This window comes from Vipera berus (assembly GCF_964194415.1).
Source record: "Vipera berus genome assembly, chromosome: 1".
Taxonomy (NCBI): domain Eukaryota; kingdom Metazoa; phylum Chordata; class Lepidosauria; order Squamata; family Viperidae; genus Vipera; species Vipera berus.
The window spans coordinates 175,499,003-175,643,181 of NC_138202.1; the positions used below are offsets into that span (position 1 = coordinate 175,499,003).

General features: G+C 38.7%; 6 protein-coding genes across 21 annotated transcripts; 2 read left to right on the forward strand and 4 right to left on the reverse strand.

Moving 5' to 3' along the window:
- Window positions 1-2,813: 2,813 nt before the first annotated feature.
- On the forward strand, window positions 2,814-22,305 carry BZW1 (basic leucine zipper and W2 domains 1). Of its 4 annotated transcripts, none has more exons than XM_081313931.1 (12): window positions 2,814-2,917; window positions 6,534-6,607; window positions 8,028-8,204; window positions 11,998-12,092; window positions 12,664-12,729; window positions 13,081-13,216; window positions 14,242-14,351; window positions 14,862-15,032; window positions 15,915-16,061; window positions 16,417-16,555; window positions 21,649-21,771; window positions 21,865-22,305. In XM_081313931.1, exons 2-12 carry the CDS (start codon window positions 6,544-6,546, stop codon window positions 21,894-21,896), a joined length of 1,260 nt encoding a protein of 419 aa, XP_081170057.1. In that variant the 5' UTR covers window positions 2,814-2,917; window positions 6,534-6,543; the 3' UTR covers window positions 21,897-22,305. The 4 variants fall into 4 exon arrangements, with proteins under 4 accessions (XP_081170057.1, XP_081170056.1, XP_081170058.1 ...); XM_081313930.1 differs by having other exon boundaries at window positions 2,820-2,921; XM_081313932.1 differs by lacking the exon at window positions 2,814-2,917 and adding an exon at window positions 3,011-3,273.
- A 4,504-nt stretch (window positions 22,306-26,809) lies between these two features.
- Window positions 26,810-36,329, reverse strand: CLK1 (CDC like kinase 1). The gene is made up of 13 exons (XM_081313928.1): window positions 36,205-36,329; window positions 33,862-34,007; window positions 33,380-33,602; window positions 32,281-32,371; window positions 31,894-31,960; window positions 31,132-31,248; window positions 30,757-30,923; window positions 30,217-30,311; window positions 30,010-30,139; window positions 29,281-29,363; window positions 28,764-28,843; window positions 27,291-27,381; window positions 26,810-27,086 (listed from the first exon to the last, which is right to left on the reverse strand). Exons 2-13 carry the CDS (start codon window positions 34,005-34,007, stop codon window positions 26,940-26,942), a joined length of 1,437 nt encoding a protein of 478 aa, XP_081170054.1. The 5' UTR covers window positions 36,205-36,329; the 3' UTR covers window positions 26,810-26,939.
- Window positions 36,330-39,293: 2,964 nt separating this feature from the next.
- On the reverse strand, window positions 39,294-47,100 carry PPIL3 (peptidylprolyl isomerase like 3). Of its 3 annotated transcripts, XR_014028312.1 has the most exons (7): window positions 46,822-47,100; window positions 45,045-45,119; window positions 44,254-44,347; window positions 43,387-43,454; window positions 42,238-42,356; window positions 39,847-40,868; window positions 39,294-39,513 (listed from the first exon to the last, which is right to left on the reverse strand). XR_014028312.1 is itself a non-coding variant. In XM_081342384.1 (6 exons), the coding sequence occupies exons 1-6, from the start codon at window positions 46,822-46,824 to the stop codon at window positions 40,742-40,744; spliced, it is 486 nt and encodes a 161-aa protein (XP_081198510.1). In that variant the 5' UTR covers window positions 46,825-47,100; the 3' UTR covers window positions 39,530-40,741. The 3 variants fall into 3 exon arrangements, 2 of the variants coding, with proteins under 2 accessions (XP_081198510.1, XP_081198511.1); XM_081342384.1 differs by lacking the exon at window positions 39,294-39,513 and having other exon boundaries at window positions 39,530-40,868; XM_081342385.1 differs by lacking the exons at window positions 39,294-39,513; window positions 46,822-47,100 and having other exon boundaries at window positions 39,530-40,868; window positions 45,014-45,093.
- A 100-nt stretch (window positions 47,101-47,200) lies between these two features.
- NIF3L1 (NGG1 interacting factor 3 like 1) lies at window positions 47,201-75,917 on the forward strand. 7 transcript variants are annotated; one of them, XR_014028303.1, is made up of 9 exons: window positions 47,201-47,406; window positions 51,062-51,505; window positions 52,410-52,575; window positions 55,643-55,769; window positions 57,432-57,570; window positions 58,284-58,367; window positions 58,842-59,050; window positions 70,490-70,583; window positions 71,542-71,771. XR_014028303.1 is itself a non-coding variant. In XM_081342333.1 (8 exons), the coding sequence occupies exons 2-7, from the start codon at window positions 51,070-51,072 to the stop codon at window positions 59,024-59,026; spliced, it is 1,137 nt and encodes a 378-aa protein (XP_081198459.1). In that variant the 5' UTR covers window positions 47,201-47,406; window positions 51,062-51,069; the 3' UTR covers window positions 59,027-59,050; window positions 75,899-75,917. The 7 variants fall into 7 exon arrangements, 6 of the variants coding, with proteins under 6 accessions (XP_081198459.1, XP_081198457.1, XP_081198460.1 ...); XM_081342333.1 differs by lacking the exons at window positions 70,490-70,583; window positions 71,542-71,771 and adding an exon at window positions 75,899-75,917; XM_081342331.1 differs by lacking the exons at window positions 70,490-70,583; window positions 71,542-71,771 and adding an exon at window positions 60,469-60,694.
- ORC2 (origin recognition complex subunit 2) lies at window positions 59,148-87,870 on the reverse strand. Of its 4 annotated transcripts, none has more exons than XM_081342231.1 (18): window positions 87,728-87,870; window positions 83,651-83,708; window positions 83,076-83,176; window positions 82,377-82,514; window positions 81,857-81,943; window positions 80,644-80,736; window positions 79,369-79,397; window positions 78,956-79,013; window positions 77,737-77,912; window positions 75,866-75,964; window positions 73,617-73,726; window positions 71,717-71,849; window positions 70,471-70,567; window positions 69,682-69,828; window positions 66,540-66,711; window positions 65,427-65,488; window positions 60,924-61,042; window positions 59,148-60,401 (listed from the first exon to the last, which is right to left on the reverse strand). In XM_081342231.1, the coding sequence occupies exons 3-18, from the start codon at window positions 83,164-83,166 to the stop codon at window positions 60,318-60,320; spliced, it is 1,695 nt and encodes a 564-aa protein (XP_081198357.1). In that variant the 5' UTR covers window positions 83,167-83,176; window positions 83,651-83,708; window positions 87,728-87,870; the 3' UTR covers window positions 59,148-60,317. The 4 variants fall into 4 exon arrangements, with proteins under 4 accessions (XP_081198357.1, XP_081198360.1, XP_081198359.1 ...); XM_081342234.1 differs by having other exon boundaries at window positions 83,647-83,708; window positions 87,728-87,787; XM_081342233.1 differs by lacking the exon at window positions 87,728-87,870 and adding an exon at window positions 86,880-87,110.
- A 12,483-nt stretch (window positions 87,871-100,353) lies between these two features.
- On the reverse strand, window positions 100,354-134,284 carry HYCC2 (hyccin PI4KA lipid kinase complex subunit 2). 2 transcript variants are annotated; one of them, XM_081315358.1, is made up of 11 exons: window positions 134,217-134,284; window positions 133,763-133,864; window positions 128,653-128,832; window positions 127,906-127,986; window positions 127,591-127,706; window positions 117,200-117,295; window positions 112,176-112,292; window positions 110,677-110,764; window positions 107,393-107,552; window positions 105,678-105,845; window positions 100,354-101,127 (listed from the first exon to the last, which is right to left on the reverse strand). In XM_081315358.1, the coding sequence occupies exons 1-11, from the start codon at window positions 134,271-134,273 to the stop codon at window positions 100,529-100,531; spliced, it is 1,764 nt and encodes a 587-aa protein (XP_081171484.1). In that variant the 5' UTR covers window positions 134,274-134,284; the 3' UTR covers window positions 100,354-100,528. The 2 variants fall into 2 exon arrangements, with proteins under 2 accessions (XP_081171484.1, XP_081171485.1); XM_081315359.1 differs by lacking the exon at window positions 105,678-105,845.
- Between the last annotated feature and the right edge of the window lie 9,895 nt (window positions 134,285-144,179).

Consider the following 144,179-nt stretch of genomic DNA (forward strand, 5'->3'; position numbering starts at 1 on the left):
GATTTTAAGGGTCTTTTGTCTTCCTAAGCTTCTAGCTGGAGGCCTCCAACCTTCCTGAATGGATTATCACATATGCATTTCTACAGAGCTGGTTTCTGCTTGGAGGAGGGAGACTTGGGGCTGTTAAGAAAAACTGGGCATGCTTTTCTGCCTCTTTTGAGAAAATATATTTTTCTGCCCTTTTAATATTTCCTTCTCTGGGGGAGCGGACTTCCCACATCAGCAAAAGAAATACGACAGTGAAATACAGTACTTCAGTGTTAATGTGAACAGAGTTGGCATCTGAAAAATACTTTTTGGCTATTTATCTGGGAAAAACTGAATATATTAAAACAGATAGGTCCTTATCTTCCTTGTTGTATGGTTACTTAAAATAGGATTGCCTTATTTTTGTTAGAAAAGTAGAAAATGGCCACTAAGTGGTTTCTCCTGTATCTCCAGTGACATCCAGAATTCATGGCTTTGGGGGTTTGGCAGTATATAGACATGATAACCCTAGCTGGGGTTTGTGTTGCGGAGGTGGTACTTTATTGTAAATCTTGAAACATTTAAAACAGGGATAAATATTTGCCTCTTTTGTCGTGTCTAACATTTGTTCCTTGTACCATAAAGAGTTAAGCTGCCACATTGCTGAAAGACCCCGCAGACAGAATGGACCCTTTAGTTACGTCCTGGTTGTTATTACATCACCTTACCCAACCAGGGAGCTCTCCAATATACATGGGCCACATTGGCTGGGAACTGTGTCCGCGACGCTTTTGTAGCAAGGTGGATTTCCTACAGTCAGACTGACATACTAGTTTAAAGCATCGGATTAGATATAGATTTAGATTTTTTAGATTTTATTAGATTTATATACCGCCCTTTTCTCGTAGGACTCAGGACGGTTTACAAGGTGTTTAAAATATCAATACAATACAAAAATTAAAAAGCAATTAAAAATAATTAAATTCAATCCCTGAAGTAAAAATATAAAAACCCCAATTAAAACTCTCAGCCTGGGCCGGAAAGCTCAGTCTTCAGGTCCCGGCGAAATGAACGAAGGTTGGGGGCAGTCCTAAGCTCCAAGGGCAGCTGGTTCCAAAGGGCAGGCGCACCCACAGAGAAGGCCCTCCCCCTGGGTGTTATCCACCAGCAGTCTCTTACCAGCGGCACCCTGAGAAGGCCCTCCCTGTGGGAGCGCACAGGACGAAGGGAACTTGATGCCGGCAACAGGTGTTCCCTCAAATATCCCGGACCCAAGCCATTTAGGGCTTTATAGGTCATCACCAGTACCTTGAATCTCACCCGGAGGGCAACCGGGAGCCAATGCAGCTCGCGGAGTAGAGGTGTTACATGGGAGTATCGGGAAACCCCCATCACAACTCGCACGGCTGCATTCTGCACCAGCTGAAGCCTCCGAGTGGTCCTCAAGGGCAGCCCCATGTAGAGAGCGTTGCAGTAGTCTAACCGAGAGGTGACGAGCACATGAGTGACTGTGCACAGGGCATCTCGGTCCAGATAGGGTCGCAACTGGCGCACCAGGCGAACCTGGGCAAAAGCCCTTCTGGTCACGGATCCTATGTGATCTTTAAATCTGAGCCGTGAATCTAGGAGGACACCCAAGTTGCGAGCCCTATCAACGGGAGGTAACACCTCACCCCCCCCATCGTTAACAACGGAATAAATTGGTTAACCCGAGATGTCGATATGCACAGCCACTCAGTCTTGGCAGGATTGAGACGAAGCCTGTTTCTCCCCATCCAGACCCGGACCGCCTCCAGGCAACGGGACATCACGGCGAAGGCATCACTGGGTCGGTTCGGGGTGGAGAAAAAAAGTTGGGTATCATCCGCATACTGATGATACCCCACCCCGAAACCACGAATGATCTCGCCCAGCGGCTTCATATAGATATATAGATAATGTCAGAATCCATTTATATCACATTTCATAAATGTATAGGTAGAACATTGGGCTTATTCTGGGGATTCTGCCATCTCTCCAAGTGGGGGGGAGAGGATGGTTACTTAAGGCGATCTTCAAACAACAGGGAACGTTTGAACTGGGGGAGAGAGGGGGAGAGACAGATCTGGATGCATCTTCATTTACAACTGAAAAGGAAAGCAATAACCATAAAACCAAGGAGAGTTCCCTTTCCCATGGAAGGGCCTGACACCTAAGCAAATGATGGGGGCCTGACCAAATGGATGAGGGGAAGGGCTGAAATGGAAATGCTTTATATAGGATTGAAATGTAACTTTGTTAGATTCCGTCTTGTATTGCCACAATCGATTCCATCCTAGTAAACATTTTCCTTTTGGACTAAACTTGCATCCAAGAGTTCTTATTTCCTAAGATGTGGATTGAGGTGGGTCCTGACAGATATAGATACCAGGAGACAGCGAGTTCTGCTTCCATCTGAGCCACAAAGCCAGCTGGGTGACCTCAGGCCAGTTTCCCCTCTCTCCCTCCCCCAGTTTTAGGAAGCAAGAAAGAGCAAGCCACTCCGAAACCTTGCCAAGAAAAGTCCCGGGACTTGTCTAGCAGTCGGCCGGAGTCAGGGGGCGGGGGAAAAAAAAACCAACACGAATAACAACGAGTGATCTGCCTAGGCCTCTCCTTGTCCTTTTACCACGGCGGGAAAGTAACAAACCCGGCGCGACTGCGGAGCCGAGCCGATCGCGCTCGGTTATCGCCTCCGCGCCATAGGTGACGCAGGCCCGAACGGTGGGGTCGTTTTTGTTTTGTTTTTTTTCCCCGCGGGGGGGGGGGAAGGAGGAGGGGCGTCTCCGTAAGTTCCCGCGTCATCTCTGCTTCTCGCGAGAGGTTGAGGGGGAGGAGCCTGAAGATCCTACTGCCTTCAAGCCGCCTCTCCGTCCTCCTCGCGTCGCTGGTAAAGCTCGTGCTCCTTGGACGTTCCGTTCCTGCCTTAAAAGTCGGTGAGGCTCGAGAAGGGGTGGGGGAGGCGGGCCTGGGGCCCTTCGGAACGCGCCTGGGCAGTAACGGCCGCGCTGGTCGGCCCTCTTTCCCCCCCTCCCCCACGTCCTCTGGCGTGACCTGGCGGGTAACAAAGCGGCGGCCTCTGTTGGTTGGTGACGCCGCCGTCGCCGTCGCGGGAGAGACAGAGAGAGAGAGAGAGACCCGTGGCGGCGGCGGCGGCGGCGGCGAGGGCCGGGAGGAACACGCGGGACTCTTAAGCTAGCCGTGGCGGCGCTTGCGAGAGACCTCTCCCTTCCCTCGGCCATCGCTTCCACTTCCACCAGCAGCGGCTGCCTCCGCCCGGAGGGCTCGGTGGGTAGGACGAAGGGAAGGGAGAGGACGAGGGGCCGCTGCGGCAGAGGAGGGAGGTGGGGAAAGGCGCTTTCCCCTCCTTCTGCCCTGGGCAGCAGCTACTTTAGGTAGAGAAGGCGAAGCAGAAGCGCCGCGCGGGCTCCCTGCGCTGCTCTTTTGTTGTGGCGCGGGCTGAACCGTAGCGAGTGAGGAGGAAGATTGCCAGGGGCTCCCCAGGCTCCCTGGGCGGACCTGGAGGAGGAGCCTGGGAGTCACTTGATCGGCGAAGGCGAGAAATATCAATATTTGCTCTCCGTTAACGCGATTGTTAATCCGCCTTTCCTTCCCCCGGGTGTATATATGTAGATTTATGTCACTGTTCACCGCCCTGAGTCCTTGGGGAGAAGGGCGGTATACAAATCAAATAAATAAATAAATAAATAAATATAGGGAGAGGTGGCCCTCTTTAAGTAGGTTCAGGGATTTTTTTTTCTCATTGAACGCTCAGAAGGGAGTTCCGGCACCTTTTTTGGATGGAACCTTGTAGGGTAGGCATGGCGGGTTGTATATGACGGCACCTTTTTCTTTTACAAAAAAAAGCACTGAGTAGGTTACTTTTTTTTTCTTTTTAAGTCACGGAGCTGTATACGATTACATTTTTCCCCCCCTTTAATAATAGACTTTTAAAAAGACAGGGCGAGACGAATGCTGCGTTTAATATTTTCCCCAAAGAAGTTGAGAATGGGCCTTGTAAGAAATAACTTCGTTTCCCAAACTCTTTACTGGAAGTTTTTTTTTTAATCCCATTTATATCCCGCCCTTCTCCGAAGACTCAGGGTGGCTTACAATCTAAGCACAAATCAATGTGCTTAGCAATAGCCTTCATTCTATGTATATGCCTGCTTATTAGGGCTTTGGGGGGGCAAGCAGCATTATTACAAAGTCAGCTTATTGCCCCCAACAATCTGAGTATTAAAAACGCGCGCACAGGTATATATATAAGTCTTCGGAGAAGGGCGGGATATAAATGGGAAAATTATATATATATATACACACACACACACACACATTTTATACCCATTTATAGGGAGGGGGTCGGGAAATAGGAATGGGTTATCCCATTTTTAGAGTAGAAGTGGTGATCATGCTGGTTTTGCTCTGTTCTATCATTTTGCTTTCTCAAGATTACAAAGGTGTAGCATCATTCCAATTTCAAGGAGAAACACAATACCTATTATAGGCCAAGAGGAAGGCATGGGAGAAATGTTGAAATTCATCCTGTGGTAACCATGAATAATGGAAATGGGGCAGATAATTTCACTACCCTTTTTGCTTTCCTTTTCCCATCATTGTTTGAGGAATCCTAATTTGTGATTTTAAGTCCATCCTAAGTTGTGGAACTCTTTTGTTTCTTCTTGTATTTTGGCTGCATGTGGTTATTATCTCCTCTCCTTTATTAATGTTCAACGTTTAGCATATAGCTCTGGATTTACATTAAGTTGAATTGAGGCTACCTTTTTTACTTGTAGATGATCATAGGAGATATACTTTTTACAGGATATTCTGTGTTGCAGTCTTTCCATTCCTAATTAGCTACATTTTATACAGATTGTTTTGCTGAATTTGTATTCAGGATTATAGTCATAATACACATGAAGGGCACTAAGCTTCTGAAGGACTGTTGTAGGTTATTAATAACTGCCTTATAACTGATAACTGATTTTAGTGTAAATACTGACATCCAGCTTGTCCTTATTTATATTGATATAGAGCACTGGTGAAATCACATAAAGACTGAGCCTTTCTTTTTAAAGCAAAACTCATCCCTGAATTAATTTTGAGGCTTCAGTAAAGATAATTGTTGTGGCTTCAATCTGTGAAATTTGTTAAATTATTGGTTCACATGTTACTGAATTTGAATTTCTAGCATGATTTCAGTTGTGATTTTGAGAGTTGCTCCAATTATAATGTCACAGCTTGGAAATTTGGACAGCTGTAGGTAGTCTGAAAAGAGAGAAGGGAGTTTCATGCAAAGTATATTCATGATGGATAAAGTTTGATTCATCCATCAGGTTGAGTCAGCAAAGATTTTTTGGACTGTAGTGGGTGTGAACAGTGTTACCTGCTAAGAAAAGCTTGCATTATAGTATTAATTAGCTTAACGGTATTTATTCTTTGCCCATCAGCCTTAAGCAGCAATTTACATATTGATAGAAATTAGTTATTCCCTGCTTTCAGCTTTATAATCTAAAAATATCTTATATAGAAGGAAAATTTGATTTACAGACAAAATGGCAGCAAGGGAACTTGTTTCAAAATTGCTATTTTTAATCAGGGAGGTACAGATAATCCCATAATCCACTGAGCAAATGCTACTTTTTGCTCTTGCAATTACACAAGTCATAGCATTTGTGTGCTGGTATCACTAGGTAGGTTTTCTTGTCCTCATAGTGATGATAAGAGCCCCCTTCACTAGTACAGCAACAGTGACAGAAGGCAGCAGCAGTGCCTTGTTCCTATTCTTACTTATAACACTTGTAATAATAGAATTAATTAGAACAGACTGAACTAGAACAGATTATAATAGAGAAGTGAATTTTAAAACATCTTCCTAGGTGATGACTCAGTGAAGGAGACTTGAGGAAGCTGTCTTAAGACAGGGCAGTTAAAAAGCATACTTAAAGTATTCTGTCAATAAAGCCTTAATATCCAGTCTCACAATAGAAAAGATACAGCTGTTCTGAACTGTGCTACAAGTAAGCCTTCCAAGACAGGAGGCAAGATGGCTGTCAAGATATATTTACAGACTCTTCATAATCAGAAGTCTACCAATGTAAAGCATGACTTTTAATTTTTGCTGTGAACATTGCAGTTCTCCAGAAAAGTATCACATTATATAAAAAAGTTGCCTTTTTTCCCCTCAGTAGAAATGTGATCTGATGTTCTCTTTAAATGCAATAGGAATTATTAATTTGAGATAAGATTACAGATAATTGTTCTTACTTGTTATGCAATAATAAACATGCCACATTAGTAACTATGTGTTACATAAATCAGTAGTTTGCAGTTAACAAACTTGTTTCTAATTAATGTTCCAGTTTTAAATATAAACGTGGTTTAGGACTCATTTTTAATGGCATTGTAATCATGGTAATTTTGGGAACGGGGAAAACCTATGTATTCTGATGTGTTTAGGTAGTAAGTGTCTTAATCAAAACGTTTCTAAATCCTTAAGGATTATTTTCTTAACTAATGTATCTTCAATTTGTTGCTTATCACAGGGTGTCTTTTATGAATAATCAAAAGCAGCAAAAGCCAACGCTATCAGGCCAGCGTTTTAAAACTAGGAAAAGAGGTAAGGATAGTCATATGCTATTGCTAAGCACATTGGTTTGTGCTTAAATTGTAAGCCGCCCTGAGTCTTCGGAGAAGGGTGGGATATTAATGGGATTAAAATAAAAATAATCAGTTTTTATCAATTACTAATTACCATATCACTGCAAAGATCGATTTATAATATGTACTTTTGATGGTTTTATTAGGGAATCTTTTTGAATATCCATTTATCCTTCCATTCTGTTAGACCTATTGAAAATATATTTATGTAGCGATAACCATAGGCTCAACATGTCTTTTTTTTGTATTACTAATTATTGAAATAATTATCAATATATTCCATCTAAAATCTTAAAAGTCATGAATCGGGTACTGATTCCTATTCCTAGTCACTGATATTTAATCAATCTTCAGTCTGACAATTATATTTCATGTATTAAATTCACACAAGACTGTTGAGTTAACGGAATCAATATTTGAGGAAATGTGCATTTTCACTTCTTCAAAAAAGTTGATTGCTAACAGAATGATTGGGCAATCTTGAGGAAAGGTTTAACCAGGGCCATACTGTATTTGTTTCATTTTATGCTGCAGGTACAGATAGTCCTTGATTTATGACCACATTGGAGCCTCAAATTTCTGTTGCTCTGCAAGGCAGTTAAATGGGTTGCATCCCATTTGACAACCTTTTTTGCCACAGATACATGAATCACCTCAGTTGTTAAGTGAGTGAATCATGCAGTTGTTAAGCAAATATGGCTTCCTCCATGGATTTTGCTTGTTGGAAGCTGGTTGGGAAGGTCATAGATCGTGATCATATGAGCCCGGGACAGTGCAACTATCATAAATACATGCCAGTTGCCAAGTGCCTGAATATTGATCATGGGGATGCTGCAACAGTCATAAGTGTGAAAACTGATCATAAGTCACTTTTTCCAGCACTTTTCAGACTTTGAATGCTTATTAAACGAATAGCTGTAAGTCGAAGACTAACTATAGTAATAAAGGATACAATATTTAATTTTATTAATTTTATCATATATGATGAGAGAGAGAGAGAGAGACCTTGGGCTCTGGAACAAGAAAACAACCCTGATTTTGATCATAGTTAAAAGAAATATGTACCTGAGTGAGACACTCATGAATTGAATTTGTGAGCCCATATTGACTTAGGGACGCTATCTCTTGTCTACCGAAAATTGTGTTGATTTCTGACACGTGGTGAATTAACACAATTTGCAGTGTTTTTTGATCAGTTTAAGCTCAAAGATGGTTGCTTTGGATTTACAGCACAGGCCTACCACTCGTTGAAGTCAAGATGTTGTGGCTTCCCTGGGAACTTTCCTTTTGGCTTATCTGATTCTCAGCATGAAACGAATAACTCCCATTACCTTGACTTTCTTTTCAGATACATTTACAGTATTCTTTTTTTATTGCAGATGAAAAAGAGAGGTTTGACCCCACTCAGTTTCAGGACTGTATTATTCAAGGTTTAAATGAAACTGGCAGTGATTTGGAAGCAGTAGCAAAATTCCTTGATGCTTCTGGAGCAAAACTTGATTATCGCCGCTATGCAGAGACACTCTTTGACATTCTGGTGGCTGGTGGAATGCTGGGCAAGTATCTTTATTTTGTTCAGAAGTTTTATTAATTTAACAAAGCATAAAATACAAAAATATGAAGAAAGATGAAAGGTAAAGTAGAGGAGGGAAAGGGTAAGAAAGAAAATTGTAGGGTAGAAGGGGCGGAAAAAAGCAAGTATCTTTATTGACTCTTCAGTTTATGATCACATGGATGCACTATGAAAAATTCTAATTGTATTTTTTTTTTCAGAATTGCTTGTACACATATACAGTGATAGTAGTATTCAAAGCAAAATATAGAATAGAGGCAATGTATGCTGCGGTGCCCCTTCATGGATTACTGCCTTGTCGTGGCGAAGGGGCTTGCGTAATTCAATGAAGCTATGAGCTATGCCATGCAGGGCCACCCAAGACGGACAGGTCATAGCAGAGAGTTCTGACAAAACGTGATCCACTGGAGAAGGAAATGGCAAACCACTCCAGTATCTTTGCCATGAAAACCCTATGGACAGTTCCAAAAGGCAAAACGATATGACGCTGGAAGATGAGCTCCTCAGGTCGGAAGGCGTCCAATATGCTACTGGGGAAGAGCAGAGGGCTAGTACTAGTAACGCCAGAAAGAATGAAGCGACTGGGCCAAAGCCGAAAGGATGCTCAGCTGTGGATGTGTCTGGCGGTGAAAGGAAAGTCCGATGCTGTAAAGATTTTTTCTCCATAGGAACCTGGAATGTAAGATCCATGAATCAAGAAAAGCTGGACGTGGTCAAACAAGAGATGACAAGACTAAACATCGACATCTTAGGTATCAGCGAACTAAAATGGACAGGAATGGGTGAATTTAATTCAGATGGCCATCAGGTATACTACTGCGGGCAAGAATCCCTCAGAGGAAATGGAGTAGCCTTCATAGTCAATAAAAGAGTAGGAAAAGCAATACTGGGATACAATCCTCAAAATGACAGAATGATCTCAGTTCGAATCCAAGGCAAACCATTCAATATCACAGTAGTCCAGGTCTATGCCCCAACCACCGGTGCTGAAGAGGATGAAATTAACCGGTTCTATGAAGCCCTACAGCACCTTATAGAACTAACACCAAAAAATGATGTTCTTATCATCATGGGGGATTGGAATGCTAAAGTAGGAAGCCAAAAGATAACCGGAATAACAGGCAAGTTTGGCCTTGGAGTACAAAATGAAGCAGGGCACAGGTTGATAGAATTTTGTCAAGAGAATACGATGGTCATAGCAAACACTCTTTTCCAACAACCCAAGAGACGGCTTTACACATGGACATCACCAGACGGTCAACACAGAAATCAGATTGACTATATGCTCTGCAGCCAAAGATGGAGAAGCTCTATACAGTCAGTAAAAACAAGACCAGGAGCTGACTGTGGCTCAGACCATGAGCTTCTTGTTGCAAAGTTTAGGCTTAAATTAAAGAAAGTAGGGAAAAGCGCTAGGCCAGTCAGGTATGAATTAAATCATATCCCTGTTGAATATACAGTAGAGGTGACAAATAGATTTAAGGAATTAGATCTGATAGACAGAGTGCCTGAAGAACTATGGACAGAGGTTCGCAACGTTGTACAACAGGTAGCAACCAAAACCATCCCAAAGAAAAAGAAATGCAAGAAAGCAAAATGGCTGTCTGAGGAAGCTTTGCAAATAGCTGAGGAAAGGAGGGAAGCGAAAGGCAAGGGAGAAAAAGAAAGATACGCCCAATTAAATGCAGAATTCCAAAGAATAGCTAGAAGAGATAAGAATGCCTTCTTAAATGAACAATGCAAAGAAATAGAAGAAAACAATAGAATAGGGAGGACCAGAGATCTTTTCAAGAAAATTGGAGAGATGAAAGGAACGTTTCATGCAAAAATGGGCATGATAAAGGACCAAAATGGCAGGGACCTAACAGGCAGAAGAGATTAAGAAGAGGTGGCAAAACTACACAGAAGAACTATACAAGAATGAGCTTAACATCCCTGATAATCACAATGAGGTGGTCACTGACCTCGAGCCAGACATCCTAGAATGTGAAGTGAAGTGGGCCTTAGAAAAGCTGAGCAACAACAAAGCTAGTGGAGGTGACAGTATTCCAGCTGAGCTATTCAAAATCTTAAAAGACGATGCAGTAAAAGTGCTACACTCAATTTGCCAGCAAATTTGGAAAACTCAACAGTGGCCACAGGATTGGAAAAGATCAGTTTACATTCCAATTCCAAAGAAAGGCAGTGCCAAAGAATGTTCAAACTATCGCACCATTGCACTCATTTCTCACGCTAGTAAAGTTATGCTTAAAATCCTACAAGCTAGACTCCAGCAGTATGTGGATCGAGAACTACCAGAAGTACAGGCAGGATTTCAAAGAGGCAGAGGAACTAGAGATCAAATTGCTAACATACGCTAGATCATGGAGAAAGCTAGAGAGTTCCAGAAAAACATCTACTTCTGCTTTATTGACTATGCTAAAGCCTTTGATTGTGTGGATCATAACAAACTCTGGCAAGTCCTTAAAGAGATGGGCGTACCAGACCATCTTATTTGTCTCTTGAGAAACCTATATGCGGGCCAAGAAGCAACAGTGAGAACTGGACACGGAACCGCTGATTGGTTCAAAATTGGGAAAGGAGTCCGGCAAGGCTGTATACTGTCGCCTTGCCTATTTAACTTATATGCAGAGCACATCATGAGAAAGGCAGGGCAAGATGAATCAAAAGTTGGAATTAAAATTGCCACAAGAAACATCAACAACCTAAGATATGCAGATGATACCACTCTAATGGCAGAAACTGAAGAGGAACTAAAGAGCCTCTTGTTGCGAGTGAAGAAGGAGAGTGCAAAACTTGGGTTGAAACTAAACATTAAGAAAACCAAGATCATGGCATCTGGCCCTCTCAATTCCTGGCAAATAGATGGGGAAGAAATGGAGGTAGTGACAGATTTTATTTTCCTTGGCTCCAAGATCACTGCAGATGGGGACTGTAGCCAAGAAATTAAAAGACGCTCCTTGGGAGGAAAGCCATGTCAAATCTAGACAGCACACTAAAAATCAGAGATATCACCCTGTCAACAAAAGTGCGTATAGTCAAGGCTATGGTCTTCCCAGTTGCAATGTATGGCAGTGAAAGTTGGACCATAAGAAAGGCTGAGCGCCAAAGAATTGAGGCCTTTGAACTATGGTGCTGGAGAAGACTCCTGCGAGTCCCTTGGACTGCAAGGCGATCAAACCGGTCAGTCCTAGAGGAGATCAACCCTGACTGCTCTTTAGAAGGCCAGATCCTGAAGATAAAACTCAAATACTTTGGCCACCTAATGAGAAGGAAGGACTCACTGGAGAAGAGCCTAATGCTGGGAAAGATTGAGGGCACTAGAAGAAGGGGACGACAGAGAATGAGGTGGCTGGATGGAGTCACTGAAGCAGTAGGCGTGAGCCTAAATGGACTCCAGAAGATGGTAGAGGACAGGAAGGCCTGGAGGAACATTGTCCATAGGGTCGCGATGGGTCGGACACGACTTCGCAACTAACAACAACAACAAATGCTGCGGTGTGATCATTTTAGGATAGTTGTTGGAAGAAAAATCATGGCTCAAATTGGGTCTGAACAAAGCTGTCAGTTGGCTTTCAGTATTCTTCAAAAATACTGAAAGCTATGGATCGGGTTCATTTGCCTACCCAATCCTAGAGAATTTAATTTCATTTGCAGTAAATCCAATATATTATGTATTATTTGACGTTTGACTGTTTCAGCAAAGACGATCTTGTAGACCCAGAACAACTTCTACAGTTATTTTTCTTATAATTGAAATAATCATTTTTTAACAGCCCCAGGTGGTACCCTGGCAGATGACATGATGCACACAGACGTCTGTGTATTTGCTGCACAAGAAGACCTAGAAACAATGCAAGCATTTGCTCAGGTTTGCATGTTTTCTTTCATTATTTTCCTTGATCCTGTCTTTCTGTTGCAGGGGTCGGCAACCTTAAACACTCAAAAAGCCATTTGGACCTGTTTCTTACAAAAAAGAAAACACCAGGAGCCACAAGACCCTGCTGCTTCCCCCACCCCACATGGAGCGCCTCACTGCCACTGCTTCCCCCACCCCCAACAGAGCGCTCCACCGCCGCTGCTGCTTTCACTCTACACGAAGCGCCCCGCTACCACTGCTTCCCCCCATCCCCCAAGTGGAGCGCTCCACCGCCACTGCTGCTTCCCTCCCGCACAAAGCGCCCTGCTGCCAGCCACTACTTCCACCCACCCACCTCCTGACAGAGCGCTCCCCCACCATCGCTGCTTCCCCCCCCCCCAGAATGGAGCACTCCGCCGCTGCTTCACCCAGTGGCGAAGAAGGAGTTTGGGAGGCAGCAGCAGGGTGTGGCCAAAGTCATCCAGTCAGTTTTCTTATGCAAGAACTAGAACTCACACTCTCCTGATTTCTAGCCTGTTGCTTTAACCACTACACCAAACTGGCTCTCTTACCTATTTTACAGGTCTTTAACAAGCTGATCAGGCGATACAAATACCTGGAAAAAGGCTTTGAGGATGAAGTTAAAAAGGTACTCAACAAAAACTAGATTTTACCTTATCTTGCCCCAAAATGGATTTTATTATATGTAAATAAATAAGTAGTACTAGATTGTCTGCTTCTACTGGTCATTTTCAACCTGGGGGAAAAGGAGGGGAAAAGTTTCATCCACTTTATAACAGTTTTATTTTCTGGTTGCCACGTGTACATGTGTATACACGTTGAGAGAGGAAAGTACGGTAATTACAAATGTCTTAAGCAACGTAACGTGGAAAAGTGATGGTCTTTTGATCACTGTCATATAAAATCCTTTATAATGCTGTAGTACGGCTTCAGTATCTCATTTATTTCAAAATGTTTGTTACTGTATTTCCTCTTGTAGTTGCTGCTCTTCTTGAAAGGTTTTTCAGAGTCTGAGCGGAACAAACTGGCCATGTTGACGGGTATTCTTCTGGCCAACGGGACACTTAATGCATCAATTCTCAACAGCCTGTATAATGAGAATCTTGTTAAAGAAGGTAATTACAGAAATCTTGCCTCTGATACGGCTTCTTTCATAGAAGAACCAGCTTCCTCACTTATTGCTGTTTCATAGTAGAGGCAGTCCTTGTCTTACGACCAGTCGCTTAGCTACCATTCGACGTTCTGATGTACCCCTCCAAAGATACTTCTGACTGGTTCTGAAGTTCTGATGGATTATCCCCCCACTGAAATGACCACATTTCAGGCATTCAACAACTGGCCCACATTTATGGCCATTTGCAGTGTCCCATGGTCATGTGACCAAATTTATATTTTTGTGGAGAGGCAGCATTTATTTCCAGCTTTTGCAAAAACACTAAAGCAAACAATGGGCTTACTTTCTGCGGATTCACTTAAAGTGATTTGCTTAGTGATTACCACAAGTAAAATTGAGGTAGCCACGTGATAACCTGCTTTACAACCATCACGACTTATGATCATAATGGGTAATCTTTGTTACAGTTAGACATCCAGGATTACCTGTGTGTTTGGGGACATTATGCATTTAGTTTAAAACTAAAATTGCTTCTAAAGTTGAAACATAAGCTACAGAAATCTGACAAGGGCAAAAATAATATTAAACAGCAATTGAGGCCAAGGAGCATTGTATTTACTTTGACACTATAGAAATTTGTTGAGTTCCATTGTGTTATACAGCATTAGGTAATTGTTCAACCCCTCTCTAAGGGAGATGGGCAGTTCAAAAATGTGAAAAATAAAATAAATTATACTTTTCTAATTTTAAGAACCTCAGCTCTTGCAGAGAGCATGTATTTCAGTAATAGGGCAGCAAAAACTGTTGAGAATATTGCTTGGTATAATCCTGATGTTAACATTATTGAGACTCACTTTGATGCTTTCCTCTTGGAAAATCTATTGTAAGTGATAGTGTATGAAGAGGAGTTCCATGATCTAAATGTATTATTGGCTAGATAAAACGTGGAAAGCCTGTAGAAGGAGAGGATTATACCCATTCCCACTGTGAAGTCTTAAAAAGTAATTGTGTGATTTTTCTGTGCAGGTGTTTCAGCAGCCTTTGCTGTAAAATTGTTCAAATCATGGATTAATGAAAAAGATATCAATGCAGTTGCTGCTAGTCTTCGTAAAGTCAATATGGATAATAGGCTGATGGTAAGTGGATAGAGTTTTATAGTCAAAGTGAAACATCTGTTACTCAGGCAGGGAGTAGAATATTGGTGCATATCAAGAACATTGTTTTTTAGCTTGCAGGAGGACCCAGATTCCCTTTCCACTACTCAATGATTGTCCTGTATTCAAAGATTCATGCCTGAAGCACATCTAATAGTTTAATTCACTATTGCATATTTAAATTCTTTTTAAAAAAAGTCTTCTGAATGTGGTGTCTTCTTTACAGTTCACTGGTTTTGGCACTTTGGTACATTTGGTAAATTTAGATTTGAATTCAATGTTTTAACACAATTTTTGACATAGTCCTCAAGGGAACCCGATAGGAAAATGTACAGTAATAAAAACTAAGATGTGACTTCTCATATCTACATAAAAATAGGAAAACAGGAAAATTAATGTTATTTTGAATATTTCCATGCATTAAACAAGGGTGAATCTTTGTACTAAGCACTTGTATTGTGCCTTAATATTTGCAAAAAATATGTGTTTCAGGAACTCTTTCCAGCCAACAAGCAAAGTCTTGAACATTTTACAAAATACTTCACTGATGCAGGATTGAAGGAACTTTCTGAATATGTTCGGAACCAGCAGTGCATAGGGGCTCGTAAAGAATTACAGAAAGAACTTCAAGAGCAGATGTCACGAGGGGATACCTTCAAGGACGTAAGTGTGGTTAGCTGGCAAACATAGATGAATTCTGGAAGATCTTAATGAATACCAGAATTATGGAAATAGCCTTTTTAACCGAGTCCCTAATAATACACATTAGGTATAAAACCATAATAATAATTGGAGGAAACTGGATTCGCTTAACAACTGCATGATTCACTTAACGGCTGCAGTGATTCATTTAATAATTGTGGCAAAAAAAGGTTGTAAAATGGGATGTAACTCACTTAGCAACTCCCTTGCTTAGTAGTTAAAAGCAATTTTTTTGGAATCAAATCCAAAGCATTCCACTGCTCTTTTGGCTATTGTTAACAGTACGCCTATAATTGCTGTCCATTCTTGAGGTGTTCAGTTTTAACAATTCTTTTATGGTAATGGAGGGAAGCCATTTGACTAATGTTCATGACTTTCTATCTAACATCTAGTAATTATTCCCTACTGTTAACATGCCTTAAGCAGCGCGAACACTTTTTCAGCCTTGAGTCTGATATTTCAGTGTGATGTTCAGTAGCAATTCAAAATATGTTATAAGTGGTGTTTTTTACATTGATCATACTGCTAAATTTGCTTATGTTTGTTAAATAAAATTGTTATTCTGGTACAGTTGAATTTGAATAAAGAATAATGACAAGCCTGCCATTTCAATATTGTATGGTGAACCAATGTAAGGTCAAAACATTGTCAGATTCCTCTGTCCCATTTTCATACTTTCAGGTGGCAGATCCAAGGGGAAGCTATATTCAGATTTACTTGAACTTGAGTATAGTGGGGCACAAGACCTTGCTTGATTTGGATTCATACATAGATTTGGTTAAAGATCTGTTTATATACAGAGAAATATCTGGACAAGACTAATGTGCAAATCTGGTTGCCTAGATCATACCATATGTCAAGGAAGAAATGAAGAAAAACAACATATCAGAGCAGACTGTAATTGGCATCATCTGGTCTAGTGTAATGAGCACTGTGGAATGGAACAAAAAAGAGGAGCTCGTCGCAGAACAAGCCATCAAGCACTTGAAGGTATAAGCTCATTTATAGGATTAGCTTTTAAATATTTTTGAAGTCTGTTGCAGATACCTATCATCCATCCATCTATCTTTTTCAGGATGTCTTGTCTGAGGTTTTCCTGAATAATTTTTTTCAGAGTAATCTGGTTTTTAAAAAGTAGATTTAATGGTATTAAGAAACTACTTCAAAGATTCTAAGTTACTGTATGTTTCTTGACAATATTATTTTTTCTTTATAAGAATTAGAAAAGGCGACTTAAGCAAATGTTAGTTTTTTAACAGCTGTATTCTCCATGGCTAAGATGAAGCAAATGTTTAAATGCAAGTTAGGAAATTTATTTTTGACAAAGCCTCTCCTATCTTCTCAGCAATACAGCCCTCTTCTTGCTGCCTTTACAACCCAAGGTCAGTCTGAACTGACTCTGTTGCTAAAGATTCAAGAGTACTGTTACGACAACATCCATTTCATGAAAGCCTTCCCGAAAATAGTGGTGCTCTTCTACAAAGGTAATATATAACAAATCAGTCTCTTGAAAGCAAAAGAAGTTAATGTATAATTTTAGTTTCTGGTGTTAATCAACCAGGTCTATATCCAGGAATGCATTTGGAGCCTCTTATTCCAGTAAAGTCTTTTACGTTTGTGGAAAGCTGTAGAGATTAAATAATTCATAAGCAGTACCGCATCTTTTATTTCAAGATAATTATCAGTTATTTCTGTTTTGCTCTAGAGATTAATGGTTTGTGGTAAGAGTTATTGCATGGAACAAAACTCCATCAGGGACTCTGTGAAATAAATAGTAAAATTCTGTGAAAGTGACTTTTTTCCTCAAGCACTTCCCCAAAATTGTCCAATGTTCAAAGAGTGACTGTTTTATTCAAAGAATGCCAGGCCACATGCTGCTTACAGTGCATTTCCCAGCAGAATGGAGATTTTGTGTGTGTGTGTGTATGTAAAAATTTTTTTGGATTGCTAACAGAGTTAAAGGGAGACTAATATGGCCATTTCAAACTCATTTGTTCTCATCAGTTAGCCATACCCTTCTAAGATTCGAACCTGGGCTGATTGCACATTAGGCAATTGTTCTAACCCTTAGGCCACAGGCTCTTTCTCGCTTTGTTAGCTGAGAAGCAAGGGAGATATGTGTTAAGTGTTTTGTTAAGTATTTAGAACAGTGTTTTTCAACCACTGTTCCGCGGCACACTAGTGTGCCGCGAGATGTTGCCTGGTGTGCCATGGGAAAAATTGAAAAATTCGAAAGATTTAAAAAAAAAGACTCTCCCCTCGCGAGGGCGGCGGCTTCTGTTTTCCCTTTTGCCGCCACGCCAGTTTGGTCGCTGCTCGCCATGACCTTGTTGACTGCCGGTAGCAGGGCGGCCGCGCGCCTCTTGGGAGCCAAGGTGAAGGTGTTTTTTTTCCCTCCCCCCCTCTCCGTTCGGCTCCTTCCCTTTTTCGGGGGTGAAGTGGGGTGGGTGGGGGGTGACTGTTCTTGCGAGCGCCATGACCGCTATTGCCGTGACTTGGGCTTGGCTCGGGAAGGGGGAAAGAGGAGAAAAAGGGGCTGCAAGTCTTGTCACCGCAGGGCAGTCTCTCTCGTGTCCGCCTGGAAGTTCTCGGCGATTCCCTTCCCACGTCAGCTTGCAGAGCAGCCGAAGTGCGATTTGGGCAGGGTGTTTCCCCTCGCACGCAACCCCCCCTTCCCCCTTTTTGGTCGTGCCAGCCCTATGGAGGCTTGGCGCGGAGAGTTCCTCGGGTTGAGATGGGGTGTCTTCCCCATCTCCGCGCGCTCTCCAGCAGCTGCGAGCTTCGTTCTCGCTCTTTAGTCTCCTTTCTTGTCCCGCTGTCGCAAAGAGATGATTATGCGGTTGTCAGGGTGGGGTGGCTTAGGAAACAGGAGGGAGGTTGGTAGTTGGGAGATCTGGGCTCGCTAAAGAAAACAAAACACGAACGAACAAGCAAACGTCGTAAAGTAACCCCTTTCTCTCCCCCCCCCCCATCCCGCTTCCTTCCAATACCGCGAAGTTTGACCACCTTGGCCTTTATGGTATTCTTTTAGGCTTTGGCGGGACGGCTCACACTTTTTTTTCCGTTCACGTGACGGAATTGGTATTTAGGGGAAAGATGCATGCTGGGTATTCGGTTCCTTTGGAAGGCATGAAACTGATACGGCTAGCTAGACCGAGCTGGTAGAAAGACAGCTTGGAAAAATATGTCTATTTCCCCTCCCCCCCTTTCGGAGTGCCTCGTGATTTTTTTCATGAAACAAGTGTGCCTTTGCCCAAAAAAGGTTGAAAAACACTGATTTAGAATACCTTGCTAGGCCCCAAACACGTGGCAAATCTTATTTCCTGTTTCAGCCTAACCCAAGGCCATCCACAGGTTGTAGTCACAACAGTGACAGCTCATATTTGTGTAAATTTTTTTTGGATTGCTAACAAAGAGTTAAAGGGAGACTAATATGGCCATTTCAAACTCATTTGTTGTCATCAGATTCGAACCTGGGCTGATTGCAGGTTAGGCTGAAACAGGAAATAAGATTTGCCCCGTGTTTGGGGCCTAGCAAGGTATTCTAAATACTTAACAAACACTTCACACACACACACACACACACACACACACATATATATAGGGGATGTGGTGGCTCAGTGGGTTAGGACGCTGAGCTTGTTGATCAGATGGTCGGCAGTTTGGCGGGTCGAATCCCGAGTGCCGCGTAACAGAGTGAGCGCCTGTTACTCATCCCAGCTTCTGCCAATGTTCGAAAGCACATAAAAATGCAAGTAGAAAAATAGGGACCACTACGGTGGGAAGGTAACAGTGTTCTGTGCGCCTTTGGCGTCTAGTCATGCCGGCCACATGACCACGGAGACGTCCTTGGACAAACACTGGCTCTTTGGCTTTGAAACGGCCCCTAGAGTCGGAAACGACTAGCACACGTGTGGGGGAACCTTTACCTTTACATACATACATACATACATACATACATACATACATATATATATATATATATATATATATACACACACACACACACACACACACATATATGCATCTATGTGTGTGTATGTGTATATATATGTGACCACGGAGACGTCCTCGGACAAGCGCTGGCTCTTCGGCTTTGAAATGGAGATGAGCACATATATATATATATATTCTGTATGAATCCAGAATTCCTGGGAGCAGATCCTCACTCCTAAGACTATTCTGTTGCAAAAAAAAGTTTTCCTAAAAACTGTTCCATGAGGTCAGAAATCCTTTTTTTTTTTTTTTTTGGGGGGGGGGCTTTAGAAGAAGAGAATGACACTAGGCTTCCCTCTTGATGCAGCAAGTTCCTCTGAAAGAAATCCTTCTGTTTGTAGAGGGGGGAGGCATGCAGGGTTATACTCACAAATAAGGTATTGTTATAGTGCATCTTATAAAACAAAGGTAGTCAATTTATGACCCTCTAGATGAGGGGTCCCCAATCCCTGGTCTGTGGATGCGGCATGCCAGCAACTGGGCCGCATAAACAGCCCCATCTGCGGGATGCAGGTAGCACACAAAACCACCACCACCCCTCCAGTCTGCAGAAAAACCCCACGTATCCAGTCCCTGATGCCCAAAAAGCTGGGGACCTCTGCTCTAGATGCTGATGAAAGGTTCCATCCTCTCTTGCCAGATTAATTAAAGTCCCCGCTTTCTTTTACAATTAATCTGAAAGAGTTAATCTAATGCAAAATATACCCCCCTCCCTCCCTCTATGCTTTTGGTCTTTGCCTGAAAATGGGAAAGGTTGTAATCTGCTGGCATGTCTAGTCCTCTCAAATTTTTCCCAATTCCTTAATAGAAGCTCACTTTCAAGTGACATGAGCAGGGTTTAAAATGGAGGCGCCTCCTACTGTAGAGTGTACTGAGATTTTTTTTTCCTCCATAAAACTTAATTGGATCCAGCCCATTTTGAACTATATTTCTTTCCCTCTGCCCCAGTTCAGTCCTGTTTTGTTCAAGCTTTGATGGATACATTTCTGAGCCCCTTTACATAAGTTTTTCCTGATGTTCTGCTGGTTCTGAAAGAATTTTTAAGAATACAGATAGTTCTCAAGGTACGATTACGATAGGACTGGGATTGCTGTCGATAAGCATTCTGGTTACAAAGCATGATGTCACATGACTGCATTACTTAACGGCAGCAATCTTGGCAGTCCTGGTTACCATCTTAATCCCAGGATGTCTGGGTCTTAAGTGGGAAATGGTGGGAATCTCAGGTAAAATATGCTGGTGATAAAAGCTTAGGAGAAATTTAAATTGGTCAGAATCACCCTAATAGAGTACAAAATCAGAATCATCATATTAAGTATTCAAATTGCTTCCCATGTTACCTATCCACAATAATCACAGCCCTCATTAAAGAAGTTAATTGGGGAGAGTTTATTTATTTTATTTTTATTTATTTTTTATTTTTATTCCATTTATATCCCGCCCTTCTCTGAAGACTCAGGGCGGCTTACAAGCTTAGCAGTAGCCTTCATTCTATGTATATGCCTGCTTATTAGGGCTTTCGCGCCCCCCCCAAGCGGCATTATTACAAAGTCAGCTTATTGCCCCCAACAATCTGGGTCCTCATTTTACCTACCTCGGAAGGATGGAAGGCTGAGTCAACCTTGAGCCTGGTGGGATGCGAACCTGCAATAATTGCAGGCAGCTGGTGTTACTTAAGGAGGCATCAGCCCACTGCTCCACCAAGTTAACACAAAGGGTAGGTGGAATTGATGATAGATCAGAATTCAACTTAATGGCTCAGAAACAGGCTTCTTGGACTGTGCATGGAGCAAGAACAGCCATTTTATTTCCAGAAATTAAATAGCTTCAGAACATCCAGAATGCAACATTTGGTGAGAAAACTAAAACATTTTAAAGATTGTTAACTATTCCATGCCCAGGATGGCAAGTTTTGTACTCTGCTGTACAATGATTGAATGACTTTGAACTAATGGTACCTTTCTGAATGTCTGGAATGATTTGCAGTGTGCAAAATGATATTCAGAGGTATTCTGAAGGAGAAAATTGTGAGGCAACTAAAGCTACTTTATGAGGACTGCAGAAAATAAAGTAATTGGATTTGAAGAATGCTGTTTTAAGTGTGGGGGAGAAATGCCTACACTCACTATAATTCATTCCAGTGGAGTTTCTTGAAGATCCAGCAGAAAATAAAAGAAACCCCTCCTGATTTAGCCACTGTTAAGATTCTTTTCCATCAGATACCATAAGCTACTGTTGAAGTTAGAAGAATATTTTGCAGATGATTCATAAAGCCATTATATTTTTAAGAATACGGCACTTAATTTGCTTTGTTTTAACTGCATGGGGTTTGTTTTAGCAACTCTTATGAAAGAATCTCCTGAACTTCATTTTAAATGCAGAATTTGTGATAGTTTGTTATCTTTGGGGGGAGAGGGTCTTGAAGAAAATGACCTTTCCCCCCCCCCTCTCATGGAGTCACATAGTGGATTGTTGTAGAAAAAGTCTTGCCTGACCAAAGAAAGCAGGCAAAGACACTAGTCCTCCCTTCATTGTTTGTGGGATGTCTTGCCTGACAGCCCTGTTGTTTTGTTTTCCACAGCTGAGGTACTCAGTGAAGAACCCATCCTGAAATGGTATAAAGATGCACACCTTGCCAAAGGAAAGAGTGTCTTTCTGGAACAAATGAAAAAGTTTGTAGAATGGCTCAAAAATGCAGAGGAAGGTAAGTAAGCCTACTGTTATTAAACTATTAACTGCTAGATACCCTGAACATCATAAAACATATTCAAGCTGAAATACTTTGTTTGTCTTTCAGAATCGGAGTCTGAAACTGAAGAAGGTGACTAAGTTGTCAAAATGTCAACAGTAAAGCAAACAGGAGCTGTAGATAAAGCGTCATGTTTTGTGTCCTTCTGATTCTTACATCCTACCTCCCTTTATCAAGCATGATATAAGGGCTCTCAGCAAATTTATGTTTGCATTTTCTAGGGTCCTTATAAAACACCGAAATTAGGTTTTTAAAACCATGTGTTAGTAGCTTACAGGAGCTCTAGATTTGATTCTAACATTGCATTAATCCTTTCAGTTACATTCTACCTCCTGTATTTTCTACTGTAACATAATTTAAGGCCTTCCACAACTTAAATTCATTTTATCCCTGGGTTTTCTATAAAGGTTTGCAGTAGACATGGAAAATGAAATTTGTTATAAAATTCTGTTTGCAGATTAAAGTGTACAAGTATCCAAAATCTAGAAACCACATTTGTTTGATTTTGTTTGAAAGAGAACTAGACTAAGAATGGGTTCCCCTACACCACTCCCATCTTTCCTCTCAGCTTCTTGTTTTTGATACTCTTGCACTTTTTAGACAGCCCTTAAAATGTCTCTTCGCGGATTAACAGTTAATCAAAACACAAATAATTTGAGATTAAATCTTGCAATTGAGTACTATGCAGAAATGATTTGCAGTGACCAGCTAAGAATGCTATGGCAAGAAGAAAAAAATGTTTTTTGACCTTTCTAGCTAAAAAATTAAATTGATTTAATTCATAATGCAGCTCATAATATGCAAATTGTACAATGGTTTAAATTGAATCTTTAAAAATTCAAAACAGGTTATTTTGAAGTTGAAACTGATTCAGAGCATTTTGCTTGCTGCTAAATTTACTAGCTAGTTTGTATTTTAGGCTCAGAATCAGAATAGAGGTGGAAGGAACCTTGGAGGTCTTCTAGTCCAGCCTTCTGCGTAAGCAGGAGATCCTATACCATTTCAGACAAGTGATTGTCCAGTCTATTCTTAAAAACCTCCAGTGATGGAGTGCCCATGATTTCTGAAGGCAAGCTGTTCCACTGGGTAATTGTCCTCAAAACTGCTTGGAAGTTTCTCCTTAATTCCAGGTTGCTTCTCTCCTTGATTAGTTTCCATCCATTGTTTCTTGTCCTGCTCTCTGGTGCTTTAGAGAATAAATTGACCCCCTCCTCCTTGTGGCAGCCTCTCAAATACTGGAATACTGCTATCATGTCCCTCCTAGTCCTTTTCTCTAGACTAGCCAAACTCAAATCCTGCGATCATTCTTCATATGTTTTAGTTTCCAGGCCTTTAATCCTCTTAGTTGCTCTTCTCTGCACTTTTTCCAAAGTCTCAACATCTTTTTTGTAATAATGTGACCCAAACGATGCAGTATTCCAGGTGTGGTCTTAGTACGGCTTTATAAAGTGGTACTAATACTTCATGTGATTTTGATTCTATGCCTCTGTTTATACAACCAAGGATTTTGTTAGCTTTTTTGACTGCTGCTGCACACTGCTGGCTCATGTTTAAGTGATCACTAGGACTCCATGGTTCCTCTCACAGTTAGTTTTTTTTTTTGAGCAAGGTTTTGCTTAATCTTTGGTTTTTCCTGCCTGGATGTAAAACTTTTTTCTCCGCATTAAATTTCATGTTGTTAGATAGGGCCCATTGTTCAAGTTTGTCAAGAACTTTTTGAATCCTGAGCTTGTCTTCTGGGGTTTTGGCTATTCCTGCCAACTTAATTTCATCTACAAATGTGATGAGTTCCCCTTCTATTCCCTAATCTAATTCATTTATGAAGATATTGAAGAATACTTACTTCCCTCCAAGTAGATGTAAGGACTACTCGTTGAGTAATTTGTCAGCCAGTTACAAATCCATCTGGTGATTATGCTGTCTATCCCACATTTTTCTACCTTACGGAGAAGTAGGTTGTGGTCTTTGTCGCATGCCTTGCTGAAGTCTAAATATACCATGTCCATAGTATTTTGCTGGTCTACTAATTCAGTCACTTTGTCAAAGAATGAAAAGATTGGTTTGGCATGATCTGTTTTTAACAAACCCGTGTTGGCTACTAGTTATAAGTTTGTTTCTAGATGTTCACAGATCTGTTTATTATTTTTTCCAGTGTCTTCCCAGGTATTGATGTTAGGCTGATTGATCTGTAGTTTCCTGGGTGTGTTTTTTCCCCCTCCTTTTTTGAAAATGGGAACCACATTAGCTCTTTCCCAATCTTCTGGTAGTTCCCCTGTGCTCCCAAGATTTTTTAAAGATATGATACAATGGTTCTGAGATAACATCTGCCAGCTCCTTCAGAACTCGGATGTAATCCGTCAAGTCCCGATGATTTATATTTATCAAGGTCAGACAGGTGTTCTCTTACCATTTTCTTGCTTATTTTAATTTTATCTAGAGTTTAGAATTTTTTTGGGTTATATCTCCCAAATTAACAAACTGATACGTTGCCCTCTAGTTTAAACTTTTTTGTTGTGGAACAGATATCCTTGCTACGAGTGGATGAGTAGCCAGAAAGACGTGGCACAGGATCAGAGAGAAGGGGGTTATACAGGTGGGGAGTACTTAACCGAAACAACTTTGACTTCCCTGCTGGCTTCCCCATTGACTTTGCTTGTGGCAAGCTGTCGGGGAATGCTGCAAATTGCAATTGTGACTGCTGCAGTCATTGTGAATGCAAGCAGGATGCCAAGGGTGCAGATCAGTCATCTAACCAAGCAAGTTGCTGGAATGACTGAAACTTGTTCACTGCTGTTATAACTGGTTGCTGAACGAGTGGTCATTAATCGAGGATGCCTTCACAGAATTTGGCAGTAAAAGGTTTTGTGTGTGACATTAAATTACCAAGCTCTAGTTGACCCAGATCATGAAATATCTGTTGATATATGTATATCAACAATGGTAAAATGGTGTGATCCAAACTGGTTTCCCTTTAGATTGAAGTTGTCTTTTACCTTGCGAGGCAATCAAAACCCAGATACGCAAAAGGGGCTTCAGTCACTCTAGTCATATTTGCCATTTTGCCATTGTTAACCCTCTTGATATCCCTGCTAGACTACAAATATATGAATGCATGATATTTGGGGAAGTTCCCCCCCCCCCCGAGATTTTATGGCTGCATAGCCATGTTTGATATGTAATATAAAATCTGAAAGGGAGTTTCCAGTTTCCATAAATTTTAGAGTGGAAAATGGTTAATAAAAACCAAGGGAATATTGACATAGTTTTCATAAGAAATGTACTAAATCAGATCAATTAATGTTTTTGTTTTGAAGACAAAATTATAGTTCCTAAAGCAGATTCCATCTTTTGAATATATACTTCTCATTTCATATACATTTAGTTTTACCATCCTGTAGGCTTTATACCATTTTATTAAGGTAAAGGTAAAGTTTCCCCCGCACATGTGTGCTAGTCGTTTCCGACTCTAGGGGCCGGTGCTCATCTCCGTTTCAAAGCTGAAGAGCCAGCGCTTGTCCGAGGACGTCTCCGTGTTCATGTGGCCGGCATGACTAGACGCCAAAGGCGCACGGAACGCTGTTACCTTCCCACCGTAGTGGTCCCTATTTTTCTACTTGCATTTTTACATGCTTTCGAACTGCTAGGTTGGCAGAAGCTGGGACGAGTAACAGGCGCTCACTCTGTTACGCGGCACTTGGGATTCAACCCGCTGAACCTTGACTTCATTGGAACTAGTCACCATTTTTAAGAGTGGAGTTATGGCTGTATACAAAATAGAACATAGGGCTGTGCACAAAACTGAAATGTCATTCATTCCATTGCATAAAATTTGGAACAGCCAAAAAATGCTGTTGAAACACGCATTTTTTTTAATTCTTTAACTATGCAGAATACTGCACTCATAATAAAAATCCATTCATTTATTTCTTTCAACTCACCATCATTATTTTTGAGAATTGTAATTGCCAATACATAATGTCTAGGTTGGAACAGGTTACCATTGGTCTGTAAAAGGCATACTGAGTTCTTAAATGTGCTTAAAGATTGATGTACCAACAAAAATGGAAGAAATATTTTAAATTCTTACAGGAAACAATGGAAATAACATACTGAGCCTATGTGGGACAACACAGAATATCAAAAATGGGCATTCATACTCAGATCATTCTGAGTTAAAGATATGTAACACATCCTTGCTGGAAACATAAATGAGAGAACACTTTGTAGCTTGTAGTATACCTGTTCTGCATTTTGTTTTAAAAAAAACTTTCATTTTTTTTTTAAAAAACAGAAGCTAGTATAGAATACGGTACATGAGTCTGTGCAGCTAAGGTTTTCAAAGCAAAGTAAGCCAATTCATGCAATCACCGCATATGAAGTATCTTCAGGAACAAGCTAACTGAAATCTAATTAGACTAAAGGGGGGGGTCGTTTCTCAAAGAAAAAAACACAGCTGCAAAACGTGCGCACACGCACAGGGGGGAACTTGATTCAAGAGCTTAATTAAAAAGAAATAGACTACTGTGCATGAGTTCTCTCTCCCTCTCCGATCTTCTGCTCATCTGACAAGCTGACACACATTCTTACTGGGCTGACTCTCCTGCCCTTGAGAGCTACTGCTTCCTGCGGAGATGCAGCAAAGGGAGGAGCCCCACCCAACAAAGCTTGTCAGCTTCTCTGGAGAACTTGAGGCCACTTTCTTTTTTATACACACAGAGAAGCACAAGTGCCTGTCTCTGCAAATGGCGGAGGACGACTGGGAGACGCAGACGACTGAAAGAGCTGCGGTTTGCTGACCCTTGGACTAAACAAACCATACAGAGATTTGCTGCTTTTATGAGACAGGAAATACAGAAGACATTTTTGAATTGTGAGAGATTGGGAGGTCCCTATAGTTTATATTTTTCCTAGATCCAAAAGAAAATTGAAACTTTAACCACCCACGTCACCACAGATTACATGCAAATATTAAGAAAATGACTGAACACGCAAGTGTTGCCAAATGTTTTATTTTAAGAGCTATCTTAACAGACTAAGCAAGACAATATCAAAAAATAAATTTACAGAATTACAAAATAAATATTTCAAAGATGTTTTTTCAACAGCAGAATTTTTAAAAAATCTCATCTCGTCTTCTTTCTTAATGGAGAAAAGAAAGGATGCTCCAAAGCCTCAGTAAGTGTGATTCGTCTGGCAGGGTCATATTCTAACATTTTCTGAATAAGATCAAACAGATTCTCATGGTCAGAATTGTGACACTGCATAAATTCCTGTGGGTGGAAAAGAAAACTAATTAGCACTTCAGAGAAAATGGAGTAGAGCAGGCATATCAAACTGCCAGCCCACAGGCCGGATGCGTCACGCCAAAACTGCACCCACTCCATTGCCAATGGGGAAAAAGTCACGATGACACGCGATGTCAGGAGTTTGACATGCCAGGAGTAGAGGAAGCTTAGTCAAATAGATTATTTTACCTTCAGTGGCTTGCAACGCCTTGAAACGTATCTGCCAGCAGAACTGAATTCATCCCAATCCAAATTATCATGCCGGAAGTATTTGCGTTTTCTGTTATAAATGAAGTTAAGACTAAAATTATTTAAAGCCAGCTTTAGCAATGGCAAATCTAGCATAAAGCCTTCCTTGTAACTGCTTTGACATAACTCGGATCACAAATCAAATATTTTTATTCTTTTAAAAGGTTATTTACACATCCCCCACATTCATATTTATGGTGTGCACCATTTAAAAACGTGTTAGTGTGAGTGAAGCATCTATCCTGAAAGCATCTTTTGGGAGGCTTCCATGGTGGTTTCAAAAGCTGTCTCTTGTTACTTTGCGTTGACAGTTTCCCCCAGCAATTCCCAATACAATGAATGTACAAACACAAACCTTGAATGCTTTGCACAATATCACTAGCCACATAAAACAAGTTTAACTTTCCTCTGAAATTAACAATAGTACACCATCCCAGTGTATTCTCCTATTAGTTATCACAATAAAAATTTATTTTTATTTCATTATAAAAAATTAAAGGCAGAACAGTATCTTGCAGATGAATCAACACCAAGCTAAGATGATCAAACGACAAATGTAACACCTCTACTCCGTGAGCTGCATTGGCTTCCGGTTGCCCTCCGGGTGAGATTCAAGGTGCTGGTAATGACCTATAAAGCCCTAAATGGCTTGGGTCCGGGATATTTGAGGGAACACCTGCCGCCAGCATCAAGTTCCCTTCGTCCAGTGCGCTCGCAGAGAGGGGGTCTTCTCAGGGTGCCACCGGTAAAAGATTGCCGGCGGATAACACCCAGGGGGAGGGCCTTTTCTGTGGGTGCGCCTGCCCTCTGGAACCAGCTGCCCGTGGAGCTCAGGACTACCCCTGACCTACGTTCATTCCGCCGAGACCTGAAGACTTGGCTCTTTGAGCTCTCTGGCCCAGGCTGAGAATTTTAACTGAGGTTTTATTTTCAGGGATAATTTAATCTTTTATTTGTCTTTTAACTTTGTATTTTGTATTGGTATGATTTTAAAATGCCCTGTAAACCGCCCTGAGTCCTTCGGGAAAGGGCGGTATATAAATCTAATAAAATCTAAATCTAAATAGCTTATGTATGCAATTATTATAATTAGGGCCACAATATGAGACGTTCTGCCATGTCAGGTCTACATGATAAAATGCAAATTAACAATTAGCATAAGGAGCATTGTACCTACTAATTTTAAACAATTCTAGATTTTACAATGTATTCTCACAGAGCCATACAATTTACCTCAAGGTTTCTACTAAAGACAACCTGTGCCAGATTTAAAATACCTTTACTGCTTCAGATTACTTTTTTTTTTTAAAAAAAAAAGTAAGCTAACAGTTGAAGAAACATACAAATACTGGTAAGTACTCAGCAGAGGAAGAAAAAATATTGAGGGGGGAAAAACCCCAAACATTTGTTTACCTGGTCTTTTGAACCATATGAATTGGTAATGGTCCTAGTATCTTCTCCATCATAGCCAGGTGTTCTTTGCTGTCATGTGTCTAAAGGAAAAAAAAACAATTCTTGAAAATTTCAGAAAAATGAAACACAGTGAATACAAAACAATGTGCTGCAAAATATGTGTGGAAGAGAGAGATGATTTTTTTTCAAAAAACAAATTATTTTTTAAATACTCCTATTGAAGTGTTTTATAGGCAATGGATTTCACATGGCAGTATTTCAAAGAAGTGTAGCATCTGAAGCCCAAGGATGGAATCGACATTTTGTTTTCTGGACAAGTTCTCCACTTTTAGATGTAACATCTTGGGCTCCTATTGCTTTTATCTATACTGAAATTACACACTTCCGCTGACATCAATTCTTATTTTACTTTGAATTACTAATCACATAATACTTTAAATTAGGAGTGTAAATCTTTTTAAAAAACTTCCTAATAATTATCACTACCTCTACAACATATGCCTCTGTAGTCACATACCGGAAATATTGTAAATCCAAGATAATATTCAATAAGAATACAGCCAATACTCCAGACATCACATGGTTGTGACCATCCCAAAGCTGCAGCAAAAATATATATATATATATATAAAATGAATTTGCAGACTATAAATACTATAAAGACTTTCAAATTATAAATACTTCTGATAATGAATTAAGGGTTTTCTTGAAACGGGAAAGTTTCTGACAAAACTTGAGGCAGCAACTGCTTCAGCTATTCTTGGTTTTAGATGGAAAAAAAATCACAGATGAGAGATATGTTTGTCATTCCCCTCTCACCTCAAGAGCTCCTAGCACAGAAGGCAATATTGCCCTACTGCCCCCAACCCTCACAGCCTTTCCCTCTTTCTAGCTACTGCAAATCTCATAGGCCTGCATTCTCCAAGTCTCCCTTTTCAGCACTCCCGCTGCTCTCCCAACACAGTATCTTCAACTGGCTGGCACTCTACCATCATCTTCCCTCTCCCAATTGATATCTCTCACGTTTCAACCCTGAACTTCTACTGGATCAAAACGGGTTTTGACTGGTGTTTTCACTCCATGCACTAACCATAGTGTGTTTGGACACGGATTCCTCCCTCTCAAACAACCTGAGAGATTTTAGCAAGTCTAGAGCATATCCTAAATTAATTTCAAAGTTTGCAACCTACATGACAAATGAAAATATATTGAAAATTTCTGTACTAGGATATGCACGTTATCTCACCCAATATGACTTCAGGAGCTCTGTAATGCCTTGTAGATACAAGAGTACTATGATGTTCATAATCATATGTTGCACTTCCAAAATCTACAACTTTGATATCTGGATGTTTCAGTGTGCGTTCACCATGTTTCTGAAACGTAGCATAGGATTATTAGGCACAAGGAATCAGTTACAAAAGCAATTATTAAATATTGAGATAAAACTTACCAGTTGAGAGTTATATTCTTCTGTATAATCAGAATTCACAAATAATATGTTTTCAGGTTTCAAATCTGTATGGGTCAGCTTGTTTGAATGCAAGACTGTAAGAAAGTAGTTCTATTTTAGCTTAAGACATCTTTAAATATCAATGTTTACAGCCTAAAAATATTTTAAAGAATATTTTGCATTTATTTGCCTCGAGATTGCTAAAAAGACAGCTCAACATAGAGGTCCCCAATCTTTGTTTGGCGGAATGGAGGGAAAGGGAAGCAATTTATATGGGCACACAGAAACATGGCTGCGAACATGCGTGTGATGCAAAAGGGGCGATGCTAGCACCCATGACATCCGCTAGCCCTGCCCCATTTTCACCATGTGGCGCCCCATTTAGGCTGCACAGCTCCATTTTTGCCGTGGAGCCGCAGTGCTAGTGCAAGTGAGGGTAAGTGCGCACAAAGGCCAGCCTGTCCCACAGCCCAGTGGCCAGCAGGCCGGTAGTGGGCTGTAGCCCAAAGGTTGGGGACCCCTGGCTTAATACATACTTACAATTTACAGACTTGCAAATCTGGTAAGATATTTTTCTGATATGGTCCAGACAAAAAGGCAGAAAACGATTTTCTTTAAGGAAGTCATAGGTACTGAGTCCTAGTAGTTCAAATACAATGCAAATATGGCCATGATGATCAAACCACTCCAACATCTGGACACAGTGACTGTAAATGAAATAAGTTTACTCAGAAGGCATCATTAAATAAAAGCATAAAATCAACTGAGAAATTTATAAGTACAATTGAAAGTAAAACGTCAATGATTACAGAGAAACTAGTATACAAGGGAGTATAATCACTTTCGGAGGGAGCGAGGGAGGGAGGGAGGAAGGAAACATGCACACATTCAATTTTAACTGCATCATATACTTACAATGTGCTATTAGGATCTGACACATTTAAGTGCTTCAACACTTGTATTTCTGACCGAGCTGCTTCTGAATATCTGTCAACGTTTTTTACAATTTTGACTGCTACATGTTTACCTCCCCTAAAAGAGAGTTTTGAAGTGTCACTAATATAATCACAGAAATAATGAGGTCTTCTCACAATGAATGACCATTGTTTTACAATACAGTTCCGCAAAAAATACCTTTTAAAAAAATCTCCAGATAGTGATTTTAATTATTTTAGATCATTATATATTATTAAAATATGCACATTTCCTGAATGTCAATGAGATTCTTAAAGTAAAATGACAAATTGTGCATTTCAGGCAGAATTGTTAAAAACAAACTATTTTTTAAAAATCTATGTATTTCAAAGTAACTATAATTCACCCATTTTTATTACATTGCTGTTTACATGTTTGCAGATTCCTGGAAAACCACCGACTACAGATATGCTAAGAATTTTCATGGAAGAACCCCCCCCCCATACATGCACACTACCATGGATTACAAAAACAGGACTCTAAAAAAGGGGGGGCATTTTCAAAAGGTGTTTCTTAACAATCTTAACAGAAAAGCTGGTACCTCAGACATTTAGACCTTATATATTTTAGGCTTTCAATATCAATAGTATTTTTTTCAGCTGACACATGAAAAACTTCTAATCACAAGAAAAGGGAAAACAGAAATGACATTATGTATAATCTGAGATTTAGAAAACTGAGTAGCATCATAAAAAAACTTACATTTTGTGGTCAATACACTTTACTACTTTTCCAAAAGCACCTTCACCCAGAGTATTGATAATTTCATCTAAAACAGATGGGAGGCAATCAGTTATATAAATAATGACATATTTTCATTATTCAATACACCATGCTATGCCATTATGTAAAAAGTATAACTAGACAACTTTAAATATTTAATCGGTCAAGTCTCCAAGACAGTTATTATGTCTATCTTGGCCAGCTGTTTACTATATAGGAAGTTTCAATTAAGTTTAACTCTATATAAAAAGAACCCCCCGAAAGAAAAAAAACAAAACACGTAACAAAAGAAACGCAAAAAATTTCCTGACTTATCTAAAAGAAATTATTCTATCTTGAAAGTAAGTTGTGAAAAATATTCTATACATCTTGCATTTAGTACGTCTCCACTCTGACAGATCAGGTGACCCTCCTCATCATCCTCTACACTCCTGGATCTTTTCCTTCGGTGACTCCTCTGGTAACGGCAAGTGCGCGGCACCAACATCATCCAGCCAATCAATATACCCGAGTGAATTCAGGGCAGAATGCGAAATTCATTCAGCAGGGAGATATTCAGGCATTCAGATACGCGCCAGGCCACAAACGGTTGGCAGGAACAATTTCAAATTCCCCAGAATTTCACAGGGCACATAGTTTAGGTTACAGGAAAAAAACATGGCAAGGAACAGATTTTCAGACAAGGTACTTCAAGTGGCAAGGTAACAACAAATAATATATATATATGCTTTTAAAATATGGTTCACTAGAAGAATTAAGTATTTTAAAATTGCAAATAAATATTCTTCAGTTTAACGTTGTCATGCATCAAGTGTTGGCATGTACTGACCTATAAAGTAATCTTTTGGGTAAATAATCTCAAGAAGTATAAAATACATTTTGCATATTAAACCTAATTAGGGCAATTAAATTCCATCACAAAACCCTCTACTATTTCTAATTAAAGAGCTCTAAGGAGCCCTAATTTCTATTCATCCAGTAATAATTATTCAAGAGGTTCAACATCTACTTTGACAGACGAATGTCAGATGATAAGCAGTGGGAAAAAAACAATATTGACCAAATCTCTCAATCATTCCATTAATAAAGAGGCAAATTTATCCTTGAGTATCAATTTATCTAATGGGGCAAATCTGCCTATAAAGGCACCTATTTTAACATCACCAGTGAAACCTAAGAGGCCTTGGAATAGCAAAGAGTTGTGTTTTCTCTTCACCAATTATCCTTACAGGAAAACTTAACACCAGTTTAGTATATAATCAGATATTTTAAATGATCAGTAAAATGTTATACAAAATAACAAATCATCCTTGAAAAATAGGTCTTCAAGTTGCTACAATGTATTCCCATTTTAGAACAAATCTATTAGGAAAAAAACAATTTTGCTAGAATGTATCCTTATTCATTTCTGATTATTTAAAAGAATACCTATAACCATGTTCCAGGTGTTTTAAATTATACATACCGTGTCTGTATGATATGATTTATTATGAGCCTTGCATTTTCTTTTGTAACTGCTTCTGCCACTCTGACCAGATGACTTGCTACTATGGTTGTGATAATCGTTCTCATGGACCCTGCAATTGTCCCTGGTTTCGGACAACTGACTGTAGTTGCTTCTGTATTCTTCAACGTAGCACCGTTCATGATCACCTCTTTCATGGAAGGAACTGGTATCTTTATAAGTGCTAGAGTGGAAAAAATTCATAAAACTCCTTGTAATGCAAAACTGCACATTGCAAATATGTCCAATTTTAAGAACACAAAATGATCATTAAACATGAGGTCATTTTAATACTAAAAACCAGTATTTCAGATATAGAAAATCAAGAATTATTCTTGTATTTTGGATTTTAACTCCCATAAAATGTTATCATTAATCACCCGATAAAATTTAACATTACCTACATTTTAATTGAATGAGAACTGAGAAAAAAAGTAACTTACCTATCATACGTTAGAGTGTGTTCATATTTGCAGCGTTTGTATTCATATTTGCTGTGTGATTCTCTTTTTCTTTTATGCTGGTTTTGGGGATCCCAACATTGTTTTTCATCAGAGTTAGGATATTGACTTTGTCTAGAATACCTCATCTGAAATAGATTAAGTACATATATCGCATATATCAATATGGTTTAGAAAAAGTTTTGGAATACTTTCTAATTAACCCATCCCTATTTTTCTTAGAAATAAACGCTCATGTGATCTTCCTTTTCAGTTGACAAAATATTGAACTCAGCAAAATGCACAATGAGAAAAACCTTTATTTCTATATCAATCTCTGATTCTTAGCACATTCATAAATCAGAATGCGTAAAAAACCAGATAGAAGAGCTCTTTTCAAAAAGTCCAAATAGCAAATAAATATAGCATGCAAGTCTTCAAGAAAAAATAATACCAACTCCAATTAATATTACCCATTTTAATTTGCTTTTGATATCTTTGATAATGCACTGTAATATATTGTTTAAGGTCTAATTCAGTATTACACAATACTTGAAAATTATATGGGTGTATTACTGTTAAAAATCAGACTTAAGAAATTTAGTGACTTCCTGGTACAAGGAACTACAATCATCACAATTATACATGTAACAATAGGACTTCTAGTCCAATAGTTCTAAGAAACCTGGATGAAGAAGTTAGGGCCATAATGTAATCAACAAAAGAAATGAAATACCAAATCTGAAAGGAGCAATTTTGCAGCAGATTCTAAAATATTTAAAACACATGGACTGAAATTTTCTATACATACTCCCTTTCCTATTACTCCACTATCAAGCTCAATGTAAAAAGCAAACGTTGTGAATACATTTGTCCCAAGTATCTCTCATTATTTTGTTCTATACAATATAAATGTAAAAACACCATCTTCAATGTGGGCAACAATAAAATAAAACCATCATGCTAAATTAGCTGTATCAGTATGAACCTTGGTTAGTTTTTTGATACTGGCATGTGGACTCAGTCTTACCTTCATTAATGGTTTAATGTCTGGTAAAATCAGAAAATGAACAGATCAAACATGTCATATGAAGAGTCACTTTAAAAAAAAAGCCTAATATGTGGACCCTAATTCCATAGAGATAACATTTCACTGATATCAACAGAAAAATACTCCTTAAGAGACAACACTCAACAGTAGGTACTATTATCAAAAAGGTCATGACTCCCAAATCACCTAGCTACATTGTTGTTATCGAACAACTGGCATAAGCCAGTCTGCCCCTTAAAATCAATCTCTCAGAATGGCAAGAAATACTGGTAATAAATTTAAAAACAGAACTTATTTGGCCATGGCAGTAAAAGCTCTGCATTTCTCCCAGGAATGATTTAGCAGGCTCCATCTCTTCCTCTTTCAGACTGAAAATCTTTTACTAGCAGCCATTTTCACCCCTGTAATTTCAACTACATTTTAGCTTTGTTACTGTTCTTGCTTCGGTAACAATTTTAGTGTCTATTTCCATGTCACCTCGTACTATCTTGTATATAAAAATAAAAAAACAAACTCAAAGCTTTCTTCTTCCATATTTCCTGATTTCGTATTTTTAACTCACCTCAATCATAAACTATCAGCCACGGAACCTTCAAGAATGACGGCACCATCGAGATATTCTCCCGATTACTTTTAAATCATGTTAATATTTCCTACTCGGCCATTACCTCATACTCAATATCGCTCACAGCTTACATTACAATAATCGTACATCATATACGATACAATAATCATACATCATAATTTAAGCACATTGGTTTGTGCTTAAATTGTAAGCCGCCCTGAGTCTTCGGAGAAGGGCGGGATATAAATGGGATTAAAAATATACACAGAATATTGTTGTTATGCAGTTTTCCTCGTAGGTTCGGATCAGAAAACCTTTTTAAAAAACTATGCAATTGTGCAATGCGTAGTCAGCACGCAATAAAAAGGCAAACAATTTTACAATGGCAGCGCTCGCTCGCTCTGTATAAAAGAAATAAAAATTCGGCCTCTTCGTTAAGGCGAAGCGTAACTGCAACCGGGACTGTTTTTCCTCTCAGGCCTTCAAGGCCGCAGTCGGACCCTTTACTTAGCCTTAACGAAGAGGCAGAACCGTCCGGCATTGTGAGTCGGCTCGGCTTCCACACACAAGAGACTAACGAGATCTTCACGAAGAAAAAAAAAACAAGCAAGGTCGCCCCGCGTCTCCTGCCCATTCAACAAACGACCCCACTCATCCCAATATTACGAGAACAAATTCTCTCATGCCGAATACCCCTAACTTTGGGTGTTCTGGTATTATCCAAACTTACTTTTCCTTTCGGAACCGCTCTCCGTTCACAGGCGTCTATACAGCTCTTCACTGCCTATCCGCCATTACAAGAGCCTCGCCGTAACAAAATGGCGCCAGGCAAGAATGTTCTAGAAAAAAAGGGGATTGTAAAGAACGCGTATGTGCAAACATAAACCCGCCCTCTGCGTCACGAGCCAACAATCGACGAGAGGCTTTAAAAAAAAAAACAACCACCACAGCGCGTGCGCAAATCAGTATTACGCGAGTAGTTTTGTGGCGTGGGATCTTGGAGTCGCAGCGGACGGGAATGGGATGTTTCGCTGTCAAAAGTACAGATTAGGAAGAAGACCCGGTCTAAAAACCTGGTTTTCTTTTTTTTTTTCAGTCATCAAATGATCCTGAAAATCGCACCCAGACAACTTCCAGAAAATTCTGAACCCGAACGAATCCTAACGACCTCATGATTCTGCTATTCCTGTTTGCATTATCCAATTTGTCTTGCAGCTCATCCGAGGACTGTTCAAAGAATTGCGTGTAGAATTGCGTGTAGGGGCCCGCGCTTAATTAAGTTTCTCGTGAAGAAACGCTCAAATGCAAAACTGCTTTTGATCTTAAATCATTCTCCCCACACGTGGCCCGGTGCATTGCAGCGCCCTCACTACTGTTCAAGCAACCTCTTGAACAACAGGTAGCGAGTTCTGTCAGGTGGAGACATCCTGGACATTAAGGGTTTGGGAGTAGGTAGAACTCAATCTGGTGCTGGTCTAAACACACACACACACACACACACACACACCTCTTTCATGGAAGTACCTTTAACTACTGAGCATCCCACACAATCATAGTTTGGAGCCATGCAGCAGTGCCAACAACCTGCCTGACAGGATTTGCAGGTTGGGTTCTTTCTCCATTATCACTGAAGGCATGTTGAGATTTAGGCTGCATATTGTAGCGATGGCCCTTTTATCTGCTGTATACACTACTTCAATTAGCATGAAGCAGCATCCATTTGTACCTCTGCCCCACTTAATTGGAAGTGTTGAGACTATAGCATAGCACTACATTGTTACTCTATGACGTGCACCAGAGAAAGAAACATGCATCTACTGGTACCTCAGTTGGACCAAATATCTGAGGCTGGCTGAATCTTCAGGCCATAATTTTGTGTGACAGGTTGTATTGTATTGGATACATTGGAACCACCTCATTTCCCTATATTGCTCTGCTAGATAACAGAATCAGTGCTTTGAGACATTGAAGGATATCTGGATGATGCCTAAATGCATGTAGTCTTGTGAGTTGCAGCTGTAATTGAGCCCAGAATTATGGTTATAAATCTTTGTAATATTAAGTTGAGGCGTCATGTGATCAAAGCCATATTTGGGTATTTTTTGTGGTGGTGAAGCAAATCCATTTTATTCAATCTTTTTTTTTGCCAAATCATAGTCACATGACTGCGGGACACTACAAACTGCTGTAAAGGTGAGCTGGTTGCCAAGCATTTAAAATGCAATCTTGTAAAAGGGGGGGGGAGAGCGTGTTGCAGTCATCGTAACTTCAAAATCAGGTTGTTATATGCAGGGCATAATTTTGATTGCTAAGCGACTGGTCATATTTGAGGGAACACCTCCTGCCAGCATCAAGTTCCCTTCATCCAGTGCGCTCACAGGGAGGGTCTCCTCAGGGTGCCGCCGCAGATAACACCCAGGGGGAGGGCCTTCTCTGTGGGTGCACCTGCCCTCTGGAACCAGCTGCCCGTGGAGCTTAGGACTGCCCCCAACCTTTGTTCATTTCACCGGGACCTGAAGACCTGGCTCTTTGAGCTCTCTGGCCCAGGCTGAGAATTTTTAACTGGGGTTTTTATTTTAAGGGATAATTTAATCTTTTTTAATTGTTTTTTAACTTTTGTATTTTGTATTGCTGATTTTAAATACCCTGTAAACCGCCCTGAATCCTTCGGGAAAGGGCGGTATATAAATCTAATAAAATTAAAATTAAATATAATCAAGGACATACCCAAGATGACAACTGCCCAGCACATTTCCTGTCCCTAATCTGGACCTTGCAGTAGTTGCAAAGAGTGTATTACTGATCTTCAAGCATCAGTAAGGCCCACAGCATCCTTGCTTTAGTAGCAAGAAGTCATACAATAAATCAACTCTGGAATGAGGTTCCCCTGAAACCTGGATGTTCCCCGCTCTCCAGGCCTTTAGTGATGTGCATGGAACCCCTTTGGATTATACAGGGGTTTTATTTCATTCTTGTTTTTTGCCATTTTCTAAATTCTATTTTTTATTTTTGTTCTTGTATTTTAAAACAATATTTTTACTTGCGAGCCAGAGTTTTTGGGAATCAGGTGGTATTTAAATTTAATCTGGGCCACCACAAACCATTGTCTTGATTCAGAATGGGACAGTTCCTCCTCCTCCTCCTGATCTCCCTTTCAGCCCGTGTTGCTAAGGAGCATCCATACCACTGCCTCCCTTGTACCACACAAAGAGCTTCTCCTCGGGGCCCAGTTGATGTCTCCACTACTGTTTTAGGAGCAGCAGTGGGACTAATATCTAACAGCCATCACTCTCTCCACCACCACCCCTTAACTCATTAACCTTGGCACTTGACCTGGCTTAGCTCTTCCTCCCTGGCTTTTTCAGTGGGGTTTTTCTGAAGGTGCAAGACTTCTTTAGGTCTGCAGAAGAGGAAGGAGAAACCAGCCAATTTAAGAAAAAAAAAGGGGAGGGGCTTTTTAATGAGAGTGCACATGTATTTAGCAAACAGCAGTGCTGTCAAGAGAATGCACATACAGTTGGAAGAATTCATCTCCCGCTCCAAAACAAGCAAGCAAGCCTTATTTAGTGGAAAGGTTTTCTTTGGAGGGAGGAAACATTTTAAACTCAAAAGCAGCTGACTTAAGAAAAAGAATGGATGGGGGAATCCCTTTCTATAACCACCATCACTCTCTCTCTCTCTCTCTAGATTTCAAAAATATCTAAAAAGTTACAATAGAAAATTCCCAGTAACAATTAAAATTAAAACAATTAAAAGGGAGCACTCAAAATATTTTGACCCAAAAATATTTGAACAATTTTTATGTCCACACAAAGCACCAGAAACCATGTACACAAATGATTTTATGCAGTCCTGATGAAAACCATGAAATTTATTCAATTACCTTCAGTAACACATTCTTGTTGCAAAAATAAGGGGAGATCCTGAACATTTTTTGAAAAAGTGGGAGTAAAATTGTGTGTTCGTGTGCTTTTTGCTATATATATTGTCTACATTTATTGTAATTTTGGAGTTTGTTGTATGCCACTATGAATCAATGCTTCAGCAATGCAATGTTGCGTGGTCGCACAGAGAGACGGACACTTGAGCTGGGTATTACTTATTTATTTGGATCGTGAATGAAGCTGGAGCAAAGGGGTTTACCTGGCGTCTCTTATACCTGCCCAGGTGAATGGTGACCAATAGATTTGAACCTGGGCTTCCCACCAGTGCAGGTGGCCAATGGATTTAAACCCTGGCTTCCCGCCAGAGCTGACCATGCCCTGGGGCTGTCAACGACTCCCTCTATTCAGGCTTTCCCGCCAAAGCGGTTATAGCCTGGAGCTGTCCAGCCCCCTGCTGTGCTGACATTTCCGTGTGTGCTTAACAGCACACTACATGCAATATATAAATCCAATAAATAAAAATGACAATTTTAGGAATATTAACATTAAAACACAGAACTTACATAAATATTCATACAACTTTGCTTTGCTTCCTCCGCCCTCATCTTTTCTGACGCAATAAAGTCTCCTGTGGCGCGCGTGCTTTCTGAGATGCGTCAGCGTTTACAAAATCAGAGGAGCGGGACAAATTTGGGGATTAGGAATTCGGTGGATCGCTTAAAGGCCAAATATAGGGTAAAATTCTTCAAAGGACTACATAAAAAAATGCTACTCGTATACGAAGAAAGTATATTGGAATGTATTAAAGGCTGTTTTAAACTAGGCAACAAGGTCTCAGAAGACATTCAGGCAAACGATTCTGATGTGTGGTCCTTAGGATTACCACTCCTTCCTGAAGAAGATGGAGGAAAAAAAGAAGGAGAAAGAGAAGAAGGAGAAAAACTATGTGCCGGGCAAAATTCAGCTACTGTAAAGCCTGAGGAAGAATTTGAAATCTTGACAGATTCTTCTTTTGAGCAGTCTTCTACGTGTTGCTTTATTTTGTTCATCCAATTTCCTTGAATGAACCTAGATTTATCTTCTAGCATTCTTTGTCAATCAACTCTGCAGTTTATTGATTTCAGATTCTTAATGAATTATAAAAAATTATGTCTGGCACCTAAATAGCCTCTATGCAGCTTTTCCAAAAGAAACCTTCAATTAATCTCTGGTATTCTTGACAAAGGTGAATGTTCAAAAACGGGAGACTGTAGTCAATCCAGGTACACTGTCTAGAACCATAGGAGAAATAGAAAAATGTTTGATGCTAAACAGTTTGAATATCAAGGTTTGAAATTTGTCTCCTGCAAAATGTTCAAATTTTAAAAAGTTGATCCATTGTAGCTATTGAGCAAATGGGTTAGCGTGAATTGTCACATCTTTAATATGAACATCATTCAAGGGGCGAAATGTCTTTTCATTTATAGGCAGCTTCTCCAGCTCATCAAGTGTATCCAAGCCATCGATTACTCTGCACAAAGAAATAAAAAATAATGAGAATTTCCTTGCATAGAAAGGCATGTGTCTACTCTCATCTTTATTAAAAGCTGTTACGGGGTTACATGCTCATTTACAAATAGGCTACCGTGATGCCTGTGGCCAATGACAAAAAGTCTATGGCAGAATGTTGAGATGACTTTCTGTCATGCTCCCCTACTTTCTAAGAAATTCTCTATTAACTCAGCTGTTATGTTTTTAGTAGACAGACTTCCAAGGAAAACACTGGAATATAGTCACCCATGATTTTAATTTTTCAAGAAAGTATGTGACACACAGGCATTATTGTAAATAATTGTTATGTAGAGCAGGGCTTTTCAACCAGTGGTATGAGTAGCACCTGTGGTACATTGGCACCTGGCAGGTGGTACGCGACCATCCTAGAAAAGTGGTAGCGGGGGAGGGGAATGAGCTGAACCGGTGGCAGCATCACACAAGCCTAAGCGAGAGACGGCTGGAGCTGCAGGGCTCAGCGGAAGCACCAGGATCAGCACCACACTCCAGCTGGAACTTGGTGCTGATCCTGGTGCTTCTGAGCCCAGAAGCACCGATCAGCTGGAATGTTGCAGCATCTCCAGGGTCTTGTGATTTACATTCAGATGCTTGGCAACTGATTCATATTTATGACGGCCACAGTGTCCCAGGGTCATGTGAAGTGACCAAAACCTGCTGCAACCACCCAGCAGAGGGGGAGAATAAAAACCAAACACCCCCCTCCCCACCCCTGCTGCCAATGCTCAACAGAAATGCTCACAATAATGAAAACCTCGGACAGGAGGAAGAGCGCCGCCAGGCAGGCAGGCAGGCGTCTTGCTCGGCTGTGGCTTGGGGGGTACTTTTTCAGTGCCATTGTAACTTTGAAGAGTCACTAAGCGAACTGTTGTAAGTCGAGGACTACTTGTACTTCATCATTTTTTTCCTTTTTTCTGTTTTTTTGGTCATCAAGTTTTTGACACCTTGCTAGGGCTGACTGGCGGTACCCGGATATTGAGATATCCTAAAAGTGGTACAATGGTGAAAAAGTTGAAAAGCCCTGATATAGTGGACTCCAGTTTCTAGAATCCTCCAGTCAACATGGCCATTGCTGTGATTTCTGGGAGTTGCACATGTATCTGGAAAATACCCTAGTTCGGGAAAGTCGTGCTTTGGTTTGGGCATTTGCAGCATGCCAGTTTTCCATTTTTAAAAATACATTTTTAAAAAAAAGCTAAGGTGGGATAGGTTGCAGAGTAGCAGAGGAGATATCTGATAAATGATTTTTCCCCCTAAACCATGCAGTCTCCATTCTATTAGACCTCTTGTATATAATCTTGTATTTTATTCAGTAACATTGGATTACTTACTTCCCAAAGACAGTATATTTCATGTCGAGATGTGGCTGTTTGCCATAAGTGATAAAGAACTGAGATCCATTTGTATTCGGACCATTGTTTGCCATGGAAACAACTCCACGGACACTGTGCTAAAAGTGAATCAGGAAATTAGAACATATGTACTCTGGTAAAATATTTTTTATTTCTAACTTTTCTGTTTTATCTCAAGGTAGCTTGCAGACTAAAACTCTAAACAGGCAAAGGCTTGACATATCTCTGGTCCGATTTGCTAAATTCCGCCTTTTCCAAATTTGGGACTATAAGGCTCTTTACTGTTCTCTGCTACAACGTCCTCTAGTGATTTGTTGGTGCACATATTCCAAAAATCCATGGAGCTATATAAAAGAACAATCTCTGTCTCTGCAATAACTTTGACAATGTTTCCTTTTCTTCTGGCCATCCCAGGTAATTAATAATAATAATAATAATAATAATAATAATAATAATAATAATAATAATAATAATAATAATAATAATAATGATGATGATGATGTATGGATCCTGTTGATGGATGGATGGAAACCCTGAAGCAAACTATCATTACATAAAAGTAACCTAGATTTTGCATTATGACTCAGCTAGGGAAAAGACTGTTAGGTCTACCTAAAGCATTACAAGTCCTATCTCCTAGCTGTACTCATGCCCAAAGCCTACCCATCATCTCCAAATATAAGGGAATGGAAATCAAATGACCAACGTGATCTTCTTCCATAGTTAAGTTCATAGTTACCTTATGCTCAGGTAATTTTTAGAAAATGTACAACTTAAACAAGGAACTGCAATGAGAAAAAGAAAAAGTCTTGGTGGAGCAGTGGGCTAATGCCTCCTTAAGTCACACCAGCTGCCTGCAATTAGTGCAGGTTTGCATCCCACCAGGCTCAAGGTTGACTCAGCCTTCCATCCTTCCGAGGTAGGTAAAATGAGGACCCAGATTGATGGGGGCAATTAAGCTGACTTTGTAATAATGCCGCTTGGGGTGTGTGTGAAAGCCCTAATAAGCAGGCATATACATAGAATGAAGGCTACTGCTAAGCTTGTAAGCCGCCCTGAGTCTTCGGAGAAGGGCGGGATATAAATGGAATTAAAATTTAAAAAATTAAAAAAAATAAAAAAAATCACCTTTAAGTATTCACTGTATTCATCTTCAAATTTTCTGCCCCAAATACTGATTCCTCCTTTCCCAGAACCTGATGTAATCAAAGAGATGGGATCAGGGAGAAGGGGAAGAAACAGACACATGGATCAAGTGGGCTCCAAAATCAAGGCACAAAGTCAACAACACAACCCAAAAGTTCTATCTCCCCCAATTCCTAAAAAAACAAAAAATAAATAAGATGGAGAAGTTTTCTCTCATTTTGGCTGGCGTTTCTGAAAAATACAATAAATGTTTACTGTTCTCTAGCTGCTCAAACCTCAGGCAAGCTTCAAATGACCTCTTAAATCCCAAAAATTTGTAATGTTAAGGTGTCTGTGTGGGTTTATTTTTTTTTAAGATCTGCTGAATTCAAAAGCCATTCAATAGATGGCTTTTATTTATCTTTTTTAAATTCAAGTTTAAAAAACTACAGTGGTCCTTGGTGCTCACTGAACCTGAGTGTTTTCTTGCAGATGTTTCATTACCCAAACTAAACAACATCATCAGTGGGATTTGCTCTGGAAGTGGGGTTTGATCTCAGTTTACATTCTAGTGTCTCCCTCTGTTAGTGTTGGTTCTTTTCTTGGGCTGTTTACTGTTAGCTTGTTTAGCACTTCCTTGATTGGGATATTGCCTACTTATTGATTGTCGGTGTGATGTTAATATTGATGCTAATCTCTGCTCATCTGGGTGTTAAAAACCACTGTTTGGCAAATCAGTTTGCAAAATTTACACAGCAAATTCATAACATTACAATTCTCATCTTTGTAATAAAATGATTTTCTTAACAGTAAAGTAGTCTTGCTTCAGGGGAATGGCATCATGTATATAACTTTAATAAAAGGAATTACCAGTTGGGTCTCCCGTCTGAACCATAAAGCCTTTGATATTTCGATGAAAAGTACAGCCATTGTAGTAGTTACTAGCACAGAGAGCCAGAAAATTCTAAGGAAAGAACCAGAAAGTCAGTTAAGAAACAAACCAGGATACAAAACATTTTATACTCCAATGACTTCCTTAGACATAACAGCCATGACCAAATGCTGTGCTTAATTAGGGCTCAGTGAAATCTGAATATGCCTTTTGTTTCCTTCTCTCTTCTGCTAAGCCATCACTGACTGTTAGTGGGAAGTCAAACAATTCCATTCTAAAACATATTTTGAAAGCTATGTCATTTAAACAAAACATAGTTAACAACAGAATGCAAGTAAAAGGTGTGAACTAAAATGGATGAAAATGTTCACTGCAGAACCGTAAAAAGTCAGAAATAGTAAGTGTATCTGGTGTTTATGTTGTCAAAATTGAATGTATAGAGGTAAAAGGATTAGTGAGTTAATTTTATAAATTACAGCAGAATGCCTATTAAGACGTGAAAATGGTTAGTACTTTCTAAATCTTTGGAAATTATAGTTTCTAAAATTTCCAAGCAGTATGGCCAATAAATTGGGCCTAAGAATGCTAATTTTAAACGCATCAGATTAAAGAAATATAGGATTGAGATGGATTTAAGGAAGATAAACAAAGATAACAAAGCATATCTTCCCTAGTCTGTTTTCTTATACATTCTCTTATGCTGAAAATTTTGTTTATAAAATCTGAATTGTTCCTTACTTCAATGGTATCTTTTATTTTCATGACTTACTTCACAAGCTTTTGGTGTTCGTTCACAGAATAACTCAATTTTAATATCGCCAACATCAGTGTGCAATGTGACAGCCTGGAGGAGAAATTGAACTACATTATTTTTTTGTAGCAGACAAATCCCAGATTGTTGGGGGCAATTAAGCTGACTTTGTAATAATGCCGCTTGGGGGGTGTGTGTGAAAGCCCTAATAAGCAGGCATATACATAGAATGAAGGCTACTGCTAAGCTTGTAAGCCGCCCTGAGTCTTCGGAGAAGGGCGGGATATAAATGGAATTAAATAAAAATAAATAAAAATAAATGCAGTCAAACAGCAATCCAATTAAAATAATTGACTGTAAAAGGAAATATGGTGTATATGTGCCTCCCATTAAGTTCTAAGGCAGAGGTCCCAACCAGGGATGCGAATCGATATTCCAGGAGATGCAAAAACTTGGGTTTTCAAAATTATAGTGTATATGCATAATTTGTTGCTGTTATTTCAAACTTTTGTAAGGGGTGCAAGAATATATCAGAAGTATTCTAGGGGTACGGGCAGTGGTGGCATTCAGCCGGTTCGCACCACTTCGGCAGAACTGGTAGCTAATTTTTTTGTTGCCCAGGCCCAGAATGGACTTCCGGAAGCGGCATCCACACTGAGAACCGGTTGTTCACATATCTGAATCCCACCACTGGGTGTGGGGTATAGAAAAGGTTGGAAACCAGTGATCTAAAGGATAACAGAGTTCCAGTCCAGCAAATTCTTAAAGAGTACCTTAAGCTAAATTAAATATCAATTCGTAGTCTTTTTAGAGAATATACTGCCATCAGTTTTCTGTATTTTAAATGTCAGGCTCGGAATGGGTGTGTATAATAGGCTGGACCCAGCTTTAGTCACGTTTAGAGTGGCATCACTAAAATCATCCAAGCAAGTACTACAACTATAATTTTTCATCATTTATTTATTTTAATTCCATTTATATCCCGCCCTTCTCCGAAGACTCAGGGCGGCTTACAAGCTTAGCAGTAGCCTTCATTCTATGTATATGCCTGCTTATTAGAGCTTTCACACACACACACCCCCAAGCGGCATTATTACAAAGTCAGCTTATTGCCCCCAACAATCTGGGTCCTCATTTTACCTCCCTCGGAAGGATGGAAGGCTGAGTCAACCTTGAGCCTGGTGGGATGCGAACCTGCACTAATTGCAGGCAGCTGGTGTTACTTAAGGAGGCATTAGCCCACTGCTCCACCAAGGCTCATCCTCATCTCAGCAAGGCTAATTGGAGATCCCAACACCCATCAAGTTTTATACTGATCTTCAAACAGGTGTTTGATCTTTCTGCACGGAAATCACAAGGCACAGATATTGGTGTTAACAGCCCAAAGGATATGGATACCGGATTGCTGATGAGGTCTAGTCAAAAACGCCTCTGGAAAATGTTTTCACCCAAGACCCGGCTAAGGGATCCGTGTCTTGCAAAATTCCCTATTCCCACATGTCCAAGAATGCCAAGTCGACTCTATAGTGAAATTGCACATGGACGCGAAGCAACGGTACTGCCGAATAGAAAGCTATTCCGATAGAATAATCAGGGGTCTTCAAACTCGGCCCTTTTATGACTCATGGACTTCAATTCCCAGAATTCCTCAGCCAGTGTGCCTGGCTGAGGAATTCTGGGAGTTGAAGTCCATGAGTCATAAAAGGGCCGAGTTTGAAGACCTCTGCGATAGATCTAGAGGTCCGGGTACACCTTATACGCGCTATGGAAGAGTCCTGAAGCCGCAAAGCCTCACCATCTTCGCCGGTTAGCGGGTGGAAAACAACGCGCCCGTGTCTGAAGGCGTCCCGAAAAGCAGCACCGTCGAAACCGGCGGAAAAGCAGCACATGGTAAAGAAACCCGGCTAGAGAGAAGCGGAGCGGTTTCTCAGGCTAAAGGCTTGGGGAATTTCCTCGCTGCTCCAGTACGGCGGCCGCAGAAGAAGGGACGATCTTTTCGCGAGACACCACGACGGGGCAAAAGCAAGGAAATGTCCGCCCGCCTCTCCCCCTCTGCACGCCAGGTCTTCAGGCCCGCCAGGAAGGCGCGCGAGCCCAAACGCGCAGGCGCAAAACGCCTTCCCATAGTATCTTCTGCATTCAGGCCCCGCCTACGGATCTGCCGCGCTCGGCCTTGCTCGCGAAGCACTGGGTTCCGCCTCCGCCAGGCGGCAGAGGAGAAGGCGGTTCTCGCGTAACTCTCCCCGGCCGCCTTGCTTGCCTAAATGCACGCGTGCAGTACGGGATTTGAGGACGTGGTTCACACGTAGGGGCGTTTTTCCAGGAAAGGGAGAATGAAGCGATTCATTTCAAGAATCTGAGGAAAGGGTTGGCTGTTTGGGTAAGGAGGCAGCCGCAAATGCAGCTGGGGCGGGGGGAGCCGCGAGGCGGCGACTGTAAATTTACTGTGCCTTATTTGGAAATTTTAAAAAAAAACCCTGAAAACTAGGAAAGCTTACCTGGGAGGAATGCCCGTTGGTTGGAGTCGTGCAATCCTCCCAGGAAATAAAACATACGGCAGGGTTTAATATAGTAAGGAATTGAGAAAGGTTTTTGTTTTTTTCTCCCTGCTTTTCTCCCCGTGGTTGCCCGGGCAAGAGGACGGTTACTTTGTATTTTATGACGTTTCTTGTGTTTTATCTCAGGAATTCGTCCACACAAAGCAACGTATATCGGTAATAATAGATGAATATTGAAAAGGGAGGGAAAGCAAGGCAGAAGGAATAATGGTTATATTTATTTTGCAAACTTTTGCATTTGAGTTGATTCTTGTTAGGCAAGATATCCATCTTTAAAGCAGATCTTGTTTCGAATAAGCATGTTCATATTTCTATCATTCTCGTGGATTTGACTGCAGCTTTCCTGATCTGATATTTATATCTTAAATGAACAATAATTGTTGTTTTTGAAAGATCCAAATAAGACTGGACTCATCCTTTCAAAGCCCGTTTTATTAGTCATCTTTTTAAAAAAGTTTGCTCTTCAGAAATCAAACTTTACTGCTCCATTGAGGTATGTAGGATTTTTCTTTCTGAATGTATAATGATACTGCAGTAATATGATTAAAAGCCCTGTTCGGAAAAACAGGTGAAATTTTGTGGGGTTTTTTCTTGAAAATGACACAGCTGGATTCGTTCACAACACTACCCATCAGTTAGGATTTGCAAGCACCAAGGTTCACATGATGAGTTAACTCAAACAAATTGCATTATGGCTTTATCCAGCAGTTCTCCAGAGTTTAGGGTTGTCAAAACTCACTTCAAGAGCTGGTCCCTGCTTTGACTACATAAGCTCATCAAACTTTAAAAGTCTAGTGATAAGCATATGAACATTTAATTTAATTATCAAAAGTATCGTATTTTCCGGTGTATAAGACGACCCCCTACATTTCCTGTTAAATTATAGGGTTTGGGCTATACTCGCCGTATAAGACTACCCCTCTTCCAACGCACACCAAATAAAAATTAAAAAACATCAGATTTGATTTTAATATGGTAATTTTAATTCAAATGCTTATGACATGCAGGTGCTTAGTAGGAAAACTCACTTATAAACATAAGGCTGTTTGTCATCAAACATGTAAACATAAAGCAGTGCAAGTGGATTAAAATAATAATAATAATAATAATAATAATAATAATAATAATAATAATATAAAAAGAAGAAGAAGAGGAAGAAGTAGTTGGAGGGGACCTTGGAGGTCATCTAGTCCAACCCCCTGCTAAGGCAGGAAACCCTATACCATTTCAGACAAATGGCTGTCCAGTCTCTTCTTAAAAACTTCCAGTGTTGGAGCATTCACCGCTTCTGGAGGCAGGTTGTTCCACTGGTTAATTGTTCTAACTGTCAGGAAGTTTCTCCTTAGTTCTAGGTTGCTTCTCTCCTTGATTAGTTTCCATCCATTGCTTCTTGTCCTGCTTTCAGGTGCTTTGGAGAATAGCTTGACTCCCTCTTCTTTGTGGCAGCCCCTGATTCCAGCAACCATTCCCTATTTTCCTAATTCACTTTTTCACTTTTCTTAATTCACTCTAAAGCTTTCCCTGCGTAGAGCCTTAACTAAAACCAGCTGCCTGCAATTAGTGCAGCTTCGCATCCCACCAGGCTCAAGGTTGACTCAGCTTTCCATCCTTCCAAGGTAGGTAAAATGAGGACCCAGATTGTTGGGGCCAGTAAGCTGACTTTGTAATAATGCTGTTTGGGGGGGGGGTGAAAGCCCTAATAAACAGGCATATACACAGAATGAAGGCTATTGCTAAGCACATTGATTTGTGCTTTAAATTGTAAGCCACCCTGAGTCTTCGGAGAAGGGCAGGATATAAATGGGATTTTAAAAAAAAAGACCAAATGGGAGATCCGCTCCAGGTTTTCCAGCCAGCCCGCCCAGTTCCTGAGTCAAATGTGTCCTTAGAGCTAAGCTGCTCTGGCTGCTGCCTTCCCCACCTGCCTTTCAAGTTGGGATATACTACAGCTGCTCTTCAACTTTAGAAGGAAAGACGCCCAGACCCCAGCCTGTAAAAAATCACAGACTGCAGCTTCTTCTCCAATTGGTCCCGCTTTCCCTGCGCAGACTAAATGGGAGATCCGCTCCAGATTTTCCAGCCAGCCCTGTCCCTAAATTTTCAGCACCGCTATAGGACCCCTGACTTTTGAGAAGATTTTCATGGGTTAAAAAGTAGTCTTATACGCCGGAAACTACGGTAGGAAAATAGGTAGAAGGATTATATATGCCCATCTCGAGTTATATGAAGTAAAGGTGGGATATAAACCAAATACTACTACTAATAAAATATTTCTTGTCCAGCCAGTGAAATCACTGACTTGTGAGAAAGTTATGCAAATTCATTTATTATTTTAGGAAGTTGCAGTGTGCATGTTGCAACCTACCAGTAGTTACATGGAACTACTGCTGATTCCTTGTTATCTTCCCATTTTAAACATTTTAAGGAAAACTAACTGAGAAACCAACCATTTTGTACAAAGCAAATTCTCAACATTTCTATTTAGTAAGTGTCTCTAGGCCCTCTATGGGTAACTGCTAGGTAATAAGTAAGTGGTTGCCTCCTGGTACTTTTTGGGGAAAGATGCTCACCTGCACAGAAAAAGTAAGGAAAAGATGAGATGGGAATGGTAGGAAACATCCTGAGATTCAAGAGAACAATCTTCCTGCTTGCCTGCTTGTAAATTGGTGCCATTAATTATTTCCTCCTTGGCAGCTACTTTTGGCCTGCCTTTCTAGGGAGCTCACGCCTGTCTCTGCTGCCTGATAAGGTTGAATAGTTTACAGTACCACTGAAGGCAGAAGAAGTCAGTGCACGAGATTGAGCCACTCTTAGTCATGTGAGGAAAACAGAAATTTTTTCTGTAGAAGATTTTCCAAGAATAAACTGCTTGAAAATTGTCTGGAATGTGTGTGTGTGTAGGTGTGTAGATAGACAGACAGACAGACATATATACTTTAGCTGGTACGGTCAGTTTTGGTGGGGGTGTAGTTTCTTCTTGTCTGGTATTGATCCCTGCTTACTTGTATGTCGGCTGCTGCAGAGGATGTGTTCTACTCTTCTTGTGTCCTTCAAAGTTTCAAGATGCTAATAGTTTCACAGTTGAAACTGGGATTGAGTCCATCCATGTGTTGTTCGTCAAAAGCTCCTTAATTTCACAGCCTGATAGACCAAGCCAAATCCAAACCTGCTGGGGAATTCCTGGAAGCTTGGCATTCAGATTAATAATGATTAATAAAGAGATGAACCACATTTACATAGTATTAAAAAAGTCATAGTAAAAAAACCTAAGAAGGAAAAAGAACACATCCGCTCTTGTGCTCTTATTAACATGTTCAGTTGCACTGATATTGTTACCGAGTCTGGTGAACTCTGCAAACAAACGAGCTCAGAGAGCAATAGAACTCTACAGTTCAGTCCTGAGCTACTGATATTCTCTTTTATTAGATTGCACTTTCTGTTACTTTTGGCAATATTGTTGCTTTTGGGTTTTTCTAGCAATCTGAATGCCTCTGTCCTGTTTGAAGCTGATTACACGACCTTTTTTGCAAGCACCGCCCTTGATTGTTCAGCCTTTGCGCTTCATCATGGATCTGAAAGACCTTGTTACTTCCTTAAATGGTTTTGCTTCACTTTCCCTGGCTGAAAGTTGGGATAATGTGGGGCTCTTGGTTGAGCCAAGTCCTCCTCATATTGTCAATACCCTTTTTCTCACCAATGATTTAACTGAAGATGTGATGCAGGAAGCCCTAGAGAAGAAAGCAAACCTCATCCTTTCTTATCACCCACCCATTTTCCACCCACTGAAACGTATAACATGGAGAACATGGAAGGAGCGTCTGGTAATCCGAGCCTTGGAAAACAGAGTTGGCATTTATTCTCCTCACACAGCATATGATGCCATACCTAATGGAGTCAATGACTGGCTTGCTACAGGACTGGGTGAGGCATTCTTGTCAGTAATTACACTATACGCAAAACAGGAATCTATGAGCACAAGCCAAACACAAAGTAGATAATAACATTATATGTTTTAAAATGCACGTTTGTATTCTTGCTAGCATTTTACGTTATACGTTTCTATTGAAATGTGTCAGCAGAAGGACTATGCTAGATAAGTAAAATCTTTGTTGCTGTTTTGGTGGGGGAAGGCAAGTAAACACGGAACGGATATTATTTTAAACAATGAAAAAATACTAGACTGAAGTATATATTCACATCCAAATATTATTTGTAAGGAGCTCCTCTCTCCCTGTCTTGAAGTACCATACTATCATCCCCACTAAAAAATTGACACCTTTTCAAAGGACTGATGTGAAACAGCTCTTTTAATTCTACTATGTCAGATTCATGAAATAGGGCAATCCAAAGAGAGTACTTATGTCTCAATATTCTCTGCACAAATAGTATGCGCATATAAATGGCCAAAATTCCAGAACCTATTATGTGAATCTATGTGAATCATAAACATGGATGATCAGGAATTCTAAGCAAAAATGTAGCAGGTTGCTACAGGAATTAAAGATATCTGTCACTCCTCTGCCATTTCCTTGCAAGTGTGATTTAAAAACAATTGTAGTTTAGTAATTTTTCAGCTCTGCAGTAGTTTCAGCGCTATAGCTAATTGCTGTATCTAGTATTCAGTCCCCATTATAATCTTATGAAGAATTAAAATATTCATGTATTACGATAACATTGGTACACTGCAATAAACGTCAACTTTCAGTAAGTTAACAACAATATACCAGGAACAATGTTATGGAAGGCATGTAATTTGATGTTTGGCAAGGTAAAACGTGGACAAGAGTATTGTGCAAATCATTTAATTTACTCTGCTTTTTTTCAGGCGCTTGTACTTCTGTTCCTCTGAAACCGGCTACAGCTTCCACTCATCCTGTAGGTGGGCCTTTCCGGGTTGAATTCAGTGTATCCTCTGCTGAAAGTCTGGAAACAGTTTTATCCCAAGTCCATGCAGTCCCAGAGGTGTCACTCATTGCAACTCAATCCGCCAGGTATTGCTGGAGACCACCCTAGGTTATTTTCTTTCACCGACGGGTTTCATTGTGATAAAAGAGCAGGTTCTTTATCTGTGACCACCTTGCAAAAATATTCTAACTTAATCCAGTAATTTTAGTCTATTTCAGAAATATTATTAAACTAATAAGTTTTGATTTCCATGTAATAACAGATTTTTACAAGACCATAGTCGAAGAAACCAGTGTTTTTTTCCAGGTATTAGATGTATATCTGATGAGACATGCTACTTTGTATTACATTTCAAGTCAAATAAATTCATTAAGAGCTAGGATTTCCCAGCATTTTTAAGACCGCTTTGACTAATAGGTTGCATAATAAATTATAAGTGTAAGCTTATTGTTTCATCCCATAAACAAAGAATCAACCTCTTCCCATGCCAGACTGTTGTTTTTTTCCTCTGGCCAAATAGTGTCTAATCTGATAGGAGTGGCTCTTACAATTAGCCAAAAATACCAAGCATTAAATTTGCAACCACAGTTACAGAAAGCACAATGATATGCTTTGGTCCTACATTTTTGGGTGGTGGGTCACAGTTTTAATTAATTACATACTGTCTTTATTCTTTTTATGAATAAGTCAAGGCGGCGAACATACATAATACTCCTTCCTCCTCCTATTTTCCCCACAACAACAAGAGCCCTATGAAGTGGGTTGGGCTGAGAAAGAATGAGTGGCCCAAAGTACCACTAGAACTTGGAATCTCCTAAGTTGTAGCCTGCTTCTTTAAACAGTGTACCAAACTGGCTCTCACTGATCAATTTTTTTAAAAAATTCCATTTATATCCCGCCCTTCTCCGAAGACTCAGGGCGGCTTACAAGCTTAGCAGTAGCCTTCATTCTATGTATATGCCTGCTTATTAGGGCTTTCATACACACCCCAAGCGGCATTATTACAAAGTCAGCTTAATTGCCCCCAACAATCTGGGTCCTCATTTTACCTACCTCGGAAGGATGGAAGGCTGAGTCAACCTTGAGCCTGGTGGGATGCGAACCTGCACTAATTGCAGGCAGCTGGTGTTACTTAAGGAGGCATTAGCCCACTGCTCCACCAAGGCTCCACCAATGTCCAGTTCCCTATCTGTGATCTTGGTGCTGAAGTGGAACAGGACAGATAAGCAAAGGCTACATACACCAAACACCTGAGAACCCAGGAAGGAGCTCCATAGTCTCTAAGGGCCACGCTTGTGAATTAGGCCCACTCCCACACTCATCACACATTCATCTCCAAAAACGTGGCCTTTACCCCTCAAAAGTGACCCACTCTTCCCCTTCCACATAAGCCGAAGCCACAAATAGATGGAAATGAGAGCAGCATTATCTGCCTTAGTGTTCTATCCTTGTTCAAATCTATGAATGGCATCAACCAGCATTTTCATATAGCTGCCAGATGACTTGAGAGGTGGCATACGTCCTGCTTAAAGTTACCTGCCAAAGGTTGTGAATGACTGGGGGTGGTGGGATGGAGATGGTTTGTGCATGATTACTAAAGGCAATACATTTTGTGATCCGCTCATGTGAGAGAGCTAGAGGCACTGCTTTTTTTCTATAAAAAAGGGGGGGGCGGAACTCAGAGGTGCTGTCACTGGGAGTGATGCCGGTGTCTTGCTATGGCGTCGCCACCCATCCTTTACACCCTTGCCCCTGCGGCTCGGACCTACATGCCACGGGGATTCCCCTCCCCGCAGTTACCACACCGCGGCCCGTGCTGATCCCCCACCCGGAGCTGCTCCAAATCCTGACCCAGAACTATGTTCCTCGTGGCAGTGGTTTCCGGTGTCAAACAGCCTCTTTCCAACCACATCCAGAAAAATTTGTAACAAACATTGGAATTCTCAAGGCCATGTTTGGTATTTCCCAGCAATCTGTTACTGGAGGGAAAAAGGAATCCCTGCTGCGTTACTGATCCCAGAGAAGCATTTGCAGGTATGCAGGTATCCTTAGGGTGCCATAGTTATGGATGAGAAATATTGGTTGCATAGTTGGCATTTCTGGATGTAATGCAGATATTTTGGACTTATTTTTATTTCTTTGCATGTTTGATATTTTTAAAAAGGCATATACTACTGACTACACTTACACACATATGTAACATCTTTTGCTAGGATACATGACCACTGCTTGTCCAGAATGTGAAAAGTGAAAGATTGTGACTAAACAAAATTTTAATGTTCAGATAATACCACCAGAAATTATTTTAGCCTTTTTAATAAATGTTGTTTTTGATGTTAAGCTCACCATGGAAAACATCATAGTTATGTATATATTAGGTTAATTATTTAAAGACTGAAGTGCAACGTAACTAGATTCTAAATAATCTATTTTTCAAAACACACAACAGTCCAAACAGTAAAAGTAAAGTCCAAATTAAGAATATTTCATTCTTAAGAATTGTTTAATTTAAAGTGGTTTAATTTTAATAGATGGTTATAGATTCAAAATAGTTTTCAAGAGTGTACAAAAGATACTATTTTTTTCTAGCATCAGCTAAATTAGACATATTACACTGAGAAAAATCTTGCTCATTTCTTTCCTGTTACCTTTATTGATTTCATTGCAGAGATGTTAACATAGGAAATAGATTATTTTGTTACCTAATTTTGCCTTCCAAAAGACAGAAGCAGATGAAAAATGTGAGGTTCTTTTCCTGGCTTTTTTGAATTAGCTGTTTTAGATTCTAAAAGTTTAGTTCCTAAAGAAGTAACCTTGTAAATAATTTTAATGTCCTCTAGTGCAGGGTAGGCAACCTTGGCTCTTTTATAACTCAAGGACTTCCAGAATTCCTGAGCCAGCGTAGCTCAGCTTGGAAACCTCTCTCTTTCCTCTCAGTGTGGCTGGCTCAGGATTTCTGGGAGTTGAAGTCCACGAGTCATAAAAAAAGAGCCAAGATTGCCTACTCCTAAAGCCAATAGAGGGAGCTTCTTCTTTTTTTTCCTGAGCGTTCCATGAGAAAAAAAGCCCTGGCTAGAGGTAACATTTATATATTATTCACCAATGGCATATTGTAAGGGATTTTTATTAATATTTCTGTTCCAAATTTCCAAGAATTGAAGGAGAAGAACAAACACGTGTCAGCTTGAACTGTTCTCAGCTAGCTTTGTTGCAAGTGGTGGCCTTGCTTTCCCAGAAGAGCCTGCTGTATCAAACAACTGAAATCATATCACTACAGAAGGTAAACCACAGATAAACAAATCAAAGTTTATTTTCACAGAGTGTGCAAAGCTGCAAAAAGAATAAACGAAGATGTAGCAGTGTGATGGAGGAAGGTTGCTTACGTCTTAGCAAGGAAGCGAAAGAAATTACTTAGCAAGGAGATGTTCTATTTTCAGCACAAATAAAAGATACAGCTGCAGTTTCCTAGCAAGTGCCCTGGTGGCACAGTGGTTACAATGCAATACCGCAGGCTGCTTCTGCTGACTGCCAGCTGCCAGCAGTTCAGCAATTTGAGTCTCACTGGCTCAAAGTTGACTCAGCCTTCCATCCTTCTGAGGTCAGTAAAATGAGGACCCAGATTGTTGGGGGCAACATGTTGACTCTGTAAACCGCTTAGAGAGGGCTGTGAAGCACTGTGAAGTGGTATATAAGTCTTTGAAGAAAATACCAGTAAGAGAAAAGACTGCTAAGAGTCTATGGCTGCATCAGTCGTATACTGTATTTTGAAAAACGGGGATCAGCCACTGCTTATTTCTCCATCCCAGCCGTTCATGATAGAATATAAGGTATAACCTCAAATGATCTCAACATCTAATAGAGCCGTCTTCAATTTTTGCATCCTCTTCCCATCTTTTCTTTTAAGTGCATAACTAAACGAGCTTCATGGCTCAAAAATATAATATTCCATTCTCCCCTCTTCATTTTACCATTTGTTTAAGCAGCATCTGGAGTGCTGAAAAGCTTGTCCACTCTTTTCTGAGACTTTGGGTATTAAAGTACAAAGTCTTTGACTTATGACCATAATTGAGCCCAAAATTTCCATTGCTAAGCAAGGCAGTTGTTAAATGAGCTTTGCTTCATTTTTACAACCTTTTTGCCACAGTTAAGTGAATCATCAGTTGTTAAATGAACCATGTGGTCATTAAGCAAATCTGGTTTCCTCCATTGACTGCCAGTTGCCAAGTGCCCAAATTTATATCATGTGATTATGAGGATGATGCAACAGTTGTAAGTGTGAAAACCAGTCATAAATCACTTTTTTCAATCCCATTGTAACTTTGAATGGTCACCAAACAAATAGTTATAAATCAAGGACTACTTGTATGTGGTATCTCAGATCTGGAAATAGAACAAGCATAATCATTTGAGTAATTTGTGGTGCATATGGGATAGTTGTGAATCACAAGTTCACCTTGATCTCAGATTTAGTATCATTTACATGTTACAATCATCCTAAACATGTTTAGTTTCCTTCAAAAGGGGCTTGATCCCAACTAAATTTGCAAAGGATTGACAGCTTTGTGCAATAGTGTTTAGTGCAACTGATAGGTGCATATCAAGGACAAATTGAACATAAGTTGTGGTGCTTTACTACAGGGGTCCCCAACTCCCGGTCCATGGACCGGTATCAGGCTGTGGCATGCCAGCAACCGGTCCACACAAACAAGCAAAGCCCCATCCACGGGGTTCAGGCAGCACACAAAACCATGCCCCCCTCTTGTCTGCGGAAAAACCTCTCCACGGAACCGGTCCCTGGTGCCCAAAAGGTTGGGGACCTCTGCTTTAGTGTATATCCTTGCATTTATGAAAACAGGTTTATCTAAATCTTTCTTTGTTACTACAGCAAGATAACTGCCAGAGAACCTTCATTGTAAACATTTCATTTTTGTCTTCTTTTCAGCCTCTGCTTGCCGATACTGGAATGGGACGCTTATGCACATTGCATGAACCGGCCTCTGTTTCTCTCTTGATTGAACGATTGAAAAGTCACTTAAAACTGTCTCATATTCGTCTAGCTCTTGGAGCAGGGAAATCACTGGGTATATATTCACTTTCTCTTTTTATGTTGGCAGTGGACCTTTGCTACTTGCTACCTAAAACATTCATTATTGTTTCTTTTGAGAGATGATGCTTATTAGAAGAACGAGATTCACCTGTTTCGAAGTTATTTGACTGATACATTCAGAGGAGCCACTTATAAAAACACCCAACAGTATTTCCCACTGACTGATTTAGGGTAAAATATTGCTGTGCTATGGAATTAAATAAAATTAATCTGGTTCAGCCAGACCAGTCATTTAAATAATTTGGGTTGTGGGGAGGGGGAAATTATTTGAAAGTTTAGCGTATTTAAAATGTTTACAAAAGACATCTTTAGTTAGACTAAAAACAGTAAGAGCTCCTTTTCATAGTGTGGGGGGGGGGAGCAATCCACATCCATCATTATACTTCAAAGTCTTTGTATTGCAATTGCACTCTAAGATGCTAGCTTATGCTGCCTACTTTTGCTTAACAATATCTCTCAGAGCACTGCCCTGTTTCAATTAGAATTAACTGCTCTATCAGTTCTCTTTTTAACTGAAGATGAATGAACTTGCTTGAGTCAGTCTGTAAGGAACACAAAGGCTTGTGCACCAACCTACAATCTTTAATCCATTACCCACCCACTCTGCATCATCTCAGGGAAAACAACAAACCCAGAAGTAACCACAAAACCTGCAGCACTATACTATGCTATTTATTCTTTTTGTAGAGTCCCCAGTGAAAGCAGTTGCTCTTTGTGCTGGTTCAGGAGCAAGTATTTTACAAGACACAGAAAGCGATCTCTATGTTACCGGTAAGAACCTTTTAAAAACAGGATTTTGAAACAGCTATTTTCTTATAGATCAGAAATACCAAACTCATATGGTTGATATATTTTCTGTGTTAACATTGTAAAACTATTCACTAGCTAAGTTTGTCTAAATAAAATATTAATATCCCCCTTTCTGCGATCAACTATTCATATGAAATATAAAAAACCTGGTTTGCTGAAAGTAATCCAAATTTATAAACTTTAACTACAGTACTCACTGTCCACACAGAGATCTGGATCTGGAAAAATCTTTTAATTTTCTGAATTCTGAAAATGCCTTTCAGGTATTTTGCTGGATAATCCTGTTTTTCAGATATTTTTGCATATTTAAGTATGTAAGTCATTCATTTGAAGTGTTTTACCTACTTCATCAGATAGGCAGGTTCTCGGGATAGTTTTAAGGAAAGACTTGTAAACAAACCTCCATCCCAAAAGACCTTTCTCATTGCATTGTAGGAGAGATGTCCCACCATGAGGTACTACATGCTGTTTCCAGAGGGATTTCTGTGATTTTGTGTGAGCACAGTAACACTGAACGAGGCTTTCTGTTAAAGCTGCAACAAATGCTAGCTGTGCATTTTATGAATAAGATCAATATCATCATTTCTGAAAGAGACAGAGACCCCCTTCAAGTTGCATAAAAGAAGCAAATGTTGAGAAGTAATGTAAGTGTATATTCTTCAGAGACTTAACAAAAAATATTGGCAAAAATATACTTTGATTCCTAATGTTTTAACAATATCAAGCCTGGAAATGAATAAATGGTTGAAAAAGGCAAAATGACTTTATTGTAGCTGAGAAAATTACATTTGAATGCTCAGATTTTTACTTTACATTTTGAGAGTATCAAATTGGAGGAAAGCTCATGTACAGTTTCTAATTAGCAGCATTCTCTCACTGAATATTCTTTATGTCCATATATTTTTAATCTGCCTCAGAGTCATTTTACTTTCCCCAATACACTATCCTTGTCCTCTTTTCCTTCTCCGAGATCAATTTTGCTGGTCCCTTCTAAGGCAAATCAATATTTGTTACCCTAGTTTCTAACTGTACTTTTTGTATATTCATTTTTATACCAGATTTGGATTTATTTGTCATCCACTAACATCAAACATTTTCCTATATCATCCATATCAATATAACACATAACCCTCTGAAGCCAACGTTACCTTCAGGAGTGATATGGGAAAAGAGATTTGGAAGAGTCTAGAAACAGCTTATTTTCAGTTAAAGCTCTCAGTATTTCAAAAATAGTTCTTCTCTAAGACAGAAATAGTTACATGGCATAAGAGAACCATATCAAAGGATACAATTGCATGTTTGTTTTTATTCAAACAGCTTTTAAACAATCATTAGGTAAGAAAAACAGGTTAAATGAGCATGTTTGCAGTAGTTTTTATTGACAAAAACAAATAACAGCTGTTGTCATACTTTTAAAATGGCTTATATGGGGGAATCTTTTGTTCCCAAGTAAGGCTAAAAATTTAATAAACGATGATATCCACATCTCGGGTATCAATAGTTTATTTTGCTCAAGTCCAACCAGTTTCCTAACCCAATCCTTCCATCTCACATGACACACATTTGAAGATCAATAATGGTCTGCCTATAATGTATTAAATACACACCAATTAATAGCTGAAAAGCTAATGCCAATCACATGTATTATCAAGCACAAGTTCTCCAGTTCAATCCTTATTTCCAGATGATTTGTGAACAGAAGGCACAGTAGTATCAGTGGATGACATTTTCTTGGTCTATAATGATATAGACTGGCAAAGAGAAACCTGAGCAGCTAAAAATTGGCATGGTTTATACAGCATCACATTCCATTATTACAGGTAGATTAGACTCCTGAGATCTGCAAAATGGCTAAACTGTAGGAGAAAATCCAACAGTTGTTAACAGAATTGCCCTTGAAGCTATGAGCCTTCAAACATCATTATCTTTTTGTAGAAAGTCAGCCAATATTCCAGCATCCACAGGAATTAATAAATATTCCACTCCATCAGCACCCTGAAAATAAATTGAGAATTAGCTTAGAAATATAAAAATGGTAATTTTTTTTACTTATTCCCTCTAGTGCAGAGGTCCCCAAACCCCAGTCCATGGACCAGAATCGGGCTGCAGCATGCTAGCAACTGGGCTGCACAAACAAGCAAAGCCCCATCTGTGAGACACAGACAGCACACAAAACTACACACCCTCCAGTCCATTGAAAAACCTCTCTCCACAGAACCGGTCCCTGGTGCCCAAAAGGTTGGGGACCTCTGGTCTAGTACATAGTTCAATATTTTGTCAGGAGTAAAGTAAACTTATCCTTGTGTTTTATTTTTATAATTGAGTGAGAGCAATATTTGGCTTCTTTCAATAGCCTAATTGCAAAAAATATGGCATTTTATCTTCATTGGGAACATCCAATGTGATATTCTCCTGGCTTTTATCAATGTAGCCATCATAGTTCAACCTGGATTCTTTCTCAGACATGGTTAGATAAGATGTAAGTTCACAACTAACACAAAGATTCTCCTCACTTACCCTCTTGGTCCGAATCAGCTTGTGATCCCTGAATTCTATGAGCTGAGCTCTAAGAGTTAGGTCACTATTGACCAAGAAGGCCTCCCGACAGCGTTGATACAAATCTTGGAAAGAAAGACCTAGGAAAAGAGAAGGAAAAGAGGCTTAATACCAAGCATAAAAAATAAATTCTTGTTCAAATGGACAACTCTCATTTCAACACCAAAAAACATAATCTAATCTAATCTAATCTGTAGAATCCGATTCCTAATGTTGAGGGTATTTTTTTCTAAAACTTTCAGTGAGAAATGCACATATTAACTATTGTACATAAAATTAGCTTAAGACTACAGTAAAAAATGCAGAAAAGAAAGCAAGCCAACAGTGTACAAGCACAGAGTATACTTAGTGCATATATCAACATACAGTTCTGATCTGGTCTAGGACAACTCACCGCGAGGCGACATTGTATTAATAGTTTCATTCAGTTACTTTTTTTATTGGTGACCACATTTTTGTTGAAAGTATGTCCTTCCTATATTTCTCAACTGACTTTATTTTATTTTTATTAGCCACGGTTCTGTTGAAATTTAAGTTTTGTATTTGTTGAATTGTCCTTTGTGAGTTGTCCCATGGCGGGTTGGCTGTGGTGAGTTGTTCTGTTCTGATCTATCTGCATATACAGTGTTAATTTGCACATGCTTGTTCTTTTTTATATTCTGATTTTACCATCACATCAAACAAAGGTTTGTATAGTCAGTAATTTACAAACAAGAATTACAAAGCCCATTTACTGTATATTGTGATTTGGATATAATGGAAATTATTGCTCAGTCAGAAGTATGAAAAATACTGTAAGCTATATAATAACTTAGGTTAAGCCTGCACTAATCTAGTGGCTGGCTGCCCAAATTATTGTAGTTTGTTCTTGGCTTAACTCAACATAAGAACATATTCATGCTTTAGAAATATCTATAAATTTGAACCTTATGTTCAACACAGTTTGGGTTTTGCATGTGCTCAGCCATTATTTGATCTTCATTTTCATAGATACAGTTGCAAGAAAAAGTATGTGAACCTTTGGGGATTACGTGGAGTTTTGCATGAATTGGCCATAAAATGCGCTCTAAACGTCATGTAAGTCACAACAATAGAAAAACACAGTCTGCTTAAAATAATACTACACAAACATTAGCTGTTGTCATGTTTTAATTGAACATAAGATGGAAACATTCACAGTGCAGGGTGGAAAAAGTATGTGAACCTTTGGACTTAACTGGTTGACCCTCCTTTGGCAGCAATAACCTCAACCAAACGTTTCCTGTAGTTGCAGATCAGACCTGCACAACGATCTGGAGTAATCTTGGACCACTCCTCTGCACAAAACTGTTTCAGTGTAGCAATATTCTTGGGATGTCTGGTGTGAATCGCTCTCTTAAGGTCATGCCACAGCATTTCAATCGGGTTGAGGTCAGGACTCTGACTGGGCCACTCCAGAAGGCGTATTCTGTTCTGTTGAAGCCACTGTTTTGTTGAATTACTTGTATGCTTTGGGTCATTGTCCTGTTGCATCACCCATCCTCTGCGGAGCTTCAGTTGGCAGACAGATGGTCGTACGTTTTCCTGCAAAATGTCCTGATAAACTCTGGAATTCATTTTCCCATCAATGACAACAATCCGTCCAGGCCCTGAGGCAGCAAAGCAGCCCCAAACCATGATGCTCCCTCCGCCATGTTTCACAATGGGGATGAGGTTTTGATGTTGGTGTGCTGTGCCTTTTTTTCTCCACAGGTAGTGTTGTGTGTTTTTCCCCAACAACTCAATTTTGGTTTCATCTGTCCACAGTATATTTTGCCAGTAGTGCTGTGGAATATCCAGGTGCTCTTTTGCAAACTTCAAATGTGCTGCAATATTTTTTTTGGACAGCAATGGCTTCCTCCGTGGTGTCCTCCCATGTACTCCATTCTTGTTTAATGTTTTCCTTATTGTAGATGTGTCAACAAAAATGTTAGCATGTGCCAGAGATTTCTGTAGGTCTTTAGCTGACACTCTAGGATTCTTCTTTACCTCATTAAGCATTATGCGCTGTGCTCTTGCAGTCTTTTTTACAGGACCACCACGCCTAGGGAGAGTAGCAACAGTGCTAAACTTTCTCCATTTGTAGACAGTCTGTCTTACCATGGACACATGAACATCAAGGCTTTTGGAGATACTTTTGTAACCCTTTCCAGCTTCATGCAAGTCAACAATTCTTGGTCGTAAGTCTTCTGATTTATGCACGGTCACTCACGCGCTCGTGACCTCTCGTCTAGACTACTGCAACGCTCTCTACATGGGGCTTCCCTTGAGGACCACCGGGAGGCTCCAGCTGGTACAGAATGCAGCCGCGAGAGTTGTGTTGGGAGTCTCCCGATACTCCCATGTGACACCTCTGCTCCGTGAGCTGCATTGGTTGCCAGTTGTCTTCCGGGTGAGATTCAAGGTGCTAGTAATGGTGTTCAAAGCCCTCCATGGCATGGGGCCGGAGTACCTCAGGGAACATCTGCTGCCGGCATCAAGCTCCCTGCGCCCTGTGCGTTCCCACAGAGAGGGCCTCCTCAGGGTGCCACCGGTCAGAGAATGCCGTCTTGTGGCCCCCAGGGGGAGATCCTTCTCTGTGGGCGCCCCGGAGTTATGGAACCAGTTACCGGTTGAGCTCCGGACGGCGCCCGATCTGCGCTCCTTTCGCCACGATCTGAAAACATACTTGTTTGAGCAAGCCGGCCTGGCATGAGGGGGATTGGTGGGTTGTTGTTTTTTTTTATCATTTTTTTATTGGGGTTTTTGCTATGTATTAATTGTATTTTAATCGGGCATGTATTTAATTATCTTTTAATTTTTGTACATTTCTGTGTTTTATTCTTGCCCTGTACACCGCCCTGAGTCCTCAGGGAGAAGGGCGGTATAGAAATATTAATAAATTAAATTAAATTAAATTCTGAGAGCTCTTTTCTGCGAGGCATGGTTCACATCAGACAGTGCTTCTTGAGACCAGTAAACCCAAAACAGGTGTGTGTTTTTAAAGGGCAGGACGGCTGTCAGCAACACATCCAATATCATCACACTGGTTGGAGTCAAGGTTGGCTCACTCCTGGCTCCAATTAGCTCTTGGAGAAGTCATTAGGCTAGGGGTTCACATACTTTTTCCACCCTGTACTGTGAATGTTTCCATCTTATGTTCAATTAAAACATGACAACAGCTAATGTTTGTGTAGTATTATTTTAAGCAGACTGTGTTTTTCTATTGTTGTGACTTACATGACGTTTAGAGCGCATTTTATGGCCAATTTATGCAAAACTCCACATAATCCCAAAGGGTTCACATACTTTTTCTTGCAACTGTATGTAGATACTTGACAAAAAGGTTCTAATAAAGTAACATTATTTTGACACAAAAAAACAGTATGCACCAGAATCTATCAATGAAAAAAGCTTTGAATTTTCCTACATTTATACACTAATTCACAGGTCTGCAACCCGCGGCTCCGGAGCCACATGCGGCTCTTTCAGCCGTCTCCTGCGGCTCCCGGTCCTCTGCCCCCCCCAAAAAAGTAGGACTAAAAAAGTTCAACCAATCAATTCAAATATGCAGGGTAGGTGCATATCTCGCCTTGGCTCCACTCTTCAGTGAAACCCTGTTCTGCGCATGCGTGCATGTACGCACATGCGCACACATTTTTTGCGGCTCCCAGTTTTTCCTTTTGTGAGGGAACCGGTTCCGAGTGGCTCTTTCACTGTTTCAGGTTGCTGACCCCTGCACTAATTAATATATGGTCAAAGACTTAAGATGACCATAAAAACCAAGAGAGCATGACTTGGCTATTTGGTGAATTGAGGAAGTGGAACTTAATGAAAAGGAAAACTATATTCCAACCACTTCCCAAACAGCTATTTGAGTGGGCTAACGAGAGCAAAATTTAAATGGGAACTTTGGATAGACAGCCATCTTCACCATTTAAATTGTGAGGATGTGCTCAGAAAAACCTTACAACCTACAAATAATGAGATCCATTAGCCCAGGGGTCCCCAACCCCCAGTTTGTGGGTCAATACTGGGCTGCGACATGCCAGCAACTGGTCCGCACAAACAAGCAAAGCCCCATCCGTGGGATCCAGGCAGCACACAAAACCACTCCCCCTCTGGTCTACGGAAAAACCTCTCTCCACAGAACCAGTCCCTGGTGCCCAAAAGGTTCGGGACCTCTGCATTAGCCCAAGCCCAGAATTGGTTCTGACTACAAAGATTCAGACTGCCCTTAAATATTTTCCAACTATATTCCCTAGCCCCATGGCCCCCAAACCTTGTTCTAGCCTGCAGATCTCTTTAATTTAAAGCTATACCATATTCCAGCCAGAAAAAAAACCATTAAAAGTCTCAGCCTGTTTATTAACAGGTAATGTTCAATGTCAAAATTCTCTACCAAACTCTTGTTTTGACAATAATATTTTATTTGAACACCAGAAACAAATTATAAATGCATGTTACCTAAATAGGAGGGATTGTCCTTATTCTCCAATTGGTACTCTACCAAGAGCCTAAAGATACCCCTGAAAAGAGAGAGAACCATGTTAATATAGTTAAATACAGCAAGAACAATACATCCATATCCACTCCTTGTTTAGTGACTAACGTCAATTAGAATCCATTTGCAAATTTGACAGTAATAAAAAATTCATTTTCCAATCAATATGAGCTTTTACTACCAAATTTCATACACCTGACAAGAGAACAAAATGAAAATAACAATGGCAAAGCTATATAAGAAAACTTTTATCCGAATGAGACAGCAACGAGTAATCTTCAGTGTCAAAGTTGTTTGTTCACGTAGTGACGATTTCACTTAACAATCTGGTCAGTGGAACAATTCGGTCAGTAAACTAGGAATGAGTGTATTTATCATCACTGAGGAAAACTGTTCTAAGAAAACTCCATATTCCTCATATGATTTATATATTCTTACTTTTATATTTTCTTTACTGGTTCCCCTAAACATTGGAGTTAACTCTTGCTATTCCATGCATTAGTGTAGCTGCCATTTTTTATCAGTTGGTTTTACTCTCCCCAAAGAAAAAATCATTTTTATATTTATTTAAATATTAATATAAATATATATTTATTATATATTTATCAAAATTTAGCCATTTGTTTGTGTGCATGTGCACATAAAATAGAAATGCTGTCTACTTTGAAATATCTCATTGGTTAAAGGAACCAGAAAAATGCAATAAAGCAAAATCAAAGATTTGAGTTCTTTCTCAGCTATGAGATTGCTGGCTACTAACTGCCCCACTTAGCAAGTTGAAGGTTTGTGTGATGCCCTGAGTTCCTGTGAAGCAAAATATTAGAATATTTTTCATCATTAGAGCACATTGCTTCACAGGAACTTGGGGCATCTCACATCCTTCAACTTGCTGAGTTGGACAGTTATTCAGCACATTTGAAAGGCTCCAAGTCCCCTATCCTGCACGGGGAAAACACCAGGTTTTTTCCATGCCCAATTGCAATGCATAAAAGAATTATATTTTTAGTATTAGTCTTATATACTAGGGGGTTTTTTCTGGTTTTTTTTTCTCTCTCGTTTCTCGCAAACTTTCTTACCTTGCATTAGAAGTCAGACTGCAGAGAACATGGGTGAGGGAGCTCAATGCCAAAGATCCCGAATGCTGTACCAAGAGTGAGTTCTCATAGGCTGTTTCTTCTGCATAAGGGCTGAAGGTGGTCGTTTCATACCACAACCAATTATACATACTTTGTTTTGCTTGATCCCACACTATGAGAGCAGAAGACAAATATCAAAAAGAAAGAAAATATTAATGCCCTGAGAGTATATGTTCCATAAAACTTTGGGAACTCTTAACTGTGGAAATAGCTTTCCATAACAGCTTTTATGACAAGCCAGCATAGAAATGCAGAGAAAGTAATTCCAAACTGTTACCTGAACTAAACTCTTTTTATGACAAATTATTGTTTGAATAAGGTCTGATACTAATAGCACATATTTTTAATAAAGAGGTGTGTTTAAGGGACTCATTTGGCTTTTGGATGGCAAACTGGGGAATGCATTCCAAACAAGAAAAGAACAAAATGTAATTTAATATGAATATAATTAAATTATTTAACACAATCTTATTCCATCACATTATTCTATCACAGTTTCAAAGCATTCTGGAACTGTGACCAAGGCTTTCATAGAATTCATGAAAGCCTAGTCTCAAGTCATACATCTCTGATAAGTATCAATTATAGCATCAGCTGAATAGTCATTTCCAGCCCTTATTTTTTATTAAAGAAATGATCCTGGATTTTCTTTATGAAGAGTCCTTCTAAATGTCTGTCAGAGGCATCAAGAGAGTGTTAACTTATCCTATCTCCTAGGACAAGAACTCTGACTAGACCAAGTCTTATAGGCTCCACTTATAGTGAGGGGAAAAAATTATTTGATCCCCTGCTGATTTTGTATGTTTGCCCCGACAAAATCAGCAGGGGATCAAACACTTTTTCCCCTCACTGTATTAGTTCACTCAGTTTCTCCCATGACACAGCCATAGAAAAAGCACAAAACACAAAACTGGAGGAAAAATATCCAAGGATAACCACACAGAAGAATCTCAAAGGTGCTTTTTCAAAAGGCAACTAGACTATGTTTTTTTTCCCTTGAGGAAGACATTCCTCATCCAAGAAGCTTCTTCAGTTCTGACTCAATTCTGAAGCTTTTTGGATGAGAAGCAAAACGCCTTCCTCGAGGAAAAAAACATAGTCCAGTTGCCTTTTGAAAATGCACCTTTGAGACAGCCATGACCTGGATGACTGAGAATCTCCATAGACATGCAGAAGAAGATTTAACTGATGGGAAAATGGAAGACTAAACCACTGTCTTATGAATCTTAATTAAACAAGCATGGTTGAAAAACAACTAATGTAGATGCCATTTGAATAAATATGGGAGTAGCCTCGGATCCATTACATGATGCAAATTAGAAAGGGGCTAACATTTCAATATTTACTATAAATAGGTCTTGCATTTGATATCTGTTGCTGAAATTCTCTTGTAATGGTTCCATTAGATTTTCTACAATAAATTTACTATCAGAGTTTTGAAAGTCTATACTTTCAGAGTAAGTCTGGTGCTTACAGAGAACGTTTCTAAGGAGGGAAAAGATGAACAATCAAAAGGCTAGGTAACAGTGCTTCTCCAAAATCTACAGAGATCAAAATGAGAGCATTCTGGCTTTCTGATTGATTTCAACAGAACTAATGGGAAACAGTCTGTTATCATGAAAATTTCTCTGTGTGAGTACATCTGGAATGATCGAAATGAATGGGGATCTCTATTCAGTAGCTGAAGAACCTTGAAAATCAATGTCTTCAAAGTAAATAGAAAGTCACTGGAATTACTATTGCCTTTTGCATCATAATTTTCCATAGCATCCAACAGGCTCAGAGAAATAAACACAGGATAAAGTGTATTGCAAACTGCCTTGGCTCTCCCCGATAGTAACCTAACATTGTCTCTTGGAAGCAGGACTGAAAATAGCAAAACGCTGTTAGCAGGATCCACTTCTATGCTCTTTGCGTATGTTGTGCATAAGGTTTATCACCTGCTTATGAAAGGATTTGGATTTTGATATCTGATAATTCATGTCTGAAGATGTTAAATAAGCATATTTCATTTGGTGGAAAAATGTTTTTATAAAGCCATTTGCACTGCCCTAAGCTTTAGCAAATGGATGTCATACCATCCATTTCTGACAGGAAATCCCGAGCTGCAAACTCTTGGCAATGTATTTGCCATCCTGCCAGGCAGCCATCATTTGCTGAAGCTCCCCACTACCTTCAGGGAAACCTTACCTATAGAAAAATGAATATAACATCCATCCACCTATGGATTTGGATAGGTAACCTCATGCACTGTTGTGCATGGCATATACCAGAATTTAAGTATCTTTCAAATCTACAAAGGGCACAAAAGCTGCGGGAGTTATATTGTTTAGAGGTGGTTTATGTTGTGTTAGTTTATGCTGCATTTTCAGTGCAGAGAACACGTTTTTCTTTTAGCCAATTTGGAACGTCAAAGATGGAGTAGATTCATAAGATAGGGTTTTAAAATGGTTAGGGTTTTTTTCCTTTCTTCGAGATGAATATGTTGTGTGGTTGCTATGCACAGAAAGAAGGAAAGAAGTAAAACAAAACAGGTTAAAAGAGAAACAAGATTATCCTAGATGAAGGCCTACAATGTGATGGTTGGCTGACAAGAGTTTATGAGACTAAACTGGCCATCCATTCCCTGTTGCCATGTTGAGGTGGCAGGCTGAATTAGCCCATTCTATGGATGCCTCCACACACCAACTAGGTAGGGATAGATTAAAACTACTTAAATAAGTCCAAATATTTCTGCAAACTTACAGCAGACTTATAAGTTTAGTCCTGTCATCTTGTAGGGAAGTAATCTTTTAACACTTATTTGTAAAAAGACTTTATAAAAACACCCTTGCTAAAATAAACTGATCTGAAACTGCCATTGAACTGTTCTTAGATTCTGCTTTACCAGTACAAAATAAATCATAGTCTCTTAAGAAATCTAAATATAAATTAATAATTATAATTCCACCATTGGCAATATGCAGAATAAAAAACAGCCCTAGAATGAATTACGTTTGTACAATGGGACCTATTACTACTATCTGGTATTTATGATGAATTTACACACAACATACACAGTTTGAAAAACCCAGTAACCTACTGAGTGGTGCATTAATATGATCAATAGATGCTATGAGGTAGACATTGGAAAGTGAAGACAATTGTCCTAGGATTTGCTGACTTTTATCTCCTCTTAACATCTTACTGTCCAAGTTGTGGATGAGAAGATATAGTTCCGAGGAAACATCTGGCAAACAAGGAAAAAAAAAAGAAATACCAATAGTCAAAGATCAAAAAATAGAATATATAAATAATGGTTATAGGATTGGTGTCGGGAATATTTGATGCTTAGGTGAAAAAAATGCTACTTTTTGAAATAAGTTTTTCAGAACAGCTTACGAACATTTTAAAATTACAACGAAATTTAGTTTACAATACACAATCTATATTAAATCTTGTTTAAATGAATAGCCTATATATTAAACCTTCTTTAGTTAAACAATATATGCATTTAATGTCATTGAATGATGGAGCTGCATGATGGCAAGTTGAAAAGGGGAAGGCCACTGATTGGGATGAAAAGCAGGGATGAGCCGAGACAGAAACCCAACGATACTAGAAATGCTGTGAAGATCTTTGCTGCTTGATTTCTGTCATTGTAGGGGAGGAGAGGGACAAGGGGCTTGGGGACTCCAAACCTACTGCCAATCTGTCCTTCCACAACAGGAAGCTCAGCATTATTTCAAAAGCTACTGGATCAAGTCTCACAAATTCTAATTTTTCTCTATTAAATGCAAATTAAATCACCTCGGATCATTAGTCACAATATGTCAAGAACGTTTAAGGCAACAATACATAAACTTGTAAGATGACCGACCAGATAGTTTACCTTCTTTAAAACTTTTTAGGATGAAGTCCACCTGGTCCTGGGGGCTACGAAAGGTACCCATGTGATTCAATACCTCTTCTGTTATAGAATTCAAAATCTGGCACAGAAAAATGGTAGGCCATCATCATCTTTTAACACTTTCTTTTTAAAGATTCTTAGAAGAATTAAATCTGTTCTGAAAACAAACTTTTGACCATTATATCTACTTGAATAAATTATAGCATTCCTGTACTGAAAGTGAAATTATTGTAGAAACTCTCACAAAATGTAGAAATACTTTTCACATAAACATTTAATAATAAGCAAAAGATTTCATAGGCTGCAGATTTTATAACAGCCCATTTGGAGTTCTGGGAAGAAGGTTCTAGCAAAACTACACCCAAAAATGTTGTCAAGAAAAGTGCAGGGACTTATAAGTCATCAAGAGTCAAAGCTGACTCTATGGACAATAAGAACAAGTACTTCCTATCCCAAAGGTACTTTTCCAAAAGGCAATTGGACTTTCTTGGCTTTTTCCTTGAAAATGTTTTGTTTCTCATCCAAGCAGCATCTTCAGTTCTGAAGGAACATTTTCAAGGGAAAAAAAACAACAAAATCCAGTTGTCTTTTGGAAAAGCACCTGTGGGACAACCGTGACCTGGATGATTGAGAATCTCCATAGACTAGTAGTTCCTGTGTTTTGAATTAATCCAATTTACTCCCAATCACTCACTTTTCTTGTAAGTGGAATCTATACATAAAAAGTTGCATTCAAAATAAGTCCACAACAGATTTTGGCTAGCTATATCACACCATGGTTTAATTGTGGTTTACTAAACAAACCACAACTGACTGGATGACAAAGCACTCTAAATTACAAACAGCAAAATGTAATTTAGCACTTGTGTTGTCAGAACCCAGCCATCATATTCTAGGATTAAGTGCAGAAAAGATAAGCAATTTGAGAAATGTAGTCAGTCTTCATTCAGCGACCAGTATTGGCTGCAGCAACTCAGTCGTTAAGTGAAACAGTTGCTGAATGAAACTGCAACAATGCTTATGATCTTATTTCAGCTTTCCTTTTCTTTACAGACTGAGAAAATCATAAATGTGAGAATTGGCTGTAAATCATAAATGTGAAACAGACACTAAATGAAGCAGTCCTTAACCAGGACTACCTGTAATACCCTTCCGTCTATACTACTGCATTTTGTAGTAAAGCTTTTGTTAACTGATCAAAGCTAGCCGTATATCTGTTTTTGCTTACTGATTTTATGGTGATGTTGGGGAAGAATCCATTTACCACAAGATGTACTGAATCCTGAAGAAGAGAAATACGAAAATTTTCCAACAGATCTCTTTTTGAACCTAATCCATATAGCACAATATTGAACCCCAAGCTGTAAGAAATAAAGAAAAAAGTCCTTGAATATGACAAAACAAAGTGCAGTGCAATATGATGTACTGAAAATGCTTAGGCTGATCACAAGAACTTCTTGTTCTAAAAACGGGGTGTGTGTGCAAAATTTGTTGTGTTTTATTTTTGAGCACTACTCAATTGAAGATTTATTTAAAAAAAAAAGATCCAGGATTTCAGTTTGGCTCAGTAGTATACCAGTTTTTTTCTAATCAGACAAACTGTCAATTCTTTACCTATGAGCAGTTTTCTGCTAATTGTCTATCCTGATTTTCTATCTTATGTATTTTCTTAATAGCAAAAGCTTGCCTTAAATAGGAGGGGGGAAAAGATCAGTATTCTGAATATATAATGTTTTCTACATTTAATCAAGTAAGTTGAGGTGAGTTTGCTCAGCATTGAATTTATTTCAGTTTACCGTTTTGACTTTGGAAAAGTCTCTCAGTGAATATTAAACTTCTCAGCATTACAGGTCATCGTCTACTTACCACTACAATTGAGCCCAAAATTTCCACTGCTAACCAAGACAGTTGTTTAAGTGAATTTTGCCCCATTTTACGACCTTTCTTGCCACAGTTGTTAAGTGAATTACTGCAATTGATAACATGATTGTTAAGTGAATCCGGCTTGCCCATTGACTTTGCTTGTCAGAGTTCACAAAAGGTGATGATCACATGACGCTGGGACACTGCAACTGTCAGAAATAATATGCCAGTTGCCAAGTGTCTGAATTTTAGTCACGTAACCATGGGTTCACGTAACTTTGAACGGTCACTAAATGAATAGTTTTTAAGTTGATGACTACCTGTAGTTATTTTATATAAGATTTCAGGGTTGAACTGTGAGGTCCTTGATGCTCTCTGAGTTTGGCTGTTTGCTATCAGAAATTTCACCACCTAACTAGATAACATCATCAGTGTGAGCAAGTGTAGATTTTGCTCCCTGTTTATGAGCATTCATACAGAAAGAATAGTCATTCCTTGGCAGAAATTTGCCTACATGCAAATTTCTCCCATTTGTGTGCTTTCTGAAGCGTTTGTTGCCCTATGTGGGTCCAATAGAAGAGAATATACATCTCAGGGTTGAAATACACACATCAAACTCTTCAGAAAGCACACAAATGGGAGAAAATTGCATGTAGGCAAACCTCCATCAAGGAAAAACTATCTTTTTGCAGTAATGCCTATAAAGAGAGAGCAAACCCTACACTCATTCACACTGGTGATGTTACCTTTGCAGGATAATGAAACCTGCAAGCCAACAACCAACCTTAGAGAGCACCAAGGACGCCATGAAAGTTATTAAAAATAGAATTGCTCTGGAAGTTTATGAAGGCTCAGGATGATGCTACTAAATTAATGATAATGATTGAGGATTTTGGAGGATTTTGCTTACTGTATATCTGCTTTCGTGACTTGATGAATGTTAATTTTTACCATGAATGTTTTAGTGTATTGTTACTATATATATTTGTTGTAAGCCACCAAGAGTCCAGTTGATAGTGGTGTGCTCAAATAGAAAAATTAGTCGTATGTCATGGCTGAAAGAAGTATTTATACTTTTTCAAATATCAATGAAATTGTGCAGGCCTCATTTCTAGGAAACATTAATCATACACAATGATGAAATATTAACTATATCCAATGATCCAGTTTTAGTCAACAAAATGATTTCAAAGCATAGCTGTGGTGATTTATTTCAATTTATTCTCTGGACAGCAAACTCCTATTAAAATATAAGGGATACTTACTGCAGTTGCAACATCCATTTATAGAAGAGGGATTCATGTTGTGTCATTAACTTTTCACGTTCAGCAGCAAAAGCAACAGGTACGTCATTCAAGAGATTTTGTAGGGATTCCTAGACCATTAGATTCATTGCAAAATAAAGGGCTCATCAGTAAATTTCTAATTAATGATATAATGAAAAAGTTCTTAACTGATGGAAAGACTTTGAACAGAATGAAACTTTTAGAATGTGTTTTACTTATTAGGGCTAATTTAACTTAATTTATTTTAACTTTGTATAGTGTATATTGTACATTGTGTTTTAATTGCCCTGTACACCGCCCTGAGTCCTTCGGGAGAAGGGCGGTATATATAATAATAATAATAATAATAATAATAATAATAATAATAATAATAATAATAATAATAATAATAATAATAATAATAATAATAATAATAATAATCAGACATTTCCAATTCCTTCTCCCTCTCTCTGCTCAGAAAGAGCTAAGGACTAATAGAATGCAATTGAAAGTGCTTTAACTATGAAGTTCTTTATGATTTGATACCGAGTTTCCTTTAGGACTGTATTCGTCCACCAGAATTGGCTCAACCACTTCGATCATGCTGGGAAAAGCATGATTGCTCCATATTTTGGGGAGGTCAGGGAGGCCAAGGTCCAGAGTATTTTTTTTTTGTTATCAAACCATTCCTCTTGAATGGGCCCTTCTCAAGTTGCTTTCTGGAAGTTTCTGAAAACGGAGCTTTTCTACAGCACATTTGGGAGTTGATGCCAGATGCTCTCTGGAATGTGTGTCTATTTTTGACTGCTGGTTCTTGTATTTTTAATTGTTAACTGTTTTTGCTGGGAGAACTGCAGAATATAAATGTGATACACAAAAAGGAATATACAGCCTTTTAAAGGCATAAAGGTGTTTCACAGGAGATGCAGGCACGTGTGCATAGAGAAGCTACATCCTGGACTCAAACATTACTCCTGTGATTCTAGCAAAATAGGGGTGCTTGAGTTAAGCAGATGCTAATGAACAAGAATGTGCTTCAAAGTGGGTATGCTAACTGCATTTCTGTAATTCAAATGTGTACTTTCCTGGTAGGGTTAGGAAAAAACTACTGGTATGATGGATGAACACAACTTTCTGAATCCTCAGCAATCCCAATGCCAAATAGGGAATTCCAGTAGTTGGTTTACATACAGCATTGGACTAAACTCATGGATTTGGGAACAGAATGTCTGGGATACTCTATATAACCTAGAGGATTTTCTTCTGGAGTCTGTTGAACCGCTCCAGAACAGCATGGTTCAGAGAATTCTGGAATGGTATGATGAAGGAAGGGACTGGATTCAGTCAATGAATTCTGCACATCCTATTCAGGTATACAGAGAGCAGTAAGACTGCGAAAGTTGGTATAAAAACATTGAAGGAATATCTTCAAGTACTTAGATAAGATACTATGATTTTTTTAAAGTTTTACTGTATCAGAAGACTGTAAGCTGCTTGATTGAGAACCAGGGAAAGTGTTTAAAGCATCAGGTTAGAAAATGGGAGACCATGAATTCTAGTCTTGCCTTTGAGATATTATTATTATTATTATTATTACAAATAACTCAAGGTAGCAAACATAGCCAACATTCCTCCCTCCTCCTATTTCCCTCACAACAACCCTGTGAGGTGAGTTGGACTGAGACAGAGTGACTGAGCCCAAAGTCACCTAGCTGGCTTTTCATGGCTAGTCACTTTCTCTCAGCCTAAGGAGAAGGTAATAGTAAATCACTTTTGAAAATTTGCCAAGAAAACTGCAGGGACTCATCCAGTCAGTTGCCACATGAAAATCAACTCAGAGGGAGAAAAGAAAACAAGAAAAGAAAAGGCTGCTTGATTGCAACACAGATATTTTCAAAAATTTCATGAGCCAGAATTTGTAACAGATTTTTTAAAAAGGATTTTTTTCAGTTCCCATAGACATCATAGGTAAGTACAGTATATGTACTTTCTCTGGCAAACCCCGTACAAGTTATTTGCCCATCCAGTTCTTTAGAATGGTTTGGGGTTTTTTATTTCAAATCTAGTTTACAGCTCTGCGATTTCCTCATAATTTTTCCATCCAAGTACTAACCAAGTCCGTTCTGTTTAGCTTTTCAAGTCCAAACAAAGTGACAGCTCACTACACAGAAGATACAACATAAACTATAACTAGTGGTTTGGGATATTGTGTGAATTCTGATAAATCTCTTTCTCAGTACATACTATACCTGATCCAGGTTTTTTTTCTCCAACTTCTGCAGTGTTCGATCAGAGGTTAAAACTTTAGAACTGCTGTGTGCTTCAAAATACTCTTCTACCAAATTGCTCTGATAACAAATATATAAAGAAGAATAATTATTATCTTCTGGCAACATGAATTGAGGAACAAATTGACGGCTTGATTTCACAATCCAGATTCTAGACAACTGATGATTTAATCAAGTGCAAAACTGTACTATAGAAAACAGTATATTGAAATGAATCTAAATTCTCTCTAATAATTAATAGTGTACCATATATGCTCACAGATAAGCCCATCCTCAGGTAAGCTAATGATTTTTTTAACCAAAATACCATAAAAAATGTGCCATCTGCAGATATGCTGACCCTCAAAGTTTTTGTGTATTAATTTTTACAACTAGCTTATCCACAGATGATGAATTTTTCATCCTATTTTGGTTAAAAATTAAAGGGCTCGCTTATCCACAGATGGACTTCTCCGTGTGTGTGTGTGTGTGTGTGTGTGTGTGTGTGTGTGTGTGTATGTATAGGTAAAGGTAAAGGTTCCCCCGCACACGTGTGCTAGTCGTTTCCGACTCTAGGGGCTCATCTCCGTTTCAAAGCCGAAGAGCCAGCGCTTGTCCGAGGACGTCTCCGTGGTCATGTGGCCAGCATGACTAGATGCCAAAGGCGCACGGAACACTGTTACCTTCCCACCATAGTGGTTCCTATTTTTCTACTTGCATTTTTACGTGCTTTCAAACTGCTAGGTTGGCAGAAGCTGGACGAGTAACAGGCGCTCACTCTGTTACGCGGCACTCGGGATTCGACCCGTCAAACTGCCGACCTTCTGATCGACAAGCTCAGCGTCTTAACCCACTGAGCCACCGCGTCCCCTATATATATGTGTGTGTGTGTGTGTGTGTGTGAAGTGTTTGTTAAGTATTTAGAATACCTTGCTAGGCCCCAAACACGGGGCAAATCTTATTTCCTGTTTCAGCCTAACCTGCAATCAGCCCAGGCTCGAATCTCAGAAGGGTATGGCTTACTGATGACAACAAATGAGTTTGAAATGGCCATATTAGTCTCCCTTTAACTCTTTGTTAGCAATCCAAAAAAAATTTACACAAATATGAGCTGTCACTGTTGTGACTACAACCTCACTCTGTTACGCGGCACTTGGGATTCGACCCGCCAAACTGCCAACCATCTGATCGACAAGCTCAGCAACCTAACCCACTGAGCCACCACGTCCCCTGTATATGTATATACATATAGGTATGTATGTATGTATGTATTTTTAAAAGTATTAGCGTATATACTCATGGTTAAGTCCATCTGCAAGTAAGCTAAACCCAATTTTTGGGATGTATTTTGAAACCTAAAATGCTTGGCTTATTTGCAAGTTTATACAGTAATTAAAAACAAATATTTGGCATGTTATATTTTCACTTACAGAAATATTTTTAAAAAACCCTTTCCATTCCATCTTTACTGTTTTATCTTTTTCCCATGTGTTTAATTTCAGCTTTTGTTAAGCATTTATATATACTATGGAAAAGATAATCCTGCACATAGTAGAAAATACTTTGCTATAAGGATACAAATTATTTTACTTAGAGATATAATTAGGAAAGTAAACCAAGAACTTACACACTAAATGAAACTTTGTGAAGGGCATTTAGTAAATTTGTCTCCAGAATTTAGTCAGGAGAATTAAAGCTAGATAAATTAAACTGCAACAGGACACTTTTCCAAAACTACTCAGAGGAAAAACATATTTGACTTATTTTTGAACACAGTGAAAACTTCTTCTAAAAGACATTATATATTGTACTCATTGTACCCTGGAACCAAACTGATCTCTGAGCATGCTTACAGAAATATATTTCTTCAGCTTCTTAGCAGATGTTTCTTTGCTAGGTGGAACAGAAGAGGTTTGGGATCTGATAGGGATTTTTGGAAGAACAGCAGATGCTGAGCAAGCATCATCCCCTTCTTCTTCAGAGGTTGAAGCAGAATAATCACTTTCACTATCAGAGCACATATTTAAGGCTAAAAAGGAAAAAAATAGTTTAGAATACAAATAGTTCTTGGATTAGGATGGAACTAGGACCAGAATTTCCATGGCTAAGTGATGCGGTCGTAAAGTGTGACATAATGTACCCACATTGCTTAACTTGCCATCATAACCCCAAGACTGCGTGGCTCATTAAATGAGGACTTTATATGACTATGATATGGGAAGAGGCAGCAGTCCCAGGCAAGCAGGCTGACAGGCAAGAGTTATTGGTGGGCTGGTGTTGCAGGTGGACACTACACTACAGGTGGGCAAAAAAACAATGAGAACTGGAGCAACTTGCAAATTCCTGCTGGTTTCCCCTTTGACTCTACATTTGGGAAGCCAACAGGAAAGGGTGCAAATGCCAATCGCATGATCAGAGGACACTGCAATTGTCATAATGGCAAGGTAGTTGCCAAGCATCCAATTCATAACCACATTATTGTGGGGACATTACAGTAGCCACAACTTTGAGGACCAGTTATACATTCTCCTCATTCAGTACTACTGTAACTTTGAACAGTCACTTAACAAGTAGTTATAACCCATGGGCTACCTGTAGCACTTGCTAAGAAACAAGAGTTCAGTAAGGCTATTGATTTCCCACCAATTTGCGGAAGCGGATAAGGAACAGAATGCTGGACAAGATAGATTTTTTAATTTGACTCAACAGGGCTCTTATGTTCTCAGGAGTTTCCCCTTCTGCTCCTCAGGTGTGAGTTTTGTGGCTGTAGTTTATTTTTGACCTAGTTTTCATGAAACTCAATGCAGTTGTAAACTACATTTAGCTATAACTGTCATAGGCAGTCAACATGTTACAGCCAGCATTGGCTTGAAGTATGATATTGTAGGATAGAAAACTAATTTCCTCATGAGACCACCGGTAATCTATTTTAGATTTAACTTTAAAACATTAAGCCAGGACTGTGGAAACCTCCTTCACTAAAAATCTCAAACTGGAACTGGAAAGCAAATTAATAGGAAAAATATCTCATAATGTCACCAAATTATGTTAGCTAGAACTACTATTTCTTACCTGTCATTCTTTTCCGAGTCCGGTAAGATAATTTTGATAATAAATGATTCCTTTTAGTCTGTTAGGAATAGCAAGTACATTAGATTCCATTCTAAAAAAACATGTCTAAATATTCTATTTTCCTGACAAAATATCCATCTAAATGCAAAATATAATTTTATTTCTAATTGTAAGGTCTCCTATCACAGTCAAAAGATGTAGTTAAATGGGAGGAAATGGGAAATCCAAATGCCAACTATTGTATATAATTTTCATAAAGATACCTTAAGACTGAATACATACTTAAAATATTTGAAAATACATTTATATCTGCAGAGTAGAAAATAATACATTGTCAGCATAAGCAGCCTCAATTTTACAAGTTTACATCAATCACAACTGATACTTTTAACAGCCAAAAAAAATTCACTCACATCTTCCTGGTCTTTGCTTGAAGAACATTCTGAAATTAAAAATTGATTCACAGATCAGGATTACCCATAAATATCATGGGTTTTTTTACACAATTTCAAGTGTATCACAGGATTGTTTAAATGTACATTTTTGGCTAAAACCAGAGATTCAGCCTAATTTAATATGCAGTACTACACATTTTTCTTTCTGAGAAACAATTGTCACCAGGAATTTTTTGCCTTGATAACTCTATTGCCAAGGTCCTCCCTATATAAATTCTATGCTACTTACAGTTTATCTGAATTATAGTAATAACTCACCCTTATAAATAATGTTTCAATAAATTTAGGTTTATATGCTGCTGGTTCAGACAAGGAATTTGGGAGCACAAGAATCAGCAAATCTGTAGGACCTGATACTAGCTTCGTTTGAGATGCAGCTATTAATCTATGCCCTTTCTTCAACATTTGTTCCATAGCTAGCTAGTTATGGACACTGCAATCTATTACCACTCTGCAACTGGAAACTATGTAATGGAAATAAGACTAAAAACTGGTGTCCTTGGAATCTGTATATAAATAATCATACAGTAATATATAATAATTTGTATAGTAGGAAGTATATAATCATATATGCAGAATTCCCAAATGCCCTTTCAAGCAGTTATTATGAACAATTTTCCAATTTTTGTTAAATATTCACAATGAAGTGGAGCACTCACATACATACATACATACATACATATGTTTATTATGGTCATTGACCACAATATCCAACAATCTAAAGCAGATGGAACAAAATAAAGCAATTGATTAAATCATTAATGCAATAAAAGGGTGTCTGGCTTTAGACAGTGTAGCAAAGTTTGACCATGTTCATAAACACAAAATCATAGTCGTTTAATAACAAAAACTGAATTTATATGATAATTAGAAATGCCTGGGTATTTTACTCAATACCCAGAGTTGTTGAGAATCAGGCAGCATATAAGTTTAATAAATGATAATGATTATATGAGAAATGATCAGATGGAAATTGCACCCTTATTTCGGCATTCATTTATTAAGGGACGGTACTTCTATACTCAGCATTCAATTTTTTTTCCATTTTAGAACAATTGTAAGACAAATTCTGTATTTTCCAAAATGTAAGTTTGCAGCTAAGCAACAAATACATGCAATATAAAATACATATTCTTGTCTACCTTATTTCATTAGAATGACTTTAAAAAAAATTCTGTAATTCTCTATTTTAATCAAGTATCTAACATTTTAAAAACTACTAACAGAACTTACTACTGCTCATTTCTGGAGTGTTTATTTTCTCCTCATGCTTCTTCAAACTGTTTTGCTTTGCATTCTTTGCAGAGTTCTGAATTAGCTCAGAAACTTTAAAGTAAAAAAGAAATATCCAATTAAAGCAGCATGCAAATATTACATAAATACTCAAAGGATAGCACAGACAAATGTATATCATGTACAAATGTATTTAATATCTAAAGTTACTAGCAACCATAAATAATATGATTCTAACACAAGAAATACTCAGGGCAACAAGGATATAGCTACCTATTTACCTACCTATTTATTTATTTGTATATATTTTACTGATCTTGATTTTCAAACTCTTTGATTCCCTACACAGTCCTTTACCTTTTAGGAGTAGTAACAAAATATCTCTTTTACAAATACTTCCTCTGGGGTGTCACCCATTTATGGATTTTTCTCTGAATTAGTGTTCACATTAAAATCACTCTTACATCAAATGAAGACATTTCCACAAACTATTTAATTGGCTTTAACTTGTGTGGCTGCCTAGTCTATATGATGCTGTTATCTTTTATTTTATTCTATTTTATCATACAAGTTTTAACTTGGATTGAATTTCCCATTTTTTAAATTGTAAATCACCCAGAGCATTTTAGCTATTGGGCAGTTTAAAAAATAAAATAAAACAAGGGCCAGCATGCACTAGGTTTAGCTTTTAATTTTAAAACATTTCAATATTAATTATGTTGTGATACATGCTGCATTTAGAACTTTCCAAACTTTTAGAAGCAAGCTGTCAAACTTTCAGGAACAAACGACCAGACCCGCATGTGTAGAGCTCAAACTAGGTGCTTTATTGTTGTATGCCAATTTTACAGAACTCTTCGCAGACAGGTAGATTCGCCTGGGAAAGACTAGGTAAGATTCAAAGGCATTCTTCTGTTTACGTAGAGTCTGTGCTAATTCCTCGATTGATCCCTCTTCCAGACTGGAACGGTTGCTCTCCAATATAAACTAACAAAAGACTAGTGTTGTGAAGTAGAGCTGTAAAGTCTCATCAGTCCAACAAAACTAATTACATGGAATCTGTTACTCACAGGACTGACAGACCTATGGATTGTGGGTTCAGAGCAGATTTAGGTTTTGTTTTTTAAAAGGAATCCATGAGAAAGCAAGCCATACAAATATATACAAGTACCTATATATGTAAAAGGAACGGAACATGAAACACAATACATGCCTCTCTCTGCCATCTTATTAGAGCGTTTTGGAGTTTGGAATGGAAAGACATCACCACCACTTGCACTGGAACCATTCCTCATTGAGTCTAAAAATATATACATCAATTAACCTTTAGAAGCAAGCTTTAGAGGGAAGTGGTAAAAGATTTATAGCAGTTCTATGCCCAACAACAGATTATATCTTATTAGCAATACAAACATTTATTTTTAAGAGTGAATATGAATGTCTTATTTCTTGGTGACATCATGTACAAAATATTGAATATTCTCATGCATAATATGAAGTAAAAATCCACATAATGTTTATTTATTTATTTATTTAATTGTATTTATATACCGCCCTATTCCCTGAGGACTCAGGGCGGTTTACAGGGAATTAAAAATCCAAAATACAAAAATTAAGAACCAAATTAAAAAAAATTAAATTAACCCTGTAGTCAGTTAAAAAAGAACCCCAAATTAAAAATTCCTCCTCAGTCTGTTGGCTGTTGGCTGTGAAAATGTTGTTTCCTGAACTACCTTGGACGTCTAGGGCAGCCACATAATCCTGTTCTTTAAAAATATCCTGGGCTTCATCATCTGAGCTGTTCTCCAGATTTTTCATCCATTTTTTAATATCAAGTGTATGTGGAACACTTAACTTACGAACTTTGAGACCTGAAAATGCAATAAGATGCTTAAGAAAAAATACATGAACAATTACAATAAATAATTTTCATAGGTCTGTTAAAACTGATCATTTTCAGGGAAGCTACACATTCTAGAAAAATAAAGCTGTATGATAAACTGTTGATAGAATGTAAAGAAAACAAAATAATTGCTTTAAGAAGTAACAGTATAATGTTGACATTACAAGAAGAGTCAGTTGGCAAAACTTCCTGAAGACAAAACTTTATATACCTAAGTTAAAGACAATGTGCTGTTGGGAAGTTGTATTTTTGTTATAAAGTTGCCCATATTGATGACATTAATGCTAAAGTTAACTTACTATGGTAAGATTGCTAAATAGTTCTGAAGTATTGTCCTGCTCTCACATTATATTTTTAGAGGATCAAGTGGTAATTACGTAATTTCTCCAAGTACAGGGAAAATAAATCACTGCTTTTAAAATAATACAATTAAATATTTAAGCACAACAAAAATTACTCATAATTTTGGAAATTCCAGAATTAATATTACCTTATTCTAATAATAATAAAGTAAAGCAACTAAGGATACCTGCATCCTCAGAAATATGTTTCAGAACATCTTCATCAGCCACAAATCTGACATTTAAGGCATTAATCCTCTTTATCTTTGGATTACTCATATCAAGGTATCTAAGCCAAAAAGAAAGTTAATTGATATATTCCTGTCAAGGCACAAGTCGCATATAAGTTTAATTTATTATTATGAATAGCACCTAAACCTACAATGCATATTAGGTCAGGAAAATTATATATTATATATTATTATTACTACTTCTAGTAGTTATAATAATATATAATTTTTTTCTGACTATGCATTGTAGGTTTAGGTGCTATTTATAATAATAAATAAAACTGGTTTTTATAAAAGCTTGCAAGTATATGTTTAAACGAGACATCGGATAATTTCCTTAATGAATGTTGCTATCAAGAAGGCACTCATATAGAATTCTATATAATATCCTCATAACATACCAATGGAGTAAGGCAAAAGTCAGATTTGGCACATTAAAATATATAAGACTCAAAACTAGTTAACTTTGAGCAGTCAAAAATACAATAAAACAATTTGTGTAGTAGAATGAATAATGGACTTGACTCACTTACATATGGGAAGACCAAGTAAGCCTGTGGTGATAGGGCCCAACTTGTCATCCTGTGTAATCTGGAGGAAACAAAGGGAAAAAAAATACAATTAATAGATATCAAATAATCAGAAAGGTTGAATTGCCACAGCACTGAAAGTAGGGATTGAGTTTCCTTATCTGAGTAAGATATGCAAAGCTTGTAAAAGTATGTTATATTTTATCTGTATTTTATCTGTATATTCCAATAATTTGATATCAATTAACTGGAATATTATATACACCTTTTTTGCAGAACACTCCTAGTGATTCTTCTTTGCCACCTAATTAAAGTTTTTGCACAAACAGTATAAATAATAATAATAATAATAATAATAATAATAATAATAATAATAATAATAATAATAATAATAATAATAATAATAATAATAATAATAATAATAATAATAATGTTGCAAGGGACCTTGGAGGTCATCTAGCCCAACCCCCTGCTCAGGTAGGAAACCCTATACCATTTCGGACAAATGGCTGTCTAGTGTCTTCTTAAAAACTTCCAGTGTTGGAGCATTCACAGCTTCTGGAGGCAGGTTGTTCCACTGATTAATTGTTCTGTCAGGTAGTTTCTCCTTAGTTCTAGGTTGCTTCTCTCCTTGATTAGTTTTCACCCATTGCTTCTTGTCCTGCCTCTGGCACTTAGGAGAATAGCTTGAGTCCCTCTTCTTTGTGGCAGCCCCTGAGATATTGGAACAACGCTATCATGTCCCCCGTCCTTCTCTTCATTAAACTAGACATACCCAATTCCAGCAGCCGTTCCTTATGTTTTAGCCTCCAGTCCCCTAATCATCTTTGTTGTTCTTCTCTGTACTCTTTCTAGAGTCTTAACATCTTTTTTACATCGTGGTGACCAAAACTGGATGCAGTATTCCAAGTGTGGCCTTACCAAGGCATTGTAAAGTGGTATTAATACTTCACGTGATCTTGATTCTGTCCCTCTGTTAATGCAGCCTAGCACTGTGTTGGCTTTTTTGGCAGATGCAGCACACTGCTGGCTCATATTGAAGTGATTGTCCACTAGGACTCCGAGATCCCTCTCACAGTTACCACTATTGAGCAAGGTGCCCCCTATACTATACCTGTACATTTGATTTTTCCTGCCTAAATGTAGAACCTTACTTTTTTCACCACTGAATTTCATTTTGTTAGTGCCCAGGGTTCAAGTCTGTCCAGATCCTCCTGTATCTTAAGCCTGTCTTCTGGAGTGTTGGCTGTTCCTGCCAGCTTGGTGTCTGCAAATTTGATGAGTTCCCCATTTATCCCTTTGTCCAAATCGTTGATGAAGATGTTGAAGAGCACTGGGCCCAGAACAGAGCCCTGGGGCACCCCACTACATACTTCCCTCCATGTAGATGCGGTTCCATTGAGGACCACACGCTGAGTACGGCCGGTCAGCCAGCTACGAGTCCATTTGGTGGTGATTCTGTTAGGAATTAAAGTCCTAACCTGGTTTGGGTGAAATACATATAATATGGTTGTGTACCTTTAAGAAGAGAAATGGCCTAAGGGTGTGACTAATTCTATTCAGCATAAATGAATTTCAGATGTTAGACTTATTCTTGCTCTCTCTAGTGTTTTTTCTCTGACTGACGTTACTGTGTGTATTGATATTTGACCTTTAACTGGTAAGGATTTTTTGACTTTGACTTTTACTCCTGAACTGTTATTCAACGGTGATTCTTCGTTACTGACCTTGGATTGAAAACTGGGCTATATGTAATTGTGTTTTTTCTTTGTTTTGTGTTATATTATCTGAGTAAAAATATTGTTATGATACAACTCAAGTTAGTTTGCCTTTTACTGTTTGCTTCTTAAAGGTCCCAGTACACTTTCCTTTGTGCATTGCAAGCCTTGTATAAGGCATTCTGCACATTCTAATTTTGTTTCTTAACATTCTGTCTAACCCGCATTTTTCTATCTTATCAAGTGGAAGGTTGTGATCTACTTTACCAAATACCTTACTGAAGTCCAAGTAAATTATATCCTCAGCATTCCTCTAATCCACTAATTTTGGAGGCAGCTAAGGATAAATGCAGAATATGTAAACATATTCTATTCTTAAAATAATCTGACATTATAGCCTACCATTAAAGAGAAAGGCATATAATTGCCACATGCTACTTTGTAGATGAAATGGCAATGATTTATGTATTACAATATTTACCAAATTGTTCAGGTTATACAAAAATTCTGACTGGCTTTCACATCAATGTAAAAAAAATGCAAACCAATGTTATCAACTGAAGCATATTTACTTGGAAAGGAACAAGGGTAGGGAGTTATATTTCTCAATAAACAGAATATGATGCTAAAGCCATCATAAGAATATAGCACAGGTAGTCCTCACGATCACAACTAAGCACAAAATGTCTGTTAAGAAAGACAGCTGTTAAGTGAATTTTGCTCTATTTTACAACCTTTCTTGCCACAGTGGTTAAGTGAATCCAGCTTTGCTTGTCAGAATGTTGCAAAAGGTGATCACATGACCCCCATCATAAACACCAGTTGACCAATATCTGAATTTTGATCATGTGACTATAGGGATGCTGCAAGTGTGAAAACAGGTCATAAGTCACTTTTTTCAGTGCCACTGTAACTCTGAACAGTCACTAAATAAATGGTTGTAAGTCGAGGACTGTCTGTAATACAATGCTTTATCTACCTGTTCAAAATGAAGCCCTGCTGTGTTAAACGGGACTTACTTCCAATAAGAGAAACCAGGATTGTGGTTATCCCACTTTTCAGCAGTCGTGTGCAATTAAGGAAGCCCACAATCACAGTACATCATAAAAATGAACCCCGGTAGAAATAAATTTTTTTTAATCTGAATAAAGGTATACTAATGGCCTTTAAAAAGGGGTGGGGGGGCAATCTGGACTGACAGGGGTTTTTAATTATGTTTACTATTTTTTTTAACTCTAATTTTTAATATATTTTAATTTAATTTTTTAATTTTAATTTATTGTACAGAGGCCTTTAATTTGAATTTTATCTTAATTTCTGTATTTATTGTATGTTATTGTTGTTAGCCGCCCTGAGTCCTTCGGGAGATAGGGCGGGATATAGGTCCCATTAATAAATAATAAATAAATCTCAGAGCAGTCTCCTGTGGAATTCACACGAGCAGCCTGCAACTACCCACGTATTCGAACTACAATTCCCAACATGCCCTACTATGGAGTCGGGTCGGATCGCACCGTTGCGAGTTGCTTCTGGAAGACCTTGAAGCTACACCTCTGCGGACTTAACCGTAGACGCCTTCACGTAAGAGCTGCAGGGTCGGAGGAAGAAACAGTTCACTTGATTGGGCTACTCTTGTTTTGTTTTTTTAGTTTTTTAGTTAGCAGAGCCCGTATTTTGTCCGTTGCCGCCAAAAACCACACAGAACAGGACGAGGTTCCTTTTTAATTCCTCCGGAACTTGGCCGTCTTTAATATTCTCTCAGGCACTGCTCCGGTGGAGCAGTGGGCTGATGCCTCCTTAAGTAACCCCAGCTGCCTGCAATTAGTGCAGGTTCGCGTCCCACCAGGCTCAAGGTTGACTCAGCCTTCCATCCTTCCGAGGTAGGTAAAATGAGGACCCAGATTGTTGGGGGCAATTAAGCTGACTTTGTAATAATGCCGCTTTGGGGGGTGTATGAAAGCCCTAATAAGCAGGCATATACATAGAATGAAGGCTACTGCTAAGCTTGCAAGCCGCCCTGAGTCTTCGGAGAAGGGCGGGATATAAATGGAATTTTTTTAAAAAATAAACCAGGAGAAATGCGCCCTTCCTTAGCCTGGCACCCCCGCCTCCCTGTAACCAAAGCGCACATCTCCCCGACCTCACCTCACCTCTTTCCTGAGCAACAATTGAGCGAGCAATTAATTTGGGGCCGACAGTTGCGCTCTCGCTCCCTCCTCCCCCCCTTGCCCTCGTGCGCGGAAGTCTCAACTGAATCCTGAATCGCCTTTTCCCCTCAGCCCAGCTCCCAACTGCCGTCCCCTCCCCCCGCCGGCCCTGGCTCGCTTGCGCGCTCCACCCAGTCCCCCCCTCCGCTGCTCACCAGCTCGCAGCAACCGGAACAAACGTGAGTTTCCCGCCAGCTGCCGGACTCTAGCCCACCCTCTTTCTCAGGATCCCATGGACCGCTCCAGTAGGCGGAACTAGCTAGCTAGGGCTTCTGTTGCACTTGGGCTTCCTTCCGCGGATTCGTGATTGGTCCTCTCTACAGCCAATGGGGAAGGATTCCTCCCCGGAATGCGACGAGTTAGCCGGCGGTGACGTATCCCAAATTCGGCTCTACCATATCGGCGGGAAGGTCGAGAGCGCGGGGTTGTGGAAGCCTTCGGGGCGGGCGGAAGAAGAGTCCTGGCGTTTGAACCAGGGGTCTTCAAACTCGGCCCTTTTATGACTCATGGACTTCAAGTCCCAGAATTCCTCAGCCAGTGTGCCTGACTGAGGAATTCTGGGAGTTGAAGTCCATGAGTCATAAAAGGGCCGAGTTTGAAGACCCATGAGTCCTAAATTCAACGAGTGAAAGTAGCTGGGGGCAGCTTATGTAGCAATCTTATTCACCCTTCTCAAGTCACTTTAGCTTTTATCCCAGATCCATCCTGAAAGAGAAGTAGGATACAAGGGCTGTTATCAATAAACCCAGAAACAAACAGACACTGAATCACCTTCCATTTAAGCCCCGATCTGCTGCCGGTGGTTTTTTGGGCTTCTACCTGGAATTTCGACCCATTTTTTTTCCGAGATTCCAAACAACTTTTTAAGAAAAATATATTGAATGTCCCCTTCTCCCCGATAAGTTAAGACGATTCAACTAACCGCTTTTTTGCGCGTCTGGAGGCTATGTCGATAGTAAAAAGGTAAAGCCTGTAATGTAAAAGACAGCGGAATTACTCCAAATCTTCAGCATCTCAGTGTCCTTTGGATCGTGCACACTGAAGCTATCTTATTTCACGCTCCTTGAACAAATAAATATAGCTTGCAATTTACCTGATTTCAAAACCTGCCTAAACTTATACGGGAAATCACTAGGAAAACCCATGGCCACCGTTAACAATAAATTGGCAATGACTACACATATTGTGACCAACGAAATTATAGGGATATATTTATAGTCATCAGGAGTCTCTTCGAGGATGCCTGGCATAGGAAAAATTGCAGTTTTATGATTTAGCAGAAGATGGCAGTATTATTTAAAAAGATGAAGGTTTTTTGAAGTTCTACAAATCACCTGAAGGACAAATTATGCCAAATTTTAAAAAAAGATAGCTACAGCGGTGTTTAAAATTTTGTGAACTGTTTTGAATTTACAATGTTTCTGCATAACTATAACTTAAAATATGTTTTCCATACAAATTCTGAAACTAGATTAAAAAGATTCTAATTAAGAAAATTAGAAAAATTATAGTTCATTTATTTGAGAAAAATCATCCAAAACTACATTATTTGTGCATGGCCGAAATATAGATTAACACTAAATTAGCCTACACAATATGAACAAGCATTGCTGTTGTTTGGAACGTGGCTCAAGATCCAAAACAAACAAACTCACTTGGAATTCCAGCAACAAAGTTTTATTTCAAAAGAAGAGTTTGCAAAGGCTTGGTGGACTGAAACACACTCAGGAGTTCAGCCACACCTTACAGAGCTGTTTGACACATTTTTATATCCTATCCCCGACACAGATTCCCCCTCCCCTATCGCACTCAACACCTCTTCCCTAATCATCCGATAAACTTTCTGGACCGCCTAAAACCCTTCCCATGTTCCAGGAAGCCCCTTTGTCCATATCCTATCTTTCACCATCTAATTTTCTGTTACCACAGTCCGTCTCCTATAGTTGTTTCAATATTTCCTCTTACAATTTGTAGCTTCTGCTTTTCACATTTGTACTTGTCAATACTTACATAAAATATTATTTCTGATCTTCAGTTGCCTTCTGCTTCAACCTTTAGACTCATTAGAAATTTCTGAATAATACTTTTATTCCTTTCACTATGAAAGTACGGTAATACAAAATTCTTTTCAACCATTATTTTATGCTTAGTTTTTAAGGTATATAAATCAAAATTGAGCGTACCTCAAGGGAATGCCCAAGAATACCAATCAAAGTAGCTATAGTCACTGAAGAATATTAATTTGGATAAATTATACAATATTTGAATCAAGGATAATAGCAATGCATCAAATCTGAAGTACCACATCTTAAATTGATAACAGATAGAAAATGTCTTGTAGAGCAGCATGGAAATGTAGAGTTGGACAATTATAAGAATTTCTTCAAAAGTGACATTGTCTTTCATTAAATTATTGCTGACTTCATTTACCTCCATTGCTTTAGCAAAACCAAATAGATAAGGTTAGGTTGTCTCCATCAGGCTGCCTTAAGAACACAAATTTCAGTCTGGCCTATAAAACCAATTTATTAAAAGTTGAAAAGCTGGTAATTATTTAGTATGGTAATAAACCCTTCTAATATTCTAAGAAATGTATCTGAAGAATACAAGAGTAAAAAGATAAATCTTTTTAAAGTACAATAGAGTAAAATCAAGAATGAGGAACCTGAGCTATTTCATCTATGTTGGACCTCAGATCCAGTATGGCTATTGTTCAGTAGAAAATAGATGTAGGTCAACATCTGAAAGGTTATTTTCCTACTCCTAAATGGTTTAGGGTGGAGTTAATTTCTGGCCACTATCACTGGCAGATTAGAAGTTATCACAGGGCATCTATAGAGCATCTTCAATCCTCACCCTACACTTTTTGAAATAATAATGGCTTTCTGTATTGTGACATTTTAGATGGTTCTAAATCTGTAAATATTTCAACCACTATTTAACCCTTTCAATATTTGTATTAAATACCCTTTGAAGAGTTTGCATATTGGAATGGAATGGAGTGGAATGGAATAGAAGCCAATGTGCAAGTTTTAACAATTACATCAGTAGTGTGCACTGACAATGCTCTTGCCTATTAAATTCCCAAGACAGGGGAGTATTTGGAAGAGAACCAATACACAACCTCCCAACGCTTCAAAGATTAAAATATTGCAGCCTGTAACATGTAAACCTGTTAATGTTCTGTGCCAAGTGATAATAAAGCTTAGGCCCATTATTCAATCATTTTTAGAAATTTAGTGCAAAACAAGTATTCTGGATTGTTATATAAAATACCCACCCAAAAGAAGCATGTTTTATGAGAGGAACATATGCTGTTCATGTAAAAGTATATTAGGGAAAATATGACAATGTGACAATTTTTCCAGAAACAGCACAATATTTATTTAAACACTTTTATATATACATGTATATTCTGCATTGCAGATTAGTTTTAATTTTATACACCTGTATTTACAATGATTCAAAATATTATCTATCTCTGGCAGTTATTTACAAATTCAACACTTAACACAGTTCAACATTAACCAGATTCAGTAAGACAGTTACGATAATGGCTTACATGCACCAGTATAATGATCTTCAAAAACATGTCATCTGAGCTCTGTTAATAGTTTTTCACAGGTCCTAAATTAGGGTCCCAATGCCACAAAGACTGCATTTATTACATACTCATCTTGTTTAACATTTCACCAGCACCAGATTTTGATTTGTTTCAAATATCATACCAACCTGCTGGTGGAATATTATCATAAATCAAGTCCTTTCGTCAAACAGATGTTCTATAAAATAAGTGGGCTATTTGTTAGCTATGGTTTTTGTAAATGAGGTAAAATAGGTTGCATAATGCCAAGAATAGTAAAAATCCTTCAGAAATCTTGGTTTAGTAATAAACCTTTGTATAACAGATAATAATTGGTCAGATGGAAGGTGTGAAGAGAAAAGAAAATGATTTTGAAAGATGAGCTTATGTAACTCTTGTCAAACTAGCTAGAATCAAACATTATAAGTCAGGTTATCTGTTTATAAACATTAAAAATTTACACCTCCCTTCACAACCAGTAGCTTGTTAGAAATCATTAAAATCCAAGAGTAAAGTTTTCATGTGACCAAGTTAAGTGAATCATCTTGTGTTTGAGATGACCTTGCAATAAAGAGATTAATTTCAAGTTTCTACATTCTACTTTCCAATCATAAGCAACACATTCAGAAATACTAATACTAAATACTAATGAGAATACTGTAAAAAGCAATTTCAAAATGAAGGCTAGCTAACTTGTGTAAAATTTCAAACAGTCATGAATATAACTCATTTATATATCCCTCAGAATACCTATTGCTGATAATTGCTTAAAAAGAAAAATTTCAAATTAGTAACCATATATGTTGATCGTAAATAAAAATTCAAGTGGAAAAAAAATCAAAATTGATAAGCCAGGGTAAACTAAATAGGCTTTTTTCCCATTATCTACTAATTTCAAGTATTTTATATGTAAAATAAAGACACTGGGTTGGGTTAAACATGATAAACTATTAACTGCATGAATTGATATTATATTGTTAATGCCAGAATAGAAGTAATCTTTGTCCCATTTGAAGTAAAGCACCAAAAGTATTCTGTTTCTGTTTTCTAGTGCCAACAGATTCTGCAATTTTAAGTGTCTAATATTCAGTATATCAACTTTTAAAATTAGGACCAGAATTCAAAATTATACAAAAATGCTTTTGTACTCACTAATATTTGTCTACTTTGCAAATTAATTGTTTCAACATAAAACTGATGCTCCTTATTAAAAAAATCATGGAATGACTATACATTTGGAATCATATTTCTGGGAAGAGCAGTAAACCAGTTTTGAATATATGTTTCAAATTTACAATATTTACTATAGGCTTGAATATATTTAACAAAAACAATTTGAGGGCTTTAAAAAAAGTTATGCTCCAATCACATGGTAGTTTATGGAATTCCATACTGCAGCATTGATAATTCTGACAGTAATTTAAGAAAGGATGTCGTAACTTGTACCTTTTGTATATTTCATTATATTTAAATTTTGCATACTGTATAATGGAAATGGGTATATGAATACATACAAATAACCAATTTTTAAATTCTCACTGGCTTTTTGAGGGAATTTGAGTTTGAATATATTATTTTCCACAAAATTTAAGTATGTTTTAAGTGCAAACTATTTTGAAAATCTTACTGCACATAAAGTGAGGGTTCTTTATAAAAACACAATACAAATATATTTGTGAAAAACCAAGAAGAATTATTTTTTATTCAAAACATTATTTGATGTACTAATTAGCAGAAAACTAAGTTAGATGGACACTCAGGGTAATAGTGGTATCAAGTATGTTTTTATTAAAGCATATTTGAAATATTAAAGATAATTTATTTAAAGAGAATTAAATGAAAGAAATCAAACCTTTAAAGAGAAATTAAAGGTTTTTATTCAAATGATTCAGTGAATCTTTGGATCATAACCAATAAATGCAATATTAAAAAGATTTAACAGTATAAACGAATGAATAATTATAATGGGGTATAATGCAAAAACACTAGTAACTGGAAATTAATTTCTAATGAACCATGAGTAAAAACCGTTGTTAAATACTTCTTTCTTATAGACATGTTTGTGTTAAACAATTAAACAGCTGGAATGAATCAATTTTTGATTCATCTAAGTGGTTCTGCATGTATACCCCATTGTACGAATGTCCCAATATTGAATTCATGCATTGCTTTTAGTATTAAGCAATGAATCAAATTACTAGTCTTTGGCAATTATTAATTTTAATTAGTTGAATATGAAGTTTAATTTTAAGTAATAAAACTATAGTGCATGGTATGTGATTATCCAGAAATAATATATAAAACAAATTATTTGAAATAATTTATGCAAATAGTATTTAGATTTGTCTTTTTCCCCATGTTCTTTAAAATCTAAAAAAAATGTCAATTTCATCTCATCATTTGTTAAAAGTTGAAAATTTTGTACTAATTAAAAAATAATAATCGGTGGCATTTGGGTGGTACTATCGGCCCTCAAATTACTCCTCCAAAATGTATTTGTAACAAGATAATGAAAATCTATTCCCTGAAGATAAATATAATAATGAAAAAAATATTAAACCAACATTTGGAAATATACATACAATATACATATATGTTTAAGAATATTACATTATGATAATTACATCTTACAAATAGAGCAATTGATTGTCAACCACTGACAAATAATACACATGTGTATGTATGTATGTATATATGTGTGTGTGTATATATGTATGTATGTATGTATGTATGTATAAAATGTGTGGAGGGAGGGTTATATATATACACACACACACATTTATATATACACGTATATACATGCACATATCCATTCCCCAGCAGAAAAAAACTACTTTCCACAAAATAGTGCAAATCAAAAGTCTGAAATTATTATGATTTCCTTATTTCAGTTGTAATATATGAACTTGCCTACTTTAAATCTACAAAGAGCATCAAGACACAACACACCCAGTTTATGAATCAGATACTACTACTGTATATGTTTGAAAAACACTATATTTTAAACAATGTCTCACTGTGATACAAATTCATCATTCTGGTATAGAATGATGCATCGTTTTACATGAAAGAATTCATTGAAAGAGCTGCCCATAAATTGCACATTAGCAATGTTTGAAATAGTTTTGTAATCAATGAGATGATTAATCTTATTCTCATATTATCATCTGTATTATGAAAAAAACTGCAAGCCAGGTCAAATGGCATATCTAAAATAATGAAACATTTGGTAATAACCATGTAACTGTGCTTACCTTTCCTCTTCTCATATGTAAATCTAGAGCAAACATAATGGCAGAATATTCTTTACAATATGGTAAATGTTTAGATATGGTATTCCTCTAGTGAGGAGGGCAAGTAAAAATATTATTTCAGACTATTGTCCTACCCAGTTTTGTTCATAGATCTTTCTTGTAATCATACTTTCAATTTTTTTTGTACAGGCATTTTGGTCTATATACCTATAAGACATGAAGATGCTTTGTTCTTTTCCACTGTGCAACTGGAACAAACTGTAAGTAAACTGCCGTCTCTACTTACAGAAGCTGTTATTTAACAAGATACGTATAACAATATTTAAATGCAAATATCTGTCATTATCTAAGGGAACACCTGCTGCCGGCATCAACTTCCCATCGTCCCGTGCGCTCCCACAGGGAGGGCCTTCTTAGGGTACCGCCGGTCAAGGAATGCCGGCGGGTTATTCCCAGGGGAAGGGCGTTCTCTGTGGGCGCGCCGGCCCTTTGGAACCATTTTCCCACGGAGCTTAGGACTGCCCCCGACCTTCGCTCATTTCGCAGGGATTTGAAAACTTGGCTTTTTGAGCTGTCTGGCCCAGACTGAGGGGTTTTAATTATTTATTAATGGGGTTTTAGTTTAAATTCAGGGACTTAATTTAATTTTAGTTTTAATCGATTTTAACTTTGTATGTATGTATTTTTAATTTTTCCTTGTAAACCGCCCTGAGTCCTACGGGAATAGGGCGGTATACAAGTTTAAATAATAAATAAACAAATAAAAATAAATATTCTTCTGAGTATTACTGTTGCCTATAATCCAGTAAAAAGTTTGTTATGGCAAATTACAAGGTTCAATTGAAAGTTCTGACTTCTGTGCCAATCTATTTCATTCCCATGTCAATGAATTTTACAAACTATTCCGAGCATTGATCAATTAGTTGTATCTTCACTCAGGCTCCACCATTTTTTAATTCTTTCCCTTCTTCCTTTTCAAAATTAAGTACTGTAACTCTCTCTCTAGATTACAATGAAATCTGAACCACAGTGTATTTTCTGAGTAACACATGAAAGGTAGTGACTGAGTCTCTCTCCATATTTGGTAAGCATACATGGTAAGTTTACAGGTTTCTGGATATTTCATGGTCAACATTATAAAAGCTAGTGTGCAATTCAATCCAGATATAACTGAAGGCGGGCAAGACTAGGCAAACTCAAAATGCTAAGAGGAAAGGAACAATCTTAACTATGAAAAAGAAATAAAGAGAAGTTACATCTCCACTGAGTCTGAACCTTCAAATGCAAAACATCAACACAGTGCTTTTAGCAGAAACTTTGGGACAGCTTAGCAGCAGATACATCAACAAATGTTGAAGCAGTACTAGCATGACCTATTAAGAGGACTAATAAATATTCTCAAGTAAGACACAGACATTTAAGAAAAAATATCCAGCAGTATTTCCTCCATCATGAACACATAAAAACAAGGTAAGCTTCGTACTTGAATCCATAGTATGAGAAAATTGCATATTAAAATAGAAATAGAATCTGAACAATGTACCTACTCTTTTTAAGAAAAATAAAAGAAACATAAACTAAAATAGAAAACATATACATGTTATGTGTCAAATGATACTAAAAGCGAAAGAACTAAATACACAAAATTGTACTGTACAGAAGAAAACAATCACTTTACTAATTATATGTAAATCATCACCCCAACATATGTACATTGTAATTTTAATGTTGAGAAGATACAATATATTTTTATTCAATATTTTAAAAAATAAACTATAACTTCTTTAAGATGAAGATTTGAAGTTAAACACATTCCAGTTTGATAGCAAGCTACCAATCATCAGTATGTAAATTACTTTCTGCATATTATGTGCATACAACTACATACAGATTTTTTTTTAAAAAAACAAGCTTAATGTGACTTAAATTTCTTTCAAAAAAACCAAATATATTAATTGGTCTGAAGTACAGCAATATTTATTTTTTAACTAAGACTTTTGGCTTTTGCTATGTACAGTTGCAAGAAAAAGTATGTGAACCCTTTGGGATTACGTGGAGTTTTGCATGAATTGGCCATAAAATGCACTCTAAACGTCATGTAAGTCACAACAATAGAAAAACATAGTCTGCTTAAAATAATACTACACAAACATTAGCTGTTGTCACGTTTTAATTGAACATAACATGTAAACATTCACAGTGCAGGGTGGAAAAAGTATGTGAACCCCTAGCCTAATGACTTCTCCAAGAGCTAATTGGAGCCAGGAGTGAGCCAACCTTGACTCCAATCAGTGTGATGATATTGGATGTGTTGCTGACAGCTGTCCTGCCCTTTAAAAACACACACCTGTTTTGGGTTTACTGGTCTCAAGAAGCACTGTCTGATGTGAACCATGCCTCGCAGAAGACCTACGATCAAGAAGTGTTGACTTGCATGAAGCTGAAAAGGGTTACAAAAGTATCTCCAAAAGCCTTGATGTTCATGTGTCCACGGTAAGACAGACTGTCTACAAATGGAGAAAGTTTAGCACTGTTGCTACTCTCCCTAGGCGTGGTCGTCCTGTAAAAATGACTGCAAGAGCACAGCGCATAATGCTTAATGAGGTAAAGAAGAATCCTAGAGTGTCAGCTAAAGACCTACAGAAATCTCTGGCACATGCTAACATTTTTGTTGACACATCTACAATAAGGAAAACATTAAACAAGAATGGAATACATGGGAGGACACCACGGAGGAAGCCATTGCTGTCCAAAAAAAAAAATTGCAGCACATTTGAAGTTTGCAAAAGAGCTCCTGGATGTTCCACAGCACTACTGGCAAAATATACTGTGGACAAATGAAACCAAAATTGAGTTGTTTGTGAGAAACACACAACACTATGTGTGGAGAAAAAAAGGCACAGCACACCAACATCAAAACCTCATCCCCACTGTAAAACATGGCGGAGGGAGCATCATGGTTTGGGGCTGCTTTGCTGCCTCAGGGCCTGGACGGATTGTTGTCATTGATGGGAAAATGAATTCCAGAGTTTATCAGGACATTTTGCAGGAAAACGTACGACCATCTGTCCGCCAACTGAAGCTCCGCAGAGGATGGGCAATGCAACAGGACAATGACCCAAAGCATACAAGTAATTCAACAAAACAATGGCTTCAACAGAACAGAATACGCCTTCTGGAGTGGCCCAGTCAGTCCTGACCTCAACCCAATTGAAATGCTGTGGCATGACCTTAAGAGAGCGATTCACACCAGACATCCCAAGAATATTGCTACACTGAAACAGTTTTGTGAAGAAGAGTGGTCCAAAATTACTCCAGATCGTTGTGCAGGTCTGATCTGCAACTACAGGAAATGTTTGGTTGAGGTTATTGCTGCCAAAGGAGGGTCAACCAGTTATTAAGTCCAAAGGTTCACATACTTTTTCCACCCTGCACTGTGAATGTTTCCATCTTATGTTCAATTAAAACATGACAACAGCTAATGTTTGTGTAGTATTATTTTAAGCAGACTGTGTTTTTCTATTGTTGTGACTTACATGACGTTCAGAGCGCATTTTATGGCCAATTCATGCAAAACTCCACGTAATCCCAAAGGGTTCATATACTTTTTCTTGCAACTGTAGAATACATGGATCTGGATCTTGAAAAGCTTCTTAGGTGTGACCACAGGCTTGGTCATCCCAATAGGGTTTAAAAAAAATATCTTGTCACCTTGGTCATAATCATTTCTGTGATCTTCACACCATTAAATCAGAAGGATGCAAACATAGTTTAATATGTTGCACAATGAACTGCTGCTTATTTTTTATTTTATTTTTATTTTTATTACATTTATATCCCGCCCTTCTCCGAAGACTCAGGGCGGCTTACAAGCTTAGCAGTAGCCTTCATTCTATGCATATGCCTGCTTGTTAGGGCTTTCACACACACCCCCAAGCGGCATTATTACAAAGTCAGCTTAATTGCCCCCAACAATCTGGGTCCTCTTAACTTAACACTTGAAAGCCTAAAATCCCTAGTTATAAAACTATTCATGAAGTTTGTATAATGGTCATAGTTTCTATTATTAAAAAAGATTGCTGAATTATATGGGAATCATATTAGTTCTCTAGAAAAATAAAGACATACAGGTAGGTCCCCTCTCACTTTTTCTACAGAGCAAAGAAACTTTCTGAAGTTGTCTGTAATGGATGGCTTTAGAGCTCAAGAAATCTAACCTACATTATACATATTATTCAAAATTATTCTGAATATTCTATAATTACAGTGAATCACTGGGAAACATTCCTGAGTTTCAGTAATATTGGAATTAAATTTGACATTAGCTTTGCTTTAAAGAGTGCCTATACAAAGTAACTATTACTTAGTGTAATAGTAATACTTTAAAATGAGGATTATTTTAGCTACAATTCTTCTAACAAACTCCAGATTCAAAGTAAAAGTCAGGGAAGGAAAAAAGTAGAAGAATTGGAAGCTATCAACTAAACTTAAAGTTCTCTTTAGCAGAATAATGGCACTTGGTAATCTGAACATTTTAACCTTTGACCCTTCTGAAAATAATATATAATGTTTGAATCTCTTCAACCTGTAATTAATTCAAAAGGTTACTTCGGGGAGGGAGGAATATAACTTATATTTGTTTCTTTCATTAACTGTCAACAAAATTCCAGGTCAAAGTACAGCAAAAAAATAAGAAGCCAAAACAGCCCCCTTTTGCTTTTCATGTATACATTACTCTTCAAAACATGATGAACACTTTCTTTAGAATAAGAAATGCAATTTAAAGCAGTGATCTACAGCACAGATATCACGTATTGCTGATACACCACATGCATTCAAGGTTAAATTCAACAGGATGCATTCCCAGATTAAAGTGGAGGAGATAATATCTTTAGCTCCCCCCCACGCACACCCGCATTACATTAACTATATCAAATATAACTGCAATGAATTGATCAAAATATAGGCAGTGAATTGTTTCCTTTGGAAAGAGAAAGCTGCCAAAAAACCCCACTGCTTGAGAAATGATTTTAAGGAAAACTGATGCCTCAGTATTTCCAGCAGCCATTGCCTCTGTCCCTGGCATTTCCCGCTGGAGAACACTTGTCTTTTTTGAAGCTTCTGAGTCTGTTCAGTGACAAAGTTTAGTCATTCCACACAACAAGCACCCTGAAAAACTCCCTCATCTAAGCTTCAATTGTTCTTGTAGGTTCCAAACATTATCAACTTACAAAAGTAACTTTAAAAGGAGCATTGTTGAGTAGTCATACTTGGAAAAACCCATGTCCCATTTTCTCAATCTTGTTTTAAATGTACTTCATCTTTCAAATTTTTAACATGTAGAGAAACAACCGTTTCCTGGGTGGGGAAGACATGTAAACATGGTTCCATAGACCTTACAACTGCATTGTAACCTATACTGTCTACTTACAGCCCGTTCATTCTGAAGGAGCAACTTCCTGGTCACATATACTGTACATGTCTCAATAGTTGAACATTAAGCTTGGGAGGGCAAGAGTGGATGGATGGAAGAGGAAGACTACTCTAATGTTCATGACAAAAGTGCATTTCAACCGCCATCAGAAGCAATGACAATTTTTCTCTCCCACAGAATTGATTGCACTAACTCAGAGGTCCAAAGTCCTACTAGAATCTCTGAGGCACTCTTGGTTCCAAGAAAGAAAACAAAAAAAATAACAATTCATTTTAAGTCTTTGCAGAACTTTAGACTGAGAAAACTAACCCGTTTATTATTTCTCAGGAAAGCCGAAGCTTCATTTTGATAGGGATCATATTCTCCATTTCCTCCAATCTTCTCAAGACTCACAGTGTTGAAATGAGAACTGATCTGCCTATAATGGATTGCACATCACCCAAGGAGAACCAAAGGCTTGGAAAAGGCATAAAGCATATTTTATACTGTTTCACAATGACATTTATGGGAGAGGGGGCGAAAACATGAGGTTTTATTGCTGTTTCAGTACAAAATATAGTATAGTATCTAAATGAATCGAACAAGATCACAGAAGCCAGGATTTTCAGATGATAGGACGAAGATTGTGGATGTTGCTCAAAAAAGAATTGGATAAATGGAAAAAATATAGGAAGGTATAAACAAGTTAAACTTGAGATATTAGTTGCATATTGAAACTTGGGGATCGGGACTGCTTAGTCAGAGGAGCTCCTGGTGAGTGGACATCTTTACCATTTCCAGCTTGATTTAACCGGTCCTCTTGTAGACTAATGGTTGAAAAACGATTGGAGTTGCCAGCTGCTAAGTTAGTAACACCATCACCGCCAATACCAACATTGGAACCCATCTGACTACCATTCACATAGTCAAACGATTTACTGGAAGAAGCACTTGCAGTTCGTATCAGGCTTACACTGCTGGCTTTTGGTACCACCTGCCCAGCAGGCAAACTCAAATGTTTCTTTGTGGGAGTAATTTCAATTGCATCTGTACTGAGGTCAACTGACTGGTGCAGGTACTGCTTATGGGCAGATTCTCGAGGGCTGTCTGTGGATTTGGTAGCCAAGATGATCTCCTTATCCTTGGCCAAAAGCCCAGCAACTCCTTTTCTTAAACTGGCCCTCTGAGATGTGGATGAAGGTTTGGTCCCAGGTGGCTGGCTGCTAAGTGATGCCCCAGAGGAAAACCCTTCATCAGCATCATTGAAGTTCACAGACTCTTCTCTTCCACTGACTCCTTCAGGATCTGAAAATATCAAAAAACCCAGATTAAGAAATTACAATACTATGATGATTCAATTTCAAAAATGGGTAGGATTGTACGTAGATTTTTCTTTTAAGCAAAATTATGTTGCAAACATTTTGGAGAAACTTCAAGTTCCAGTGTTTTTATTGTAATTGTTTTTATACTGCAGTCTGGAACAGAATGAATTTGTTACACAATGCTTAAATGGATTAGCTTTCTAAAAAAAATTGTGTCTAGGACTGTGTCCATAAGAATAACCTTTCTTAAAAAGTCATAAACCATTCGTGTTTTACTATACATCTACTAATATGTAAATTATAATAAATTTGTATATGATTATTATCCTAGCTGCATTTATTAATAAGCATACTAAATACTGTATAGAGAATGTTTACTTCCTGCCATTCTCAGTGCTACAGCTCAACCTAGAATGTGTATGCTGGTACATAAAACTAAGTCAGAATTCATTTAAATAGAGAATAATCAGTTCTTTGGCCACTTTTTAGTTTGTTTGATTTCATTTTTCCCCACTCCAACTCAAATTGTACCTCTGCCTATCCTAAATGCCAAAGGGGCAGTTCTACTTCAGTATTTGTACGGGTTCTATGAAATGGAGATTTTGATGCAGGCAAGTATTCCTGAATGTCAGCATCTGAGTACGGTATTTGTTTATATATGTGTGTATTTAACAGCATGTGCATGTGTCACTGTGGGGTTTTGTAAGAGTTGCACTGGATAGTAAGATGAGTGGCATATAAATTTAATAAATATACATTTTTTATTTTTTTATTTCTGGACAGTTACAAATACTGACCCATTATCATGGAAATTAGCACAATATGAAAGTATTATAAACAAGAGAACAGATTATTTACAAAGCAAAAGTAAGTCTCCATAGCTGATGCTGTGTCTATAAAATTTTATTTATTTTTACCTAACCAAGTGCTCTTAGATCATTCTACCTTCCAATTAACATTTTGGACACCATTTTTCTAACTTAAATACCTAATTAAGCAATACTGTTCTGTTTTGTACAGTAACCCTCAGCTTACAATTATCCTGACATACATCACTTCTCCTCCATGTCAAAAATCTCCTCTGCAAAAGTAATTATATTGACAAATGGAAACATGTAAAATTAAATCTGACAGCTGAGAGAATGCCCATTTTACAGATTGAAAGGATTTTTTTTTCTATTTTCTCAGCAATATTGACTCATTTACTTCATCAATTTAACCCTTCAAACATTAAAGTGCCTTGTAAAATAAGAAGGCCCCTTAGATGAAAAGAAAAAAAACAACCTGTGCCTTGTAAAATATTATGTTTTAAAAACAAGCCACTTTGCATATGGTATTCTTCACAGAAAAAGTTAAAAAGCCATTTGAAATAAAACAAAGTCCTAAAAGCAAATGTGCCTTTTAGACTATCTTATTGGACCACCATGCAAAGCTAAGTGAAAGTGACTTTGATTGAGCAGCAGCAGCAGCAGCAGCAGCAGCAGTTGCCGCCTCTCTTAGCCCCTCCTTACTTCAACGGAGAGAACACAATCATCAGAGGAGTTTCTGAGTCAATTTCCATGGATACAATTCAAGCCTTACAATCATTTTGCAAGGTTAAAATAGCATAAAGTGGAAGAAATATTTGTCACTCTTGTGGTTTGTCAATGATGCTTGCAACATTATTATTTAGTATAATTAATAAAATTATCCCTTCCATTCAGAGAAAAGAGTCAGAGAGGCTGGGCGTAAATTTTCCAAATGCCACCACCATGCAGAGGCCAAGGCAGCTCAGCAGTGCTTGGAAAGTGAAGAAGGAGGAAAACAACATGCAAGGTGGGATCTCACAAGCCATCATCACGTATTCAGAACTTCGATTTGGGCAATATGCAGATTTACTAATGACTATAAATATACTCCTTGACTTCAGTGGGAACAAACTAATTTGGGGGAAAGCTTATTTTTCTCACAAAAAAAAAGTTCAAGTATACTCTGAACCAAAGTCCTTGTAGACAATAAAGCTTGTCAGAGAAATTTAAACTCAAAAAGATATTTTGACCATTTTTTTCTCCTGCTGAAATATTTTTTAAATCAATGTTAGCTCTGCCCTCAACCGGTACAGAGTTCATCAATGCTCCCAACGTTGTTATTCATATTCAAAGCTTCTCTTACATAATCGGTGTAAGAGGAGTATACGCACACTAATCCTGTCAGCATTATGATTCTAATTTTTATTAACTTACAGAGAATATTTTCAAGCATTTTGCTATAAAGACTGGAATATTTAAAATCAAGGATAAATAAGAAAGTTCAAATGAAAACAATTCTATTATGATCGTAGAGCAGCATAATAAGAAAGATAAGGTTATGCCATTTTGTTTACCCAATTTTAAAAAGGACTATTTATGAATTTCATGCAAAATCAGCAAGATCACCAAAAGAGAGTAATTTAACAGATTTCCTTTTATGATTAAGACAATGCCAATCTTTTTCTATCTCAGATCACAAAAAAACAACAAATTTGTTCACAAAAAATATGGTTTTTAAAATACTTTTTTGTGTATGTTCACTTTATTTATCAAGAAAACATTAGGCAACAATACATAATCTAAATATATCTAACATATTAAAGAAAAGTACTGTGGCATCGAAGCAATTCTTTTTCAAAAGAAGATTTGAGAATTTGTGTGGGAATTTCTGCACCTTCTTCTGGTCATGCACATGCAACGTGTAGTTAGTAGTTAGTACAACAAAATAAAACCAGTGGGAGAAAAGTTGTGGTTACGGCTTATTTACTGACCATGCTCAGATTCACTCAGTTCTAGGAGTAAATTCTGTATTTCATGCTTCCAAATAACACCTCTCTTCTTTGGACACTGTGAACCTTTTGACTGCACATGATGGATTCAGATGCAATAAATAAGGAATCCTAATTCTAACGCTAACTCTAAAGGGTTTGTTTGCTTGTTTGTTTTGCTGTCAGCTTGTCAGGCACAAGAAATCAGGAGCCAAGGCGGTTCAAACGAATACAGGTTTAATGCATGTTTTCTACAAGGCTCTGAACTACTAATAGTCCAAGCAAATTGGCAGTAGATAAGAGTCAACGGAATTCAAGGTGGGCTGGACTCAGATCTCTTGTGGGTGCAAAGGGACTCGAGACTGATGATGACGTGCTGGACCCCCTCCCTCGGGCTCAGCTTGGTCATCTCCTACATAGCTTTCCTTGGAGTAACTGTGAAGCATGTACAGCACATAATTTGCAAATGTCATTAAAGTCTTAAAATATCAGCAATGCCAAAAAGACTACACTAAAGACAGAAAAGAAGCACTGTAGAAATAAATCAGGGAGATATGCAGATTAGCAAAGTATAAATTTATAATTATAACTTAGAATGCGTTGCTATCTGAATACCTCTGCACCAGGACAGGAGGTTAAGGGGACAGGAGGTTAAGGACGTGCACCGAATAAAATGAGAATCTCTTAGTAAAGAGTTAATATGAAGAATACCACTATACAGGGCTATAAGATTTTTTTTCTCTCTTCAAGTTTATACTATGCTACCTTGAGACACAATCCTATAAATAGCACAATGGCAATTTAATTCCACTTCAATCCACTGAACAGGTGATTTAAGCATTTCCATGAACCGGAAGTTCGGTGTATAAAGTAGCAAGAGAAATGTTCCCCCTTCCCTTCTAATACTAAATTATAGTTAAATCATTGTATATGCTGTAAAGCTTTCCAGGTGGTGAAAACAGCATCAATAGTTTTAATCTGAGACTTTTTTATTGTATATATATACATTTGTATGTATACAAATGTATATATGTATACATTTAGCAGACTTAACATGCTCACTGAAAGGGTGCCAGAATGAGTAGATGACCTTGGAGGATGAGAGAAAGAGATTGCCTATGGAACAAGAGGAGACAAGGGGAGCTTGACTGTCTGAGGAAGAAACTTAGGAAGACCTGCCCTAATTGATCAGATGGTTAAAAGTAGCAGCGGAAAGTCTGTACTTTCACACTGACAAGATTCTGTTAAAATAGCCTTAAAATAAAGTAGATTTTGCTCATCTAGTCAGATTTCCTGTCTGGTTTACTCAGAAGGACTGACAGCCATCTTGAAATCTGAAGGGTACAAAATTCCTGCCTTACGGTCTTTCCTAAGTTTTTTTTCCCCTCTGAGCATTAAGCGACTGCGGTCTCCTCCCTCTCTTGTGTGATTGTTCTCTAAGCTGTATCTTTTCCTCATCCCACCAGATCCTCCACATATTCCATTACAAAGCGATCCCAAAGTTATCAGGTTATTTACCATGCTAAGCTAGATATTATACAGACAGTCAAGAGTCCAAAATGTTAGAATAAATAGTTCTGGCCCTAAAGCTAGGTATAAAGGGATATGTGCAGAAAGAAAGAAAGAGAAGAAAATATACCTGTGGTCAATGGAACATGCTCTAAAGCAAAAGGGAATTCTGCTTGGGAAGAAAGAGCCAGGATCCTCCCCAAGAAATGGCTTTACTGACTTATGCCACCACCTTATCTCTGTCCTACCCTCTTTTGTGGCTGGTGTCAAGTTGGGCTCCGGTGAGCCATGCTCAGGGGTCCTGAGCACCAGTAGGTCCCCCTCTTGCTTGCGTTTGATCCCTAGGTCTGTGGAGCCGTGCAGGATCGGAGATCCGGGAATGCTCATGTCAGCATCATTTGAGAAGTCAAAGCCATCTGGGATTCAACATATAATATTTTAGTGTCTTTCTACTCTTTCCCTAATCATTACAACCCAGGAAGGGAAATGAAGGTGTACACAGAACACACAAAACCACACCTGCACTTTTCTCAAAGAAAGTCGAACAGCATCATAAAAATAAGTGGATACGATGTACCACGTGCAAGAAGACATAGATGCAACACTTCTGCAGTAAGGCTGTACATGATGAAGGATTTGTAAAAATGGGATTGACTGTTTTTACTATCAAGAATTCAGAATGAAAACAAAGAACAAAATCAGCAAGTACTGTACATAAATATCTAACAAGGAATTTACCATTCAATAAAAGTTCAATTTTTATGCTTTTGCAGTCTACTATATATTCACCAATATAATTGATAAAAAATAATCAAACCATACAAAGGACAAACTCTTCTAACAGAAATTGGTATGTTTCCAATTTTAACATTTGTTTTTCTTTTTGCTGACAGGAGTGACTTTAAAAGATTTGAAGTTGTTGCCTATGGAAACTAAAAGATTCTTAAATTATCCCTCACACAAAATACTTAAGATTTATCATTAGGTTTGCAGAGCACAGTTCCTGAAAACATTAGAAGGAATTAATATTAACATAGCAGTTACCATTTTACCAATGAAAAAACAAAGATAACATTTTCAATATTGTCTAGCTTCTGTTGCTATTTTGGAATTTTATACATACACACACCTCTATACCATTATTTTTTCAAAAAAACAGCAATAAACATCCCCAGGTCAGATATAGATTGTACATTCTGAAATAGTTTGAAAAAGAAAAAAAATCTAAATTTTTAGAGATATTTTCTAGCTGGATTTGCACACGAATTGTAAATATAGTCACACCATCAAAATAATTACCTTCCAACAATTTTTTAAAAAGCAGAAAAATCCAACCCACTGAAAGTAGAAATTACAAAAATTTTAAAGTGCCATTCAATTTTCATATCATCATATACCACTTAAATTACTTAAGCTTTTCTAGATTTCCCAAAACATAAAATAGGAAGAATTCTTACTTCATTATAGTATGCAGTCACTATTATATATTTGTACATATTTATTTATTTATTTATTTATTTATTTATTTATTTATTTATTTATTTATTTATTTATTTATTTAATTCCATTTATATCCCGCCCTTCTCTGAAGACTCAGGGCGGCTTACAAGCTTAGCAGTAGCCTTCATTCTATGTATATGCCTGTTTATTAGGGCTTTCACACACACCCCAAGCGGCATTATTACCAAGTCAGCTTAATTGCCCCCAACAATCTGGGTCCTCATTTTACCTACCTCGGAAGGATGGAAGGCTCAACCTTGAGCCTGGTGGGATGCGAACCTGCACTAATTGCAGGCAGCTGGTGTTACTTAAGGAGGCATTAGCCCACTGCTCCACGTAGATAATTATTTTCTGTATGTCTATTTACCTGAAACTAATGATCAAACTCAGGCTTAGAAGCTAATATTTGTCAGTGGAGAGGAACGATACCATATTACCATCTTCACTTTGCATTATAAATTACCTTCTCTTCTCCAGCGATGTCGGCGGATTGAAGCTGTTGTAATAGCTGTCCGAGAAATTCTTGGCACTGTTGGAGTAACCTCTACTTTCAAAACCTTCTGTCCTCCTTGTGATGCATCAGGAGCATCAAAAGGTAATGAATTCTTCATTGCATTTGCAACCTATTTACAACAGTAAAATGCTCTGTAAGTGTCAGGAACATAAGATCAGGTCCATACGTGAAGGTCCAATTAAACTGATTTATTGCTGCTCCTGCCTATGCACAGGAATATTTTCAGCTAACAGTTAGCACCTACTAGGAGTTAGATAAGGTCAACAGAATTCAAAGTTAGTTCACTTGGGGCTATGTACAGATTCTAGGCTGAACCCTCTTTGAACTCCATCCCCAGGTTCTGCTACTCTTTTTGCTACAATAAGTTGGCCATCAAAAAAGAAATTAAAGAAGGACTAGAGAAAAAAAAGCAAATTTTAGGATTTATGTTAAATAACTACTATCTTTGTAATTATTTAAACAGAAATCTTTGCATTTTTTAAGTTTTACAGTTCCATATCAGGATATGCACTCCCTTCTATCTTCTGTCGAATTTTACCTATAGAGTTGACAAATAATGTACCATTTTAATTTTGCTATAACATATTTAACTAATCTTTGTGCTACTGTGAAACTCTAGATGAGGATATTTATGTGAAGCCACTGTCTCCTTGGATTGTACTTTCAGTGTTATAACTGCCGAAAATCAACAGAATAGTTTTCTCACTATTTGGGAAAATCTTACGGTGCCACAACTCAAGTATTAGACATGGAGACTTCCTCAGACTTCCTCTACATGCACCCTTCTTGCTGTCAATCATGATTTGTTAACCTCGCAACAGGATATTGTTTTCTTTACTCTCCCATTCCCATCGGTCAAATCAAATGAGTAGAAAAAAATCTTAAGTATGCTTTGTCTAGAGATGCTAACTGAAAAACAATTTTATACCAGTTCCAGCACAAATGCTCACAAAAGGCTGTTTGTTTGTTTTTTTACTGGTTAAAGGCACATCTCACGGCCATGCTAGGTGGTGCGGTTTCCAGGGGCATTAAATGGGGAAGGCTTCTTTATAGAATCTGGCTAAGCAAACCAACAACCCTTTGTCCATCATAATAAAGTATGCAGGGTTCATTAAAAATGAAAGGGAATGCTTTTGATTTTCTGGGAGCCATATGGGGGAAGTGGGAGCTTCTCGGCTCCAGAGCATGCATACAACCTTAAAATCATGTAGAATTCTTTTCAGTCATATGCAGTTTAAAATGTACGAAATTTGCTTTACTAAAAAAAAAAAAAATCCAGAAGGATGAAGGTCACTGACAGACACCCTTTGTTTTACGACTAAGGCTAGGATATAGACTGAAGTATAAGGAGGCAAGCACCTTAGTTTTCTTTTTTAATAAAAAAGAGGCCAAGAAAGTATAAACCTTTGTAAAAAGATGGAATTATTATTATTATTATTATTATTATTATTATTATTATTATTATTATTAATAATAATAATAATAATAATAATAATAATAATAATAATAATAATAATAATAATATACTTATTATATTATTACAATAAGAGCAAACAAAAAAAGACTTTCCATCAGATTAGTGTTTGCCTCGCTTTTTCAATTTTGGTCAAAAACAAAAAGCTGAATTCAAATAAATTCAATCTATCTTTAGGCTTTTTAATATATTAGAGGAAGCTTATCAGCAGAATTGATTTTTTATTAAAAATCAATTTTGTAGTACAGTATTTATTTACTAAAAGAACATTTAGTAACAAAATAAGCATTCAAATTATTGTCTTTGGAAGTATATTAGAAGCTAGCCAGCAATTCATCAAGCAAGCATTTAACTTAATCTAAAGGAAAGATTTTAAAAAATTCAATCTCATTTGCTAAGGCGATACCCTTGCAAAAAAGTTAACATTTAATTAAATCTGGGCAAAGCACACACGCATTTTCTTCCAAAAATCCATACCCCTATGTTTTCTTTTTGTGAAGTATGTTCAGAACGTGGCTTGTTTTTTATCTGACAAAGATCAGTTCTTAGTAATTTCAAGACAAATTACTCTACCCACCACCATTCTAGAGGGGAAAGCTATATATTGAGGGTTCCTAGAGAGGATGGTTACTGGGGCAATATGGCTTGCCAGGAGAAGACTTTAGCCCTTTCAGTGTCTCTTTAAACAGGGAGAAACCAATCTGCTGGGCATGAATGTAAGTAAAGAAAAACAAATGACATAGGAAAACAGACATTTTCCTTTTTCAAGATCTTGTTTATGTATCTAGCAAAAGGCCAGTGCAATCGACCTACGTTCATAAAAGCTGGAGGGGAAAAGGAAGATTATGCCACTTCTTAAAATACTTATGCTGTTCAAGTTCAGAGAGAGGTCCAATTCAAGTTGTACCATAATTACTAGACTGTTAGCATCTAAACATACGCTTGTCAAGTAATTCTGTAAGTCTTCCCATAGATATGCAAAATGCAGATCAACAAGCATTCAGGTAGTCCTCAACTTACAACCACAATTCAGCCCAAGATTTCTGCTGCTAAGCGAGACAGTTGTTAAGTGAGTTCTGCGCCATTTAACAACCTTTCTTGCCCCAGTTGTTAAGTGAATCACTGCAGCTGTTAAGTTAGTAACACAGTTGTTAATCGAATTGGCTACCTCATTGACTTTGCTTGTCAGAAGGTCGCAAAAGGAGGTCACGTAACCCTGGGACACTGCAACCGTCATAATACGAACCAGTTGCTAAGAATCCGAATTTTGATCACATGACCATGAGGATGCTGCAACAACTGTAAGTGTAGAAACTAGTCATAAGTCACTTTTTTCATTGCCGCTGACTTCAAAGCATCCTAAATGAAATGTTTGTAAGTTCAGGACTACTGCATATATGAACAATACACAAGCGCACATCTGCACGGTTCATAAAAGAGCACTTTCAATGAGCAGACTGCAAGTAGCAGTCAAACAATGGTTGCAAGTAATATAGCTCTAATTATTCCTCTTGTTAACTGATATTCTGCTAATCTTTGCCTTATAAGAGAGTGGGGAACTCTGGATTATAGCCAAGTGGATGAAAGCAAAGTTTACAATTTATCGTGACATTTTGTTACAGTGGTGCACAAAGTGTTCTGCTGAAGGTTCCTTTGGAAGATTTTAGAATAGTACGTAAATCATTCAGAGTTCACTATTAACATTACAATTATATGCACTATTTAAACCTCATGAACAGTTTACAGCCTATCCCCTTACCAGCAGTGGCTGAGAATAGAGTTCAAGCTGAGCTCGATATATTATATCATCCAGCGCTTCCTGACCAAGTTCCCATTGTCCATTGTAGCTATATATGGATGCAAAGGAAATAACACAGTGCATTATTTTTATGATCGTGAGCTTTCCCCTATCAGTTAACTTCCAAATAGACCCTTTTCTGCTGCTTTGGTTTTGCTAGTGCTAGCTGTAAGGTCTTATGTAAAAAGCTGCTCCTGGGTACAATTCTTCCTTGCTCTATCTATACATTTCAGTCAGGATAATTTCATTACTAACATTTTTTAACATAGGAAACAAAGGGATGTTAATAATAACTGAGCCACTTCACCAGTTCGCCCATCCCCCAGAGTCCCCAGTTCTGTAGGCATAACCAGATCTTAAGGGACTTCCAAAGTTCAGAAATGATGTGGCCAACGTCACCTCAGGGGGAGAATATTCCACAACGTAAGCACATCACAAAAAAGACCTGATGCCTAGGGCCTACCAAATGCAGCTCCCTAGATGACGAAACCCATAACATGCCATGGTAGCACAGCAGTTAGAATGCAGTACTGTAGGTGAATTCTGCCGACAGCTCAAGGTGGACTCAGCCTTCCATCTTTCCGAGGTCGGTAAAATGAGGACCCAAATTGTTGGGGGCAACATGCTGACTCTGTAAACCGCTTAGAGAGGGCTGTGAAGCACTGTGAAGGGGTATACGTCTAAGTACTATTGCGATCCCACAAATACCCATGCCACAAAAGCTTTAAAGATTAAGGTGAGCACCTTGAATTGGACCTAGAAATAAACTTGTAACTAAAGTGGCTTGTGAAGCAGAGATATAATGTGCGTTCGCTGCATTTTGCACCAGCTGAAGTTTCTGGATATTCTTCAAGGGCAACCTTACGTAGAGTGCATTACAGTAGTTCAGCTGTGAGTTGACCAAGGCAGGAATTACTATGAGTAGGACCCCTCAATCTAGGAAAGGTGCGACTGGTAATAATCAAGTAGAAGTTTTCCAGAGTTAAACATCAACTTCATAACAAATATAAGTTACTATTTTTCACAGCAAAACATAGCACAAATATTATAATCATCGTTATCATCTTCATTTTAGCCATTGTCTATCCATCGCAGGATGAAGGCCTCATCCGCATGTTTCCAACCTATACAGTCCTAGGCTTTCTTTTGCCATTATAATAAGAAAGAAAAAAAATGAAAAAAGGTGTTAAGTACTCTGCTAGCGGGTTACTCAGGTGGTTCCCTTCCATCCACTGCTGTATTTTAAACCAGACAAAATGTATGGATATTCACTTGCATTTAGACCAATGAAATATTTTCAAAGGGCAGCTAACTAATAAGGCAGAAAAATTGCCTGACAGAACTCCACTGTCCACTGTTAATACTTTAATAAACATTTGTTACGTTTTATTCCTGTAAAAATATGAATAATTTGCTCCCAAAAAAAAGAACAGTTACTTATCCAAAATTTAGATACATACACAGCATAATAGATTCCAGTGAGTAACTGAACCATGAAGTCAGGATCCAATACCACTCTGCAGCCAACTTCCTTCCAGCATTTTTCATTTTGCCGTGGAAATCCACTCACACAGAGCCTGAAAAACATAAAATCAGTTCTAAAAATTAAATCTATCTTTTGAGTAAGTACATTTTCATATTTCAAATTTTGTATACAAACCAAGTTATTTCAATTATAATATTCATTTTTTTCGTTTATGTGTTTTTTATATGTACAGTTGCAAGAAAAAGTATGTGAACCCTTTGGGATTACGTGGAGTTTTGCATGAATTGGCCATAAAATGCGCTCTAAACATCATGTAAGTCACAACAATAGAAAAACACAGTCTGCTTAAAATAATACTACACAAACATTAGCTGTTGTCATGTTTTAATTGAATATAACATGTAAACATTCACAGTACAGGGTGGAAAAAGTATGTGAACCCCTAGCCTAATGACTTCTCCAAGAGCTAACTGGAGCCAGGAGTGAGCCAACCTTGACTCCAATCAGTGTGATGATATTGGATGTGTTGCTGACAGCTGTCCTGCCCTTTAAAAACACACACCTGTTTTGGGTTTACTGGTCTCAAGAAGCACTGTCTGATGTGAACCATGCCTCGCAGAAAAGAGCTCTCAGAAGACCTACAGTCAAGAATTGTTGACTTGCATGAAGCTGGAAAGGGTTACAAAAGTATCTCCAAAAGCCTTGATATTCATGTGTCCACGGTAAGACAGACTGTCTACAAATTGAGAAAGTTTAGCACTGTTGCTACTTTCCCTAGGCGTGGTCGTCCTGTAAAAATGACTGCAAGAGCACAGCGCATAATGCTTAATGAGGTAAAGAAGAATTCTAGAGTGTCAGCTAAAGACCTACAGAAATCTCTGGCACATGCTAACATTTTTGTTGACACATCTACAATAAGGAAAACATTAAACAAGAATGGAGTACATGAGAGGACACCACGTAGGAAGCCGTTGCTGTCCAAAAAAAATATTGCAGCACATTTGAAGTTTGCAAAAGAGCACCTGGATGTTCCACAGCACTACTGGCAAAATATACTGTGGACAGATGAAACCAAAATTGAGTTGTTTGGGAAAAACACACAACACTATGTGTGGAGAAAAAAAGGCACAGCACACCAACATCAAAACCTCATCCCCACTGTAAAACATGGCGGAGGGAGCATCATGGTTTGGGGCTGCTTTGCTGCCTCAGGGCCTGGACGGATTGTTGTCATTGATGGGAAAATGAATTCCAGAGTTTATCAGGACATTTTGCAGGAAAACGTACGACCATCTGTCCGCCAACTGAAGCTCCGCAGAGGATGGGTGATGCAACAGGACAATGACCCAAAGCATACAAGTAATTCAACAAAACAATGGCTTCAACAGAACATAATACGCCTTCTGGAGTGGCCCAGTCAGAGTCCTGACCTCAACCCGATTGAAATGCTGTGGCATGACCTTAAGAGCGCGATTCACACCAAACATTATTATTATTATTATTTATAAAAATTATATACCGCCCTTCTCCCGCAGGACCCAGGGCGGTTCACAAGGCAATTAAACAACATCACAATACAAAAATTAATAACAATTAAAATAATTAAATTATCCTTAATTAAAATCTAAAACCCCTATAACTCTGATTAAAAACCCAATTACAATAAGTTAAAAAATTAAAAAATCCTCAGTCCTGTCCGGAAAGCTCAAAGAGCCAGGTCTTCAGGTCCCGGCGGAACGAACGAAAATCAGGGGCAGTCCTAAGGTCTACGGGTAACTGGTTCCAGAGGGCACGCGCGCCCACAGAGAAGGGCTCCCCCTGGGTGTTGCCTGCCGGCAATCCTTTGCCAGCGGCACTCTGAGAAGGCCCTCCCTGTGGGAGCGCACAGGACGAAGGGAACTTGATGCCGGCAGCAAGTGTTCCCTCAGACATCCCAAGAATATTGCTACACTGAAACAGTTTTGTGCAGAGGAGTGGTCCAAAATTACTCCAGATCGTTGTGCAGGTCTGATCTGCAACTACAGGAAACATTTGGTTGAGGTTATTGCTGCCAAAGGAGGGTCAACCAGTTATTAAGTCCAATGGTTCACATACTTTTTCCACCCTGCACTGTGAATGTTTCCATCTTATGTTCAATTAAAACATGACAACAGCTAGTTTGTGTAGTATTATTTTAAGCAGACTGTGTTTTTCTATTGTTGTGACTTACATGACGTTTAGAGCGCATTTTATGGCCAATTCATGCAAAACTCCACGTAATCCCAAAGGGTTCACATACTTTTTCTTGCAACTGTATGTGTTTCCTGAGTGGTATATACCAGGGGTCGGCAACCTTAAACACTCAAAGAGCCACTTGGACCCATTTCCCACAGGAAAAAAACACTAGGAGCTGTAAAACCCTCGTGGGCGTGTGCACACACACAAGGAGAGGAGCTTGATTGAAGAGTTTAATTAAAAAGAAATAGAGGCTGCTGTGCATGAGTTCTCTCTCTCTCTCTCCCCCTCTCTCCCTCTCTCTGATCTTCTGCTCACCTGGCAAGCTGGCTTCACGCTGTTCTTGGACAAGCAGACACACATTCTTATTGGGCTGGCTCTCCTGCCCTGTTTTCTGCTGCTTCCTGTTTCCTGTGGAGACGCAGCAAAGGCAGGAGCCCCGCCCGATAAGCTTGTCAGCTTCTCGGAGAACAGCATAAGGCCACTCTTTTTTACACACACACACACACACACACACACACACAAACAGAGAGAGAGAGAGAGAGAGAGAGAGAGAGAGAGAGAGAGAGAGAGAGAGAGAGAGAGAGAGAGAAGGGAAGCACAAATTTCTCTCTGTCTGTCTGCCTGTCTCTATCTCTGTCTCTGTCTCTCTGTCTCTCTCTCTCTCTCTCTGCAAATGGCGGAGGATGGCTGGGAGCCGCAGAAGGCTGAAAGAGCCGCATGCGGCTCCAGAGCCGTGGGTTGCCGACCCGTGGTATATACTATTGTGAGTAAACTACTCACTTAAATTAGAAACCAAAGTATTTGAAGATAGATGCAACAAAGTATGGGTAGCCCTTGTTTAGCAACCGTTCACTGTTAGATGGTGACTTACAACAGTCCTCACATTGACAACCAATGCAGCCTTCCCACAGTCAGGTGATCAAAATTTGGGTGTTCGGCAAGTGGCATGTATTTATGATGGCTGCAGCATCACAGGGTCACATAACTGCTTTTTGCAATCTTTCCAGCCAGCTTCTGATTAGCAAAGTCAATGCGAAAAGCCAAATTCACTTAACGATTGCACGATTCACTTAATAACTGCAGTAATTTTCTTAACAACTGTGGCAAAAAGTTCATAAAATTGAGCACAATTCAACAACAACCATCTTGTTTAACAACAGATATTCTGGTTGTTAATATATTTAATTTTGTAATATCTACATAAACCATTAATACATGCCACTAAAATAATCCTGTCTCTGTATAAAACTACAATGAAAGATGGTTACAATATCACGGGATGACATAGTAGAAAGTGACTATTATCGTTCACAATATTTTCTACTTTATGAAATTTTGCCTGAAAACATCCTACCATCACAAACTTGATTTTTGTAGAAGCTGCCAATCTATTCCCACTGAAATCTCTCAGCAATTATTTCTGCAGTTCAGTATCAGTCTCAATCAAATTACATCTAATCACAATTATGGAAAGTATCCAAGTAACAATCTTCAATGTCCACCTAACATTTACCTGCAGCAAGAAAAAAATTGGAAATCCAGCCAAAGCCTAAGACAAGAATATCCTTTTAACAATAAACAAATTAAAATTTGGCCACCAAAAGGATTCTAAAGGGAGAAAAGCTGTAAGAGCGCACACTTTAGACTCAAATATCAATTTTCCTCTGAAAAGATTTTCAGCACCATGGCGCTGAAGTGTCTTTTTCCTCTAAGGATATTCCACCTGTAACCCAAGCTGATCATTGGATTTTTAGAATGGATTCATTAAAGGCATGGATCCAGTATATGCTTGGCACAAATATTGCAGAACTAGAAAATAATTATTGATTCATCTTTGTGGGAAAAGACATATAAAAAATGAAATGAAACAGGAAATAAACTAATGACAATCAAGAGTGTATAGGCCCTTTTCATATTGCTTCTGTTTTTGTCATTATTTAGATCCTTTAAAGCAATGGTCCATAACCTTTTTGGCTACACGGACCAGCGGCGGGGGAGGAGATGGTTTTGTGCATGCAAAAAAATCTAACACATATGCAAATAAAGCTCTGCCAGGTTCGCCCACTGCTTGAGCAGCCCGGTTCCCAACAGGCCATGGAGCGGTAATGGTGCACGGCTTGGGGGTTGGGGACCCCTGCATTACAGGTTGGCTTAGAAAGTAGACTACATATTACCTATTTCTATTGCTAACCAGGTTTTTAAAAAAGGATGCTCCTTAAGATCTGTTTTGGATAATCTTCATTAAAACTGAGTTTTCAGAATGGGACACAGACTTTTCTCCTGTTTATCTTAATTCATCACACAGAAAACAACAACAACAATAAAAGGGATATGGAACAACATATATGATTCAATCTCCATAAGGGAAGTTGGTTCAATCCTTCCCTAATGGAAGATTAACTGATGAAACCTGCATCTTGATGTTGCAGTACAAACTCTATCTTGTACATATGTATCTGCAATGTTGTGGCACTAATATAAAAGGACACAGCTTGCATCATGATCATTATGATCCATGTTTTGTTATTTGGCATCATGTTTTGAAAAGTATGTTTTATATGTTACCCTCCACTACTACATCTCATTAACCATATTTCACTGTACATCTGCAACCAGCCTGAATCTCCATATAACACACACACACATATATAGGACAAATTATGGCAAATAATCAATATTCAAATATTGTCTCACGGGTGTATAAAGCCTTTTTTCTTTTCATAACATTTGAAAAAGCCAATGAAAAACATTCCCCTCAACCATAAAGTGCATCATTCTTACCTAGAACCCATCTTGCAAAGTGACTGATAGGAAGAGGCAGGCATATAGACAATAGCAGAATTATAACACAGCATAAGAAAGCTCAGCACTTCAAACCTAGAGAGACAAAATGGAACAGATTGAAACAGTTAATATACTATTGCAAAATCATTCTTATTGACGGGTTTAAAAAAGTACAAAATAGTTCTCTTTTGAGTTCACTTCATTTGGATTTGATATAGTAGTCTTGGAAGATACAATAGAACAATTAAATATCCAAAGACAAAAATATTTTCAACCGAGGAAGGCAGCGGGATGGAATTGGAGCTCTACTGAGAGTCATAGCAGACTCAGGCTTGGAAGACCGGCAAGGTGTCTGCTCCAGATGTGCCAAATAAATGTTATCACTGGGAACTGTCAAAACAAACATCTGAGGATCTGCCAGCACTCATCAGGAACAACTGTGTAATGATTAGAAAATGAGGATTCCAAGTTACATAAGAGTGATTGCTAGGTAGCAAACCTCTGTTGGGAGCAACAAATCCAACCTGGGCTCCTTGTGCTTATGCCTCAAAAGTCTTGCATTCTGAAATGCTAATATTTTGACCTCAGACCTTCCCTGTGAACATAGCAGAGTGTGATTTGCTCACTATCTGGGAGTTGGAATCATTGCAGGCAAGCTTCTGTGTGCTTGTGGACTTTGATGGTATGTGTGCTCCTAAGTATGCGGACTGCCGTGCTGCTAAATTTCCAATTTTATGAAGTAAACTACAGAAACTTAATCTCTATTGGTTTGCTTGGTCTAGAACAGGTGCCTATCAAAGATAAATCTTGACACTGCCTTATTCAGTCTTATCAATCATGCTTGTCAAACCCCAAAAGATCAGGATTACAACTAGTAACTGTCAGTCATTTATTTTATTTATTTTTATTTTAATTCCATTTATATCCCGCCCTTCTCCGAAGACTCAGGGCGGCTTACAAGCTTAGCAGTAGCCTTCATTCTATGTATATGCCTGCTTATTAGGGCTTTCGCCCCCCCCCCCCCCAGCAGCATTTTTACAAAGTCAGCTTATTGCCCCCAACAATCTGGGTCCTCATTTTACCTACCTCGGAAGGATGGAAGGCTGAGTCAACCTTGAGCCTGGTGGGACTCGAACCTGTACTAATTGCAGGAATTACTTTGGCTGATAAATAAGCAGGACATAGTTTAGGACAATCCATATTCAATCACTGTATACTGTTGCAGCACTTAATGACAAAATAATGAGTCAGCCAAAAAGGGCCCTATACACCATCTTTCTTCATTTGATTCAATCTCTGGGGATTGACTTTGGGTGAACCTTACAAACTTCTTCACTGATCAGAGATTACTGCTTCTGATCATGAAATTACATGAAAACATTAATGCAAGTCAGATGCGCTTCAATGTGTCAAAAAGGAAGGAAGCACAGCTGTATACTTCTCCACTGAATTTCTTATGCCCAAAATGGGCATAATTTAACCTCAGTTCGCCTATGCTGATGAAATACCTACTCTCTCTACAGCTCAAGTGATAGATGCATGGCCCAGATGGTATCTGGTGGAGAGGAAAGACTTACCATCACTTACTCTTAAGACAAAAAAAAACTTGGATGACTTTCTCTCAGCTTGGAAGTAAAGCACTGAGGTAGACCAGAGAAAGCATAACCTCACAGGGTTTGTTTTTTAATCTAAACTCATTAGGGCCAATTCAAAATTAAAATGGTGTGCTTTTTATATCAATCTTCAAATTGATTAGATACTTTCAGTTATGGAGTTGGCTCAGGTGGAAGACCATGTTTCCCAGCTAATTATTTTATTAACGCAGAACCATAGAATTGGACCCCTTCATGGATTACTGCCTTGTCGTGGCGAAGGGGCTTGCGTAATTCAATGAAGCTATGAGCTATGCCGTGCAGGGCCACCCAAGACGGACAGGTCATAGCAGAGAGTTCTGACAAAACGTGATCCACTGGAGAAGGAAATGGCAACCCACTCCAGTATCTTTGCCATGAAAACCCTATGGACAGTACCAAAAGGCAAAACGATATGACGCTGGAAGATGAGCCCCTCAGGTCGGAAGGCGTCCAATATGCTACTGGGGAAGAGCAGAAGGCTAGTACTAGTAGCGCCAGAAAGAATGAAGCGACTGGGCCAAAGCCGAAAGGACGCTCAGCTGTGGATATGTCTGGTGGTGAAAGGAAAGTCCGATGCTGTAAAGATTCTTTCTCCATAGGAACCTGGAATGTAAGATCCATGAATCAAGGAAAGCTGGACGTGGTCAAACAAGAGATGACAAGACTGAACATCGACATCTTAGGTATCAGCGAACTAAAATGGACAGGAATGGGTGAATTTAATTCATATGACCATCAGGTATACTACTGCGGGCAAGAATCCCTCAGAAGAAATGGAGTAGCCTTCATAGTCAATAAAAGAGTAGGAAAAGCAATACTAGGATACAATCCTCAAAATGACAGAATGATCTCAGTTCGAATCCAAGGCAAACCATTCAATATCACAGTAGTCCAAGTCTATGCCCCAACCACCGGTGCTGAAGAGGATGAAATTGACCGGTTCTATGAAGCCCTACAGCACCTTATAGAACTAACACCAAAAAATGATGTCCTTATCATCATGGGGGATTGGAATGCTAAAGTAGGAAGCCAAAAGATAACCGGAATAACAGGCAAGTTTGGCCTTGGAGTACAAAATGAAGCAGGGCACAGGCTGATAGAATTTTGTCAAGAGAATACGATGGTCATAGCAAACACCCTTTTCCAACAACCCAAGAGACGGCTCTACACATGGACATCACCAGACGGTCAACACAGAAATCAGATTGACTATGTACTCTGCAGCCAAAGATGGAGAAGCTCTATACCACAGGTCTGCAACCCGCGGCTCCGGAGCCGCATGCGGCTCTTTCAGCCGTCTCCTGTGGCTCCCAGTCCTCTGCCATGTGCAGTCCAAAAAAAAAAGTGGGACTAAAAAAGTTTAACCAATCAATTCAAATATGCAGGGTAGGTGCATATCTCGCCTTGGCTCCACTCTTCAGTCAAATCCTGTTCTGTGCATGTGCGTATGTACGCGCATGTGTACACATTTTTTGCGGCTCCCAGTTTTTCCTTTTGTGAGGGAACCGGTTCCGAGTGGCTCTTTCACTGTTTCAGGTTGCTGACCCCTGCTCTATACAGTCAATAAAAACAAGACCAGGAGCTGACTGTGGCTCAGACCATGAGCTTCTTGTTGCAAAGTTTAAGCTTAAACTGAAGAAAGTAGGGAAAAGCACTAGGCCAGTCAGGTATGAATTAAATCATATCCCTGTTGAATATACAGTAGAGGTGACAAATAGATTTAAGGAATTAGATCTGATAGACAGGGTGCCTGAAGAACTATGGACAGAGGTTCGCAACATTGTACAAGAGGTAGCAACCAAAACCATCCCAAAGAAAAAGAAATGCAAGAAAGCAAAATGGCTGTCTGAGGAAGCTTTGCAAATAGCTGAGGAAAGGAGGGAAGCAAAAGGCAAGGGAGAAAAAGAAAGATACGCCCAATTGAATGCAGAATTCCAGAGAATAGCTAGAAGAGATAAGAATGACTTCTTAAATGAACAGTGCAAAGAAATAGAAGAAAACAATAGAATAGGGAGGACCAGAGATCTTTTCAAGAAAATTGGAGAGATGAAGGGAACGTTCAATGTAAAAATGGGCATGATAAAGGACCAAAATGGCAGGGACCTAACAGAGGCAGAAGAGATTAAGAAGAGATGGCAAAATTACACAGAAGAACTATACAAGAATGAGCTTAACGTCCCTGATAATCACAATGAGGTGGTCACTGACCTCGAGCCAGACATCCTAGAATGTGAAGTGAAGTGGGCCTTAGAAAAGCTGAGCAACAACAAAGCTAGTGGAGGTGACAGTATTCCAGCTGAGCTATTCAAAATCTTAAAAGACGATGCAGTAAAAGTGCTACACTCAATTTGCCAGCAAATTTGGAAAACTCAACAGTGGCCACAGGATTGGAAAAGATCAGTTTACATTCCAATTCCAAAGAAAGGCAGTGCCAAAGAATGTTCAAACTATCGCACCATTGCACTCATTTCTCATGCTAGTAAAGTTATGCTTAAAATCCTACAAGCTAGACTCCAGCAGTATGTGGATCGAGAACTACCAGAAGTACAGGCAGGATTTCGAAGAGACAGAGGAACTAGAGATCAAATTGCCAACATACGCTGGATCATGGAAAAAGCTAGAGAGTTCCAGAAAAACATCTACTTCTGCTTCATTGACTATGCTAAAGCCTTTGATTGTGTGGATCATAACAAACTGTGGCAAGTTCTTAAAGAGATGGGAGTACCAGAACATCTTATTTGTCTCTTGAGAAACCTATATGCGGGCCAAGAAGCAACAGTGAGAACTGGACACGGAACCACTGATTGGTTCAAAATTGGGAAAGGAGTCCGGCAAGGCTGTATACTGTCGCCTTGCCTATTTAACTTATATGCAGAGCACATCATGAGAAAGGCAGGGCTAGATGAATCAAAAGTTGGAATTAAGATTGCTGGAAGAAATATCAACAACCTAAGATATGCAGATGATACCACTCTAATGGCAGAAAGTGAAGAGGAACTGAAGAGTCTCTTGTTGCGAGTGAAGAAGGAGAGTGCAAAAGTTGGGTTGAAACTAAACATTAAGAAAACCAAGATCATGGCATCCGGCCCTCTTAATTCCTGGCAAATAGATGGGGAAGAAATGGAGGTAGTGACAGATTTTATTTTCCTGGGCTCCAAGATCACTGCAGATGGGGACTGTAGTCAAGAAATTAAAAGACGCTTGCTCCTAGGGAGGAAAGCCATGGCAAATCTAGACAGCACACTAAAAAGCAGAGACATCACCCTGTCAACAAAAGTGCGTATAGTCAAGGCTATGGTCTTCCCAGTTGCAATGTATGGCAGTGAAAGTTGGACCATAAGAAAGGCTGAGCGCAAAAGAATTGAGGCCTTTGAACTCTGGTGCTGGAGAAGACTCCTGCGAGTCCCTTGGACTGCAAGGCGATCAAACCGGTCAGTCCTAGAGGAGATCAACCCTGACTGCTCTTTAGAAGGCCAGATCCTGAAGCTAAAACTCAAATACTTTGGCCACCTAATGAGGAGGAAGGACTCACTGGAGAAGAGCCTAATGCTGGGAAAGATTGAGGGCAATAGAAGAAGGGGACGACAGAGAATGAGGTGGCTGGATGGAGTCACTGAAGCAGTAGGCGTGAGCTTAACTGGACTCCAGAAGATGGTAGAGGACAGGAAGGCCTGGAGGAACATTGTCCATAGGGTCGCGATGGGTTGGACACGACTTCGCAACTAACAACAACAAAAATAGAATTGGAAGATACCTAAGATGGCATCAAGTCTTTCCCTGTATATTGCAGGTTTCACTGCATCATCCCTATATCATCCACCTCCAGGGCTTTTTTTTCTCATAGAACTCTCAGAACGGAGTTCCGGCACCTTTTTTGGATGGAACCTTATAGGGTAGGCAAGGCGGGTTGTATGACATGTGTGAGTTCCGGCACCTTTTTCTTTTACAAAAAAAGCACTGTCCACCTCCATCTGAAAACCTCCAGTGAAGGAGAAGAAACCATTCCATTTTTTAACCTATTCCACTGACTTACAGCTTCTCACTCTCAAAATGTCTAATCTGAATCCACATCCTTAAAGTTCCATGCCATTAAGTATACTCTTATTTCCTGAAACAATTGAGAACAAGTCAAAACCCTGTACAATATTTGAATATTCAGATATCTGAAGACAGCTATCACATTTCCTCTCAACGTCTCTTCTGCAACCTACTGTAAACATGCACCTAAGTCTTTTAATTGTTTTTCTAAGGACTTGATTTTCAATTCTTTCACCTTCTTGACTGTTCTTCTCTGGACAAGCTTCAGTTTATCATCGTCCTTTTTACACTGGGATGTGCAGAACTGAACATTCAAGTGATTCTGATTAAAGAGGTTTTTCCTGGGTTAATTCTCTATCTTCTGTGGTATTACAGGGGAAAATGCCCCTATCAAATGAGGGATATTGAGTCCATTACTAACATTTATTTACCCTGCCCTTTTTACATTGTTTGGTGCACACGTGCAATAATCCCCCTGCTATATAAATTGTTCTGACTGAAGGAGAAGAGACGACTGAAGAGAGAACTTGTTTTCATTTAGTTCATGTGTCTCCTGAAGTAATTAATATGGTATTCAGGTTCTTGCAACTACTAGTGCTATCAGGAGATTCCTGGTTTAGAATTCTCAGGTACCACATACTAAATGTCAGCTTATCTTTTGTTGATTTATTTTACTTCATTATCTTTTTATTTCTCTGTCTTGCCTTACCATGTGTAATCCATATTTTCCTGTTATTTGTCTGTGGCAATAACTAAAATTGCAAAAAAATAAATAAAGTAAAAACACAAATAGCCTCCAATTTCTTTATACAAAATATAAACAAAAATAATACAATTTGAGTTCAGTTAATGAATTCACAATGATGTACAAAATGGAAACCTGAGTTTAGCAAGATCATGACCACAAGTAGTTCTCAACCTACAATAGTTCGCTTAGTGACTGTTCAAAATTACAATGACACTGAAAAAAGTGACTTACAACCATTTTTCACACTTACAACCTTTGCAGCATCACTGTTATCACGTGATCAAAATTCAGGCGCTTGGCAACTGGTTCATATCTATGACGGTCGCAGTGTCCCAGGGTCATGTGATCACCTTTTGTGACCACCTGACGAACAAAGTCAATGAAAAAGCCAGATTAACTTAATCTTGCTACTAACTAAACAACTGCCGTGATTCACTTAACAACTGCAACAAGGAAGGTTGTAAAATGGGGCAAACGCATTTAACAAATGTCTTACTGAACAACAGAAATGTTGGGCTCAATTGCCATCGTATGTCGAGGACTACCTGTATTTCAAAGGTGCCTATAAATCCAGATTATTAAAGAGTTTGGAAGGTACCCATTAGATTCTACCTAATAGACAACTCTCCCCTTCATGGATTACTGCCTTGTCGTGGCGAAGGGGCTTGCGTAATTCAATGAAGCTATGAGCTATGCCGTGCAGGGCCACCCAAGACGGAAAGGTCATAGCAGAGAGTTCTGACAAAACGTGATCCACTGGAGAAGGAAATGGCAAACCACTCCAGTATCTTTGCCATGAAAACCCTATGGACAGTACTAAAAGGCAAAACGATATGACGCTGGAAGATGAGCCCCTCAGGTCGGAAGGCGTCCAATATGCTACTGGGGAAGAGCAGAGGACTAGTACTAGTAGCGCCAGAAAGAATGAAGCGACTGGGCCAAAGCCGAAAGGACGCTCAGCTGTGGATATGTCTGGTGGTGAAAGGAAAGTCCGATGCTGTAAAGATTTTTTCTCCATAGGAACCTGGAATGTAAGATCCATGAATCAAGGAAAGCTGGACGTGGTCAAACAAGAGATGACAAGACTAAACATCGACATCTTAGGTATCAGCGAACTAAAATGGACAGGAATGGGTGAATTTAATTCAGATGACCATCAGGTATACTACTGCGGGCAAGAATCCCTCAGAAGAAATGGAGTAGCCTTCATAGTCAATAAAAAAATAGGAAAAGCAATACTGGGATACAATCCTCAAAATGACAGAATGATCTCAGTTCGAATCCAAGGCAAACCATTCAATATCACAGTAGTCCAAGTCTATGCCCCAACCACCGGTGCTGAAGAGGATGAAATTGACCGGTTCTATGAAGCCCTACAGCACCTTATAGAACTAACACCCAAAAATGATGTCCTTATCATCATGGGGGATTGGAATGCTAAAGTAGGAAGCCAAAAGATAACGGGAATAACAGGCAAGTTTGGCCTTGGAGTACAAAATGAAGCAGGGCACAGGCTGATAGAATTTTGTCAAGAGAATACGATGGTCATAGCAAACACTCTTTTCCAACAACCCAAGAGACGGCTCTACACATGGACATCACCAGACGGTCAACACAGAAATCAGATTGACTATATGCTCTGCAGCCAAAGATGGAGAAGCTCTATACAGTCAGTAAAAACAAGACCAGGAGCTGACTGTGGCTCAGACCATGAGCTTCTTGTTGCAAAGTTTAGGCTTAAATTAAAGAAAGTAGGGAAAAGCGCTAGGCCAGTCAGGTATGAATTAAATCATATCCCTGTTGAATATACAGTAGAGGTGACAAATAGATTTAAGGAATTAGATCTGATAGACAGAGTGCCTGAAGAACTATGGACAGAGGTTCGCAACGTTGTACAACAGGTAGCAACCAAAACCATCCCAAAGAAAAAGAAATGCAAGAAAGCAAAATGGCTGTCTGAGGAAGCTTTGCAAATAGCTGAGGAAAGGAGGGAAGCGAAAGGCAAGGGAGAAAAAGAAAGATACGCCCAATTAAATGCAGAATTCCAAAGAATAGCTAGAAGAGATAAGAATGCCTTCTTAAATGAACAATGCAAAGAAATAGAAGAAAACAATAGAATAGGGAGGACCAGAGATCTTTTCAAGAAAATTGGAGAGATGAAAGGAACGTTTCATGCAAAAATGGGCATGATAAAGGACCAAAATGGCAGGGACCTAACAGAGGCAGAAGAGATTAAGAAGAGGTGGCAAAATTACACAGAAGAACTATACAAGAATGAGCTTAACGTCCCTGATAATCACAATGAGGTGGTCACTGACCTCGAGCCAGACATCCTAGAATGTGAAGTGAAGTGGGCCTTAGAAAAGCTGAGCAACAACAAAGCTAGTGGAGGTGACAGTATTCCAGCTGAGCTATTCAAAATCTTAAAAGACGATGCAGTAAAAGTGCTACACTCAATTTGCCAGCAAATTTGGAAAACTCAACAGTGGCCACAGGATTGGAAAAGATCAGTTTACATTCCAATTCCAAAGAAAGGCAGTGCCAAAGAATGTTCAAACTATCGCACCATTGCACTCATTTCTCACGCTAGTAAAGTTATGCTTAAAATTCTACAAGCTAGACTCCAGCAGTATGTGGATCGAGAACTACCAGAAGTACAGGCAGGATTTCGAAGAGGCAGAGGAACTAGAGATCAAATTGCTAACATACGCTGGATCATGGAGAAAGCTAGAGAGTTCCAGAAAAACATCTACTTCTGCTTCATTGACTATGCTAAAGCCTTTGATTGTGTGGATCATAACAAACTGTGGCAAGTCCTTAAAGAGATGGGCATACCAGACCATCTTATTTGTCTCTTGAGAAATCTATATGCGGGCCAAGAAGCAACAGTGAGAACTGGACACGGAACCACTGATTGGTTCAAAATTGGGAAAGGAGTCCGGCAAGGCTGTATACTGTCGCCTTGCCTATTTAACTTATATGCAGAGCACATCATGAGAAAGGCAGGGCTAGATGAATCAAATGTTGGAATTAAGATTGCCGGAAGAAACATCAACAACCTAAGATATGCAGATGATACCACTCTAATGGCAGAAAGTGAAGAAGAACTAAAGAGTCTCTTGTTGCAGGTGAAGAAGGAGAGTGCAAAACTTGGGTTGAAACTAAACATTAAGAAAACCAAGATCATGGCACCCGGCCCTCTCAACTCCTGGCAAATAGATGGGGAAGAAATGGAGGTAGTGACAGATTTTATTTTCCTGGGCTCCAAGATCACTGCAGATGGGGACTGTAGCCAAGAAATTAAAAGACGCTTGCTCCTCGGGAGGAAAGCCATGGCAAATCTAGACAGCACACTAAAAAGCAGAGACATCACCCTGCCAACAAAAGTGCGTATAGTCAAGGCTATGGTCTTCCCAGTTGCAATGTATGGCAGTGAAAGTTGGACCATCAGAAAGGCTGAGCGCCAAAGAATTGAGGCCTTTGAACTATGGTGCTGGAGAAGACTCCTGCGAGTCCCTTGGACTGCAAGGCGATCAAACCGGTCAGTCCTAGAGGAGATCAACCCTGACTGCTCTTTAGAAGGCCAGATCCTGAAGCTAAAACTCAAATACTTTGGCCACCTAATGAGAAGGAAGGACTCACTGGAGAAGAGCCTAATGCTGGGAAAGATTGAGGGCAATAGAAGAAGGGGACGACAGAGAATGAGGTGGCTGGATGGAGTCACTGAAGCAGTAGGTGTGAGCCTAGATGGACTCCAGAAGATGGTAGAGGACAGGAAGGCCTGGAGGAACATTGTCCATAGGGTCGCGATGGGTCGGACACGACTTCGCAACTAACAACAACAACAACAATAGACAACTCTAATATTTCCTGCTCTATTCAACTATCTCACACTTCAAAGTCAAGAAACATCTATCTTTTAAGATATTTGGACTGTTATGGTAAGATATACTACATCAGTTGCTTACCTGTTTTGCGCAGTGAATGTTTCTCTTTGAGGATGAAGGTCACTATAAACTACTCTGATGAGGTCATGCTGACACAGGGCTCCCTCAGTCAAAGCCATGGATCCAATGGTAGAGGGCTTAGGGATTATAAAATGGTGACAATGTTATTTAGGCATAATTTCAAGATACCACAAATAAAGTCTAACAAGAAGGAAGGTCTAATTATTGTACACAGTTTAGAAAGTCCAATTTAATTTGACAGCTTTCTCTTAGAAATAACTGTTACGCTCAAACTACTTTCTTATCAGAAGCCTAAGAATACGACTGTATTCTTACCTCGTGGTAAATTGAAGGTTTTGATAAGGAAGGGATAGTAAAAGATAAAATTTTATTATTCCCATCTTTGTCAGCAATTTCCTACAGTAATATAAAAACATTTGGAAAGGTAAGTTAATACATATAATTAAGTCATCTTAAAGCCAGCAAAATAAACATTCACAAAGTAAGAGAATAATCTTTTAATGGAAGATGAAGACTTTGTTTTAGCAACAGACCAGGATACAATTTGTAGAGCAGCGGGCTTTCCACAACTTTATTCCATTTTATTTTGTCGTTATGTTTAAAAACATACGGTGACTTACAGGAAACATTAACATACAAATCACATACAAAAATTGGTAAGTTAACCAGCAGAGTAATATTCTTTGAAACCTCATCAGAACAACCAGTCTGGCAACTCAGAAAAGGTAACTGTCCGTGAGATATCAAAAATGATCAGAGAGAGACAAATAGGCCTTTCTGAAGAAGACATTGTGCAAAGAAAGGCCTGGGATTTTCAGGGAGTAATGCTCAGAAGGAAGGGTTCAGTTTTATTTTACTCCTGAAAAGTCTGAAGCCTAGCCTGATCATTTTCCTGTTTTGCTTAATACTGAAAATCAACAAGAATTTATACTCTGTATTTTAAGGGCTGCTGTCAAATAGTGAGCATGTGATTTTATTTATGGTGACTAGCCTATGGCTTGTCCATGTTTTGAGGTGCATCGATTCAGAAGGTCAGCGTATTTTCATTGTAGTGCTACTTACCAAGTTGTAAATTCCTAGAAGTAGGGCTTCGATGCAACCATTGCTCTGCCTATCTTTGCTGGCAGTAAGACGCAAATAAACCCAGATGAGTTCTGGCAAGAACTGTAATGTGAACCTTTTGAGACGAACCTCAGAACTACGGTAAAGTTCAAACAGTTGGTGGCAGACAGGTTCCAGAAACTGGAGGAGACAAATAATATTTGTTGTGGTTTAATCACGGATGTCGATCAATGTTAATAATGGCACATTGCCAAAAGAATCATTAGAGATGGAAAGAATCATTTAGGACATCAAATTCAACCATCAGTAAGTGTAGAAATCTAAATTAAAGTATCCCACACAGAGAGCCATGTAGTTTTCTCCTGAACATATCTAATGAAAGATGGTCTACCAATTGTCTTAGTAAGCGATTCCACTGATGAACTGTGTTGTGATTCAGGGTCAGCCTGTGGGTTCGGCAGTTGGGTTGGATGACTCAGAGGAGGAGGGTGTTGAAGAGCTTGCTGAGGGGATTGGACAGCTTGATGAGAGCCCCCAGCAAGGCCCCTCTCATCTGGTCACGATGCAGACCCAGCTGTGTGAGCCTGACAGCGTGGATGAAGATGACCCACAGCTGGCCCTGTTCAAGGACGCCCGACGCAGGAGGCAGTCAGTCAGGAGTAAACAGAGGGAGGCAATGGGGCACCTCGGAAGGAGGCTCAGAGAGGCCACGCCCTGAACTGTATTTAAGGGGAATGTGTGGGAGGGCTGGTTTGCTGAAGGCAACCGCTTGGATTGTTCCTGCTTCTTAGCTCGTGTTTTATGGTTGGTGTCTTGTCTTGCTCTTGTTTTATGTGAATAAATTTGGCAGGCTTTATTCCAGCCTCTTGCCGTTTGTAAAGGGGTCGTCCCTGCTTTTGCTGCAGGGCCGGTAGCAGGCTGGTACAGAACAAACTGCTCTTATACTGAGCATGTTTTTTGCCAAACCTTCACATCAAATGAACTTTTAAGAAGTCTTTCATTTGATGTCTTCAAGTATGAAATGACAGATTCTGACCAACTACTGCACTGCATTCTTTCAGGTATCTGAACTATTCTAATATATCCTATAACCTCATGTCTTGTCTTCTCAAAGTTAACACAGCATTTCCCTCAATCTCACTTACAAGACTTAATTTCTGGTCCATCATCATCATCATCATCATCCCTTTTTCTGACCTCTTCCAGTATGCCTAAATGTGTAGATGGGACTGATCACAGTATCAAAGCAAGATGTTTTCGGTGCTTTGGAAATTAATACTTTTGTTGGTTGTATTTTCCCTTCTTTTACAGCTATGCCACATTGTAGTCTATGACTCTTGAGATGCAATGTGCACACGGAGGATCAGTGAATAGGAGTTTTGGCAACAGAGAGCTTTCCCAGGAAAAAGGGAGTAAATATCATTAAAGAGAGGACCAGATTAGAGACTGCATATTCCCCATTGGATGGGGAAGGAGGGGAGAATTTCAGGGTAACCATGCCTTAGAATCTCTCAGGATAAGTCTAGTAGGTTAGCAGGTTATAGCTTTAGTTTGGCAAGACTCTGTCCATTAGATGTATGCAATAAAGGATTGACTCGACTGGATTTTACTGTCATTTTTGGCTTTGGACCTGACTGACTCTGATTATACCGTTTATATAGTTTGCTTCTGCCAATATAGTTTATAGTAAACTATAATGCTAAGACTTCAGAATATCATTATCAAGCCAGGTATCCCCATTAATTAAAGAATTCTGCATCTGTCTATGTTAAATTTCAGTCTCTTCAGATTACTTGTCTGAACCATCACAAGTATTCTGAATTTTATTTCTGGTACACTGTCAATGATTATATAATAAAAAAAACTAAACAAAAGTTCCTGTTTTCAGCTAACTCATCCAATTTTGTGTCATCAACCAACCTGATAAGCATTCTTTCCACCTCTTTAATCAAGTTAAAAAATAAGAAGTGTGTCAAATCCAGCAAATAAACTTTGAGGAATCTCATTTAATATTTCCCATCTAGTTTGCTGAAGAAGTGTTGATCAATATTTTTGGATACACTTTTTGAACTAGTTATGTTATGTTCTTGAGCTAGCTTACTGTTATGCCATGTTTAACCTAAATTTAATTAAGATTATTGATCTGAATGTTAAGGGATACTTTAACATATTATTATTACCTGCAATTAAGATATCCACGTATTCCCACCATTTAGTAAAGACGTTATCCAATAAAAATGAGGCATTAATTTAATAGAACTTTTTGGAAAAAAAAATTCTGTTGACTTCCAATTAAAACTTGCATTGTTTTCAAAGTATTTAGAGCAGTGCTTTTCAACCTTTTCACAGATTGTATCACTTTTAAGATATGGCAATATTCGAGTACTATATTTTGAAAACTTGATGACCAAAAAAAAAAAAAGAAAAAAGAAAAAAGTGATAAAGTATAGGTTGCTTAGTGACTGCTTGAAGTTACAATGGCACTGAAAAAAGTGATTTATGACCATTTTGCACACTTATGACCATTGCAGCATCCCCAGGGTCACATGATTTATATTCGGATGCTTGGCAACTGATTCATATTTATGATGGTTTCAGTGTTTCAGGGTCACGTGATCTCCTTTTGCATCCTTCTGACAAGCAAAGTCAGTGAAGCAAAGATTCACTGAACAAGCTTGTTACTAATTTAACACCTGCAGTGATTCACTTAACAAGTGTGGCAAGAAAAGTCATAAAATGAGACAAAACTCATTTAACAAATTTCTCGCTTACCAACATAAATTTTGGGCTCAATTGTGGTCGTAGGTTGAGGACTATTGTACACCCACTTACCACACTTTTAATGGGAAACCTGTGCCTGTTTCTCTGACATTAACCTTTGCACTGTTCTATCCCCTTCTCTCCCTTTGCTTTTCTCAAAGAAGCCTCTCCTCTTCTCCGTCTCTTTCTCTGTCATCTTTTTTTCTTTCCCTTTCCCACCAAAATCTCCTCCTTTTATATTTATTTATTTATTTTAATTCCATTTATATCCCGCCCTTCTCCGAAGACTCAGGGCGGCTTACAAGCTTAGCTTATCTTCTCCTCTGTTCCCTCCTCCTCCTCCTCCTCCTCCTCCTCCTCTTCTCTTTGATGCAGCTCCAGCTGACTCCTCCTCTGTACTCTGCTCCGTCTTCCTTTCTCCATCCCCTTCTCTTTCCCTGTTGTCTTTTTTTCTATCCCTTTCCCGCCAAAACCTCCTCCTTTTATATCCTCTCCTCTCTCTGACCTCCTCCTCCTCCTTTTCTCTTCTGGGGGTGCTGGAAGTACCAATCAACATGTGGCCGCGGGCGCCAATCCTGCGGCTTCCGTAGAGCCCCGACAGCCGTGCACTGCAGCTGACTCTCCCTCAGGCTTGTGCGGTAGTGCCACCGCTTCAGCTCGTTCCCCTCCCCCACTACACTTGTATAGGATGGTCGCATACCAGCTGCCAGGTGCCAAAGTACCACCAATGGCACTCATACCATTGGATGAAAAGCCCTGATTTAGAGATATATTGCTTTATGACGTACTATGGAATATTCCGAACTATCAATGTCTGTTTAACTAGTTTCTAAGAACTGGCACTTTACTGATACGCCAGGATTTCTCAAAAGACGATATACAGTACTCGGCTGGAACACTACCAAGTTTCTTTTATACTCTGGGATGCAATTTATCCGACTCATTCAAAATGGATACAGTACTGTATTTCCTGATCATTTTATTACCAGCCTCAAGGTGCAATTGTATCCCTTTGTCCTACTCTTATACAGCCTACAGATTTGTCAGAAAAGATTTTGACCCTTTATTACTTGTTAACATTTTGTATTGTATCAAATAAATTGTTCATTAAATTGCTTTTACCAGGCTATTTTATAAAATCACTTTAAAAAGCCTGATAAAAAAGGAAATAGACTGAAAACTAAAATCTACCAAGTCTTACAAGAAGCAAAAGTAACTCAGGTCGGTAAAATACACTTGAAATAAAATTATCTTTTCTAATACATCTATTTTTATTTCCGACTGTACTTACATTGTATATCTTACTTACAACCTTATAAAGATTCTAGCAGATTACAACCCACACATTTAACTTCTTAAGAAATACAATAAAACAGAACAATACAATGCTAAGTTCATTTTAAAAACTAAACGGGATTTTAAAAGTCTGCTTTCAAAGTCGCATGTTGAAGAGTGTTTTAACATAGAAGTCGGGTCAACCATCCAACCAAAAAGCAATGGAACAAAGAGCAGATTGGCATAAGATTGCTGTAGAAAAGTTTGACTCATTAGAGCAGGAGTGTCAAACTGCCAGCCCACGGGCCGGACGCATCATGACGAAACTGCGCCCACCCCATTGCCGGCAATGGGGAAAAAGCTCCGATACGTCACACAACGTCACATGACGTCGCGAGTTTGACATGCCTGCCTTAGAGTAAAAGATTCCTACGAGCAACACATGAATTCTTAAGAACTTGGCTCATGTAATTTTGTAATTTATATGCCTACTCCAGGCAGCTTGGGTTCTCCACTTCCTTCTATTTCTCACAGGAAGATAATGCTTTATGAAAGGAGACAGGCCAATGTGCCGATAGGATATCTGGGATACTAATGAGCCAATGATGCCCACCAGGAAGAAATCCAGAAAGAAACAACCTTAAAAATACAACAGCAAGAAGAGGCTAGACAATCATTGCCAGATTGCCTTGGACACTTCATATAGATGGTTAGGTCTGCTAAGAGCAAAAGCAGAGCCCCAGGACCTGAATCCTGCACATGGCCTGGTCCTGGGGCCAGAAGCTCAATCAGGACCACGTGTATCCAGGCAGGATAGGAATGAGACCCTCCCTCTTCCCAGGTTGCACACAACACCCAAGAGGTCATGCTTGACTCTTTGAGAATCCTTGACCAAGAGAATTACACTTCATTTTTCCAAGCATCGGAAAAACATGCTTAGGAAAGGGAAGTTGCATTTTTCCTTTAAAAACAGGCCAAAGACCATGAGCATATTTTCCACGGCTATTCTGAAATAATATTCTTGCAGGTTCCATAATCTAATGACAAATTTCCATCCAATCACATTGTTTCGTACCTCATTATTTGGATCTTGAACAACTTTATAAAGAGCTGGCACTAATATTTTCTTCCGATGAAGCGTTGCTGCATAATTGGAAATCTGCATTTCAGGTAATGCCTAAGAAAAAAAAAAGAAGCAAGAAGAACATGTTTCATATCAAGATTGGTTTGAATTTTCTTATCATGGTTCATTGAGCAAGCTGCAGTGACCCAAATTACATCGATGAGATTCATACATCACACTAAGCAAAAAGCAAAAACAAGCAATCCATATTTTGGCTTAGTGTTATATGTACTCTGGACCACCACTGCAAGCTAGGAAAGAAAACATATCTATAAATCCTCAGCAAGCTATCGCAAAGGAAGAAGTGGGGGGAGAGTCACTGACAGTGACATCACACAAAATTTCTTCAGATCTAGCAGCCAAACATAGAAGTTATTAAAACATATTCACCTTTTAAAATTCTCACCTTGAATTCTGATAGCCATTCCTCTACCACACCACGTTCTGATCCAAGCATTTTCATAAAAAACTTCTTTTATTACCTTTGAAGAAGTATATTAAAAGGGAACAACTTTAGTGTCTCAGTTATGTAATTTTATCTCTGAAAGTTCATATATTCATCATCCCATTGCCCAACATTTTAGCTGGCGTTACACTTTTAAATGGTCCTGGGGCAGAAAGGGGGAACAGCAAAAGAGTGCCTGTATCAACAGATATTCACAGTGCAGTCCATAGTCTCTTTCCAAATGCGGTACCAAGAAAAGTTAGTCAGACAAAACTGAATTGTATCATGGGGGAAAAATCTTCTAACAGTAAATCTTATAATAAATCTGGGTATAATGGATTCATACAAAAGATGGTACAAAGGCTTCATAAATATAGTTTGAATTTGAATTCAAGAACCTTTATTTGCAGGTGAGCGGTTATAAAACATCTATTAAATAAATTAGGAGTATGAAAAATATACATTTAGAAAGACTAGAAAGGAAATTAAACAATAAAAGAATGTTCTGTCATAATATTGACCTCAAATCCATTGTTTATTTTATTTTTATACTTAACCACCAGTCAATCCAATATTTAAACTGAAACAAATTATAAAGTTTTGCAATTATGCTATCTAAGTGTTCTGACTTTTTGCATAAGTAAGTGTTAGGTAAGCTTACACCTAGAGTCTAAAAGATTACAAGCGGAACAATTGTGGAAATTAATTCAACACTAAGGTAAATGGAAATAATTGCTAGAGGTTAAAATAGAATGAGTGCAGTGCTAAAGACTAATATTAGTGCACTAACAACAGAGAACATTTTTGGCCATTTTCTCACTAATGGTTTATAGCATCTTTATATCCAGCCATCACTAAATGGGATCAAGTCTAATCTCAATACTATTATTTCAACAAAATAGTAGTTGGATGACTCTTAAAGATGCCATAAGTTGTTAATGGAGAAATGACTTTATAATATATATGCACTAAAAGTAGAAACAGAGGTTAATTAATTGGAAATCCAAAGATCAATAATTCAGAAAAAGCTTCAATAATTTACAAACCTTCAATTTAGCAAGATTATTGCTAAACCTATTGTTTTCGTGGTATAATTGTTTTATAATACAAATGACATTTACAAGAGCCTGATTTATTTTTCAACTACAGCTGAAGGAGATATAATATTGTGTTTATATTTGTTTATGCTATTCTCATACATCTACTAATTTAATAAAAAATAATTTAACAAAAGGAAATAATATACCAAGAATATAGAATTAGCTAAGATAAAATGATTTTCATGGCACATTATTCTGATTTAAACAACCTTGGGTTAAGATCCATTAAATTATGTTGGCCCGCAACCATAAATCCTTCAAGTGAAGGCTTAGCCTTTAACATATATGTACATTCATGTAAAATTACAGTATAATACATATATTTAAGAGGAAAAAATTCTGTAAATTCTCCAACTTTACAGGTTACTGGTTTATTCAACATTTAGTACTGAATCATTCCATTTCTTCAGCTTCTTGATATGTGGAAGAAAAAACATGTTAATCTGAACATACTGTTTGCTATCCAGCCAAATTCCAGATATGTGAACCAGTTCTCAAAAGACTGCTGTCCTAGCTGAGTATTCTGTTCATGTATCTATAAATGTGATTGGAAAAGGCTGCTCAACTTTGTCCTGATAAAACTACTGTATTTACATTCTATTTAATCTTTATCTTAAATCTTCTTCTTTTTAAAATAACAGTTTTCATACTTATTCTGCTTACCAGAGTATCAAACAATGATAGTTTTAAAGGAGTAGGCTGCACAAGTAGATAAAAGTTTTAGCAAAATAGGGTAAACCTCTCTCAATATTAAATAAGCTTCTCAGTTGGTAATAACTGGGAGAGTGCATGGCATTTTCCTTGTTGTTTGGACTATATTGTTGGCTGTGGGGAGTAACAGGAAGATTTTTATTTATTTATTTATTTTATTTTAATTCCATTTATATCCCGCCCTTCTCCGAAGACTCAGGGTGGCTTACAAGCTTAGCAGTAGCCTTCATTCTATGTATATGCCTGCTTATTAGGGCTTTCACACACACCCCAAGCGGCATTATTACAAAGTCAGCTTAATTGCCCCCAACAATCTGGGTCCTCATTTTACCTACCTCGGAAGGATGGAAGGCTGAGTCAACCTTGAGCCTGGTGGGATGCGAACCTGCACTAATTGCAGTTCCCGTTCTCCTAAACTTCCCTAATCCAACTTACCCCCAAATTTCCTAAATCCATAAATGTTTATGCATACCTCTCATCGTTTGGCAACAACATAAATTACGCGCAAAACATAAATACTATCAATTAAATCATCTAATGCCATTGGTAAGACAAATCCAGTAAAGAGGAATCAAATAGTATTTGATCACCTAGTTTTGAATACTTTTTAAGAAAAGAAAGCTGTAGGGTATTTGCCTTATCACAAAGAGATTGCCATTGTGGAGTCCTTGATGTTCCTTGAGCTTGGTTATTTAGGATATTGTTTAGTGACTGATTATTTGCCTGGTATTAATACTCAGGATTAACAATTCCTTAATCAAGGACCTACCAAATTAGACAATCAATCAATGAACAATAGCGTAATCAAGGAACTACCAAGAAGAAAACAATTTTCCCATTAACACTGAAAGGGCAATCTGCTATACATTAACAGAGAACAAACTTTACTTCCTTCTAGCAGTGAAGATGTTGCCTAGTTAGGAAATGAAACGTCTGCAGGAAAAAAAACCCAAGCTCAGAGAGCACCAAGGAGATCACAATTCAACCTTGAGCTATATATATTCTCTTCTATTGGTACTAAGTTGTCATTGTTTAGCTCCTCTTTAAAATACATTTTAACAATAAAAAAAATGTTACAGTCTACCTCTATTTGGATAAATTAGTTTTCTAATTGAACTGGTGGATGAATGCTGCCATTTCCCAGTCTGGAATACATTTGATAGTGCTTCATCAAATCATGGAAACTGTCAGAAACAAAAACATGAAAACAAACACATTTTTAAAAATGAGCAAAAGATAAAGAAAACTATGCTACTTTTGGCTTTCAAATTCTACAGACTTGAAGTTCAAGCATATATAATACCATAACATTTTTTAAAAAAAAAAAAGACACGAATAAAAATAGAACTCTCTAGTGTAGTGGTTCTCAACCTTTTCTTCACCATGGACCCCCCTTTAAATACCTTTTTGTGGCCATGGACCACCTAACTCAAGATTTAAATCATATCTTCAAGCCTTTGTGGACCCCGTGACATTGCGGAGCCCCAGGGGTCCCCAGACCACAGGTTGAGAAACACTGCTCTAGCCCATAGGTGTCCAACTTTTTAGCTTGCCTGGGCTGCATTGAGTGAAAAGGAATTGTCTTGCACTACATACAAAATATATAATTAATGTATATAAATTATATAATAATGTTGAAAGTTTATGATGCTCTGGGGTCACATTACTAGCTATCCTGTACCACATGCAGCCTATGGGCTGCGGGTTGAACATACCTGCTCTAGCCCAAAGGTAAATCACTCATATGGCATCTCCCAATAGTGCATTAGGGAGAGAAAAAGAAGAGGGTCACATATCTACTTGTTCCCTGCTGCTGGTCCAACAAAGAGAAAAAGAAGGTCAATACCAAGCACTGGAGAAGAGACCTAGGAAAACAGCCTAGTTTTAAATACCGGTAAAACCAAAGAAATCATTGTCGATTTCAGAAAAGTCAGGCACAGCCACACTTCTCTGTGCATTAATGATTCACCTGTGGGGATGGTTACCAGCATCCAATTCCTAGGTGTGCAGTTAACAAGTAGGCTGGCTTGGTCGCTCAACAGTGAGACCCTGGTGAAGCGGGCACAGCAATGCCTGCACTTTCTGCGTTGCATGAGAAAAGCTCATCTTCCTTCCCCTGTCCTGACCACTTTCTACAGGGGGACGATCGAGAGCATCCTGTCATACAGCATCACAGTCTGGTTTAGAAGCATCACTGCTTCAGACAGGAAGGCGGTGCAGAGAGTGGTGAGGATGGCTGAAAAGATCATTGGCAATTCCCTCCCCTCCATCCAGGACATAGCACAGAAGCGTTGCTTGAACAGGGTCCGTAAGATTATCTGGGACACTACACATCCTCTTCACAACCTGTTTTCCTTGTTACCTTCTGGGAGGAGGCTCCGTGGTATCCACAGCAGAACATCCAGATTGTCAGAGTTTTCTTCTATACAGTATTAACCTTGTGAACTCTAAAGCTTCCTCCTTCCGTTATGTATTCAAGATGGAAAGTGATTAATATGTATATGTTGCTTATATGTAAGGGTGTAGATCTATACATTTGTTGTATATAGTATGTTTAAATGTCTGTTATGTATGTGTACACTTTGAGAGCAAGCAACTAAATTTCATTTTTAATGTGCCATTGTGCCCATAGTAAAAAAATGACAATAAAGGTTATCTATCTATCTCAGGGACACGGTGGCTCAGTGGGTTAGGACGCTGAGCTTGTCGATCAGAAGGTCGGCAGTTTGGCGGGTCGAATCCCGAGTGCCGCGTAGCAGAGTGAGCGCCTGTTACTCGTCCCAGCTTCTGCCAACCTAGCAGTTCGAAAGCACGCAAAAATGCAAGTAGAAAAATAGGGACCACTACGGTGGGAAGGCAACAGCGTTCCGTGCCCCTTTGGCGTCTAGTCATGCCGGCCACATGACCACGGAGACATCCTCGGACAAGCGCTGGCTCTTTGGCTTTGAAACGGAGATGAGCACCGGCCCCTAGAGTTGGAAACGACTAGCACGCATGTGTGGGGGAACCTTTACCTTTACTTTACCTTATCTATCTATCTACCTACCTACCTACCTACCTACCTACCTACCTTGTGTGTTTCACTCACTCTCTGCCCATCTTCCAGGTCACTGGACCGATTTGAAGAGGAAGAGGTAACTGGCAGAAATAGTGGTGGTACTGTCACTAGTTGCAATAACATCTGACTTTGGAGTAGAGGACAAAGTATGTAATAGGACAGCAATTCCTATTTCTCCCATGCTCCCTCTTTCTGCACCACTCCTTTTCTACACCCTCTGTTAGGGCCTCCTCTACAAATTTAGGTTTTGTGAAGGGCAAGAGACATTGATCCAAGGGGAGCCAAGAGGCCCAAGGCAGTTGTTCTCCCCACCCTGGTATATAGCATGTATTAGAGACTGAAGCCCCTTTACTGAACTTCTAAGATTACAGAGAACATTGATTTGTCATAAAGCTAAGAAATAAATTTTAATTTCCTGTTGCAAGCACAGAGGGGAAAAAACATTTTACAATCAATTGTAAGGAGCTTATGCAACTTTCGACAATCAAACAACTTTTATACAAATTAACATTTGGCGTAATTATACCTAATTGGTGAACATACCTAATGCTCTTTCTTCCTATTTTTCCCCACAACAACCCTGTGAGGTGGTTTGGGCTGAGAGACAGTGACTGGCCCAAGGCCACCCAGCTGGCTTTCATGCCTAAGGTGGGACTAGAACTCACAGTCTCCTGGTTTCTAACCTGGTGTCTTAGACACTACAAATAATGCTCCACAACAATATACTTGCAATTTATTCCAGATATGAGCATTTGAACCTTTAGACTCCCTAATCTAACATGTCATTTACATTTTTCTATGTTTGTATAAAAGTACAACCGGATACCAGTTGGCATGTGCAGACAGTTCTCAACTTATGATCATAATTGAGACTAGAATGTCTTTGTCTAACAAGACGGTTAAATGAGTCAAGACCAATTTTACGACCTCTTCTGCCATGGTTATTAAGCAAATTTACTAGAGTTGTTAAGTGAATCTGACCTCCCCCACCCCATCGACTTTGCTTGTTGGAAGTTGTCTGGGAAAGTCGGGCATGGAGATCGCATGATCCCAGGACACTACCACCATCATAAATACTTTCTGATTGTCAATGGAACATAATACAACTGCATACAAACAAGTGATCTTTTAGTACAGAGGTCTCCAACCTTTCCGTTCTTGCAGACCGGAGGGAAGGAAAATGGCTTCAAAATTGGTGCACACGCATGCGCGCACGGGACCACGCACATTGGCGTAGCATTAGCAGCCCCGTTCACACATGCATGTGCTGGCACTGTGGCGGCTAGTGGGTTGTTCGTGGAGGTGCGAACGGGTTGTGCAAACCACCTGGACACACGCGCAAACGGGGACACTAACGCAAGTAGGGGGAATGCACGCCCACGCGTGCGCGCACCAGCTGGCCATAGGTTGGGGACCCCTGTTTTAGTATGATGCCAGGATACATTTAGGTAAACTGATGTAAAGCAAACTTAAGCTTAATCTATGTTCGTTATAAATTCTACTGTGTTCAATGTGCATTATTTGCGCCTATGGGCTTTATGCAGGTTTTCATGAAATATTCAAGGTAGAATAATATATCTCAGGACATATCATAGCTTCATAGAAGTGTGGAGCATTGATAATCACTGTCTTAAAGCTCAATACATTTTATTTACTTGAAATAGTTTAATTTTTAAAATGTCCAACATATTCTTTATTGGAGAAAAAATGAAGATCTCTTTAATCTAATATGTCCCTATTCACAGGTTACCCACTTAAAGAATAATAGTTTTTTAAACTGAAGATAACATTAATGAAGCTGTATATTAACAATTACAAAAGGAAATGCCATCATGATGGCAGTATGATAAACCTGTTTGGATATTATGTTATCAATGGGGAAATATAAGTGTCTTGCAGGTCCCTATAAAAAAAAGGTAGTGCAGAAACACAAGTTTCAATTTCCGTCTCATCACGAAGACATAATAGTTCTTTAGATACCTTACAGAATCCCTTCCAAAAAATAGAACAGAGGGGGCTTCCTGTTTGCACGCACAGCACTAGTGGACGTGCAGGAAGATCTTTCTTCCTTGGAAGACTCTGAAAAGGGTCGAAAGTCGCCTCTCAAATACAGTACGTTGAGAACCTAGCCAACCAAATAATAACTATAACACCTATCATCACCTCTTACCTAAGCCAGATGGAATTGGAGGAAGAAGAAGACCAGACTGAACTAATGACAACTATACCATACCAAACATCGAGAATTGATCTATTAAAGCAACATCATTGATTGCAAAGGGGACACTTTCTTTGCGAAACTGACAATTGGATGGTCTCCCTGGATTCAAACAATGTGTGTAGGAAGAAAGGGAGACGCATTTGAGAATCTACAAAACACTGATATGGAAGCCTGATTGGCACAAAAAGAAGGCGAGAGTTAAATTTAAAAAACTGGATTTGTCTTTCTGTTGGGACTTGTAATGATAGAGCTTACAATTTCTTTTAATGGGCTAAGGGGAACCTTTAAAAGATATAAACTGATTCTATACTTGGGTTTCAGATTTTTAAGGGAAAGCAAAATTAGCTATCAGAACATACTTTGAATTATATTATAGAATTTGGAATGATATAATAAAAACATTTTAATAATTGATGAACTATTAAGATGATAAATAGAATATATTTGTTGTAATGATTGAGCTTAAAATTTATCTTAATGGGCTAATGGGAACCTTTAAAAGATATAAACTGTTTATATATTTAACTTCTAGACTTCTAAGGGAAAGGAAAGTTAGCTATTAGAATTGATTTATATTAGAGAATCTGGAAAGATACAACAAAAGATATTTTTTCAATAATTGGTGAACTATTAAGATGATAAACAGAATTTATAAAATAAGAATGCACTGAAATAAACAATGTATGTATTTAGACAGGATAATTACTATATAATGAAATGGGGGAAATGGGGGTTACCTGAAATTTAAGTTTTCTTCTATATATTACAGGCTACTTTGAAATATTCTATTGCAATTAGGTAAAATTCAAAAACAGGACATGGATATGTATTAGTGAAAATATATTGAAAATTGTTCTAATTGATTGTGTCACAATTAGAAATGTGTTAATTTGATTAATTTGATTATGTTATCATAACTAAGGGAATCAGAGAGGGAATTCTCATTGATCTAACTTGAGCTATCTACAAATGATTTTGTTATTTGCTATTGTTTACTTTTAACTACCCAACCACCGTATTGCTTCATAAATACCTGGATGTAAAATTAAAAAAATAATAAAACTTGTATCAAAAAATAGAACAGGGGGCATTACAATGGGCAAATGTAAAAGCTTTCCTAGTGTTTTTAGGGGCAATATTATATAGGTAATGAGCAGGTATAATACTTTTTCCTGACTTCACTAGGATAAGCTACAATCACACCTCGCTGAGATAATTTGTAAGGTACGTTGTTTGAAGATACTTAGGTCTGATCAAATTCCATTGAAAGCCAGAATGGTTTATGGCAGGGGTGTCAAACTGCCGGCCCATGGGCCGGATGCATCATCGGGAAACCACACCCAACCCATTGCCAGAAATGGCGAAAAAGCTCCGATACATTGCGCAACATCACGTGATGTTGTGAGTTTGACATGTCTGGTTTATTGATCACCACGTAGTTTCCATCAAAAGGTCTGGAATTTATTTTGAAGAATAAAAAACACAAGATAGTTTGCATTAGTCTGAGCCAGTAAAAAACATAGGCTACCTAAGCATGAATTTTAATTGGGACCATTCTAACTTTAATTAAGAGACAGAGTAAGGAACCAAAACAAGTTCCTTGAGAAGTTTGACTTCTTAAGGTTCTCATGATTCTAAATTCTTATATGCACATATTTAGAAGCCGTAAGACAGCTGTACTATTACTCTAGTCTCAAATATTTTTACTCTACCAGATATATGAGTACCTTATATGTTTTAAAAGACTTAGGATGGGGCTACTCTTTTTTTGACCTTCTCTTCCCAGTGATTAAAATTGGGGCTTCCGTGAGCCAGTGGCACGGAGAACAATTTCAATGAATTTGGAAGCCCGAACCTGTTTAAAATTGTTCCCATCCATTTTCCACCTCTATCAAAAATGTGCACAAAACATTTAGCTAATAATATATTATAACTAGATAATAAGTCATTCATATAACTAGATAATAAGCCCTAAATGGCGAGGGTCCGGGATATCTGAGGGAACACCTGCTGCCAGCATCAAGCTCCCTTCGTCCAGTGCGCTCCCACAGGGAGGGCCTTCTCAGGGTGCCACCAGTTAAAGATTGCCGGCGGGTAACACCCAGGGGGAGGGCCTTCTCAGTGGGCGCGCCTGCCCTTTGGAACCAGCTGCCCGTGGAGCTTAGGACTGCCCCTGACCTCTGTTCATTCCGCCGGGACCTGAAGACCTGGCTCTTCGAGCTCTCTGGCCCAGGCTGAGAATTTTTTTAACTTTTACTGGGGTTTTTATTTTTTCTCAGGGAATGATGTAATCTTTTTAATTGTTTTTAGCTTTTGTATTGATTTTCTTTTAAATATCCTGTAAACCACCCTGAGTCCTTCGGGAAAGGCCGGTATATAAATCTAAATAAATAAATAAAATAAAATAAATTTACTGGGTTCTGCCCAAAGCAATATGGATACATGTTGTACATGAATGCCAATTTTTCTCTCTTATACCAGGCTCCCACCAATAATTCAAGATATGAATGCATAGGTTAAGCTTTAAAATTAAAACTGGTCTGTTGACTTTTTCTTCTCGTTATCTATTGATTTTTACTGGTATCCTACAGCAGAGGTCCCCAACCTTTTGGGCACAAGGGACTGCTTCCATAGAGAGGTTTTTCTGTGGACCAGAGGGTGCGTGGTTTTGTGTGCTGCCTGCATCTCGTGGATGGGGCTTTGCTTGTTTGTGTTGCCTGGTTGCTGGCATGCTGCAGCCCAGTACTGGTCCACGGACCAGGGGTTGGGGACCCTTGTCCTACAGATTGAAAAAAATGCCGATTTCCTCAATCAGAACTAACCAGATTGTGTTG

Bases quoted from the DNA above. Each gene is read 5' to 3' on its own strand.
- HYCC2 (XM_081315358.1), bottom strand. From the start codon at position 134,273: ATGAAAATGCTTGGATCAGAACGTGGTGTGGTAGAGGAATGGCTATCA. The intron at 128,833-133,762 runs GTACGAAACAAT...TGTCTCCTCCAG, and splicing joins TTCAAGATCCAAATAATGAG to TTTCTGGAACCTGTCTGCCA. The intron at 110,765-112,175 runs GTATGTATCTAA...ATCCATATATAG, and splicing joins ACTGGAATCTATTATGCTGT to CTACAATGGACAATGGGAAC.
- BZW1 (XM_081313929.1), top strand. From the start codon at position 6,505: ATGTATCTTCAATTTGTTGCTTATCACAGGGTGTCTTTTATGAATAAT. The intron at 12,730-13,080 runs GTACTCAACAAA...TTCCTCTTGTAG, and splicing joins TTGAGGATGAAGTTAAAAAG to TTGCTGCTCTTCTTGAAAGG. The intron at 14,352-14,861 runs GTAAGTGGATAG...TATGTGTTTCAG, and splicing joins ATATGGATAATAGGCTGATG to GAACTCTTTCCAGCCAACAA.
- NIF3L1 (XM_081342333.1), top strand. From the start codon at position 51,070: ATGCCTCTGTCCTGTTTGAAGCTGATTACACGACCTTTTTTGCAAGCA. The intron at 52,576-55,642 runs GTATTGCTGGAG...CAAATTTCCAAG, and splicing joins ATTGCAACTCAATCCGCCAG to AATTGAAGGAGAAGAACAAA. The intron at 57,571-58,283 runs GTATATATTCAC...TTCTTTTTGTAG, and splicing joins TGGAGCAGGGAAATCACTGG to AGTCCCCAGTGAAAGCAGTT.
- CLK1 (XM_081313928.1), bottom strand. From the start codon at position 34,007: ATGAGGTATTCTAGACAAAGTCAATATCCTAACTCTGATGAAAAACAA. The intron at 28,844-29,280 runs GTATGTGACTAC...TTTTTCCTTTAG, and splicing joins TTGGATTTACAATATTTCCG to ACACATGACAGCAAAGAACA. The intron at 27,087-27,290 runs GTAAAATAATCT...TTCCACCCACAG, and splicing joins GGCGTTGCAAGCCACTGAAG to GAATTTATGCAGTGTCACAA.
- ORC2 (XM_081342231.1), bottom strand. From the start codon at position 83,166: ATGAGTAATCCAAAGATAAAGAGGATTAATGCCTTAAATGTCAGATTT. The intron at 79,398-80,643 runs GTAAGTTCTGTT...TTTTAATTTCAG, and splicing joins CACTCCAGAAATGAGCAGTA to AATGTTCTTCAAGCAAAGAC. The intron at 69,829-70,470 runs GTAAACTATCTG...CTTGTTTGCCAG, and splicing joins CCTAAAAAGTTTTAAAGAAG to ATGTTTCCTCGGAACTATAT.
- PPIL3 (XM_081342384.1), bottom strand. The intron at 44,348-45,044 runs GTAAGTCATGAA...TTCTTTCCTTAG, and splicing joins GAACACCAAAAGCTTGTGAA to AATTTTCTGGCTCTCTGTGC. The intron at 40,869-42,237 runs GTAAGTAATCCA...TTCTTTGTGCAG, and splicing joins AAATATACTGTCTTTGGGAA to AGTAATCGATGGCTTGGATA.